The following is a 139,723-nucleotide window of genomic DNA, read 5'->3' as shown; positions in this document are numbered from 1 at the left end:
TTAAAGCCTCTGCCTTCAGCTCAGGTCATGATCCCAGGGTCCTGGGATCGAGCCCCGAGTCAGGCTCTCCACTCGGCAGGGAGCCTGCATCCCCCTCTCTATCTGCCTGCCTCTCTGCCTACTTGTGATCTCTGTCTGTCAAATAAATAAATAATATCTTAAAAAAAAAAAAAGATGACAGCCCATAGCATCCACTGCTTCCATGTCCAGCCCAACCATGGAGACCCCACTCACCCCCAAAACTCCCATGATGCTTAGGGTCTGAACCTCAGGGCTCCATGCAGCACTTAAAGCAGAGTTGCTGTCCGTCCTGGAGTGCCGAATGATGGCTGGCCAGGCACTGGTTTCTGCCACTCTTGGGACCACCACAGCCACCAGGGAGAGTTCTCTGTGGTCCCTGCTTCTTTGTGGCTCCAGCCCAAGCTATGCAAGTCTTGAAAAGAAGGATATGATGGGTGAAACCTAGAGCACAGGTTCACACTTTAGCTGCAAGGAATGCTGGGAAAACAAGTGTTAGGCTTTATAGTAACTAAACTGAGAGGCAGGCTTTGCCTCTCGCTGAGACACATGAAGTGGGGAATCCCCTGAACAGGGCACGGGCAGGAAATAAGAATAGCAAATGTCTAAACAGCTTCAACCTGTGGATCCTGGGGAAATCCCTGTCCTCTCTTAGCTTCAACTCCATCCGCCAGAAATAAAGACAACAGCACCTACTTCACAGGGCAAAAGCCCAGGAGATAAGGCAAACCTAGGGGATCTGGACTCCCCGTCTCATGGGTATTGCAAGATTGGTGAAAAGGAGACTGGATCCCAGGAGAGGGGCGAGCCAGCCATAAGGAACATGACTAGAGGTGATTGTGTTTTGACCATCAGGGCAAGTAACTAAGCCAAAATGTCCATTAAAAGTGGGTATGGGGGGCTCCTGGGTGGCTCAGTGGGTTAAAGCCTCTGCCTTCGGCTCAGGTCATGATCCCAGGGTCCTGGGATTGAGCCCCGCATCGGTCTCTCTGCTCAGAAGGGAGCCTGCTTCCTCCTCTCTCTCTGCCTGCCCCTCTGCCTACTTGTGATCTCTGTCTGTCAAATAAATAAATAAAATCTTTAAAAAAAAAAAAGTGGGTATGGTCCAGGGGCACCTGGTTGGTTCAGTCAGTAGAACATGCAACTCTTTATCTAGGGGTTGTGAGTTCAACCCCCATGCTGGGTGTAAAGCCTACTAAAAAAAAAAAAAAAAAGATTTTTTTAAAAGATTTTTTTTATTTGAGAGAGAGAAAACATGAACAGGGGGAAGGGGCAGGGGGAGAAGAAGAAGCAGACTCCCCACTGAGCAGGAAGCCCAACTCAACTTGGGGCTCAATTCCTGGACCCGGGGATCATGACCTGAGCCAAAGGCATATGCCCAATAGATGATCACCCAGATGCCCCCCCCAATTTTTTTCAATAAATAAAAGTGGGAAGGGTCCAGAAGTCATTCCTTTCCAGCAGTTACCAGTGAGCAAAGAGAACTCTAGAAAGAGTCAGACTTAAAGAAAGGAAAAAGAGAAAAAAAGAGATGCTCTAAAGTGGGACACACTGTGCACAGGAGCCAGGACAGAGAGGAAAGTCAAAAGATGGGGTAGAGGTCATCTTGCCCTAAATCAGAACGGGGTAACACCTTCAACTTCTCATCAAGGACTCCAAGTCACCTGATCCTCCCCCATGCCAGCAGGCTATGAGGTAACCAAGTCACGCAGCTGTGACTACAGTGAGAGTAAATAATTAAATCTCTGTGTCTTTGCTTTTTGTGCGTAAGGTCTCCCCGTGTGTGTGTGGGTTGGAACTAATGCGATTTTTCCCCATAACTGTGTGCCTCCTCCCATGTTCCAGGTACGAACATAAATAACAATTGATTATGAAATACAGTTCCAAAAAGAATGTTAACAAACTTGTTTACTAGTATTTTTTGAACCTCTACCATAGTTTGAACCTAAAAGTAATAAGAAAACTATGATTACATACAATGAGTGTCTATATGTTGTATTAAAAAAAAACTCTGCACAATTCTCTGCTACCATATATTTATATGCCATACTGAGAATATATGCAAACACACACAAACTCTATGTTACATATGCATATACACATACATATATAAATACTTGTGTATACATATACACATACATGCACATGTATAAACAAACTGTACATTTATTTTAAATCACTGAATTGTATATTTATAATGGGCATTATTTTATAATATATAGATTAAACCTCAATAAAAACCATCATGCATGAGATCTAAAAGCAAACCACAAACTAGCTGAATATATTTGCCACGAAAATAACTGGAATAGAGGCATCCTTACAATAAAAAACCCCTCAAGGGCGCCTGGGTGGCTCAGTCAGTTAAGCATCTGCCTTTGGCTCAGGTCTTGATCCCAGGGTCCTAAGATCAAGCTCCAAATCAGGTTCCCTGCTCAGTGAGGAGCCTGTTTCTCCCTCTCCCTCTGCCTGCTGTTCTCCTTACTTGCACATTCTCTCTCCCTCTCTCTCTCTCTCTCTGTCAAATAAACAAATAAAATCCGCAGGGGGAAAAAAAAGATCCCCTCAAAATACTAAGAAAAAACCTTTATATCCCAGTAGGGGAATGGGCCAAAGAAGAAATACAAATGATCAATAAATATGAGAAAAACCATCTTCTCTAGCAATCAAATATATAGGTTTAAAAAAAAAGATTTCTTTTAGGCAGAGAGAGAGGGAGCCCACATGAGCACAAGGGTGAGTGGTGGGAAGGGAAGAAGGAGAGAATTTCAAGCAGACTCCTTGCTGAGTTCAAGCCAGATGTGAAGCCCCATACGGGGCATGATCCCAGGACTCATGAGATCATGACCTAAGCCAAAATCACCAGTTGGATGCTTAATGGACTGGACCACCCAGGTGCCCCTCAAATAAACATGGTTTTAAGAAGCAAATATTTGGAGACAATTGGCTGGCTCAGTGGGACGAGCATGCTAATCTTGATCTCAGCATTGTGAGTTCAAGACCCACATTGGGTGCAAAGATTAGTTAAATAAGTAAATAAACTTTTTAAAGATATTTAATTTATTTGAGAGAGAGAGAGAGAGAGAGAGTGCACGAGTGGCGGGGAAAGACAGGGGAACGGGGAGAAGCAGGCTCCCCGCTGAGCAGGGATCCCAATGTGGGGCTTGATCCCAGGACCCCAGGATCACAACCTGAGCCAAAGTCAGACTCTTAACCAACTGAGCCACCCATGTGTTCCATTAAACTATTTTTTTAATGTTAAGAAAAAAGAAGTAAAAGTTTTAATTTGTAAAAATGGCACCTTCCTTTTTAAGGTTCTATCCAGAACTGGGGAGGGTAACTGGCCCAGGCTGAGGAAACTCCTGGGTCTACCAGATATCCACCTCCCTTCCAACTAAGACTGAATTAAGTTCTCCAGCTCACACTTCTGTGTCACCCTAAATTTATATCTCTTATGCCTTCTTGTTACTGGCTGTTTACATGACCGCGTCACCCAGTTAGATTTCAAAACCCCGAGACTGTGATTTATTCTTCAGTTTATCCCTGCGGCACAGAATATAAACCCCACATATATTCATTGTATGTTTATTGAATGGATAAGGAGGATGAACTGGTACAAGTTTTCCAAAGGATATTTTGACCAAATATATAAGTCCTTAAAATTCATATTCTTTGACTCACCAGTTCAACACTTAGGAACGTGTCCTAACCAAAATGTACACAGAAAGTTGTATATACAATGATGTTCCTCTCAGGGTCAGTTTTAATCATGAAAATTTGGAAAAATGCAAGTGTCCAGCATTCAGTAATGGATTAAATTTTTTTCTATCTTTATAGTGTGTTTTTTTAATCATGGTGAAATATACATAATATAACAATTTATCATTTTAACCGCTTTAAAGCGTACCATTCAATGACATTTAGCACATTCGCAATGTGTAACCATTACCACCATTTAGTTCCAGAATATTTTTATCACCCCAAAAAATCTTGGACCTGTTGAGTAGTCACTCCTCATTTCCCCTTCCCCATCCCCTGGCAACCACGATCTCCTTTCTGTACAGATTAACTATGCTGGATATTTCATATAAATGGAATCATATAACATGCGGTCTTTTGCATCTGGCTTCTTTCCCTTAGCATCATGTTTTCAAGGTTCACCAATGTTAAAGCATGGATTGGTGCTATACTTCTTTTCAAGGCTAAATAATATCCACTGTGTGAATATACCATATTTTATTTTTCATTCATCAGTCGATGGCTATTTACATTGTTTCCACTTTGGAGTACCGGGAATAGTGCTGCTATGAACATTCATGTCCAAGTTTTTGGTTGAACACCTGTTCTCAGTGCTTTGGTGTATATACCCAGGAGTGGAATTACTAGCTCATATGATAATTCTATATTTAATTTATTGAGAAATTTCCATACCGTTTTCCACAGTGGCTGCACCATTTTACATTCCCATCAGCCATGCACAAGGATTCCATAAACTAAAATTTTAGTTCACAGTTTTGCAGTGCAAGACCCTCCTGCCATGAATAAAAGAAAGTCTCTGCTTTTAAGAAACTGACATTTGGCCTAGGGAGTCAGGGAATAAATAAGGAAATCAATATTAATCTTCTTCTGATTTTTTTTTCAGCCACTTAAAAATGTAAAACCCAGGGTGCCTGGGTGGTTCAGTGGGTTAAAGCCTCTGACTTCGGCTCAGGTCATGATCCCAGGGTCCTGGGATGGAGCCCTGCAATCGCTGTCTGCTCAGCAGGGAGTCTGCTTCCTCCTCTCTCTCTGCCTGCCTCTCTGCCTACTTGTGATCTCCGTCTGTCAAATAAATAAATAAAATCTTTAAAAAAAATGTAAAACCCATTCTTAGTATGCAGGTCACACAAAAACGGGCTGCAAGCCCAATTTGGCTCAAGGTGCTATGGTTTTCTGACCTGTGGCACAGATTCCCACTTACCAAGGCTGATTTGGCTGCTGCCAACCTGCCAGGTACAAAGGTCAAAGTTGACCCCTGACATGATTCCTCACCATTGGTTACAATCAACCCTATGAGTAGGAAGAAGTAGGATTATTGTTCCGCCATGGGGTTTGGGAAGAATATGTACAGAACGCAGGTGATCTGGTTAGATGCCTCTGGATATCCCTGGACAGTTGTATTGTGAAGGGGCAAGTGCTGTAACCCTGGCCTGAGAAGGGCATGGTGACCAGGGCTCAGACCACTACTGGGTAATCCATCGGGATTTGATGAAATGCTAGTGAGGATGAAGATAGAGGAGGAGGGAGAGGATGGTACCAGCTGTGACTACAGGGGCCCTTGTTCATTCCAAAAGCCTCCCTCCTCCAATTTTTCCCCTTAGTAAGAGACACCCTTGGAATCTATGAAGGAACTGCGACTCAGTGATGTACAGAGAAGGGTATCTGCATAAGGCTTGAACTTTGGCCACCACGGAAGGGTGCCACTCAGATCTTCCATCAGGGGTGACCCTACCCAAAGGATGTAGTTAGCTGGCAGTCTCAGCCACAGTGCCTTCAGGATCCACTGCAATGTTTGATCCGAGGCTGTGCTCTTCCTAGGCAGACCCAACCAAAGACTGAGCACAGGGAGGATCCTAGGGTCTGGCCATTTCTATCCAACAAAGGACTCCTCGATGCGCAATGAGTTGGTAAAAAACTCTGAGCTGTACTGCAGTACTAGCTTCTTCCTAGCCATCTCTCTTCCCTTCCCCTTTCTTCTCACAGGTTGAGATCTGGTCTGAAGACCTTCCCTGGCCTCTCCGGCTCCCTTTCCTCCTTTTATTTCATAGACATTAGCCTCAAGAAATCACTTGCATTTTTCACCCCATCTTGGTATCTGCTTCCTGGAGGACATAACATATAACCTAGCAATTCCCTTTCTAGATATTTACTCATGAGAACTGAAAACATATATCCAAAAAAAAGACTTGTGCACAAATGTTCATGGAAGTTTCATCCCAAAACCAGAAACAACCCAAATGTACAGCAACAGGTGAATGGATAAACAAATTAGAGTATAGCTGTGCATACTAGTCAGGGTTCTCCAGAGAAATAGAACCAACAGGACGTGTGTATGTGTATTTATCCATTCATTCACTTAGTCATTCATATAAAGAGATTTATTGTAAAAAATTGACTCATCTGATCATGGAGGCTGAGAAGTTTCAAAATCTGCAGTTAGTAAACAGGAGACTAATGAGAGTCAATTGTGTAAGTTCCAATCTAAGAGTGGGAGAAGACCAATGTCCTAGCTAAATCAGACAGACAGCAAAATTCCTTTTCCAACTTTTTGTTCTATTTCAGTCTTCCACTGAGTGGATTCCATTGTTCTATTTCAGTCTTCCATTGACCTACATTAGGGAGGATAATCTGCTTTACTCAGTCTACCAATTCAAATATGGGATGAGAGGGTCCAAAAACACCTTCATAGACATACCCAAAGTAATGTTTGACCAAATGTCTAGCACCCCATGGCCCAGTCAAGGTGACTGTGTTTGCTTACTTTGTGTGTTTCGGTGTCTGACTATAGCTTGGTGCTACTCAGTGATACTCAGTGTGGAGTCTCCTTAAGATTCTCTCCCTCTCCCTCCTCCTCTGTCCCTCCCCCTGCTTGTGTGTGCGCGTGCTCTCTCTCTCTCAAATACATCTTTTTTTTAAAAAAATCTATATTTATTAAAACTATTTAATGGCCAGGGAAGATATTCTTTATAAAATATTTGGTGGGGAAAGAACACATTATAAAACTGTATGTACAGTATGATTCCAATTTTAACAATTACACAAATGCATAGAAATACATAAAGGTTTAATAGTAATTAGTTCTGAGTAGTAGGATCACAAGTGATACTTGTTTTCTTTATAGTTTTATTTCTGAAATTTTAAAAATAAACACTGGACATTTATAACTAAGGAAAATGTTATTTTAAGACAATAAAATGAGGCCAAGATAGAAAAGTGATTTTACCTTAAGCAAATTCAAGATAGCAATTTTTGTGCTAATAGATCATCTAAGGAATATAATGAACAAATGTGTGCATTCACAGTGAATTTACCCACCGAGCAGGACTAGCGAGAGCCAGAGGTTAAAAGAACCTTGAACACAAGTAAATTGATAGTGTATATTATGTTTGTGCTGCAAAATTTCCAACCCACAAGTAAGAAATGTCTAAGCTAAGTCCTCCTCAGTCCAGAGAAGTTGGCCTGTTGCCTACTCGTTAGTGAAAAGCCTTATAGGAAACATCAGGCGTGTCTTATTAAATAAACTTAAAAAGCATGCTCCTGATTGATTGTTTGCCCATAGAGACAGAGACACAGTGCTGAGCACTGTCTGTGACAATAACCTGAATTAAACGGTCGTACCAGAAAAATTAATCTTGATATACAGCTCAAGGTTTTGGTTCTGCTTATGGAGACAGGCTCAGAAGTCCAATGTTTTAACGCACAGAATTTGCACCAGTGAGTCTCCCTCTAGCAAGTAGCGCAGCTCACTCAGGCACGATGTCTGTGCTACGGCACATAAATATTAAAAAAAAAAAAAAAAAGCTGTTTCAGGATCAAGGAAATTCATAGTTGTGTATTTTACATTTTGGTCTTTGTGTGGTTCTGAGAATACTATCCAAGGAAAATGGTTTTCTGACATAAATGCCAATGAAACAAAATTTCTTTACAAGGAGATGCAGTACCAACAGACCGTTCTGAGAGATGAACATTTGGCCTTGGAGAAAATTACCAGCCCTGGTATTGTGCTCAGAGTGAAATGTACCTCTCTTTTTTTTTTTTTTAAGATTTTATTTATTTATTTGACAGAGATCACAAGTAGGCAGAGAGGCAGAGAGAGAGAGGGAAGCAGGCTCCCCGCTGAGCAGAGAGCCCGATGGGGGCTCCATCCCAGGATTCTGAGATCATGACCAGAGCGGAAGGCAGAGGCTTTAACCCACTGAGCCACCCAGCTCCCCCTCCCCTCCCCCCGCCCAATATCGTCTTTTTCAAGGCTCTGGGATCCTAAAGCACAAAAGACCATAGGGGCATTTGGTATGTGAAGCAGAAAGCAATTCCAGTTAGTAAATATTTGTGTCTCACTTTTCCTTTTATTTCCCAATCATTATGAGTAAGAACAGTAATTGCTAACATTTAGAATGGACTTCATGAGCATGCCACCTGTGCGGGTGACGCGGGCCACCACACTCCAAAGGACCCTGCACTTGGCTTAGTGTTTGGCTCCTGCCATCTTCACAATTTTTCCTTTTGCCATGGGCCCCAGAGATTATGTAACCAATCCTATTAACATTTGGAGGGCAGACTCTATTTATAAACCTTTACACACACTAAACTGAGTGGCTGGAGTACCCCTGTGTAAATTTCCTCCATCTCTTAAAGTAATCTGCAGAAGGCTGTTTTCCAGCCACTAAAAAATGTCTAACTCAAGAGGAGGGAGTGCTCAGCAAGTTCCTCTTACCCAACCTACACAAACTTCTGGTTTTGTTTGTTTGTTTTAAAGATTTTTATTTATTTATTTACTTATTTGACAGAGAGAGATCACAAGTAGGCAGAGAAGCAGGCAGAAAGAGAGGGGGAAGCAGCTCCCTGCTGAGCAGAGAGCCCAATGCGGGGCTCCAGATCCCAGGACCCTGAGATCATGAACCAAGCTGAAGGCAGAGGCTGAACCCAGAGCCACCCAGGCACCCTACAACCTTCTGCTTAAAAAAAAAAAAAAAAAAAAAAAAAAAAAAAAAAAAAATTTAACTTTTTGCATTACTGTCTTATATCACAAATCCACGATTACTTCAGTTGTTATTCGCTAATTTTTCTATGAAAACCTAAGTTTCATGCTTTTCATCACTGAATTTCCAGGATCTAGCACAATGCCTGACACATAATGGATAATTAATAAATGTTTTTATAAATTGTGTGCAAAGCTTCTTGGAAAACATAAACATAGAAAAACAACAGCTCTGGGGGCACCTGGGTGGCTCAGTGGGTTAAAGCCTCTGCCTTCGGCTCAGGTCATGATCCCAGAGTCCTGGGATCGAGCCCCTCATCGGGCTCTCTGCTCCACGGGGAGCCTGCTTCCTCCTCTCTCTCTACCTGCCTCTCTGCCTACTTGTGATCTCTGTCAAATAAATAAAAATCGTTAAAAAAGAAAAACAACAGCTCTGCTACAGAGCACAACAGACCATCACCACCCGTGTGAAGTCATGTAATTGCTTGATGCTGACCAATGCAAAATAATGCTTTTATGGCCCTTTGTAAAATAAAAACTCATTTAAATAAACAGAGCTTGGGTCTCCGCTATGTTTGGTATTGTGCTATATGCCAGAGGCATTTCAGTAGGTGATCCCTCATCTCCAAAAGTTGAATCTGATAGAGCAGGGAATGATTCTTAATCTGTGGTCTGGTTAGGGTCCCTAGGACCCTTTCAAGGGGTCAAAAACTATAATAAATATTATTTGCCTTTTTCGTGGGTAGCCTCTCACAAATATAGAGCGGAGCTTCCCAGAGGCTACATGACGTGTGATGAAGGATAGTGGAATGTGTGCTTGTGTGTCATCACGACCTAAAACTTTCTCCATTTTAAATTCTAGTTCAGTAAGTTTTAACAGCTGTAACCCACATAAGCAGAACTCTTTGGCGTCTTCCATAATTTGTAAGAGCGTTAAGAGGTTCTGAGACCCAAACGTTGGAAGGACCGTTTGCAGCATAGGCCGTTGGCAACAAAGAACAAACAGCTGTGGATGACTATGGAAACTAAAATGTGAGGTCTGGGTTCCAATCGAAAGATTGGGAGCGGCCTTTAATCAGGAGGAAATAGGATGGACAGGTGGAGAAAATGACCGAGAAGGGTTTGAGCGCGGGCAACCCCCGCACAGGTCCTCATGGAGTGCTTCCACGATGTGCACAAAGCCCTGGGGAGGCAGGCCCACCCCTCGGCAAGGACATACGCCTCCTTTCCTTTCACACTCAGTACCAGAGGCTGCAAATTCTTCCCTCTCTGGTCAGCGATCTAATAAAAGCCAGGGCATAACTTGGCCGAGACAGGAAATCAAATGGCGGTCTCTAATGTTTAAAACTCTGGGTAGCAATAACTGTAAAATTCGGCGTAAGGGTTAAAACGTCTGCTTCCTGTCTTGGAGGGGCAGCAAGGGGAATACCGGGGCAAGGCAGAAAAGGGCGGGAAAATAAAGCACGAAAGAAAGAAAGCGCGGGCTTGGGGGAGGGGAAGAGGCCGCGCAAAAAGCCAATGAATGAGAACGAGGCTGCCGCACATAACTCCTCGCCGTCCGCCTGCGCAGGCGCACGCCCGGCGATCTCGCGGGAAAGAACCGTTGCCGGTCTCGGCGTTGAGCCTAGCTCGGCGGGGGTGGAGGCGGGAGTGAAGTCTCGCGAGAAGAGGCGGTTTCGTAGCGGAGCCCTCTGGCTGAGAGTGTCTGAGGATCCGCCGCCGCATTCGCGGACGGTTTACTGAGCCCGTTAGTGCCCCTGCCGAGCGAGACTCCCGTCGCCGTCATGTCCCGCTACCTGCGCCCCCCCAACACGTCTCTGTTCGTAAGGAATGTGGCCGACGACACCAGGTGTGTACAAAGAAGGGACCCTGGGCCTACCCGGGGAGGCCGCAGGCTCTTGGGGAGGACCCGTGCGGCGGCGGCGGCGGCGCGCTAAGCCGGGGGAGGGGAAGGCGAAGATGGCGGGTCCCGCGCGGGCTTTCGGGCCCCAGCTAGGCCGCGCCGCCGGCTCAACCGCCGCGGGGGAGCGAGGGCGGCTACCCTAGTCCTCCCAGGCCGCCGCGTGGCACGCGGGCCGCGTGGCTGGGCTTCGGCCCCCTCCCCCTCCGCACTTCAGAGCCCCTTCCTCCCGGTTTCCTCTCGGCACGTCCAGCCCCCGCCGCGGCCGAACATTCGTTCTCCATTGATTTGAAGTTCACGTTCTTTGGGGTACACGCCCCCTCGGCCCAGGGTTTTGGGGTTTGGGGGGGTTGGTTTTTTTTTTGGTTTTTTTTTTTTTCTAGTTAAAGAATTGCAAGGAAATAACGGGATCGGGGGAGGGGCGTGTATGGCGAAGCATTCGCAACCTTTTTTTGTTGTTATAGTTCTGATTTTTGAAACGTTGGAGATGTTTGGAGAGAAGGAATGTCAAAAATTGGTAGATAAAATTATTCCAGTTAGACGGTGCGAACTAGTTCTTTTCATTTCCCGGAAATAACTGGTCACTCTTTGAGAAATGAGGCTTAGGAAGTCTGTACCATTCGGATGTTAATAAGCTAAATTGGATTAATCCAGACCGTGCCTTTGTTCTCACCAATTGTCTTAATTGCTTGTAGTTGCCGTCAGAATTTCTTGGAAGAGATCATATCACTAGAAGAGACGTTATGTTTCACACAATCACTCTAACCCCCCAACAGTCAAATTTATTTTGGTAGCCTTGCGTGATTTACATTTTACCGTCCTAACTTTAAGTAGGAAAGTAATTAGTGTTCTAGCATCTAGAAAAATTTTCCCTTGTCGTTTTGATCTTCCATTTAAGGGATTATATATATTTGTGACTTCTGTTTTTCAAATCTTTATCTACCTCCTACTAGGTGTCTAAACCTGTCGTTAAAATTTTAGGATAAAAGTGCTTGGTATTCAGAGTACTAATGTTGATTTGATCCTATAAAAGTAAAACATTAGTATATGCAACCTAATACTACGATGCCTTTTATGAAAAATTAAAGGTGTGATTAGAAACTAGATAAATTTGTGATCAAATTTCCTTAGATGTCCTTAACTGTTGTTCATGTAAAGTAATAAATTTTAGTACAAACTGCATTGTCTTCCACAAATCTTGGATCTTAGCATTCCTTTTTTCAAAAAGATAGGTTGCCTGGTTATTTCTCCTGTGCTCTTAAAGTTGGTTCTTGATGTTGAGATTTGGAAAGCTTGTCTGTTTCTGGTCACCCAGAGATACAGCCCATTCCCTGTCATTAATTGACAGATTACAGGAAGTTACCTGTTTCTTACAAAGAAATTCTTTTAAAGAAGTGAACGTAAAAATTGGGGGTTTTTTTTTATGATGTTTTAGGTCCGAAGATTTACGACGAGAATTTGGTCGTTATGGTCCTATAGTTGATGTGTATGTTCCGCTTGATTTCTACACGCGCCGTCCAAGAGGATTTGCTTATGTTCAATATCCTTTCTTCAGATGGCTGATTAGTGAGGGGTGTTGAAGTTTGAAATTCAAGTTTATGTAAGAGGTAACATCTAAAAAGTAGTTTACTTTTGTCCTCTAATGTTTAATGTCTTCAAATTTTTGAAAATTAATTGACTCACACATTGCTCTTAACTATTTCTTAAAGTTAATCCAAAAATAGTAAAATATTTAAATTCCCATTCATGATGCTGAAACTCAAATCAATGATGATAAAATGTGATTTAAATTTGAATACACTCTGGTTGCTACCACCTTTAATGTAAGTCAAATTAAAAGTTAATATGTTCTTGTGCTTAGCAATTAAAGTTTGGTATTGTCTGTTAATTTGAATCACTTGATCAAAAACAAATTGTATAACAATGAGGTAAACTTCTTTAATATTGTCCCCTAATTTGCTGTCCTCTGTTGTTACCTCAGAGAATGTAAAGCTGTACAGTTATGGCGACCCCAAAGAGAAAGCATGAAAGAACCTTTAGAGTAGAGTTCAACACTTAAGGCAAGTAGACAAGCCAAAGACCTCTTAAGGATCAGGCTTGAAGAGAAGGGAGAGTTTGGGAAAAGAAAAATTAAAGAAAAGCTGGAAGAAGGACAAGCCTAATGGGAGACAAAGCCTCGCTTTATCTACAAAAGGGGGAAAAGGTTGTTTTTCAAAGTTAAAGATAAAGCCATCTGTCATATTTGGCCAAGCATCTCATGACAAGTCCTTCTGACAAGCACTTAAAGAGTTAAAGGTCAAGATGAAGTTGAATGATGGCCAAGATTAAAGGAGTCATACCTGATGTATCCTACAGAATAACTATTTTCCTTTTATTTATTTATTTTTTTTAATGTTTTGTAAGCAGTTAATTTTCAAAACTATTCTGGTTTGGTCTAGTGACAAAACCTGTAAGTTGATTTATGTGGGCCTTTGATGTTGTGATTGTGGTCTTGTATAAATGCACTCTCTCAGCTTGTCAAGTTAAAGTGTACCAGGATATAATGTTGTTAAGCTTAAACTCGGCATATTTCTGTTTCGGACCAGATGGTCAGTTCCCATAGGGTAGAAGGCAGTGCTCTTTGGAATAGCATGAGGTTCTGGGGTCAAGCCGACTCCACAGAGCCATGCTTAAAGGGGAGCGAGGTGCTAGCACTGGGAACTACCTAGAAACAATCTCTGGTGGTCTTGTAAGGTCAAATCCACTGGACATAACTACCTGTTTATAGATTTTAAAGTGGCTGTGGGGGGTGGGGCCGCACACATACTCCAGACTTCTAAACTTAGCTCTGTGAAGCCTGCTGGTCCCTGCACTGCTTTAGCACATACCATCAGTTAGCACTGAGTGGATTGCAGAAGACCTTATCCCTTGTATGGGTGCTTAATCAGGATCTACAGAAAGTCATTCCCTGACCCAGAGTTTTAGGTGACATTATTTCTTCAATGAGACAGCAAAGGTTTGGGCTGTGGGCGTCAGGTGAGGAAAAATTGTTACTGATTAAATTCATTGGGTCTCTTGAAACTTAGGAGGGGTCCTAGTGAGATCTAGGGGAAATGTTGAAAGCTGCTCCTTCAGCAAAGGTAGTGATAAGGACAGTTGGGGGAATTGGTTGCAAAGCTCTGTTACGGAGAGGATAAGAGCTATATTTGGCTTGCTTTCAAAAAAAAAAAAAAAAAAAGTGATGCTTTCTGGCTTACAATGTTGACCTGATTTTACCTGGTTTGGAGTGGCCTGGGAATCAAGATCAACCCTAGTTTGACTCAAGAGTATGTAGTACTTGGGCCAGAGGAGAGTTGTCATCTAAAGGAGAATCATATACTTCTTATACACAGTCTTTCCGTGGTCTTAAAATAGTTGAAAATGAGTAGGTCTCAGGATTTTGCAAAGATACCGAGTACAAATTTCTCTGTAACTAGCATCCAAGTGATACTTGATCCTATTCCCAGTTAACCTTCTCTTAACACATATAGTAGAACTTTGCCATAATTCATCCAGCCCAGGTCTGTTTTTGAGGGTAGATCCAGAGAATGAGTTAATCTCAATAATTTTTACACCTTTTAATTTTAATTCTCTAAAAAGTAAATTATATTCTGTCTTCTAGCATAGTAAGTAGTATACCATTAAGTGAACTTTTAATATTTAAAGCCCATCTACATTAACCTTGAGGGGGGTGTTCAGTTTATAGCACTCAGGGTTCTAAGTTCTAAACTCCCCATCAGCCTTTGCCTTTTCATTTTGAAAAATGCCCCATGATTTAGGACTTGGGGAAACCTGTCTTTCATTAACATATACATAGCAGCTTCAGGAAGAGAGAGCTGGGAACTTGCTATTGTCCTTAATTCCTTTCAAAACAAAAAATAAATCTGGTGAGGTAGACCTTTTAATATCTGGAATAAACCGAGGTATCAGTCTTGAAGAAAGTGTGTCTCTTCGAGGGTATTTTTTAATCAGCTCAAGATCTGTACTCTTGTCTCTCAAATTTGAGAAAAAAATGGACAAGTTGCAAGAGTGATTTCTAGGATAGAATGAAAATCTACACTCAAACTTAACCCAGTTCCCTTTCCAAAGCTTTTATATCAACCACTGCTCAGAATATTTGCTTGGCTTCATAAGAATGGTGGTTTTAGGAGAGGAGCTAAATTTGGGCAGAATAACTTTGTAAAGCCTAGAGTTCTCATAGTTAATTGCTGACAGTGAGGGAAGAGGGCAGGCAAGACAACCGCCTCTCCAATCAAAAACCAGTACCAGTAGTTCCTGTGTCAGATTTATAAATGTTATCTTGAAATTCTCAAGTTGAAAACCAGTGCCAGACCCACTTCTTTGCGGGGAGCTGTATGTTTAGTACATATGGTTAGGGCTTTCCAGTCCAGGAATCTTTAGAAATGGTCTGTTATTTCTTGACCGCATGCTTTTATAGTCTATGCATGGGTGTAATATGCTTTTGATATAGTGATATCTTCAGTATTTAATGCTTGATTCTGTTTTGATATCCACAAGTGGATAGCATACCAGTCTTCCCTGTATGGTATAAGGAAGACAGCTACATGAAATAATAGTGTTAGATATAGCAGAGAAAAACAGCAAAATAAACTTGAAGTTAATGTTTTATCTCTTGTAAGGTAAGGTATATTCTGCTTGCTTACACAAGAACTATTGGCATTTTCTTTTTTTCCTTTGAAACAAAAATCTGAAAAAACAGTTTTGGTTTTATTTTCAGAAATTTTTGTTTTAGTATACAACATAGAACTGACATTTGTTTTTCTTTTTTGCTTCTGTGAAACTTGAAACTCAGGAAGAAAATTTTTGATAGGATTACTTGGTAGTTCAGCTATAACCAATCTTATTTTAATAACTTTATAATATGTGATCACTTGTGTTTTCACATGTATACTGTAGGAAATCACAAGTGCTTTAATGCTGTGAAGTGTCTATAGCTGAATCAACCAACCTGCGTAAGTGAGGTCTGGATGATTTTCTAGAATAATGAGAGACTGTGAATTGTTCCAGACCTCCCAACCAAACGTTCATTTGTTATCAAAGTATGCAAAACTTCCCAAGCCCCTTAACATTTAGCACATTTGAGGATGTTCGTGATGCCGAAGACGCTTTACATAATTTGGACAGAAAATGGATTTGCGGACGCCAAATTGAAATACAGTTTGCACAGGGGGATCGGAAGAGTAAGTACCCTCATGCTTAATACATGTTTATATATAGTACGTCATTTTTAAACAGTGCATTGATACCTCTTTTTGGAAGTATTCGCAATTTGTCTATCTGTTCAAAATCTAGAAAGAGTTCTCACATACTTTGCAAAAGTTAGAATGTGAACATAAGAATGCCTGAAATGTGTTTGGACTTACAAGAATGTGGATTGATACAGTCTGCTGTGCCATGTTTTTAGTAATTGGGGGTGGAATTAAAAGGGAAATAATTTGGAAACTGTTGGGTCTTTTCAGCCATTTCTCTTTATAAAAGATCTTCAAGTTATAATTGGGTATTTGACTGCTTGACTGTGGAAATGAACAGATAGAATTAACCTGAGAAAGATTACAGGCTAAACCGAGAATTGGTTTTATATTAGTCTGGTTTTTATTATGTGGGTGAACACCAGGTGTTAGCCACATACTAATGATGAGGGAGTATAGGCTTTGGAGTCAGGTAGGCTGGGGCTCAACCATTTTGTTACCTTGGGCAAGATACTAAAAGAGATGAAAATAGCTGCTGAAGAGAGGAGCAGCATAGAGGTTGACACTAGCTGCCAGTAATTCTCTGGTTCTTGGGTATTTGCTGTGGTATTTATATAAACATGCAAACTTCCAGTATCACTTCATAGACTTGAGTAAGTTAACAGGAATTCAGGACTGTCCAGGGATGCAGGTATGTCTAAGGCATCCAGTAAGTGCTCTTTTCCACTTTTATTGTGATCTCTCAGAACCGTTTAACCATATAGCCCTGCATTTTAATACTAAAATACTGTTCGGAGGCCACCAGTAAGTGTTTTGTCATTGTTAATTATGTTCCTAATAAATGAAAACCACACAGAATAATTCCAAATTAGCATATGGTTCAGTGGTTCATGTTTTAATTTGGAAATCTTAAAAATGTGAATTTTTTTAATGTTGAAATAATTGGCATAGTTTTGGACAACAAGCTAGATGGTGAAAGAGTCTCTGACAAAAAATAGTTGGGAAGGTAATTGAGAGTATCATTTTTAACAGAAAACAGTATTCTGATAGACACCCTAAAAAACAAATACCCTTTCCGAGACTAATAGTCACAATTAACCTTGACGCAATTTGGGGGTGTAAGGGAAGAAAATACAGAAATTTTTCCTGTAATTTAAAGACTTAAAATACTAGGTTTTAATGTTTCTAAACATTTGTTCTATGTATATCATTAGCTCCAAATCAAATGAAAGCCAAGGAAGGGAGGAATGTGTACAGCTCTTCACGCTATGATGATTATGACAGATACAGACGTTCTAGAAGCCGGAGTTATGAAAGAAGAAGATCAAGAAGCCGGTCCTTTGATTACAACTATAGAAGATCTTATAGTCCTAGAAAGTAAGTGTGATGTGTAGTACAGTAATCTGTCAGAAAAGATAAATGTTTGTTAGCATTTAATTTTATCTTTCTGTACACTTTAATTATATACATTGTATGCTTCATTGAAACTAAAAATATTTTAGTGCTTCATTTAAAAAGTTTAATGGCTCACGTTTGTTTTTTTTTTTAATTAGAAACTTTAGAAGACTGTAAATAGACATTTGTCACTGTTTGCTCTTTCTGATGTACTTTTTAGCAGTAGACCGGCTGGAAGACCACGGCGTAGCAGAAGCCATTCCGACAATGATAGGTAAATAACTTTGCTTTGAAAAAGACTTCTATGTTTTTCAATTTCAGAGTGAACTTTTGCTCTAAAAATAACAAATTTGATTAATATAGAATCTAATTTTTACTCTAATTGTATCTCTCCTCTGTTTTGAAAGATTCAAACACCGAAATCGATCTTTTTCAAGATCTAAATCCAATTCAAGATCACGGTCCAAGTCCCAGCCCAAGAAAGAAATGAAGGCTAAATCACGTTCTAGGTCTGCATCTCACACCAAAACTAGAGGCACCTCTAAAACAGATTCCAAAACACATTATAAGTCTGGCTCAAGATATGAAAAGGAATCAAGGAAAAAAGAACCACCTAGATCCAAATCTCAGTCAAGATCACAATCTAGGTCTAGGTCAAAATCTAGATCAAGGTCTTGGACTAGTCCTAAGTCCAGTGGCCACTGATAGTATAAACCTTGATATTTTTAGGCATGTATCATTCATTTACTCATAGTTTGGTTTACTTAAATTATCAGGAATACAATGTTGCAATGATGCTTAAAAAACACTTGTCAGTTTTCCCTGTACCAGGCAAATGGTTATAATTAAAATGATATGCTGTTGAGAAGACACTCTTAAGAGTCCAGTTTGTTTAATGTTACGGGCAGCTACCAATTTGTGGTGTCTCTGTATATTTTTGTAAAGATTCTCATTTTTTATGCTTGAAGTATTGGTGAAAAGATGTTGGTTGACCATAATTTGCAACATTGTCTTATTAAAAATAAACTTTCATATCCATATTTGGTAGAACTGTTAACCTAGAAATGTAGCTTGCTAATAAGATAGAATGATACAAAAGTGAAGTTGTAGCCACAGTACCACACTGACTGATCAGACACATTTAGGTTCAGGGTGGACCTTTTTGTCTTGTTAAGATGTCTAGGCCCGTGATAATAGTTAATTTATGACAGAGCGTGGAATAGTTCTTTTGTTAACCCCACCGTCTTGGGGAATGATGCCAACTGGGTTAGGTAGCATTTGTGGGAAGATTGAGTTTTTGACTGAAACATGGAGCCTTCACTCCTTTTTTCTGGTTTCTGTGAAGATTTGAAACATATAAACATCAGAAGAACTCACCTTAAAATTTAAGCAGGTCAATAATGGCAGAAATAATTTTAAGGGAAAAAAATGCTCTCAAGTAGTTACTCTCAACTTCAAGGAGCATTGTTGGTGATACTGCTTAGTTTTCTTACTGCTGTTAAAAAACAGCAAGTAAATTGTTTCAGAGTAGATTTTATGCATATGTGTGTAGTTAGTGTAAACTGAATTTTGATGCTTATAGCACTCGTCTGTGCATTTGTATCAAAATTTGCCTTCCACTTTATGAAGGAGGCTTGTTCTTCACACGTCAGCTTATTTCATGTGAGGCAAGTTGAAAGAGAACACTCCCATTCTAGGTGATTCTGTGGTGCCATGAAATTTAAAATATTTTGGAAAAAGAATTTTAAAGAGTCCCATCTCTGAGTTTGATTGATTATCAATGTAGTACCTGGCAGTACCCAGCTAAAAAAGAAAACAAGACCCTAACCGTTTATAATTTCTAGCATTTCTCTGAGAGATCGTTGAGGGGGGGCAATAAAAGGGACTTGTCCAATCTCATTTCAGAATAAAAGCTAGCATCTTTAAAAATTTTAGATTGCTTGCTTGCAGGTATAAGTAAGAAATATTGTGGGGAAACGATTCCTTTTAGAGGATTACTTTTTTCCAATTTTGGTTTTAGTAATATAGGCCTTGCCTGTAAAGAACAAAAAAGATGGTTTTTAAATACTGTTTGTGGAATGTGTTTAAAGGATTGATTCTAGAACCTTTGTATATTTGATAGTATTTCTAACTTTCATTTCTTTACTGTTTGCAGTTAATGTTCATGTTCTGCTATGCAATCATTTATATGCACGTTTCTTTAATTTTTTAGATTTTCCTGGATGTATAGTTTAAACAACAAAAAGTCTATTTAAAACTGTAGCAGTAGTTTGCAGTTCTAGCAAAGAGGAAAGTTGTGGGGTTAAACTTTGTATTTTCTTTCTTATAGAAGCTTCTAAAAAGGTATTTTTATATGTTCTTTTTAACAAATATTGTGTACAACCTTTAAAACATCAATGTTTGGATCAAAACAAGACCCAGCTTATTTTCTGCTTGCTGTAAATTAAGCAAACATGCTATAATAAAAACAAAATGAAGGAAATAATGATTAACTGGAATTATTATAGTTTTGGATGAGATTCTAAAATAACAATGGAAACAATTCTTTGTAGATTTAGGAATATTTTTAATTAGTGTTGCACTAGGCACAACTTTTCTTTGGAAATGATAGAACTTGCCAGAAAGGTACATCTTTTATATACTACTCTAAAATTCCTTATGTGATGTCAGAGTTGTTTCATGATTGCTTATTAAGCCCCTTGGGGTTAAATAACATAGAAATTACTGGTAGAATTAAGATAAGTATTAAAATGAAATTTGAGTCCGCTAATTGTAAGTTTATATTTTCATTATTGGATGGACCAATAATTCTGCTCTTCCCGTCCTAAACAAGATGAATTGGGCCTTATATTTATGGCTTGATTTAAAATACTTTTGAATTGAATGTCAGTGAGCAGTTTAATATACTAAGTGATAACCACTTCGGGGAACTGGTTTAGGTATTTTATGGTTTGAATTCTAGCTGCTTTATAATGACAACAATTATAGCTGATACTTAGTATTTATGATGTGCCAGACACAGTCCTAAAACTTAATGTGTTAACTTGTTTACTTTTCACAAAACCCTAGGAGAGAGATACTTTGGTTTACCCCATATCATAGGTGAGGATATTGAGGCATAAAGAAAAGGCTATAAAAGGCAGATCTAAAATTTGAGCTCAGGCCTGGTCCTTATTGATTTTTTTTTTTTTTTTTTTTTAATGAACTGTGTTTTGATGAAAGTATACTGAGGAGATAGCCCATTGAAATTGCTCTCAGTCTTTGTGTAGAAACAGAAGGCCTGATGATTTCATTTTTATACTTATGTCACTTAATATGACTCACCCTGTTTTTTTGAGAACTTTATAGTTATTTCTAAAGTGACATACCTAACCACTTCGAAAGGACCAAATTATAGTTGAACCATGATAGTTAGGATCCTGTTCATACTTGATGAGGATCCTTACACAGTGCTTTAATTTTGGGCTACATAGTTCACAGCTGTGGATATCTGCTATGTGTCTGGCACTGTTGTCAGTATTAGAGCAGATCATATGAAGACTCAAGTGAAGACTGACACTTCACCTCTCTTTTACTTAAGATCTCTGCATTTTGTTTTGTTTTGTTTTGTTTTGAAGCCAAGTAAGCAAGAAGAAAAATGACAGATAATGCTTCAGTGAGAAAGGAAAGGTGCTACATAGAGTATGAGCTGTTAAGTTTACAACCCAGGGAAAAGACCTGGGAACTATTGTACTATTCTCTTGAAAATTTGGCCCAGTAAGCTGCTACATCCAGTTCAACTAACAAAATCCTGTATACCACAGAGAAGAATAAAGAAAACCAAACTGACAAACATCCTTCTTTTATTTAAGACCAAACTGCAGCTGGAATACCCAGTACAGTTCTGCTTACTACACTTCAAGAAAGATCTGAGAAAGCGGAAAAAGAACCAAAGAAGGGCAGTTCAAGCGACCAAAGGGTGGGTGGAAGGTGCTGCAGTATGAATACTGTACGAATATTTTGACTCTGGTCTGAAAAGATAAAAGAATGTTATCGAAACTACATGGAATAATTGAAGTCCCTTCAAGTTTGAAAGTAAGCATTTTAGGACAAATAAAAGGAAATTCAACTTTGTACTTGTGGAAAACTAATCCCTAAATCTGAATAGGTTTATATTGATTCATGGGTAACAGGTCCGTAATAAATTACTGGAAACTAGGATGTCTGAATATCAAGGAAGACAGCCATAGTCTCTTACAGTGCCTCTATTGGTCTGTCTCAAACTGAATTGGGTGAGAAAAGGTATGGTCCAATATAAACTTTTTCTTGGTTATCTCTTAAAGTCAGTTCCATTTTTGCTATTGGCAAATCTTGCCGTTGTTTATTCCAGTGCCAGTGTTTTTCTGCTTAATGATTTGCTTTGTTGGCATCTGAGTTTACTTACTTGAATGCCATGTGCAGTTTACATCTTCCTTACACTCTCCCAGATAAATTCCGATTATAATACTTGACGTCTAGCTAAGAGGGTCCATCTCTTCTCACCTCGGTCCTAAGTCAGTATATTCAGCAAACATTGATTTACTGAGAGCCCTTACTGTGGACAAAAATTGTACTGGGTAATTGGGGAGAAAATTCACTTAATAAATGTCTACTGAGCACAATCTAGTGAATCATTACAGTGTGGCCTCATTGTTTGAGGTGTATTCGTAACTCTTTTACACCATTCGTATCTTAATGTAATTATAAAACCCAGAATACTATCAAAGATCATTTTTGTGGTTATCTGCCATTTAAAAGTATCCAGTATTTCTGTTTGCATCCCATTAATACAAATAATGAAAAAATGTTTTAATCTGTAATAAACTGATTTATTGTGCAGTGACTGTAATATACTAGAGTCATATTAAATTGTTAACTCTGCCTCCTCAAACACATATTAGGAAATAATCCCCAAAATAAGTATTTAACTTTGCAATAGATATAAAGGAGACTCTGGGTGCTATAATAAGATTATTTTGAGGCAGACAGAGAGCTGTTATCCCAGCTGATTTAGTATGTTCTGTAATTGAGAAAATGTTCACCAGATTATACTTTTTAGTGATTTACATGTACATTTTATAGGGGACATGTTCTGTGTATAGTGAATAAATAACTTTTATAGTATCACAAATGTTTTGGATTCCTTAGTTCCTTATTAGGATATGAAGTTTGTTTATATGTTGATTCTTCCATCACTCACATTTGATTTTTGTCAAATTTCTGCCGCATATTTTAAGCCTTTTATGTAAAGTTATTCATCTAAAAATATGGAAGTGTTGAAGCCTTTAATTTATAAAAAAATTTTTTTGAAAATATTGCAGAATACACATAACTGGGGAAATAAGAAAGGGAGGTATTTTAACCCCCATTTGGTTAAAAAAAAGTTTTCAAACTTGCTTAACATCACAGCAATTAAGTGGCAGATCCCAGGTTAGATAGAGTTCATGGTTTTTTCATTTGATGGTTCCTCTTTACTATTTTGTGCCCCCTTTTTTTTTTAAATAAAATGGGAAATTTTTTATAACAATAAAAGTAATATAATGGAATATAGAGTTCACATGGAAGGAAGAATTAATAGAATAATGAAAAAAGATTTAGTATCAAAAAATATTTTGTTTGTAATCTTTCTGGATGAAAAAGAGGTTAAATACAACACGAGATGTCACAGCTATTGTGACTCAGGCTCTCTATCCTGGCTTTCCAAATTTCAATCTTGTATTGGGTTTCGACCATATTCTTGTTTACAAAATCCTGAGATACTTTGAAAAAGGGAGGCTATGACTTAAGACAGCACAGTGACAGCTAAGGAATATCTTAACGGCATTTCTACCAGGAGGTCAGAGCTTTTTAGGAGTAAACTGCTCTCATTGATAAATGAAGTAAGCAGCCTATGTGTTGTCATTCAACTACTGACATCTGTTAAGATGTCAGTAGTTGCTACAGAAAAGTTTCCTTCTCTTGGTTTCTTTTTCCTCTGCCCACCCCGCCCCCAACAGTGTTGGTTATGTTTATTGCATTGTGTTTATGTATTCCTAACAGTTGTTTTCACCCTATTGAAGTCGGGACTCTCTGTTTGGAATAAAAAGCAAGGCATGTAAATTCCTTTCATTGATAACTGACAGAGTAGTTTGTAATGAAGTAAAAAGCCTTTGTGTCTAGTATTTTGTAGATCCCATCTCTTTGAATGCTAGAGTGAAATAAACTGGTCTAGGAGCCAAAAAATTTGGGTTTTTTTTTTGTTTTGTTTTGTTTTCTTGGTTTTGTTTTTCCTTAGGTTTAGCTCTGCCTTCCATGTTTATGGCTGGGTAGGCTTTCCTCATTTGTGTAAGAGGCTTTAGAGATGTTCTCTTCCTCCTGTTTTACAGAGTAACTGCCAGTGAGAATGCAATTAAAGAAACTAGAAAACTTAACCCAAAACCCTTTGTGCTTGCTTTGGGGAAGAATAGAACTTAGCCAGAAATTAAGTGTAAGGATAGGTGATGTACCCAGACTCCCACCATACTCTACACTGCCATCACAAAGATAATGACAAAATTCTAACACTGACTGAAGGCTTACGCTGTGGCTGACTTCAGCCTTAGAGATAGAGGTTGGTTCCCTTTAGTAACTTTTTGGTTCTCACAAGTTAAAAAGTTTGGGACAATCCTGTAGACTAACCAAAACTTATTAGTTGTTGAGGAATGAGATGTTGATCTGATAGTTATCCTTAGCTATTGAAAACTTTATGGTTAGGTAAAAGCCTTTGGTACTCCATCCTCAAGTCTGAACACTGGTCACAGTGAGTCAATCCCAAACCAAAAACCTCATACGTTAAGAAGTCCAAAACTAACATGCCTGGGCTGCAAACTATTAAATCCAGTAAAATTCCAGTGCAGTTAAATAACATAACAATCCTTGGCATTGTTCATAGACTTTACACTGGGAATGGAACAGGAAGAAAAATGAGGACTCAAATTTTTATTTTCTCCAAATTAGTTACCTTCTGATTTGCATGATAAAGTAATGGCCTTGCCCTGGAGTTCACCTATTGAACCAGTTGAAGCTACCCCTCTCACTTTGCAAATGTGGCTCTGGTGATGCCTTCCCCCACCTCCCAAAGATCCCTGGTGTAAATTATGCTTTAATATATAGCAGACAAATTGCAAGGGTCTTACAACTTGGGAGGAATTTTTGTTTTCTATAAACCTGTCACCTTAAAACGAAGAAGAGGAAAGGCAGGTAATTAGTCCTGCTGTATTTGACCTGATAATGAATCAGAAGCTTAGTTTCCGTGAAGTATTCTGTGGCCTTTTACAGTTAAATCTGCTGGGGGTGGGTGGGTCATAATACAGTATGTCCGTCAGCACATTCGTTGCCTCTTAAAAACCAAATGTCCTTCCATTTTTCAGTTGGATTAACTTACATGCATTCTAAGAGTAAATGTTAAAGATAGTCATAACAATTTTTTTATGAAATACAATTTAGCCACTGGGGGGGAAAGAAGCAGTTTTATTTTTTAATTTCATGCTAAATTCACATATGTACATTAAGTACTATGTAAACTTGAATTTAGGTTAGCATTATTTGACTTGGAGCAGTATCACCTCATCTCAGTTCATTGGAGAACTACAGCTTGGCCCTTCTGCTTTAAAAGGTCAAAAAGTTACCTAATTGGAATAGGGCACTTACAATCAAATTTTAAATTGACTCTCCCACACACATTTGTAATTTACTGTGTTAGCTGTTATATTTAGGTAAAACGTGTTATCAAGGTTATTACGCAAGAAATTACATCTTTTGCATAAATGGTCCCCTGGGTTGCACTTAGACTAGTAACAAAAAATATATATACTGACAAACACTAAACTATATTTGTTATAGATTACAAAAGTTATTGAATGCCAGGATGAATCTTTAAGGTTGGAGGGACCCTTTAATAGTTAATCTTTGGGCTTAAGGAAGAAAAAATTAAACAGTCCCATACTGCATTTCACATCTCTTAAAAATAGGAGTGTTTTAGCAGCTTAAAACCTTTACAGTTATATAAAACTTATTACACTAGAATTTACTTTGAAATATAGTTTACAACTAGATCAATTATACATACACTGGCACTTTAGCACAAGGGCAAACTTTAAAAACAAATTATTTTGGACCTTTAAAATCAGGCCATAGTATAAAAGAGTCCATGGTCTTACATTCAGCAAATTCATACTAAAATACTCTATTTCTGTAGGATAAATGCCAACAAAACTTTACATATGCTACAAGTTTATTACATATATTTACATGGCTCTTTCCTAGGTACTTAAAACTTTCACATTATACAGCTCCCCACTTTTAAGTAAGTTTTATAGGGAAGGATTTTGAGACCAGATCACTGTCAGCATAGCTTATGCAGTGCTATAGTATAAAAATGTATTCTGAAAGCTACGCAGTAACCACCAAATACGGTTTCTGTAAAAACGGGTTTTGGTGCATTAGTTAGACCTACTGCATGAAAGAAATGGCCACTGGGTATATGGTCTCATTCTAAATTGGAAAGCCTCAAGTGCCCTTTCCACATTCACCAGCATACAGTTCACTAAAATGCAACTATTCGCTAAGAAAAATTCACATTTTTTGGCAGTGCATCAGGTTGTTGGCATATTACTGGTTTGGATGTTTCTAGGACTTCAAACTGTCAAATATTCAACTACCTTTCAATCCTTCCACGTGTTTCAACTTGGATGCTCATAAGCAGATTGACTAGCTTTCAACAAGTAAATCTGATACTCTTAGTTATTTCTGCCCAACAAACAGGAAAAGTTGATTACCATTCCCCAAATCTGAACTTGACAGGTTTAAGAGTTACGCAGTTGAGAACACAGTATCAATGTACAATTATCAATAATTTAATTTTAAGTTGCACTGATACTACCATTATGTCACAGTGCACACCGCATGTAAAATAGATAAGATGAAGTCTAATTGTATTTTCTACATGAGCAGTTTTACAAATAGATTAATTCCCTAGTGAATTTGGCCTGAAACAATGGACAACTACCTTGAAATATAACTAAATTTAAACATTAGTATTTTATCTTATTTTATACCTGTACTTTAAGTAAGGTTTTAAGTTGAAATGTCATTATCTCCTTATCAGAAGGATTAAAGGAGACTGGAACCCAGTGGCTTGGTGGTTTAGGAAGAACACTTGGTGATGGTGGCTCACTAAACTTGGCTCCAGCATAGTTCTGATTAGTTTGAGACTTAAAAAGTAAGCTAGGACTTGATAAGCCAGAGTTCCAGTTTTGATTATTTGGAAAATTTTTGTTCTTCCCCCCATTTTGCATGGCCTGCCGTGCAGCTGCTGATGAGGTGTAAGTATGTCCTCTTTCTTTTTTCTTATGAACAATCTTCATTTGGGAATTCTGATCCTTGGTCTTCTGTCTATTAAGCTGTTGCTGGTTCTTACTAACGTTTCTTGATTGAGGGGCTGGAATGTTGTACCTCTCTCCACCACCCATCTTCAGCTTCTTTGTCACCTACAAGTAAATGGAAATAAAATACTCAGCAAAATCCCAGTAAGAAAAGTTAAAAAATTTAAGAAAGTTCTGTAGCCCCAACTTGTAACTCCAGAAATCATTTTGGAAAGACTCAAAACTGCTATCCAACTGCTTTAATAACTTCACCGTATGTTCACACTTAATTATGTGCATAGCCTTTATTACCTTCTTAAGAAAGCTTATCTGCAAATGTGATTAATCACGTGAAAAATAAAGACAATTGGTTAAGGTTAAAAGGATAAGACATCCTTATAAAATTATAAAAATAATTTTATACCTTTCAGTCTGTTTCTCGGATTGCAGGATTTCCACTACCTGTCCCCTTCCTTGCTGCCAAGCCCAGGATAATAGATGTTGCTTTCTGCTGGATCCTTTCCTTTGTCTCAATACAGAAGTTTTCATGGGCCGATCTGCTGAGTTCAGCCTAGGAGCTGAGGCCAACATCTGAGTCTCCTCAGCACACAAGTTTGAGAGAAGTCCTAGCTAGAAAAGTAAAGATTACTTCATTACTTCAAAAAACACGGGGAAAGTGATCGCTTATATTTACTACAGAAATACAGTTAAGAATAGCTACTTCCTGAACTAATAAGTAAGATGGAAAATAATCTGGTAACTGTCGTCTTTAAGAACTTTTCTCGGCCTTGCGATCCAGGAATGGGGGCGGTGGAACGGGAGTCCAAGTGCCACAACGAGTTCCTTTTTTTCCCCGGGGGAAGTTTTCAAAGGCTCACACGGATTTTGTCACTAAAACGTTCAAACCGGGGGACCATTAGCTTTTACAGCCATCCCAAGAAACGGGCTAAAAACGAGTTTCCTAAAGAGACGTTTTAAAAAATCTTTTTCGAAATTTCCCATCTTGCGACACGGCACGTATCCTTTTTCGAAAAGCTTCTCTCCCAACACGTCTACGTCATAGAAAGTGTCTCCTTTAGTTATGAACTCTCAACTCCTCCCCATTTTGAAGTTTTCACAGGCCATAACCTAAGCCGATTTTCATCTAAAATATACCCAAGAATGCCTCTTTATAGTGAGCATTATATATCCCAGGTTTCATTTACTATCCCAAGAAATCAATTACCAACAAATACGCCCTCTTTTTTGGAAGGGTTAAGGGCCTTGCACACTTATTTTAACAGCCCCTGAGTCATTCACCGCGCGAGCCCAGAAAGTTCGGGTCTTCTGACGGGGCCTGGCTTCCGAAAAGACCACCGTTCTCGAGCCCGGCCGGGGTGCTCCCCGGCCCCCCGCGCCCGACGCGGTTTCCGGGATCTCGCCTCCCTTCGCCTCCTTCCCCCAACAATGGGGAGTGCGGCCGCCAACATGGCCGCTCCCGCGGCGCCGCTGCCACTCACCGACTTCAAACTCGGACGGCGGCGGCTCCTGCTCGGCGTCGAAGCCCCCCTCCCTTTCCAGGGAGAGACGAGGCACGGAACGAACAAAGCCCACGGGCACCGAGGAGCTAGCAGCTGACCACCTCTGCCTCCCGACCCGACCTCCTCCTTCCGCCTCTACCGACAAAATGGAGGTGGCGACGAGCGCCGAAGCGGGGCCGAGAGGCACGGCGGCCAATCAACAGCGGCCGACGCGCCGCCCGGCCAATGATACGCGCGCCACCGCCTGTTGCTGGGGCCGGCGGGGACGAGGGAGGCGAGCTTGTGGCCCGGGGTTTGAAATCCTCCCCGAGAGGAGCATGTCGGGAACAACTGCTGCGGTCGTGCCCTCCGCGGGCCGGTCCCCGGACGCGCCCGCCCCGCTGCGCCCGCCCCGCTGCCCCCGGCCCCGCTGGGTGCGGCGGCGCCCGCGACCCCCGGGTCACGTCTTGGCCACGCGCGCTCGGCGCCCGGGAAGGGGCGTCAGCCCGGGCGCTCGGCGCGCGGGTCCTGCGGCACTGAGAGACCCCGACTGGTCCCCAGCCCCCCGGGGGCTTTACCGAAGCGGCCTCGGTTCCCGACTTGGGTTCGCTGGGCCACGTGACCAGTTTTTAAAGCCGAAAGATGTGCGCCAAAGTTGCCTCCCGAGGCCTGGCCTCTGCGCACTTTGCTCCTGACGCTCCTCTCCTTCTCCTCGGTCGCGAGAACTTCTTTGCAATCCCCAAAGCTTGCGGTTCCCTCTCGTGTCCCCGACCCCAGCCCCAAAACTTTACGAAGTGGCCTCCCCTGTGAAGGCGTTTCCCACACATGCGCGGATCAAGTCAGTCAGTCCCCGCTGTGTCCCCACGGGTCCTTAACTATAGTGAGAGCCCTTCATCGTCTCGCCTGGTAACTGCTGGTGTCCCTATTTGTCACCCCTCTTCCCCACCAGGACCACCACACCCTCAAGGGGTGAGGCCGGGTTTTATTTTTCTGAATACAATGTCTCGTACATTGTAAGTGCGCAAGAAAAGTTTGTTGAAAGAACCGGGGCTCCCTGATTCCCCTTTCCGCCCAGTTGTAAGTGGGGAGGAGGAGTAAAGCTGTAGCTCCGTGGATGATGCCGGCGAGGTGGAGAGAAGAGGAAAAGGACTTCTTTGAGGTAAATGGATAAGCGACCCAAAATGAGTGTTTGAAAAGAGAACGCCCAAGTCTGTGAACGTGGAACGTGTTCACTGCGGAATTTATATATACGGTTTATAGGTCCCACATAATTCGTTATTTAACCTGCAGGTTTTTTTGCTTCCATCATCCCCCACCTCTGTCTTTCTGGCCACGGACCTTACGTTTTCTTAAAAAAAAACAAAAAACACTTCCTTAAGCGACTGAATTCTAAAAGAGAAGTTTGTTAATCAAATTAATTTGGTGAAATATATAGAAGATATATTTTTGAGCATGGGGCTTTCTGGTGCTAATCATATTATAGTCAAATAAGATGTGTATAATAAGCACCTGCTAGCTTACTGAAAATGTGATCTGTTTCCTAAAACTCCAGAAGCTGGCTTAGACATCAGATAGTAGCCAGGCTGTATTTAATTAATGAGTTCAAGACTTTAACTTCGGAAAAGACCCTTACTATGATTTTTTTTTTTAATAAAATGGTGTGGTTTCAGTCTGAGCACTTTTTTTCTAATTCTTTTTTTAATAGCAAAGATTTATGAAGTGCCAAGTGTTTATCACTGCATTTTACATATTCTATCTGGTTGGATACTTGTATGAAAGTGTATTTTATATCTCTAAATGTTTCTTTTTACTCAAATTCAATTAGCCAACATATAGTTCCTCATTAGTTTATATGCAGAGTTGTTATTCATCAGTTTCATATAACATCCAGTGCTCTTCATGTCACATGACCTCCTGAATACCCATCACCCAGTTGCCCCATTCCCCCCCGCAACCTCCCCTCCAACAACCCTGTTGGTTTCCTATAGTTAAGAGTCTCCCATGGTTTGCCTCCCTCTCTGATTTCTTCCTATTCAGTTTTCCCTCCCTTCCCCTATGATCCTCTGTGCTGTTTCTTATATTCCACGTATGAATGAAATCATATGAAATTGTCTTTCCTGATTGACTTATTTTGCTCAGCATAATACCCTCTAGTTCCACCTACAACGACGTAAATGGCAAGAGTTTATCCTTTTTGATGGCTGAGTAATATTTCATCACACACACACACACCCCCACATCTTCTTACCATTCATCTGTCACTGGGTATCTGGACCCTTTCCACAGTTTGGCTATCGGGGACGTTGCTGCTGTAAACATTGGGGTGCACGTGCCCCTTCAGATCACTACATTTATATCTTTGTGGTATCTAGTAGTGCAATTGCTGAGTCATATGGTATCTTTATTTTTAACTTCTTTTTTTTTAAAGATTTTATTTATTTATTTGACAGAAACGACAAGTAGTCAGAGAGGCAGGCAGAGAGAGAGGGGAGGCAGGCTCCCTGCTGGATAGAAAGCCCTACGTGGGGCTCGATCTCAGGACTCTGAAATCATGACCTGAGCCAAAGGCAGAGGCTTCAACCCTCTGAGCTACCCAGGCGCCCCTATTTTTAACTTCTTAAGGAATCTCCACACTGTTCTCCAAAGTGGCTGCACCAGCTTGCGTTACCACGGGCAGGGTAAGAGGGTTCCTCTTTCTCCGCATCCTCACCAACATTTGTTGTTTCCTGACTTGTTAATTTTAGCCATTCTGATCAGTGTGAGGTGGTATCTCATTGTGGTTTTGATTTGTATTTCCATGCTGCTGAGTGATACTGAGCATTTTGTCATGTGTTTGATGGCCATTTGTATGTCCTCTTTGGAGAAATGTCTGTTCTTGTCTTCTGTCCATTTTTGAACTAGATTATTTGTTTTTAGGGTGTTGAGTTTGGTAAGTTTTTTCTAGATCTTGGACCCTAGCCCTTTATCTGATATGTCGTTTGCAAATATCTTCTCCCATTTGGTAGGTCTAATTCTTTTTTATTCATACCATCCAAATATCAGTCAAATTCATCTCCACCAGACTCCCTCCCCAACCTCCTTCTTCACTACACCAATTTGATTGTGTTACTATTTATTTATTTTAGAGGGGGTGGTGGAGAGGGAGAGAGAAACTGAAGAGCAGCCTCCACACCCAGTGTGAGCCTGATACAGGGCTCGATCTCACGACCCTGAGATCATGATCTGAGCCCAAATCAGGAGGCCTACACTTAACAGACTGAGCCACACAGGCACCCAAAACAAAAAACAAAAACAACAAACAAACAGAACCCACTTCACTGGCTCCAAATTGTATTACAGAATTCAGTCACCCTGCTCTCTGATTCTTACCTGTGTTTACACAGGTAGTATTTTGGGCAGTTATCAACACACACAACATAGTGGGTACTTTCTCTGCCTTCCCCTTCCCTGTACCACATTGTTTTTTGCTGATCTGCACCAATGATGGGGTAGGTGCAGTTTTGATCTCTACTGTGCAGATGAAAAATGTGAGGCCCATAAAATTTAAAGCTGAGAGCTACAAGCTAAGTCTTCAGAGCCCATGCTCTGTGTCCCCCTGAAGCATTTGTGTCTGAGTCCCCTCTGTCTTCCCCAGTGCCTGAAAGGTGCTCTGCCCAGAGCCCACGCTGAATGGCTGTAGACGGGACTGGCAGAGCTGCTAGGGCGGTATGAAACCTCCGTTTCTGCCGGGTCAGAGTCTGGCTGCTCTCAGGAGAGCCCTCTTAAAGCCTTTACTATGTCCCAGACTCCCAGCAGCCTCCCAATACAGCTCCAGCCTCAACCTTCATTAATATTTACCAAGCGCTGGTAACACTCAGAACTGGGCAGCAGAGGCCAAAAACACACCCTCTTCAGGACGTCTGATGCAGCCTCTGCCTAGCCCCTCCCTGCCGGTCTGTAAAGTCAGGGCCACCAACACAATGCAATTAGTGGTTCTCAGTTCAAAAAGGAAAGTGGTGATACAAAGAAACAGCTCTCAGGATATAAATCAGCTACCCATGCTGGGAGCCAAACTCATAATATATGTGTGGGTGTTTAATACAAAACATTTATTTAACCAAGATTTATCTGGTGCCTTCTTTGACGCAGGCACTCTGCCAAGCCCTGGGGCTACAGCAGTGAAAGAGGCTCCATCCCAGCCATAAAAGAACTCAAAGGCTCTTCCCTTGACAATTTATCGGAGAAGAAAGCGGGGTGTCTGGAGAGATTCATTTCCTCAGTTCTTCCCCTGAGAGTCAAGGTCAGACAATGCCAATTGTCAACACAAAAATGAACCTGCTAACATTGCTACAGAGTTCGGGTTACAAACACTGAACCCGGCCTCCCTGGAATGGAGGGGGAAAGGAAAGGGATTTGCACACTCCCTAAAATTCTCTCCCAGGAGGATGCATTTTGAATTACATACCAGTGGGAGCCAAAATCAACAGAATCTTTTACATCAAGTTTACCTACCTAATGTGTAAGTACAGTGTAAGTACAATGTGTAAGTACAAATACCTGGCTTTGCAGGATTGGCAAGTTGCAGGCTGATACTCGTTGTACTTTAAACCCCACGAGTGGCAAGGTAGTGAGGCAATCACACAGGTTTGCCACATCTTTCAAGCATGTCTCTTTAGTCGGACCCACTGGCTTTCAGGCTGGATCACGCACCTCCCAGTTTGTCTAACTCAGACTGGTTTGGTTATTGGATCATGCACCTCCCAGTTTGTCTAACTCCAGCTGGTTTGGTTATTGATCTGTGAATTCAGAGTACAACTTTGAATGCTGGCAGGCGCGTCAGTTGCTGGCTAATTTCAGTTAGGAGAAGCAAGTTCTCGGAACTTGCCAAGAAAGCAAAGTAGAACACCTGTCTGATGTTTTGATGTGCCTTGCGGCTCTAATCTTGTTGCCAGACTGATATCGAAACACACACACACCCCCTCCAACACACCCTCAATGTGTTTCCTGGGGAAGCATCTGCCGCGCGTTCCCCAGTTGCTCATACATTCCCAAGCCTTTGCAAATCAGTCCTCCGCCATTACAGCCTATTCGGTGTAATCACTAAATGGGGTACAGGAAGTCAATGCTAAACTCCCACACTTCCTGTGACTCTGACCCAGGGCTTCTCAACCTCCGGGACCTTTAAAGGATTCTGAAGCATGGACTGCCACCCCAGAATCAGGATCTTTGAGGATGGCTGCTTGGGTGCTCCAACCCCAGCTAAATGGTGGCAGAAGGCTTATTTTGAACTAAAAACACTTGAAAAACAGCAGGTGCAAAAGGTCACTCTGACCTCCCCTCCCTTTTTCTTCCTGAAAACAAGAAAGAACATTTCCCATGTGAAAGATGTCCTCCTACATCAGGAGGAGAGAAACATTCTTACCATCAGAGATGGGGGCGGAGGCCAAGAGAATTCCCTACAAACAGATCTGATTAAAATAACTCTTACCTTCCTTTAGATTCCCCACATATTTTAATTATTTTTCCACAATTGTATCTCTTGTTCAACCTATTATAAAAGCATTTAGGCTTTGCCACTACTTTGGGTCTTCATGTCCTTATCACTTAAAATTTAGAAATATATCTGTGTGCTTGGGGCGTCTGGGTGGCTCAGTGGGTTAAAGCCTCTGCCTTCAGCTCAGGTCATGATCTCAGGGTCCTAGGATCAAGCCCCGCATCGCATCGGGCTCTCTGCTCAGCAGGGAGCCTGCTTCCCCCCTCTCTCTGCCTGCCTCTACACCTACTTGTGATCTCTGTCAAATAAACTGGAATCTTTAAAAAATAATATCTTTATATTATATATATTATATAAATAAAATTTTTTTTAAATCTTTAAAAAAAGAAAAAGAAATATATCTGTGTGCTTTTCTCCTGTTAATGTCTTCTATCAGTTTAATTCTTAGGCCAGAGACCTTAAGAAGGTAGAAATAAGGTTTCACTTCCCCTACACAGCTCACTCTGTGTTGAGAACTACGGCTCTTAAGTTTTTCTAAGAGTAATCCCCTGATGTGGGAGTGTATGTATGAAGAGGACCGGGTCTGTCCTCTGTAATCCTCAAAGGTAGTCATTATACCAAACAACCAGCAAAAAAATGAGCACCCAGAGTTATGTTAGATCAGTTTTTTAAAGTGTTCATCACCCAGGTGGACACCCAGGGTTTACTCTCAGTTTCCTTGCTAGTCTGTTGATCCAAGCTCTCCATTTCTTGGCCCACTCCAACGTCTGAGCTCTCAGTACTTCAGGCCAAAAGCTGTGTGGACAGAAAGATGGGCAGCAACCTTGAGAAGAACAACCCAAACAGGTTCATGCTGGCAACCAGATTGATAACCAAAAGAAATCTGGAACACTTAATACTCACCGAAAAAAATAGTGGAACATGGGAGCCATCTAATTCTATTAAGACCATGACTATACCTGTCTCCCAACTATTCACACTCATGGCACGAAGAAGAGACGCGCTATCTTTAGGAATCATGGAAGGCTCTAAAGAGAATCCAATGAGATAAGAAGCCGACTCAAACTCCCACTGTGTTTTCTCACAATCGCTGAATTCCTGTAGACATTTTTCTCTTAATCTGCCTTCCATTGCAACACCTCACATTTTTAACATATTCCAAATCTACAATAGGGTTTTTCCACATCTATTATTACACTCAATCTTGGCATTAGTTCTACAGGATCAGCATTATTACCATTCTATAGGTGGAGAAACTGAGGCTCAGAGAGACTTGTCCGGTTAAGGTCTTCTATCTTAAACATTTTTTATTGGAGTGTGTCTTTTACATATGTGCATGTATTAACCGTAGAAAAGGCAGGTCAACAACAAGCCCGAAAACAACAACAACAAAAATCACTCCATGTCTTACCTCCCAGAGACGAGGTTTTGAGGGAATGTCCTTCCAGTCTTTTTTCCATACCGAGAGGCAATGTGTGGTAGGAAGAGCACAGACCCCAGAGCCTGCCCTCGGTCTCAGCTCTGCAGCTCACTAGCATATGATATTGGCTGGCTTTTCAGCCTTTCAGCATGTTAATTTCTTCATCTGTCAAATGGGGATAATACCAGCGCCTAACAGCGTAAGGATTAAACAAATCAACATCTTTGAAGTCCTTAGAGCAAGTACTAAGAAAGCCCTCAATCTCTGAGTTTTGAGGGTTTTATTTTCATAAAAATAGTAATGATAATAAACAATACATATTCTTTTGTTCCCTGGCTCTTATTTTTCATGTTTTAAACTCAATATACTGTGAACCTGTTTCTGTGTATATATACCTACATACCTAGATCACTAATGGTATTTTTTTTAAAGATTTTATTTATTAGAGAGAGAGAGAGAGAGATCACAAGTAGGCAGAGAGGCAGACAGAGAGAGGGGAAAGCAGGCTCCCCGCCAAGCAGAGAGCCTGATGCAGGGCTTGATCCCAGGACCCTGAGACCATGACCTGAGGCGAAGGCAGAGACAACCCACTAAGCCACCCAGGTGCTCCCACTAATGGTATTTTATGTTATGGCTTGTCTGTCATTAATTTCACCATCCCCAACTGTTGTTTCCAGTTCTTTGCTATTACACACTGAGCTGAATATCCTTATAGGTAAATATTCGTTTTCTTAAATAAATTTCCCTTAAATAAATTCCTAGAGGTAAAACTACCACGGTAACTTTATAGGTTAAGACTTTCGATTTACACCCCCACCATTAGGGCATCAAAATTAAGTCTCAGGCTTCTGGATCTACAGATAACTATTCTCCCTCCTGGTTATTTATAGCTGCTTCTCTGACGTTGGATCTGTCAGAGGAGAGGGTGAATTAACATAGGAATGAATTAGTCAAAAGAATTTTTTACAGTTTTGTTTTATGGACCACAAGTTATGTACTGCCCCCAGTTTTAAGAAATATACCTGTGGGCCAGCTCCTTTTCAGGGAAGCTTGATGCTAGTAAGATCTACTTACTGGGGGTGCCTGGGTGGCTCAGTGGGTTACAGCCTCTGCCTTTGGCTCAGGTCATGATCCCAGGGTCCTGGGATCGAGCCCCACATCGGGCTCTCTGCTCAGCAGCGAGCCTGCTTCCTTCTCTCTCTGCCTGCCTCTCTGCCTACTTGTGATCTCTGTCTGTCAAATAACTAAATAAATAAATAATCTTAAAAAAAAAAAAAAGATCTACTTACTCATCACAGCTGACAACCTCCATAGCTATCCACTTGACAAACGTCTGGACTTTTCCACTGACTCACGCAGGCCAGTGTTTGTCCTCTGGCTGACTGGGTTTGGGAAGAAACCATGAGTTAAGCTTCTGTGGCACAAGAGATTGGGTTTTGCCACAACAGAAAAAAGTGCACAGATTGGCATAGTTTTCATAGATGATTAAAGTGCTTTGCCTACTGGACTCCATGGAGCGACTCCCCCTCGTGCGAAAAGCAGGCACTAAGGCTGTCTCCATGAAAACCATAGCTTCTAGGGCATGGAGAGAAGCAACCTGCCCAAGGACAGCCTGATCTCTTGACTCCGGTTCCCCAGGGCTGAATTTTTATGTCATTTCCTTGCCTCTAACGGATATCTCTTTATTTTATTTTGTTATAACCATTACCTTGTAGGATCCAAAGGTGTGATCTTTTGCATATTCTAAATGCACCCCTCATTAGATAATAGTATTAAGTATCAAGCACTTTGTTAAGAGCAAGACACTATGCTACACAATTTATATGCATTATCTTTTTTTAAAAGATTTTTATTTGTTTGAGAGAGAGTGATCGAGAGAGAGAGAAAGAGAGCATGAGCAGGGGGAGGGGCAGAGGGAGAAGCAGGCTCCCCGATGAGCAGGGAGCCCGAGGCGGGGCTCTATCCCAGGACCCTGGGATCATGGGATCATGACCTGAGCCAAAGGTAGATGCTTAACCAACTGGGCCACCCAGATGCCCTATATGCATTAATCTTATTAAATTCTCACCATAACCTACTGAGGTCAGTAGTATTTCTATCCGCATTTAACAGATGATAAAACCAAGGCTCAGAGAAATAGGTTAAGTGATTTGCCCAAAGTCACACACAGAGAACTCCAGCCTGGGTCAGTGTGATACCAGAACCTCTGCTCGTGGCCCCTCTGCTGGACTCTCCAGGGCCCATATTCCCAGGAAGGGCTCAGAATATGGCTTGCTGTGGGATGGGAGGTAGCCATGTTTCCAGGCTATAGCAGCCAGGCTATTAGCAGCCCAATAAACTTGCACATATGTTCTTAATGCCTTTTAGGGGGGAAAAAAAAAGGCAAAGAAAACCCAGAGCATTTATATTCCTCCCTATATGGGCTTTTTTTAAAAGGCATCCTACCCATGAAGGTGCCTGCCTACAAGTGGGGATCCTGCCATAGAAGGATACCAAGAACAGGTAGAAACTGAAGGAGGTCCTGCAGCAGTGAGCCTAAAGGGGGAACACTACCCCCTGCAAAGAAATTGCAACCAGGTAAACTCATGAGAAGGAGTTACTGAAGAACCCCCCAAAGTGCCCATGGTAGAAAGGCAGCTAGGAAAACATAAAGCCATCTGACAAGATTTGGGGTCCAGAAGGAACTTTTTTACTCTCCTTCACCCTTCTTCCCTGACTACAATCCCAGAGATGTCAAAAACGAGCCAGCTGTGAAAGGGAGAATAAGGAAGAGCAGAGCATTCAACTGTCAGTCAACTTTAGAGTCGTGATTGCTACCTGGGCTGACCCAGTTTAATCACTGAATCAAAATTGAGTTTAAGATTTAAAATGACGTTGGGGCGCCTGGTGGCTCCGTGGGTTAAAGCCTCTGCCTTCAGCTCAGGTCATGATCCCAGAGTCCTGGGATCGGGCCCCACATCGGGCTCTCTGCTCAGCAGGGAGCCTGCTTCCTCCTCTCGCTCTCTCTCTCTCTCTCTCTCTCTCTGCCTGCCTCTCTGCCTACTTGTGATCTCTGTCAAATAAATAAATAAAATCTTTAAAAAATAATAAAAAAATTAAAAATTTTAAAAAAAAGATTTAAAATGACGTGGGGCACCTGGGTCCTGAGATTGAGCCCCGCATCAGGCTTCCTGCTCAGTGAGGAGTCTGTTTCTCCCTCTCTCTGTGGCCCTCCCCCTCCATTCATGCTCTTTCTCTCACTTTCTCTGTCCCAAATACATAAAATCTTTTTAAAAATAAAAATAAAATTTAAAGTGATGTATCCAAAATCTATAAAGAACTTATCAAACTCAACACCCAAAAAACAAATAATCCAGTCAAGAAATGGGCAGAAGACATGAACAGGCATTTCTTTGAAGAAGACATACAAATGGCCAACAGACACATGAAAAAATGCTCAATACCACTCGGCATCAGAGAAATACAAATCAAAACCACAATGAGATACCACCTCACACCAGTCAGAATGGCTGAAATTAACAAGTCAGGAAACAACAAAAGTCATCAAGGACTCAATGAAAGGGGACCCTTTTTACACTTTCAGTGGGAATGCAAATGGGTGCAGTCACTCTGGAAAACAGTATGGAGTTTCCTCAAAAAGTTAAAAATACAACTACCCTACAACCCAGCAATTGCTCTACTAGGTATTTATCCAAAGGACACAAACATAGTGGTATGAAGGGGCACATGCACACCAACGTTTATAGCAACAATGACCACAACTGCCAAAATATACAAAGAGCCCAGGTCTCCATCAATGGATAAATGGATAAAAAAAGATATGGTACACACACACACACACACACACACACACACACACACACACTGGACTATTACTCAGCCTTCAAAAAGAATGAAATCTTGCCATTTGCAACAAAGTGGATGGAACTAGAGGGTATAATGCTAAGCGAAATAAGTCAGAGAAAGATGAATACCATATGACTTCACTCATATCTGGAATTTAAGAAACAAAACAGATGAACATAGGGGACGGGAAGGAAAATAAGATAAAAAACAGAGAAGGAGACAAACCATAAAAAGCTCGTAACTCTAGGGAACAAACTGAGGGTTGCTGGAGGTGGGGTGGGGGGATGGGGTAGTTGGGTGATGGGAATTAAAGAGGGCACTTGATGTAATGAGCTCTGGGTGTTACATACAACTGATGAATCACTAAATTCTACACCTGAAACTAATACTACACTGTTAATTAACTGAAATTTAAATTTTTTTAAAAGATTTTATTTATTTATTTGAGAGAGAGAGATCACAAGTAGACGGAGAGGCAGGCAGAGAGAGAGAGCGAGGGAAGCAGTCTCCCTGCTGAGCAGAGAGCCTGATGCGGGACTTGATCCCAGGATCCTGAGATCATGACCTGAGCCGAAGGCAGCGGCTTAACTCACTGAGCCACCCAGGCACCCTAAATTTTTTTTTTTTAATTTAAAGTGACCACAGGATTTTATCACCCCAGAAAAGGGTGATAATGAAAATATCAACTAGTTTATTGTACACAACATCCAATCAGACATTTGATTAATCAACATTAGACAGCCAGTAGGGCCATCAGAAACATACTGGTTAAATGTCACCCTTCCCTAGGAATAAGCAAAAAGGTCACCTCACCATGAAAATGAATGTTTTGTCCATTGGCTGGAGAAGAATTATCAACCTTGAGTGTATGTAAGAGAAGGATAGGGGCATCTGGGTGGCTCAGTCAGTTAAAAATCTGATTCTTGGTTTCAGCTCAAGTCGTGATCTCATGGGTCATGAGATTGAGCCCCCTCTCAGTGTGGAGTCTGCTTGAGATTCTCTCCCTATGACCCTCCCCCTACTCTCTCTCTCTCTCTCTCAAATAAATAAATCTTTAAAAAGAAGAAGTTTGTAGCACTGGTTGGCTCAGTCAGTAAAACATGTAATTCTAGATGTCTGGATTGTGAGTTCAAGACCCTCAGTGGGTATAGAGATGACTTAAAAAATAAAATCTTGACAAGAAGGAAATGGAAGAAGAGGAGGAGGAGGGGAAGTTGTTTATGAAACTAGTAACAGATCATTAAATGTGTGAACCAAAAATTGAGAGAACTGAGGGGAAAAAGACATTTCAGTAATAATCATTTGAGACTTAATACCACACTCTTGATAATAGATAGAATAACCAGATAGAAGATGAGTAAAGAAATAGAGGATTTGAACAATATAGTAAATGAACCAGATCTAACAAATATGTAGAGGATACTCTACCCAACTACAGCATGTATTTTCTTCCCAAATGCACATGGGACATTCTCCAGGATAGACCATCTTTTAGGTCACAAGTTAAATCTCAGTATTTCAATAGACTTAATAATACAGGCATCATTCAAAGTATCTTCTCTGACCACAGCAGGATGAGGTTAGAAGTCCATAACAGAAGGAAAACTGGAAAATGATCCAAACTGTAGAAATTAAACAACACACTTTTTTAGCAAATGCAAAATTTATTTCAACTGTACATAACAGATTTTTTAAGATTTTATTTATTTATTTGACAAACAGAGATCACAAGTAGGCAGAGAGGCAGGCAGAGAGAGAGGAGGAAGCAGGCTCCCTGCTGAGCAGAGAGCCTGATGTGGGGCTCGATCCCAGGACCCTGAGATCATGACCCGAGCCGAAGGCAGAGACTTCAACCCACTGAGCCACCCAGGCGCCCCCATAACAGATTTTTTAAAAATAAACTCTTCATTGCCATAAACAACTACTAGCAATAATACACATGCAGTACAATATGATGCAAGATTTAGCTATACATCCAACTGAGTGGTCAAATGGCAGTTATCCACTAAAAATGGCTTTCCCATTCACAGAGGAAAAGCACAATATATAGATTTTTTTTTTCAAGGTCCTATACCATCCTATACCATCACTGTGTTTTGGCAATTTTATGCAAAACACATAATTAATATAGTTTATATACTATGGCAAGTTTAAATTCAGTGTTAATACCATGTAGGCTTCTTGCAAAAGGTCTGGAAATGGTTTATACCTTCTGGTTCAGGGTCTTCACCCTCCCACTACAACACTAACTGTACATGTGGCCATGACAGATGAACAACACACTCTTAAACAACAAGTGGGTCAAAGAATATATCATATGGGAAATTTAAAAATACTTAAAGTTGAATGACTATGGAAGTACAACTTACCAAAACTTTAGGGACCCACTGAAAGTGGTGCTAAGGGGGAAAGGTTTATATACAAACACATTAAAAAAACAAGACAGATCTCAAAACAACCATGTAACTTTACAACTTAAGAAAATAAAGAACAAACTAAACCCACACCTAGCTGAAGAAAGGAAATAATAGAGATTAGAGCAGAGATAAGTGAAATAGAGAATTTTAAAAAAAGGGAGAGAGAGAAAACCAACGAAACCAAAAGTTATTTCTTTGAAAAGAAAATCATTGAAATTGACAAACTTCTAACAGATTGACTAAAAAAAAAAAATACTCAAATGACTAAAATCGGGAATGAAAGTGAGGACCTCACTAACCAATTTTACAAAAATAAAAAGATTATGAGAGAACTATGAACACTTGTACTCTAAGAAATTTTGTTACCTAGATGAAATGGAAACATCCCTTGAAGTAGAAAATACCGAGACTAAATCATGAAGAAATAGAAAATCTGATTAGACTTATAACTAGTAAGGAGATTTAATCAGGAGACTGAATCTCTTGAGAAAGGAAAGCCCTCCACCTAATGGCTTCACTGGTAAATTCTACCAATATTCAAAAACTAACACCAATCATTCTCAAACTTTTCCAAAAAAAAAAAAAAAAGAAAGAAAGAAAGAAAAAGAAAAGGAGAGAACAAGTCCTAACTCATCCTTTACTATTCTGATTTCAAATCCAGAAAACAACACTGCAGGAAAGGAAAACGGCAGACCAATTTTCCTTATGAACATTTCTACAAAAGCCTTCAACAAAATACTATCAAATTGAATCCAGTAGCATAGGTAACCAATTATATACCATGACCAAGTGGCATTTATTCCAGGAATGCAAGGATGGTTCAACATACAAAAATCAATCAATGTAATACACCATATTAACAGAATGAAAGAAAAACACATGATCATTTCAACTGATGCAGAAAAAACTGACAGAATTCAACAATTTTTCATGATAAAAATACTCAACAAACTAGGAATAGAATTAAACTATTTTTAACATAATGACAGTCATATCTGAAAAACCCACAGCAAACATCATATTCAATGTGAAAGACTGAAAACTTTTCCCCTAAAAGCAAGAACAAGGCAAGGATGTTCACTTTCACCATTTCTATTAAACATAGTCCTACAAGTCCTAGGCAGAGCAATTAGGCAAAATAAATAAATAACATCTAAATTGAAAAGGAAGAAGTAAAATTGCCTCTGCTCACAGATTATATGATCTTATATATAGAAAATCCTAGGGTTGCCTGGGTGGCTCAGTTGGTTGAGCGGCTGCCTTTGGCTCAGGTCATGATCCCGGGGTCCTGGAATCGAGTCCCGCTTTGGGCTCCCTGCTCAGTGGGTAGTCTGCTTCTCCTTCTCCCTCTTCCTCTGCCTACCTCTCTGCCTACTTGTACTCTGTATCTCTGTCAAATAAATAAATAAATAAATAAATAAATAAATAAATAAATATTTAAGAAGACCCTAAGGTTTCCATCAAACATCTACTGGAACTAATAAATAAATTTGGAAAAGTAGCAGAATCTTAAGGCAACCCTCAAAAATCAATTGCACTTCTCTACAGTTACAATGAAAATATGAAAAGGAAATTAAGAAAACAACTCCATTTATAATAACACTAAAAAGAATGAAATACTTAGTAATTAAGTTAACCAAAGAGGTGAAAGACTTATATAATGAAAACTACAAAACATTGTTAGAGGAAATTAAAGAAGACATAAATGAATGGAAAGATATCATGTTCATAGATTGAAAGATTTAATATTGTTAAAATGTTAATACTGCCCAAAGTGATCTACAGATTCAATGCAATTGTTATCAAACTCCCAATGACTTTTTTTTTTCAGAAATAGAAAGATCCCTCCTAAAACTTATGAGGAATTTCAAAAAACCCTGAACAGCTAAAACAATCTTTCAATAAAAGCAGAAGAACAAAGTTGGAGTCTCATACTTTCTGATTTCAACACTTACTACAAATCTACAGGATTCAAAACAATATGATACCAACATAGAGATAGATCTACACACAACGGAATAGAATAGAGAGCCCAGAAATAAATCTTCAGGGGCACCTGGGTGGCTCAGTGAGTTAAAAGCCTCTGCCTTCAGCTCGGGTCATGGTCCCAGGGTCCTGGGATCGAGCCCCACATCTGGCTCTCTGCTCGGCGGGGAGACTGCTTCCCCCTCCCTTTCTGCCAGCCTCTCTGCCTACTTGTGATCTCTGTCTGTCAAATAAACAAATAAAAAAATCTTAAAAAAAAAGAAAGAAAGAAATCCTCATGTGTAAGGTCAACTGATTTTCAACAAGGGTGCCAAGACAACTCAGCAGGGAAAGGACAATCTTTTCCGCACATGGTTCTGGGAAAACTGGAGATCCACATACAGGAGAATGAGTTGGACTCTCATCCTATACCATAGACAAAAAAAATAACCCCATAGATAGATAGAGTTAAACAAAAGAGCTAAAACTCTTAGGAAAACTGGGAATAAAAGCTCACCACATTAGATTTGGCAATGATTTGTTGGATTCTGACATCAAAGGCTCAGTGAGTTGAGCTTCTGACTCTTGATGTCAGCTCAGGTCATGATATCTGAGTCATGGGCTTGAGCCACATGTGGGGCTCCATGCTCAGCATGGAATCTGCTTGAGATTCTTTCTCTCCCTCTGCCCCTTCCCCACTCACTCTCTCTAAACAAATAAAGTCTTTAGAAAAAAGGCACAGATGACAAAAGAAAAAATAGGCAAACTGGACTTCATGAAACCTAAAAGCTTCTGTGCATCAAAGGACAGTATCAGTAGAGTGAAAAGGCAACCTATGGAACAGGAGGAAATATTTGCAAATCATATATCAGATAAGGGCTTCATATCCAGAATATATAAAGAACTCTGAAAAATCAACAATAGAACAACCTAGTTCAGAAATGGACAGAGGACATAAATAGATATTTCTCCAAAAAATACAGATGGCCGATGAACACTTGAAAAGATGTTCATCATAACTGATCATTAGGGAAATACACATCAAAACCACAATGAGATATCACTTGACAACCATTAGGATGACTATTATAAAAACAAAAACAAAAAGCAGAAAATAAGTTTTGGCAAGGATGTGGTGACATTGGAAACTTTGTGCATTGTTGGTGGGAAAGTAAATTGATATGGCCACTGTGGGAAATAACACAGTGGTTCTGGAAAAAAATTAAAAATAGAATTACCATATGAACCATCAATGTCACTGCTAGGTAGACACCTAGCAAGCAAATTGAAAGTGGGGTCTTGTACAGATATTCGTTCTCAGCAACATTATTCACAACAGCTTATTTGTGGAAACAACCAAGTATACATTGATGAATGGATAAACAAAATGTGGTGTATATAAATATATAATGTAATATTATTCAGCCTTAAAAAGGCAGGAAGTCTTGATATATGTTACAACATGGAGAAAACTTGAGGACATGATGCTAAGTGAAGTACACCAGTCACCAAAAGATAAATACTGTTTGATTCCACTTACATGAAGTTCCATGAGTCATCAACATCAGAGAGAGAAAATAGAATGGTTCTACATTCCTACCATTGCAAATGGACATTCATAACAACAAAAATCAACCTCTCTGGTCTGAAATAAGAGATGATGTATCTGCTTACATATCCCTAAAATCTAGTAGAAATGCAATCAGGATCTACTGGGATATCCCACAGTCCTGTGGCCGCTATGTCCATCAGAAGGACCCTGGAGCAGGCAGCGAGCACCTAAGGGCCTTGCATTGCCTTTCATCCTATCGATAGTGTCATTTGATGCACGGAATTTTTTAGTTTTTATGAATTCCAATTCGTCTATTTTTTCTTCCATTGTTTGTGCCTTTGGTGTCAGAATCCAACAAATCATTGCCAAATCTAACGTGGTAAAGCTCTTATTCCAAGTTTTCCTAAGAGTTTTAGCTCTTATGATGAGGTGTCTATCCATTTGTGGTTTTTTTCCATCTGTGGTATAGGACAAGAGTCCAACTTCATCCTCCTGTGTGTGGATCTCCCATTTTCCCAGCACCATGTGTGGAAAAGATTGCCCCTCCCCTGCTGAGTGGTCTTGGCACTGTTGTTGAAAATCAGTTGACCTTACACGTGAAGATTTATTTCTGGGCTCTCTATTCGATTCCGTTGATGTGCAGATCTATGTTTATGCTGGTGTCACATCATTTTGAATCCCATAGATTGGTAGCAAGTGTGGAAATCAGGAAGTGTGAAACCTCCAACTCTGCTCTTTTGTTTTCAAGTTTGTTTTGGCTCTTCTGAGTGCCTAACACCTCATTGCTTTCACTATATAATGTTTGTTAGGGGGCGCCTGGGTGGCTCAGTGGGTTGAGCCTCTACCTTCAGCTCAGGTCATGATCTCAGGGTCCTGGGATCGAGCCCCACATCGGGCTCTCTGCACAGTGGGGAGCCTGCTTCCCCCTCTCTCTCTGCCTGCTTCTCTGCCTACTTGTGATCTCTCTCTTTAAAAAAAAAAAAAAAAAAAAAAAAAAGAGGAGGAGGTCACACAAAGGTTGGGAGTACCAGGAGGCAAAGATTACTGGGAGCCCTTTTAGGGGCTGCCTACGACAATAGCTAACATTTATTGAGGACTTCATACTTAAGTGATATGTATACATACTCATTTCATCCTGACAATAACCCTGGGAATCTGGAACTCTTATTATACCTAATTTTTACTAGAAAGGATTGAAGTTGAGAGAGATTAAATCATTTTACCTGCAGGTCTAAGGCTATAAATGGTGGAGCTGGGATTCAGACCCAACCTGTCCAAATCCAATGCTATGCTCATAAGTGTTGTCCTTACTACCCACGCACACTCGGCCGCTTCAATATTTCAGATGAATATAAAATGTTATTAGTTATAATTAGAGCTTACATTTACGACTGGTTAAATCTCAGATGACTGCTCATGAGTAGAATGAACTCTTTTAGCTGTCTTTAGCACTAGTCAAATGAATTTGAGAAATCCTTCTATTTTGGTTCAGTGTTAGCATGTTATGGAAATTTGCTACCCACTGTGGAAAAGTGGGTAAAAAACTCATTAACACAGACATGCTGAAGAATTTCCCGTCTTGCTACCCTGGAAAACTATTTAGATTCTCTAGGCTTCTAGAAGTAGGACCTCAGCTTGAGGGAAGCCTCTGGAACTGATTTCATGGGCAGCTGCTTCAAAACATCAAATTTCGCCTGAACTTCCCCAGAATTTCTGGGTCAGGCCACACACAAGAGAACTCTGTGAAAACAAGTTTCCACAGAACTTCTTGGCCTGAGAGAATTCTGCTTTCAAATAACCCCACCTCCCCCTCCTCCCCAGTCAGATTCTGCCTCTTGTGATGGAAGGCCTCCTTCCCAGTCTGGGAAATGTGTCAGGGGGTGTCTGATGGAGTCACAAAGACTCTTTGCTTCTCATTCTCCCCTTCTTTTGTGACCACATTTGCAAACTCTCAGAAGGAAACATTGGGTTGTGTTTTAAAGCCCCGGATAGAAAGCTTGGGTTAAAAGTGTTTCAGAAATGTCGAGAATGTTTTTAAACTTGGTCTTAAAAGATGTTCTTGTTTTCGTTATTTTTAGAAGTAGGTGTAATTGCCTTTGTGCTTCAGCTTAAAAAGGGAACCCACGCTGTCCCCATTTTTATCCCGGAGGCCCAGCTCAGTGCCTGGAGCCTGGCTGGATGCAGTGCAGGGGCAGAGACAAATAAAGACATTGGGTCTTGCCTTTAAGGAACTTTGACAGTAGTATCCAGACTTTGAGCGACTAGTTCTGTCTACTGCCAACATGTCAAGAGGCCTCAGACCTGGCGTACACCTTCCCGACCTCAAGTCACACCTCTTTCCACACAGGAGGATTTCCAGACGTGAGTAGGGCAAGGATTTTAGTCTATTTGGGTCACTGGTGTATCCCCAGCGCCTAAAACAGGGCCAAACAGGAATTAGGACCTCAGTAAACAGTCTCTGAATGAATGAGGCAGTTACGGGATAGAGGTTAAGTGGGCTGAGTCCAAGGTCATCTCGGTTCCGGGTCTGAATCTCAGTGTGGCCCCTTGCTGGGTGGATTACACTGGGTTACTTATTTAACCTCCCTCTGACTCAGCTACTTCATTTGTTCATTTCTTCATTCAGCAAATGTTAGCTGAACACCTACTACGTACCAAACACTGTTCTCGGCGCCAGGGTTGTAGTAGTGACCAAAACACACACAGATCCCTGCCCTGGGCCGGGGGCGGGGTGGGGGGGTGGTTATTTCAAGGAGGAGAAACAGACAAATGCGCCAATAAGTGAAATATATAGTGGGTTTCAGATGATAAGTGCTCTGGAAAGACCGGAAGACGGGGAATTCTGGGGTGAGGTGGGAGAAGCTTTGCCTCCTGGCCTATGGAATCATACAAAGGCAAAAGTCCAGGGCACAAAGGGCTTACCCAAAGTACCCAGAGCTCAAGATAAAGAATAGAATACTATGCTATGTTTCCATGTATAACATCACACACATAAAAAAGATCCTGACTGCTAAGTGTTGTGAAGATGAGATGAGAAAACATCTGTGATGAGTCTAACTCTGTGCCTGGTACACAGCTCACCATGTGGTGATTATTATAATTTTCCTCTCCTACACTCCATGCGCATTTAAGTACCGACAGAAAGCCAGACCTAAATACTCCATTCCATTCTCTAATTTTACGGGAAGAGGGAGCTAAGGTCTAGACTTGTCCAAGATCACATGGCCATGACAAGGCCAAGCCAGAACTAGAACTTGGTCCCTCATGCCAGGCACTGTTCCTTCCTCTTCCAGCCAAGGATTCCCCACACCCCCTGCTTGTTGACTGACTTGCAAGCTATTGTAAAAGAGAATTATTCACAACACTTATTGCAGGTGATAAGGGGCGGCAGGGTGGGGGCCCATGGATAAAAAAATAACAAAGAAACAGCAGGAGTGAGGAGGGATTCTGGTTATCCTGATCTAAGGAGATTCTTGCTACAACTCAACAATGCAGGAATGAGCACAGAAATCCCAAAGTGAGGGCCTGAGACCTTCAGGGGAGCCTGAAGAGAGCTTGGTCGAGGGGAGAGTATTTGCCACCGTTCAGCTGACAATTTAATACCATGAAATAACTTTGTTTTCCTGGAAGGCTCACGATAAACCGATCCGCACTTCTCGAGCCAACTCTGGGTCCGGAGTATTCAGCCAATTGGATGATTTGGCCTCCGTCCAGAGTGGAAACAGCAGCTGCTGACCACCCCCCCCCCCCCCCGCCCCACCCTGGGTTGCTTAATCACCAGCCGCACAGCCAGCCAGGCGGCAGGAAGCGCCTCCCTCTGACCCATTTCCCTTGACCCCTGCACTGGGACCTTGGACGCAGGCCCCTCTTTGTTCAGGGGACAGTTCTTCCTGCTCCTCCCCCAGCCTAGTGGCTCATTTTGTCCCCAACTCTCTGTCTCCTGTTCCTCCACTCCCCTGAATTCTTTCAGGCAGGAGTGCAGTTGGGGAGTGAAAAGAGGGTAACCCCCCCAAGGGGTTGTCACCCCCCTCATTAGCTGTCTTCCCACCATCTCTATTCCATGCATCTTGCGCTCTCCAGCTCAACACCTGGACCCTGAATGTGTCTTTGGCCTTTTTGACTCTTCCCCTGTCCCAAGCACAGGTGGAAACACCTGAGTACGCAATTGGTAGATAGGACCCTTTACGAAAAATGAACCAGACCCGAGAAGTGGGACTGGTGCTGTGGCAGAGAAGACTCTCTGTGGGAGGAAGAGGACTTGGGTTAGGCCTGGAGGAGTCAAGTTCAAACAGGAGGGATGGGCCTGAGGGCTGGCAGAACAACAGCACCCAGACGTGGAAGCAGGAATACATGGGCAGCCTCGAGTTCAGACAGAGACGGGAGGCCCTCTAACGAGTGGTTTGCAAATTTCAGATCGTCACCCTTCGGTGGGTGATCAAAATTATTTCTTTGGCTACAAAGAGCATTTTTAAAAAATGAAGTAGAATAAAGTAGAAGTAAAATAGAAATGAAACTGTCAGAGGGTATCCCACATCGTAAGGATTATTACCATTTCCTGAAATTGACATTGCAATTTTATGTACAGTATGTAAGCGACAGAAGTGGACTGGGTCATGATGTAAAATGAATTTGTCATAGATTACACTTAAAAAGAGTTAAAAACTGGCTCAGTGGGTTAAAGCCTCTGCCTTCAGCTCAGGTCATGATCCCAGGGTCCTGGGATAGAGCCCCACATCGGGCTCTCTGCTCAGCGGGGAGCCTGCTTCCTCCTCTCTCTCTCTGCCTGCCTCTCTGCCTACTTGTGATCTCTGTCTGTCAAATAAATAAATCTTTAAAAAAAAAGTTAAAAACAAAACCTCTTACCCACCCCTGTTCATTTTATAGCTGAGGACACTGGGGCTCAGAACCAGCTTGGGCACAGTTGGGGCCTGGACATGGACCTCCTGCCCACGGGCTCCTTCTCTACACACCATCCCACCTTCCCAGGCTGAAGGAACAGACAGAACTCGACTCTTTGACACTCTGGCCTCTATTAGTTTTACCCTCCCAAGGACATTCCACTTTTTTATTTTTTTAGATTTTTATTTAAATTCCAGTTAGTTATCATACAGCATAATATTATTTCAGGTGTACAACACAGAGATTGCTACATCACTTCCCTACATCAGCCTGTGCTCACCACAAGTGCCCCCCTTAATCCTCATCTCCTGTTTCCCTGTCCCCCCCACCAACTCCCCTCTGGTACCATCAGTCTGTTCCCTAGAGTTAAGAGTCTATTTGCCTTTCCCTCTCTCTCTGTCTCTGCCCCTTCTCTCTTTTTTACCTCTTCTTATTTGTTTTGTTTCTCAAATTCCATATATGGGTGAAATGACACTTGTCTTTCTCTGATTTATTTCACTTAGCATAATACTCTAGCTCCATCCACATCACCACACATGGCAAGACTTTATTCTTTTTCATGGCTGAGAAGATGTGGTATATATTGTCTATATATATATAGAGAGAGAGAGATAGACTATATATATAGATAGACTATATATATAGATATAGATATAGACTATCTATCTATGTATATAGATAGATAGTCTATATATACCACATCTTTTTTATCCATTCATCAGACCTTTGAGCTGTTCCCATGGTTTGGCTACTATAGATAATGCTGCTATAAGTATCAGGGTGCATGTATCCCTTTGAATTAGTATTTTTGTATTCTTTGGGTAAACATCTCCTAGCGCAATTGATGAATCACATGGCAATTCTATTTTTAACTTTTTGAGGAACCTCCATACTGTTCTCCAGAGTGGCTTTACCAGGACTCTCATGCTTGTGTTTTTTCTCTCTCTCTCTCTCTCTCTCAAGCATAAATAAAATATTTTTTGAAAAATGAAAAATAAACAATATGGAAGACTTTTTTAAAAAAAGTATTTGTCAGAGAGAGCACACAAAGCAGGGAGAGCAGCAGGAGGAGAGGGAGAAGCAGACTTCCCACTGAGCAGGGAGCCCACTATGGGACTCGATCCCAGGACCCAGGGATCATGACCGGAGCTGAAGGCAGAGCTTAACTGACTGAGCCACACGGGCATCCCAGTAGGAAGACTTTACTGAAGAATACTGCAATAGGGGAGAGACATGGGGCTCTACTCCCAGCATAGCACAGGCAGCTGGGGATTCACAGCCAAGGAGCGAGGTAAAGGGTCAGTGGACAGAAAGTCACTCACAGAAGACCTCCACCATAGGGGCACTCTAAGCCAACCTAACGGGGTTCTTGTTGAAGGCAGGCCAAGGACTTGGACATCAAAGGTGAGAGATGAGGAACTTAATGTGTTTCAGAGGTGGGTACGATTTAGCAGGATTCTTTGCTAAGACCTGGCTGGGCAGACCTCAGACAGGATAGGACCAAGGTCAAGGCTGACTTGGAAAAAGGGGCTCAGAGGAGCCCAGCTCAAGTTCTATCAGAGTCTTTGTCAGCAACAACATCTCGCTCTGTGTTTCCACTTGTCCCTGATATTTATTTGATGCTTTCCAATTTTTGCGTATAAATGCTAGGTAGTATTAGTAGTTAGGAAAACCGAGACTTAAGGAAAGCAAGTCCCTTGTCCAAGGTCACACAGCTGTTCTCAGGCAGAACTGGGAATAGAGGCCCAGGTCCATCTGTGTTTAGACCCCAGATGCCTATTATCCTGCTTCTCAAAAATCCAAACGCCGCGTTCTGTTACTGAAGATGCCCCAGCAGAGTGCTATCTTGGAGCTGGGGTGCTACCCCACCTATGCTTGAACAGCTGTCTGAGCCCGGTCATGAGTGCCCAGGCTATTAATGAATGCTTCAAGTCTCAGATCTGAGCTCACCCCAGCCCACAGTGTTATTTATAACATATGGGCTATTTACTGCTGGGGCTGAGCAGGCCACAAGGAGAAAGAACAGACTGAAATACTCCCTTGCAGGGCTTGGGCACCCAAACCCAAAGTTTGGCTCCAAAGTCCAGTTCTGTTGATCACCCCATAAGGTATCTCTTCAACTGTCCTCTCTCCTCTGTCTCCAGGGCCCCAATGGGCATGCTGAGTCCCTCAACACCTCTGGCCTGGATGCGAGGCAGCCTAGAGGGAAACACAGCGAAACGTCAGTGATCGCCACCTCCTCCCTGCAGCAGGTTCTGGAGACAATTTTTGTATTTTCCTGAATTTCAAAAATGTCCTTCTTGAAAATTATTGCTTGTTCTGGGGGACCCTTGGGTGAGTTTAGTCTTTTTTTTTTTTTTAAGATTTTATTTATTTATTTGACAGGCAGAGATCACAAGTAGGCAGAGAGGCAAGCAGAGAGAGAGGAAGGGAAGCAGACTCCTCTGCTGAGCAGAGAGCCCCATGTGGGGCTCGATCCCAGGACCCTGAGATCATGACCTGAGCTGAAGGCAGAGGCTTTAACCCACTGAGCCACCCACGTGCCCCTGAGTTTAGTCTTAAGCAGACCCCTTCGGTCTGTAGCTCAGCATCATTGCACACTGGGCAAGGCCCCGCTCCTGCATCAATTTACTAATGTACTGAGTTTCTTTTCTCCCCTTTCCTCCCTCCCCCACCACAGGTAGCCCCTCTGCGTTACCTCTTTGATCCCTAAGTCTCCTTGACTTTAATGTATCTTTGCAAACTACTTTGCACTGCTTTTTAGGAGTGGGTGTTCTTAATCTACAAAAATAGTAGATTAGATAGTAGAATAGATCCTCGCTCCCTGTTTCATTCAGGGTCTTCTCTTTTGTAATTGACATCTCCTTCTGTGGACATCCTCCATTACTGCTATTTGCTTTCATAATCAGAGAAAAACCCTCACAGCTAACCAAGGCTAAGTCTGGGGGATTTCAAGGGGAGCTGGGGAGGGACGTGAAGGCTGAAGTTTCCATCTTCTGAAACACAAAGGCTATGCCTTGGAAAAGAGGAGGTACCCCTGCGGAGGGGATGTGTGGGTATTCATCTAGAAGTTTCCAGCTATCCTCACTGGGAGGGGCAGGAGGGGGAAGCAAATGGGTCCCGAGGGAAATGCCAGAGCCTCACCGTATTCGATTACAAAATCAAGGAATTCCACTCCTTTTGAGAAGTCCTATAGTTTGGCCACTTGAGCCCATTCCCACAAGGAGCAGTGAGCAGAGCTGAGAGAGGCCAGGGCTCGACCGCCAGCCTTGGCTCTGAAGTTAAAACCAGCTCTCCACCTGCCCCTGCACAAAGCTGTGTTTGCAATACTGGCCTTAAATTTTAGCAGATCCTTCAGCCTCTTCAAGGGTTTAAACACTGACACCACCCCCCCAATACCTTAAGAATTACATTCCAAGGATGCCAAAACCTGGCCTGCAGACTACTGCGACCTGTCTTAGCCACTGCAGACCACCTTAATTGATCAGAGACATTTTCCTACTGAGCTCATACTCAGCTTCAGAATTCTTCTCGACCCTATGGTCGGGTCAACACACCAGACTCAGCACTAAAGCTAAAATCCAACGGCCACTACTAGAAACCCAATCATCTCATCTTTTAGAGAAGACTAAGACCCAACGAGGGGAAAGGACTTGCCCAAGGTCTGTAGAGCTTGAGGATAGCATTGCCTAGGGATTAACATGATGATGCTGACCAAGTCTTCTCCTGATTCCAATTTGCTTCCAAATAAAACTTGAGTGACTTCACCTAAGTCGACTTGGTCACAAAATTTTATTGAGCATGTTACTAGGTGCCAGGCATGACAGCCAGGTGCAGAGGATACAGCAGTGACTATGATAGGGAGACCTGTGCTGTGATGGGGTGGACAGTCATCTGAAAGGGAAGGACAAGAACTATAATGTAAGACATGTTTACGACTGTGGGGCTTGACCTTGCCTGGGTAGTCAGGGAGGGCCTCCCAAGGGAGGCAATGGCACTGCAGTTGACATCTGAATGATGAATTAGGAGGGAAGCGATTTCTAGTTGAAGGAACAGCAAAAGACACTGAGGGTGGAGAAAGTAGGGCATCTTTGAGGAACTGAAATAAGGCCCCAGACCCCAGTGGCTCAAATATAGAGGGGAGAGAGGAAGAGGCCTAACCCCCTACCCCAAATCCCTACCTCCCACCCCTGCCCTTGTTGAGCACCTCTTCATTTATTTAACATGTAGATATCGTCTCATAATATCCAAGCCTTTTGCTCTTTTCTCTTAATATTATATTGTGAGCATTTTCCAAAGTGATTGTGATTTTTTTTTAAAACTTCCTTTCTAATAGCTACATTACATTTCAGCACATCAATTACCATAATTTATTAAATAACACCTCTATTATTGGGTGCTTAGAATGCTTCCTGGTTCTCACTATCATAAATAATACCAAGGTAGCCATCTTTGATCACCTTTGATCATATGATTAATTTCTTAAAATAGATTTCTGCAAGTTAATTACTGTTTCAAATGCTATGAGCATGTTTAAGATTCATGAGAGCAACGAAAGCTTTGTGCAGTGCTGTCTTACCTAATACCTGCGATCACCCTTTGAAGATTCTCAGGTGAGGAAGCTAAGGCTTGCAGGGGCACATTTGACCCAGTTGTCACACAGGTGACAAGGGAGCTGGTTAAGAAACATGGACTGTGGGGCACCTGGGTGGCTCACTGGGTTAAAGCCTCTGCCTTCAGCTCAGGTCATGGTCTCAGGGTCCTGGGATTGAGCCCCACATCGGGCTCTTTTCTTGGCAGGGAGCCTGCTTCCTCCTCTCTCCCTACCTGCCTCTCTGACTACTTGTAATCTCTATCAAATAAATAAATAAAATCTTTTAAAAAGAAAAAAGAAACATAGACTGTGAGGCCCACCTGGTCTTCTCAAATCAGCATCTCTGGACTGTGAGCTCTTCCAGCCGTCCTGCTGATTCTGATGAAGTTAAAGCTTCAGAATCATCGGGCGCCTGGGTGGCTCAGTTGGTTAAGCGTCTGACTTTGGCTCAGGTCATGATCCCGGGGTCCTGGGATCGAGCTTCTTCCTGGGGCTCCGCACTCAGCAGGAAGTCTGCTTCTCCCTCTAGCCCTCCCCCCACTTATGCTTTTTCTCTCTCAGATAAATAAATAAAAATCTTTTTTTTTTAATTAACAGTAAGAAAAAAATAAAGCTTGAGAAATATCCACCGTGTTCAAGATCCTCATTTCCGGTTGAAAAAATTAAGACCAGAAAAAGAAAGTGCTTTGTCCCATGTAACATAGCTTCTGCCCAGGGTCAACAATGAAGCCTTGGTCTAGACCACTTCCAGAACCTGTACTCAAACCTCCATCTTACACTGGAAAACCCGGTGTCAGCTTCCTTTCTTTCAGGTCACACTCCCACTAAATGTATGTGCGTGTCTGTCTCAGCACATGCTTGCTGATGTGCTATTGGTCTGGGTTTTTTTCTTAGTTTGATAAGTGAGTCACCACAATTTAAACGTGCCTTATGCAACCCCCCAGAAGAGTACTTGTAGTAAAACTTTGTAAAGATAACACAATCTTTTTCCATATAAACATCACCACCAACATTTGTGTTTAGTAAATTAAAGTAACTGGACGTCAGGCCTTTAAAAACTGAAATGAATAACAGTTTGGTGAAAACTTATCCCACAGGCTTGCAAGTGAACGCTGTTTTCACGTTCCTAGGTTAATTCAGGCACCAGCATCTGTATGGGAAACAGAGTCACCTGAAGGAGTCAGATGGCCCAGATGTTAACGATTGCTTCCCCAGGGCCTGCTGGGAGAGATGCCATCTGAATACTTCTCCCTCAGTTGGGCGCTGGATACAGCCCTGCCTGAGGCCCAGCATGGGATTGATGCCTCCAGTAGATGGCGGAGTCTCACAGGACACGGGCTGGTGAGGCTGGCTGTCCCCACTGGAAAGACCAGGGGGAGAAAATCAGCTCCTGGGCCCTCCCCCTCCAGATGCACCCTGCCTCTCTGGGGAAAGAGAAAAGAGACTTCCTGTGTGGGTCCCATCAGCCCTGCCCAGGGTACCTGGGGAATCCAGAAATCCTGGACCAAGCCTGCAAGAAGGGCCTTTACCCACCGTCTCATCCGGGCCACCCAGGGTGTGTCCAAGGACCAACAACATCCCCTGGGAACTTGTTAGGAAGGCAGATTCTCAGACCCCCAAAGCCAACTTCAGCCGGGAACCTAGGGTGGGAGGAGCAGCAATCTGTGTGTTAACAAGCCCTCTGGGTGACTCCAATGCATAAGGAAGTTATAGAAACACCAATTAACTCCAACTTCCTCATTTTAGGAATGGGGAAATACGGGCTAGACAAAGGAAGTGACGACCCACAGCCGGGCAGTGGCTGAGACCCCACTATTACCCAGATTCCTGATGTTTGCTACCCCTTCGTCTTTGTTGTCTAGCATCCTCTGCCTCCACTCCCTGGAGGTCAGTAGAACCATCCCAGCTGTGCCATCTTCAGACATGAAGATGTGCCCTCTGTGTAAGATGTGCCCTCTGTGTAAGGTTGCTGGAGAAAATACAGAATGCTCAGTTAAATGTCAATTTCAGAGAAACAACGAATAACGTTTCAGCCTGTGTATGTCAGATACTGTCATCCCATATTTTTACTTGCTGAATCTGGCAGCTCTCTGCCTCAGGGGCAGAATCTCCCTTCCTGAGAACCACTGGCCCAGGTCCATTCCTTGGGGTCTGGGACATGGGGGTCGTAAGTAAAAATATCGGATGAAATAATCAATTGCCATTCACTGGGGAGGGCAGGAACTTTATCAGACTCATCTCTGTACCCCTAGGAAGAAGTAGATTCTCATCTTACCTATCTGATAAACCATAAAACAGACTCTTAACTACAGAGGACACACTGTGGGTTGCTGGAGGGGACGTGGGCGGGGATATGGGTTATGGGATATGGGTGATAGGTAGTCAGAAGGGAACTCCTAATGATGAGCACTGGCTGTTCACCTGAAACTAATATGACACTGTAGGTTAACTAGCTAGAATTTAAGTAAAAACTTCAATCAATCAATCAATCAATCGATCAATATTCGCCCTGATAATAGGATTGAAAACACTTTTCTCAGTACCAGGTACCTGAATACTTACTAAGCCGGGGACTGGGCATTAGGGACACAATCCCTGCCTTCAGACAGCCTGTGGCCTGGTAAATAGAAATGAAAAATGGGGTTGGTTTTGACCCACAGCATTTTTTAAAAGATTTGACCTTGTGGTCAACATTCGAAAACTGGAAGCCATTACATAAAAGTCAGGATTTCTATTCTCTCTTGGAAAATGGGGCACATGTTCCAAATGCTTGGGACAACTGGCTCTTGAGTCTGCATTCCCATGCAGCAAGGCCAGGCCATCGGTGAGAGAGATCAGCTGCCTTTGACTGGGTCATGTGTCCCCGTCCCCCCACGGCCCCCCACCACTCTCTGTCGCCCCATACCAGCACCCTTCACCCATTTCTGTTATCGGGCGGGCGCCTATAGGCACTGGATTTCAAAGCTCTGATCTGATAGGCGAGAGGGATTGGAATGGAATGTCCTTCCAGGTGATCTGTGTAAGGCTAATGCCGTACCTCCATTTTGCAGAGGAAGAAACTAAGGTTTAGGAAGATTGAGTGAATTGCTCAAGGTCCTAACAGCTACGTTGGATTAGAACCCAAGTCCCTTGACTCCAGGGCCTATACCTATGCCCTACCCTGACCAGGATTCCTTGTGAGAAATAGCTCAATTACAGGGACAAAAAAGCTGTGGCACTGGGGACCCAGAGGGGAAGTGGTGACGGGGACGGAAGGCCAGACCTCCTCATGTTCACTGATCTGTGAGAAAGAGTAAAAGCGAGAGAAAGCCGACTTGGGTGGCTGAGAACAGGAGCTCTGACTGGGACCCAGGGCAGCTCCCAGACACACAACCACCAGGACTCCTCAGAGCCCGGCAGGGTCCAGGAGCTCAGCCACAGACCACGGTGAGTAACTTTCTGTTGTTGTTTTATTTGGGGCCTCTTCCTCATTTCAGAGAACTTGTGTGTTTTGTGAAACCTGTGTTCCTCCTTTACCCCTTCCCCCCCAGGGATGTCAGAAGCTGGGGGGTCTGTCCAGGGGCAGGAAACTGATCCCCAATGGGGAGGACTCCTAAGGTGTGTGAGGACCACTCATAGGCAGGCTCGGGGCTGTGCGGTCCTCACCCTTGGACAGGACCACGAATCAGCACTCACAGAGGGAGGTAGTCACCTATACGCCAACAGCCTGACCGGGGCGGCTCAGGAGTGTGTTAGCGCCACACTAGACCCGGGGAAGGCCAGGGGTCTGTAGCAAGCCAGCACCCAGGTGACTCTCAGCGCTGATAACTCCATGGCCTCAGGAAAATCCATCCCCCTCCTTCCCGCTCAGCTCCCTCTTCTGAGAACTTTGGGCCCAAGACCAGCACTCATGGGCCTGTGGGGAGGGCTGGCTATGGCGACACTGGCTGAGAACCCAGGCTCAGCAAATGGCTTTAAGGTGGCAATTCTGATCATCACACCATCAGCCGCTCCTGGGGAGTAGAGATAAGGAGGAGGGGGCTGCAGGCTGTTTTTCCCTCGAATGGGTAGCAGGTAGACACCTTGAGGACACAAAGGCCAGGACTGAGGCAGAGAAGGGGCACAAAAGGAACTGGGGCAGGCCCTGGGAGGCAAGACCCCCAACGACGCTGGCCCCAGCATCAATTTCTACCAAAGAACCACTTCCTTCACCTTTTGGTTGGTTGAGAGCAGGTGGCTAAGGTGGGCAAAATGGTAGCATGGCTCAGCTGAGCAGAGCCCTCCAGTGTGTCTCCTGTCTTCCCTCCCCATCTTTGTTGCACCTGTTACTTTTACCCTGAGCTCTCAGATGTACACGGAATGTTCTTTGGGTCTTTCTCATTAAAGCACATTCAGTAGGACTCAGAGCTCTCGCTCTACTGGACTGGTCAGAAAAGGAGTCTCAGTGTGTAGTTAGCTTCTCTCCCTTGCCAGCATTGCCCACCGAATCCTAGGGGCTCATACAGAGCACAGAATAAGGGGGGCACCTGGCCTTCATGCTGCCCTGGCTTCTCCTATGATGGATGCCTGTTGTCCAAAGGGGTTGGATCCCTGAAGTCCAGCTTTGTCTGCTTCCCTCATGTGCCTGGAGTCCAGATTCTTTGCCACGATTTGAAACCACTGTGCCTTGGGTTTAACCTCAGGATTGGGTTACCACCCGGTAACTTCACCCAGAGGCCCCACAATCTCCCCAAGACAGCAGAGCCCAGGATGTGAAAACTCAAGGGACCCGAGACCCTGGGACCTGTGTCCTTGGCTTTGGATCACAGATAGAGGCTCTTCTCCCCACCCACCTGGGACCCCAGCTTCACCTTCTCACTGAACTCGGGCTTTCACAAAGAACAGGAAAAAAGGGCTCTCTTCAGACAGTTTCTGCTTTCTACCTCAACCCCTGTAAAACGTCCTTTGGCCGGGAGACACCAAGACTGCTTTTTGAAGGGAGACCAGCAGCGTTACCCAAGTCCTCCTCACTGATAGGTCAGGTGGCCTGGGATGAGCCGCATCACCCCCCGCCTTTTTTTTTTTTTTTAAAGATTTTATTTATTTGAGAGAGAGAGAGAGAGCACAAATGAGGTGAGAGGCAGAGGGAGAAGCACACTCCTCTGCTGAGCAGGGAGCCAGATGCAGGACTCGATCGCAGGACCCCGGGATCATGACCTGAGCCGAAGACGGACACTTAACTGACTGAGCCACCCAGGTGACCCTCACGTCACGTTTCTAACGCGTAGTTTCTCCAGCTCCAAAAATGAAGCCCAACATTACCATCCTGCCTCAAAGGGAAGCTCATTTATTTTCTGAAGTTCACGTTTACGGAGTATTCACTACGTGCCATAGCTCTGTTAGCTCTGCTGCCTTCTCTTGCCCGGTGCTCACAACAGCCCTGAGAGAGGTGCACCATCTGCACCCACATCTGAGAGGTGAGAAACGGAAGCTCACGCAGGATTAAGACCTTGCCCAAGGTCATATAGCTGGTGGTAAATGGCAAAGACAAGAGTCAAACTCCAGGCTGTCTGAACACAAAACCAGCTCTATTGCCATAAGAACCAGCTAGGGACCCTGCTATGGAGAGCTCCTTGAAAGCGCTATGGCCCATCGCAGCCTCGAGGAACCATCAGCCCCCTTCCAGCTAAGCTCAGAAAAGAATTTAAGACCCATTATTCCCTGTTCCCTCCATCTCCTCTGGAGAGAGAGGGTTCACAGAGCATGGGGTGTATCCTGCCCCCCCCATGCAGTGAAGACCCCAAAGGTCAAGGAAAGAAAAGGACAGATCAGTGGGGTAGGCCAGAGGGCAGGATACCCCCGGGTCATTAAAGTCAAGTGTGGGAAAGAAGGTTGCTGGGATCCCATCCAAACTGGAAGCATGTTGGTGAGACCTCTGGGCAGAAATGGGTTGGGTCAGATGTCCTGTGGGCTTTGCTGCCTCTCTTCTCCTCCCCCACCCGCTCCTACCCCTACAGGGGAGCTCCTCAGTCTTCTGCTCACATAGTGAATCAGAGGCAGCCCCTCCCACCACAACTCCCCTCTCCCCTCTGCCCTTCTCTCCCTGGGGGGCTGGGGCCACCCCAAAGTTCCTCTGAGAACCACAGCTGCGTTCACGGTGTTGCCTCTGCTAGACAGCAGATCCACACTCTGTGGGTCTCCGTGGATCTGTCTGGGTCCTGGGGGTATCTGATGGAGCTAAAAGCAGGGGACAGGAGCCTGCTGAGAACCAGAAGGGGGTGCAAGGTATTTCACAGACCTTCTCCAAGACTTCACATGAGTCCTATCTTAATGGTACCCACTTGGCAGATGGGATCACCAAGGCTCAGTCACAGCAGGTAAATGGCAGAGACAAGCCGCAAACCCAGGTCTGTGTTTTCATTATTTTCCACCAGCTTTGCCTAACAGGAAGGGAGGTGTTCCAGAAGGTTCACACCATTAGAAGGTCATGGAGCTTGGTTCCATTTCTTTAAAAAATTAGTGAGTAATTATTTTGCTACTTAAAAGGTATTTTTCTCAGTGTGAGAGCTTCTTAAGATAAACAGAAGAATCAAAAGCAGAAGTTGGCGGTGATCAAACAAATGATGATCTAATTTCTTCCAACCAGGATGTTTATCATTTGGCCATTGATTTACGATTTTAGGTTGATCTTTTTCTTCATCATTTATTATTTAATTTATACCCTTAATGAACCAGATTAAAGACAGGACGCAAAAGGAACTCTGATGTCAGAAACACGAGGAAATAAGGAGAAGGAAGTTGATCTCTTCCCTGCAAATTTACCTCAAGCTTCATAAATCGTGTTTGTCTGATCACATTTCTTATATAGCTTACCAGGGAAATTACTGCACATCCCGAAATTTCAGAGAGTGTTAAAAAGAGAAGGGCGCCTGGGTGGCTCAGTGGGTTAAGCCTCTGCCTCCGGCTCAGGTCATGATCTCAGGGTCCTGGGATCAAGTCCCGCATCAGGCTCTCTGCTCAGCAGGGAGCCTGCTTCCCCCTCTCTCTCTCTCTGACTGCCTCTCTGCCTACTTGTGATCTCTGTCTGTCAAATAAATAAATAAAATCTTTTAAAAAAGAGAGAGAGAGAATAACATGTGCTCTGTCTTCGCCTGTGTCGGGCATAAAGGCGATTTCCACTTGCAGGAGACATGCAGGGAGACACTTGCCAACAGGGACCTGAGATCTATTTTCTCTTGTTTAAGATTCTTCTAAAAAGGTCCAAATCAGCTGTCTAAGCGTCAAATGCCAGAATTCAAACCCTCCAGTCCCAAAAGTGATTTCCCTTCTCTTGTTATATCTCAGCCTATTTTAATGTCCATTTGGTCCCCCAATAAAACACCACTTCAAAATGTATTCACCCACCAGGCCATCTCTTCTGTCCTGAATGTACAGAGATCAAGAACAGGTGCCCCTTGGGAAGTGAAGAGAAGTCAGAATTGCTCTTCACAGATCATGCATGTATTATAAATGGTTTAAAATAAATGCGAGGGAAAATTTTGAACCGATTCTCTTATTGAAAATACTACATTTGACTTAAAATCGCTTCCTTCTCACGGGCCATACAAAATCATGAAATGGCCCAACTAATTCCCACTGGGGTTTCTAACATGATATATTACTGTGAAACAGTTCCTGAGTCGCAAGAGACTGGACACATTCCAGTCTGACCCCCTCATTCTATCTTATTTTACTCTTTCCGTTTGGGGCACGATCCTCAGAGAGCCCAGCACATAGACAAGAAACATAACGGTTAACATTTACTGAGGGTAGACTGAGTGCCAGCGAGGCACTGTGCTACGCATCTGCGATGTGCCGCCTTCTCCATTTACTCCTCACAACGGCCCTGAGTGGAGAAACTTTCATTATCCCCTTTTTACAGATGAGGACACTGAGGCTCAGGGAGGTGAGGCCGTTTACCCAAGAGACCACAGATCTAATAAGAGAGGCAGCAGCAGAACTCACAGCTATGACTTGGCGCTGCCTTTTAAACCTCTGTCTATACATTCCTCCTCTTTTTTTTTTTTTAGATTTTATTTATTTATTTGACACAGAAAGAGAGAATGAGCAAGGGAGAGGCTGGGGGAGAGGGAGAAGCAAACTCCACACTGAGCACAGAGCCGGACACCAGGTTTGATCCCAGGACCCTCAGATCATGACCTGAGCCGAAGTCGGACACTGAGCCACCCAGGTGCCCCTGTAAGTTTCCTTCTTAGCCTCCATTGATCTTTATCTGTTTATCACCTACCTTTACGGAAGCTGAGATGGAAACCCAGGTCTCCTTGCACATTATGTACCAAGGGAATCAGTACACTGGGTCTGATCCCAAATTCCAGGCCAGAAATGAGAACATGCCTTCCTTTTCACCACCCCAGGCCCCAAAGCAAGCAGATACACTCGTGCACATTATTCGCTCTATCACAAAGGGGTAGGCAGAGTGTGTGTGAACATCACCTCCCCCAAAGTCTGGCCCGTCTCCAGCTTCTCCCCATCTCTCCATGGCGGGACGGCCCACTCCAGATTTAATTCACTCATCAGCCTGCATTCAGCTTCTCTGTGACCTCTAGCCACTCTGTCACCACCCAGACGTCAGTGGCCTCAAGCCTGTGCATCAGCCTCCTCGCAGGTCCCAGTTTCCTCAATTATAAAATGGGACTACTCCCAGTGCCCCGGTTGGCTTGTCATGCAGAATATATGAGTTAATAGGTCAAGTTCACAGAACAGTGTCCAGCACGTGGTATACAACAAGCGCTCATTCAGTGTTACTTCCTATACCTGTCATGCTCACTGCTGTTTCAAGAACTGGCCTGCTGTGTCACCCCACCACTCCCACCTGCTGGATGAACCAGTCTGAATCGCAAACCCCACTGCGGCAACTAGAAAGAACCAGAATCAAGGTTAGGGCAGGGACCCTACCCTTTAGGATCCGGGGAGCCAGGAAGAAGTCGAGGAGGCTGGGGGAACGGCACATGATTCCCAGTGTCCGCCACTCGTTTAAGCCTTGCCTACTCTCTGCTGTATAGAGAAGCCCCATAAAAAGTCCTTGTCATCATGGTTTTAAGGTCTTGTTTGCCCTACAGAGAGCACTTCATGGTCAGAAGGGGTGACCAGACATCTCCAGGTATGATTTTAGCAATGCTCCCTAACTGGGGCGCCTGGATGGCTCAGTCAGTTAAGTGTCTGCCTTTGGCTCAGATGCTGAACTCAGGGTCCTGGGATCCAGCCCTGCACTGGGCTCTCTGCTCGGCGGGGAGACTGCTTCTCCCTCTCTCTCTGCCCCCTCTCATCTCCCACTTGCACTCTCTTTCTCTCTCTCTCTCAAATAAATAAATAATATCTTTAAACACACACACACACACACACACACACCACACACCCTTCCCAATGACGGATAACCAAGCTTTCACGCGTAGCAGACCACCCTCAGGGTCATGGAGATCCACGCACTGTGATCAGTCATTTAGACTTTACTGTGACTGAGCCTTCAAACTTTTCTGTAGCAGGTTTTCTTTGAAAGAGAGGTAGAGGCCTTTTAATTCCTATTATAAAAATGAAGGTGAAGGGCAGAGAATGGGAGCCCTGAATCACAGGGGACCTCCCTGTTGGGACAGAACTAAGACACACGTCATCAGACAGTCCATCCTGAGACCCTGAACCCTGGGATCTGGTGAGGCGGGAAGCAGGGGACCTTATGCTACTCACAGAATTTCAAGGAGCCCCCCAGAAAGGATAGAGGTCCATAGGAGAAGGCTGCAGAAGCTGGCTGGAGTGAGCAACCGGGAGCAGAAGGTCTGATGATTACAGGTCTGAGCCTGGGTTCAAATTGGGCTCTGCCCTTCTGTAGGACCTCAGGCAAGTCACTTCGTCTCTATGTGCGTTGGTCACCTTGTCTGCAAAACAGAGGCAAGGATAACAGTACTGCCTTCCATTGCTTCTTGTGAGGATTAGCCAAGATCACAGGCAAAGCCATGCTTGGCACAGAAAGAGCAAGCGGCATGTAGTAAGGTGCAGTCACCCAAGATCCCACCCTCCCCCGTTTACAGCAGGGCAAGGTGAGGCTCTGAAAGGCTTGTCCTAAGTCCTCTCACCATTGAGCCTTTGGGAATCACTTCGAAATGCTAAGCCTGGGATGCCCTTCTTGCTGATACACACTCCATCAGCCTTCTTTCCCCCTGTAAAGAGATCCGTTGTGTCCCCTTTGGAAATCTTGAAGATGGTCAACCTCCTTCAGGATTTTCACAAGGATCGGCAAGAAGTCCTTCAACCAATTCATTCGGCAAATATTTACCGAGTAGCTACCGTGTGCCAGGCTGGGTGCCAGGCACTTGAGACACAGTAGTGACTGAAACAGACGACAAGCACCTGCTCTCTTGGCGCTGAGATCCTGGCAGCTAACGGAGGCGCTGGAGGCCCTGGCTGGAGCAAACAGTCCAGGGAGGAAAGGAGGAAAAGGAGAGGGAAGAGATTGTTGCCCAAAGTATGGGAAAGATGCCCCTCCCTCCAGGCCGGCCACCAGCATCATGGCCTAGGACTGAGTTCTGACTCTGCCACCTGCAAGCTGTGCCACCTTGGGCAAATCCATCTAGCTAAGCCTCAGCTTCCTCATCTTAAAACAGGAAAAGCGGTGCCTGGGTGGCTCAGTGGGTTCAGCGTCTGGCTCTTGATTTCGGCTCAGGTCATGATCACAGGGTCATGAGATTGAGCCCTGTGTCAGGCTCTGTGCTGGAAATGGAGCCTGCTTGGGATTCTCTCCCTCCACCCAACCCTGCCCCTCCCACCCACCTCTCCCTCTTAGAAAAAAGTCCAGGGGAGGGGTTATTGGATGAGACAATCTATCCAAAAGTGCAATTTACAAGATAAAGGAGACTATGTAGGTAAAATGCCTCTTAGAGTGCCCGCCACAAAGGAAGTACGACAGGACAGTGACGAATTCATATTCTTCACCTACTTTAACCACAGTGATATATGGCCACGGGCTGAACACAGAAGCAGAGATGAAAATCCAGCTGCCAGACCGTTAAGAGGTTCCCCCAAAGAAATTCTCATGAGAAATATGTTATCTCTATTAGCATGCAATAATATAAAAGGTGCCTTCAATACATTTTTTAAGTTTTCAATTTTATTTTCTAATACAGTGCATAGTAAAAGATGGAACCTACCTCAATGAGAGCCCTTTAGGGTCTGGGTAACTTTTAGGAGGGTAAAGGGGTGCTGAGATGGCAGAGTTTGAGAACCGTTGCTCCAGGCTTTCCTGAGCTGGCTTTCTCACGCCAGCTCATCTGCAATCTAATGACACCCCCTTCCCACCGCGTCCCGTGGGGTTAATTGCACAGCTTCCAAGCTGGAAGGACCCTTTGAGGTGTCATCAAAAACCCATTGGTGGTGCAGATGGGCATACAGAGAAGAGGACCGTTTGGTCTGAGGTTACCCAGCCTTCAGTTCCATCCCACACTGGAACCTGTCTCCTTGGCCCAGGGCTCTTGTCTGGACTGCAGGCTGAGAGGTGCCGACTTCCTTTTCCCAGCCTGGTTAATAATCCGTCAGACTCCGAGGCACTCTCCCTTTCACTCCCATTCACTCAACACCAAACATCCTGAATGGAAACGTGATCTTCTCCCTCTGTTCTCCTAACACTGTCCCAACCCCCTTCCTGACTCTCAGCCTTTCTCCTTGACCCCCTTCACCAGCCCAAAGGCATGACAGAGAAGCCGTTGTCATTCTCATTCAGTGCCAGTTAGCAAAGAACTTGGGGAAGTCAGAAGAAAGCTGTGATATGCATGTGTATTTTATATATATTGCCTGGCTACTGTATATTTTATATATATATATACTTATATATATATATAGTCCGCCATCAATTGAGGACTCACTGTGTGCCAGGCACTGTATTAAGCATGATGCTATCTCAATTAATTCTTGTGCCTCACCACCACCGATGAAGAGTGCACTGTTTGTTTACTCCCATTTTACAGATGAGGAAACTGAGGAAAACAAGTGAATACAGTAGTGACTTCATCTGAGGGCATAGAGCTAACGTTTGGTGGTGCCAGGACTGGAAGTCAGGTCTGTCTAACTCCAAAGCCCAAGAGCCTGACTGGCAAATCCTTGGGGGTGAGGAGATGAGGACTCCACCAGGTTGGTGGGGATAAGACTAAAATTTATACCCACTAATGTAGCCAGGGAGGCATTACTGAATGAAACTGGTCAATAGAGGAAAAAGCCAGAAAGAGAAATGATGCGATTTGCCTCTGGGGCTAAAGACTAAAGATGGCCTGTGTCTGTTGTTAGAACCATCACCCTCAGCAGGGTCCTGCATTAAGATCCTGTCCCATTACCAACCTGACTTTGTCAAAGCACAAGGGCTCAAGTCCTAGTTCTGCCTGTCACTTGCTGCGAATTTGGGGTGACATGCCTTCTCTGAACTTGTTTGCTCAAGAAATGCTACCTGCCTCAGATAACAGTGGGGAAAATTATGTAAACTGTCAAATACGATATGGGCATTAGTAGTTCATTCCTTAAAAGGGAAGTTGCTGGAGTATAAGGTAGCTGAAAAAAAGGAAGAAGATATTTGAAAAGACTCAACAAAACTGTCCTGTGGGGAGATTTCAGATCAGTTAGTTGATTACCAAGAATTAAAGAATGTAAAACAACAGGATGGACCCTGGGGCTTCAGAGGAATGAACAAGACTGTGGGTTCCTGGGGCCCCCAGCAAGTTTCTTAAATCTCTGGGCCCCAATTTCCTCATCTGTAAAATATGGAAAATAATTATACCAGCTTTGCAAGGTTGTTTGGAGGTTTAAATGAGATAATGTGTGGAGAGTGCTAGTCCAGTGCCAAGCCTCATCATCGTTATCCCCTGATCCTCTTTTCAGACAGCAGTGCAGGGGAGAGGGAGAGAAAGTGACTACACCCTAGAACCAACTGGTGTCAGAGCCAGGCTCCAACCCTGAGCATCTGATTCCTAACCTGGGACCCTTTTCTTTCTACCATGTCACACACAAACACACTACAGCTCACTCAGACACCCCCACGAGATTGCTTAATTGTTTTAAATCATTATGTAATCTGCACATCAACAATGCAGGTAGTAATCATGTCCCCAGCCACAGATGAAGAAACTGAGGCTCAGAGAGTTTGAGAACTGGCCCCCAGGTCACACAGCCCACACACAGGGCTGGGAAGTGAAGCCAGCAATGTTTCATTCCAAAACCTTGGCTCTTAACCTTTGCTGCAGTGGAAAGAGGCCTCAGGCACCATTTAGCTTAATTCCTCCCAGGAGAGAGGCTGGAGCTGATAAAGATAGATGAGGAAGGAAGGTCCAGGGAGAATGAGTGTCGAGACAGCAGGTGGTGGCCCCACAGACTCCTGGATGAGAATGGCGAATGGTGGGTGGACAGCCGACTTGGGATGGAATCTTAGAACTCCACACATGGGGCATGAGTTTCTCTGCCAACCACTAGACATTTAAGAACAGCCTTAATGATGATCCTTTGTGCCAATTTTTATAAATTACAAATTCTTTCCTTAAAGGACTGGAGGTGGCCTATATTATGAATTAGGGCAGTGGAAATAAAAGCAAAACATTAGAAACCACTTTAAAAAGAAGAAGAAGAAATGAATCAGGAACCAACCTTGAATGACCCAGGACTGCAGGTTTACATCAGATTTAGTTCTAAGCTTCCTGGCAGCTGAGGGAAAAGAAAGCACAGAGTCTCTCTGAAGAAGACTGCTTTTTTCCTCAGTTTACATTTGTTCATTCATTCATTCATTTATTCATTTATTCAGTAAGTTTATTTTAAAATATCTAAGTGCTTGCTTTATGCCAGGCCCTGTGCTCCAGTGCTGGAAATCCAAAGAGAAAGTACTGAAGAAATCAGCCTTGGGGATGCCTGTGTGGCTCAGTTGTTAAGCATCTGCCTTCAGCTCAGGTCACGATCTCAGGGTCCTGGGATCGAGCCCCGCATCAGGCTCCCTGCTCAGTGAAGAGTGTGCCTCTCCCATTCCCTCTGCTGCTCCCCCTGCTTATGCTCGCTTGCTCTCTCTCTCTTTCTGTCAAATAAATACAAATCTTAGACATCAATCAATCAATCAATCAATCAGTCGGTCTGGGCAGCCCTTTGCTTCTCTCCCCTAGGACAATTTCCATATTTTGCCTTGCATCAATAAACTTCTCCTGGACTTATACCGCAGAAGAGATTTTAGTTTCCTTCACCCACATGCTGTTCCCCCTCCCCTCGGATGACTACGTACTTGTCTGTTTACAAGGTCAAGAGTACAAGGTCAAGAGCAAGGACAGTTGCCAATCTTTCAGTTCACTTTCTGCTTTTGACCTGCTCTTTGTGGTTCCCAGTCTTTCCAGAAGTCTGGTTCCCTGGGCAAGCAGTGCTATGGTGAGGAGCTCATGGTGAGGCTCAGGATGAGGGACCGGGACCAATGGGCAATGTCTGTCATGGTTTGGGAACAGGAAGTAGAGGCTCAAGGGCCATCTAATTGTCTCCTCAGGGCTGACTTCCACCTCCATAAAGGCTGCTTAGCTTAGCTTGGAACCTGTCATTAAAAGAATTTTGTTTCAGCGTGAGGGGAATTAGAATACAAAGATGTTATCACTCCCTCGCCCAGATTCTACTCTCAAAACTAGAAGCTCACAGTCCAGGAAGCAAGATGAGACATATATTATTGTTACAAAGAATAGAAGGTAGACAGTGATCCATGCAGCAGGACTCAATGAGTTTCATCCACCTGGAGGGGCTGGGAGAAATCAGAGAAGGCTTCCTGGAGAAGGTGGCCTTGCTTTAGGACCTGAAAAAAATAGATAAGATTTGGGCAAAGGACAATAGCCTACAGCCCGAAACTCCATAGAACTTCCTTACAACTTGCAGCCAAGTGCTGTCAAACACCAAGGGGAACTGGGAGAAGAAATGTGGAAGGAAGCCCCCATGATTCCCTTCCTACAGCTGGACACAGCACCAAGAGCCCAGCGTGCTGGGAAGCAGGTCCAGAAGGTCATGCACGTCAAACAGATTTTTATTTTTATTTATTTTTTAAAAAGTTGTATTTATTTAAGTAATTTCTACACCTGATGTGGGGTTCAAACTCACTACCCCAAGATCAAGAGTAACACGCTGTTCCATCTGAGCCATCCAGGCCCCTCCAAATAAGTTTTTAAAAAACATGATGGCTTGGCCTTCATGGTAGCAAAGTGTCAGCTGAGAATAAGCGGAGAGATTTCTATCTGCCTCAGCTCTCAGGTGTGGGTCAGACAAGACTCAAGCACAGAATCCTGTAAAATCCTATAAACTAACTCAATGAAGTCACTTCCTGCCTTTTACTGGACATGTGCTAGGAGCCAGGCACAGTGCCACAAGTTTAGTAAACTTCTGTTACTTAATCTGCACAACAATGAGATAAGGGTGGTATTTCTCTCATTTAAAAATGAACGAGACAGAGGCCCAAAAAGGTGAAGTAACTTGCCCAATGTCACACAGCCCGTAAAGTAGAGAGCTGGATTCCAATCCAGAGAGGTCTGGTTGCAAAACCTGCGACACTGGGATTCGACGTGGTAAATATCCGGGAGGAGACCTAAAAAATCACCCAGTCTACCCACCTGCTTTCAAGATGAGAAAAGAGGGGCGCCTGGGTGGTTCAGTCAGTTAAGCATCTGCTTTCAGCTCAGGTCATGATCCCAGGGTCCTAGGATAGAGCCCCACGTCGAGCTCCCTGTTCAGCAGGGAACCTCCCTCTCCCTCTCCCTCTGCCTGTCTCTCCCCTTGCTTGTGATCTCTCTCTCTGCGCCAAATAAATAAATAAAGTCTTTTTTTAAAAAAGAATGAAAGAAAGAAAGAAGAAAGGAAGAAAGAAAGAAAGGAAGGAAGGAAGGAAGGAAGGAAGATAGACAGATGAAAAAAGAAAGACCCAAAAAGGAGAAGGGAGCTATCCAAAGACGCTCAGTAGCAGAATAGGAACTGGATCCCAGGACCGCACCCACCCACCCCGCCACCCACTCCCAGTCAGAGAGAAAAATGCTGGCTCTTAGCCTCTAATCTCAGCTTTTCACTGTAGGTGTAGTGACCACAGCCAGAGAGTCGCGTTCTTTTCACCTCACAGGTTGTCCCTGGCTTTAAACACTAGGAACGAGGGGGCAGTTGTTACTATGGCATTCATTTTCACTTCGTACTTTCAGTTCAGGTGGAAAAACCCCCCAGGGGCAACTCCCTGCACCTTCCCACCACCACCCCCTCACCTGAAGGTTCCCTTCCCACCCACTCAGCCTAAGTCAGGCTGCAGGCTGCCGGCTGCAGCTTAGCCGCCGAGCACCAACATGCTGTCTGACCAAAGCGTGTCAGGTAGTTCTGAGGCTTTGGCTTGTTCTAAGGTGGGGTGGCACTTGGCTGGTGGGGCGGTTCTCTTTCAATCGTCCTTTTGTACAGAGTCAGTCACGAAATGGTTTTGTCTGCCTCCGTCCTTCTTACTATTTGGAACTCCCCAGACACGGGGTAAAAAACATGAACACTTTCCCCTGACAAATGCACAGGTGTAAAGTCTTACACACACCTGGAAAGAATGGAGACCCCATCACAGTGGACCCAGTGAAAAAGCCTCAGTAGAGGCCATCCGCCAATAGCTTTTTCCAAAGAGACTGGGACAGGTATTGTCCTTGTCATTTCATATGTGAGAAAAGGGGCTCAGAAAGTTGAAGGGACTTGCCCAGGGTCACATGACCAGCCACAGCAGAGGGTGGAACTAATGGCCCTGCAGAGTCTCCCTCCGTGCTGGGCACTCAGATGCCCGTCCTTGCCCTGGGAAGGAGGCCCGTCTAGGAGTCAGACACTCTGATTCCAGAAGGTATTTCTATCTGCCCACAGGGGAACCAGGCAGGGAGATGGGTTTCCTGTTGCTCTCCGCATCCTGTTGCAGTCGGATGTTGTCTCGTTAGGCCCTCCATCCAAAGGCCTGCGTTTCCTGTCCTTATCTAATTTGGACGATACCACAGGTCAGTGGCCAGACCAGACCTGGGTGAAGCTCAGCATGCCGACAGCCACCACACCAGCCTCGCTCTTCTAGGCTGGACTCTGCGTGGGGTAAGCCATTCTCTGATGAGAGGGGACTGTTTCCTAAGGGACATACGGGGACAGGGGGAGTCTGGCTGGGGCAGCAGGGTGCAGGGAGGAAGCTTCCCGAAGTGGCAGGGTGGGGACATGGGAACTGAGAAAGCCTTGCACTGTCACTCATTCGTGACCAGTGCCGAGAACGAAGTTGGCACCATTTCCTGTCTCAGCTCTGGTGTGGCTCTGGCAACACTGAGCACCTGCTCTCTGTCCCAGGCAAATGCCCCTTCCCAGCTTCTGTGTGCAGGGTCATCTCTGCGCCTCCAGACCAAGGGTCTCGTCTTGTGATTTGGGATATGAAATCTAGTTCCAGCTCCGCTGCCCTTTGGTTGGGTGACCTCAGGACGTTACATCCCTACCCCTGGACTGTTTTCTCAATGCTGAAATGATGGAGCTGAATTAGATGAGAGGTTTTTGATATCCTCTTCAGACTGCCTTGAAGAGAGGGCAAAGGTGATATGAACACAGGTTTTACCTGACTTAGGAACAGGGGTTCCATCAATTGTAAAAATTGTTCTGCTCTCTTAAAATTTTTAAAAACAGGGGCACCTGGGTGGCTCAGTCAGTTAAGTGATTGCCTTCAGCTTGGGTTATGATCCCAGGGACCTGGGATCAAGCCCAACATTGGGCTCCCTGCTCAGTGGGAAGCCTGCTTCTCCTCCTCCCTCTGCTGTTCCCCCTGCTTGTGTGCTCATTCTCTCGATCTCTCTATCAAATAAATAAATACAATCTCTTTTTAAGATTGTATTTATTTATTTGACAGACAGAGATCACAAGTAGGCAGAGAAGCAGGCAGAGAGAGAGGAGGAAGCAGGCTCTCTGCTGAGCAGAGAGCCCGACGCAGGGCTCCATCCCAGGACCTTGGGATCATGACCCAAGCCAAAGGCAGAGGCTTTAACCCACTGAGCCACCCAGGCGCCCCTACAATCTTTTTTTTTTTTTTTTAATTTTAAAATACTGGATTATAATAGGGGCTGCCATTTACCGAGCTCTTTGGATGTGTCAGGCATATTATTCTTAACAACCACACACAGTAGGTGAATTATCCTCATTTGAAGATGCTCAGAATAATAATAATAAGCACAGGTATCATATTAATTTACTTAAACCCTCACAAAACTCATCTTACAGATGAGAAATGGGAAACCCGAGGCATTTGTTATCTTGAACAAGGCAACCAGGCTGGAATTTCAAGCTACAGGGTGTGCTGCTCTCCCCCTTACACTCCTACTTGGGGTCCACTCCATTTGAGGCAGCCCCTTTCCATCCAAATGGGTTCATTCCATTGGGAGTTTTTGAGCACCTACTGTGTGTAGGTATGTGCAACGCAATGAAGACCCAGAAATAATGAAGACCCAGTCTCTGACCTTGACAAGCTGTGGGGCCTCTGCCAAGTGGTTTAATGTCTCTGAGCCTGCTTTATCTGTGAAATAACAATACCAATAATTTTTATTTTATTTATTTAGAGAGAGAGAACATGACTCAGGGTGGGGAGAGGCAGAGAGAGAGGGAGCAAGAGAATCTCAAGCAGACTGTGCTGAGCAAGAAGCCCGACCTGGAGCTAGACCCTAGGACCCTAAGATCATGACCTGAGCTGAAGTCAAGAATCTGCTGCTTAACCAAATGAACCACGCAGGCACCCTTTATTTTTTAGCTCCATGCCCCATGTGGGGCTCGAACTTCCAACCCTGAGATCGAGTCACAGGCTATACTGACTGAACCAGCCAGGCACTCCAATACCCATAAGTTTTATATTATAAAGTTATATGGATTATATTAGATTGTAGCTGTGGAAATTATTCTGTAGAATTTAAATTCCATACAAACGTTGGTTAGTTCCGTTATTTATCTGGTTGGAGAAAAGCCTAGGCTAGTGTCGAACTGGTTACAAACTAAGCAGAGTAGGGCTGGGAGCTTCCTGTGTGACGGGGCATCAGGGAAATCTTCACGGGTTGAAAGATGAGTTCAGAAGTAGGGTAAAGAAGGAGGGTCAGCCAGAGAAAGGAACCTTGGCGGGAATGTGTGGGCAAAGGTGCAAGAAAGTAGAACGATCTGGGAAATGGCAGAGGATCGGGGAGTAGGAGAGCAGGGAGGGGCTTCCGGCAATGGCTGCTGAGCAGGGCGCCCTGCCCTGGCTCTCCAGGAGCAGTACACCACCTTGGCTTGGGCTAGCACTGTTCCCCTGAAGACACGTCGGGAGATACCTGTCATTTACAATTTCCTAGTTGCCACATTATTAAATAAATAAATAAGGAACAAGAGAAGGAAATGTATACTCTTGTAGCCCTGTGTCATCGGTCACACGTGTCAGGGTCCCTCAGGAGCACATTCCCAGGAGCTGATGCATCCAAGGGCCTGGTCACATGGACCAGACCAGATTTCGCTGAGCTGCTCTCCAAAATGGTTGTGCCAACTTGCCCCCCTCCCCTGGAGGCGCTGGAAGTCCTCATTGGTCCATGCCTTCTCCAACACTCTGTCATATAAAAGTTGAATTTTTTACCAGTCTGGTAGGAGGGAAACTTGCATTTCTGTGGTTGCTACTGAGGGTAGATATCTTTTCAAAGGATCATCGACCATTTCTCGTTCATGTCTTTATTCTTCTGTATGGGTTCTCTTTTTTTCTTCAGAAATCTAACGTAAGGTTTGCCTGTTTTATTATCTTTTCAAAAAACTGGCTTCAGTCTTTCCAGTTTTTTCTAGTCTTCTTTGCTTTCCTATGTCATTAATTTCTGGTCTTATTATTTCTGTCTTCTGCCTTCTTCGTATTTACACTGTTGTTCTTTTTCTAATTTTGTGATGTTTAGGACATTTGTCTTTTTTCTTCTCTAATATGAGCACAAAAGGCTATACATTTCCTTTTTGGTGCTGCGCAGATAGAGCCCACAGGTTTTAATGTTACAATTCTAAGTATTTCCTAATACCCTTTCGGGTTCTTTGACCCAAGAATTACTCAGGAGTCTATTTTTAATGCTTCGTACTTATGAAGTTTGTTAGTTATATGTTCAAGTTCTTGATTTTTAAAAAAAAATTTGTTTTTTGACAGAGAGAGAGAGATCACAAGTAGGCAGAGAGGCAGGCAGAGGGAGAGGGGGAAGCAGACTCCCTGCTGAGCAGAGAGCCCGATGCGGGGCTCGATCCCAGGACCCTGAGACCATGACTTGAGCCGAAGGCAGAGGTTTAACCCACTGAGCCACCCAGGTGCCCCTAAGTTCTTGATTTTTTAACAAATTGCACTGTGGTTAGAGAACATGATTTATATGTTACAGATTATTTTAAATTTGTTGAAATCTACTTTTCACCCAAGACTCAGTCAGTTTTGATAAATGTCCACCTTTACTTGAAAACAATGTGTATTCTCCAGTTATTGGGTGTTGAGTTCCATATAGGACTATTTAATCCAGGTTGTTAGTTGCATATTCAAATCTTATACATTCTATTAATTAGTATGTTGTCTGCTTAATTGATCAGCTTCTGAGAAAAGAATGCTAGAATCAGTCGCTATTCAATTTCATTTCACCTCAAGTCTACAAGTATTTATTGAGTACCTATTACATATCAGATACTACTCAAAGAACTTGTATCAGTGGACAAAATAGTTCCTTGACCTCACAGAACTTAAATTCTAGTGGAACAAACAGACAATGAACAATAAAACAAAATAAATAGGTAAGTGATGTAGGGTAAGGTATATGTTAGAAGATGGTAAGTGGGGGCGCCTGGGTGGCTCAGTGGGTTAAAGCCTCTGCCTTCGGTTCAGGTCATGATCCCAGGGTCCTGGGATTGAGCCCCGCGCTGGGCTCTCTGCTCCTTGGGGAGCCTGCTTCCTCCTCTCTCTCTGCCTGCCTCTCTGTCTACTTGTAATCTCTGTCGAATGAATAAATAAAATCTTTAAGAAAATTAAAATTTAAATTAAAAAAAAAGAAGATGGTAAGTGATATGGGGGGTGGGGACAGAGCAGAGTTAGGGAGACCAGAAGAGCAGAAGGATAGGGTGAGTTACTGTATTAGAGTGGTAGGAAAGCTGTCATTGAAAAGGTAAAACTTGAGCCAAGACTTGAAAAAAGTGAGAGCCTGAGTCAAGCATATATCTAGAGAAAGAGGGCTCAGGCAGAGGGAACAGCCAGTGCAAAGGCCCTGTGACAGGGGGTTGGACCCATCAGGCAGCCAGTGTGGCTAAAGCTGGTTGACCAAGGAAAGCATGACATGAGGGAGATCAGAGAGGTAATGGGGCCAGAACACATAAAGCCTTCTAGGCCACTGTAAGCACCTTGTTTGGCTTTTACACTGAATGGAATGGTCCCTGCGCAAGGTTTCGGACAGAGAAGTAGCATGATCTGAAGTATTTTAAAGGGATCACTACTGCTGCTGTGTCGAAATTAGATTAAAGATGGGTCTGGTTAAAAGCATGGAGCTCAGTTAATAAACTATCAAAGTCAACCAGCAGGTAAGAGATGATGCTTGATTTTTTTTTTTTTTTTTTTTTGTGGAAAATGGTGGTTTATTAAAGCACAGGGAAAGGACCCATTGGCAGAAAGAGCTGCTGTACTGGGGTTGTGAGGAGTGGCTGATTTTATACTCAGGAGTTCAATGCTTGATTTTTAAAAGCCTAAATAGTCTAAATAAAGCTTCAACTCCATCTCTTTCTTGGCTTATATTACTGTGATTCACAATTTTACTTCCATTTTGTTTTTATACCCTCCAAATCAATAATTAGCATTATTATTATTGCTTTTCTTAAAATTTTATTTATTTATTTGACAGAGATCACAAGTAGGCAGGGCAGGGGCGGGGGGAAGCAGGCTCCCTGCTGAGCAGAGACCCTCCAATGCAGGGCTCGATCCCAGGACCCTGAAATCATGACCTGAGCCAAAGGCAGAGGCTTTAACCCACTGAGCCACCCAGGCGCCCCTATTATTATTGCTTTATACAGACATTTGTTTTTATTTGCTCATACATTTAGAAACATATCTGTTCACAATTCCTTCTTGCCTCTCTGTTCTTCCCTCTGTGAAGAATTTCTTTCTGCTGATGGCATACCTTTTAGATGTTCCTTCAGGAAAGGTCTGTTCGGGCGCCTGGGTGGCTCAGTGGGTTAGGCCTCTGCCTTCAGCTCAGGTCATGATCTCAAGGTCCTGGGATGGAGCCCCGCATCAGGCTCTCTGCTCAGCGGGGAGCCTGCTTCTCCCTCTCTCTCTGCCGCCTCTCTGCCTACTTGTGATCTCTCTCTGTCAAATAAATAAATAAAATCTTAAAAAAAAAAAAAAAAAGGAAAGGTCTGTTCATGGACAACTTGACTTGTATTTCTTTAGCTTGAGTTAGAGTTTAGCGCCCCCCCCCTTCTTCTGGCTTTTGTTGTTATTGGAAATTCTGCATTTAAGTTTTATTATGATTCATATGCTAGTATTGTGTCCTTTCTCTCTGATTGCTTTTAATTTTTTCTCTTCGTCTTTCATGTTCTGAAGTTTTATTATGATATATGTGAATATGGAATTAATTTGTTTTTTTAAATCCTGCTTGTAGGGGTGCCTAGGTGGCTCAGTTGGTTAGCATCTGCCTTTTACTCAGGTCATGATCTGAGTAAAATCTTGATCCCATCTTGTCATGGGATCAAGCCCTGGGACAAGCTCCCTGCTTAGCAGGGAGCCTGCTTCTTCATCTTTCTCTCTCTGCCCTTCTCCCCAGCTTATGTTATCTCTCTCTCTCAAGTAAATAAAAACTTAAAAAAAAAAAATAATAGGAGCACCTGGATGGCTCAGCCAGTTAAGTGGCTGCTTTCAGCTCAGGTCGTGGTCCCTGGGTCCTGAGATCGAGCCCCCCTGCTTCTCCCTCTCCCTGCTTGTACTCTCTAATGCTTTCTCTCTCGCTCTCTCTCAAATAAATAAATGAAAGTCATAAATAAATAAATAAATAAATAAATAAATAAATAAATAAATAAATAAATTCTGCTTGTAGTGCACTATGATTTCTGAATCTGAGGAGGATAAGGAGAATTCTGGACAATTCTCCACTCTCCGCAGCCCCTTCTATGACCTCCCCAATGCCCACCCCACTTCTATTCTTCCCTTCTGAAACTCCAGTTAGATATATTCTAGGGCTTTTCATTCAGTCCTTAGCCTCTCTTTCATCTGCCCCATCTCTTTGTCTCTTTGTGCCGCGTTTTCAGAAATGTCCAGATCTACCTTTGGGATCGATGCTTTCCAACTAATCTGTTCTGTTCTCTCACCTACCTTTAAGGGTTCTCATTTCAAAGACTTTGTTTTTCACTTCCAGAATTCCAGATATTCTACTTGATTCTTTTTCAAATCTGCCTAGGCAGTCTTCCATTATGTACTCATGTTTTTGATTCCTTATGGTTTAATTATATTAAACATATTCCCAACAATGGCATGAAGTCCTTGAAATTCTCATTCTACTGACATTTCTGCGAACTCTTATTCACATGTCCTTACGTATTTTGTTATTTTACATTGGGAGTTCAAATCCCATGGGTCCCTTCATGTGAGAAACTCATGTGCCCTGGCTAGAAGGTATATTCCTCCAGAGAAATTTCAAGTTTGCTTTCTAATAGTATCTAATGATGTCCCATATGATATTTGGGTGCTCTGGTTTCGTGTTTCTCAATATTTAAAACATACTTATACAAAAAAAAAAGATTAATTATCTGACATTCAGGTTTATCTGGATTTATTATATTTTATCTGGCAACGCTGCTGATGTGAAGACAAAGTTTTGTCTTTGTTGTTAAAACCTCAGCATCTTACTTACCAAAACAAGCAGACAAACAAACAAACAAACAAACAAACAAAAAACAGAACAGAAAACCAATGGAAAAATCCCCTCCATCTTAGTATTCTGGATTCCATTTTTTCTTGGTTTTGATTTCTTAATTATTGGCCCTTGAAGTTTTCTCTTTTAAAGGGAAGTCTCAGGATTGGTCTTTTTGGAAACAAAAGACTGAAAACCTCACAGGCCACTTCTGCATCTTGAATTCCCACATACCTCTCCTAAGGCAACCGGTACAGATCTAGTGACCCAGTAGAATGGAAAGAGGGCAAAATATAAAGGAACAAAATATAAATTGCTATTTTAACATGTGATTCCTCAACACAGGTAAAGGGTTGGTCTAGAGCTATATTGACTGTGTGAAGTCATTATTGCCTGATTGAAAAAGATTCCTTTCTTCTTCTCATTGTACTACAGCAAAGGCTTCTTGACAAGCCCAGCAGGAGCCAAGGGACCTACCTCATGGAGAGACGCTGGGTGATGGAGGCAGCCAATGGCTGTAAGGATGGCTTGGATTTCGACCCCATGAAGGAGTACATGGTCCTGAACGGTTCCCAAAGGATAGCTGTTGCCGTGCTGTGCACCTCTCTTGCCCTGCTAAGTGCCCTGGAGAACCTGGCTGTGCTCTGCCTTATCCTGTCCTCCCACCAGCTCCGCAGGAAGCCCTCATACCTGTTCATTAGCAGCTTGGCTGTGGCTGACTTCCTTGCCAGTGTGATCTTTGCTTGCAACTTTGTGGAATTCCATGTCTTCCATGGCATGGATTCCAAGGCTGTCTTCCTACTGAAGATTGGCAGCGTGACTATGAACTTCACAGCCTCTGTAGGCAGTCTACTACTGACTGCCATTGACCGCTACCTCTGTCTGTGCCATCCACCTACATACAAAGTCCTACTCACCCGTGGGAGGGCACTGGCAACCCTGGGCATCATGTGGGTCCTCTCAGCATTGGTCTCCTACCTGCCCCTTATGGGATGGACTTGCTGTCCCAGTCCCTGCTCTGAGCTATTCCCACTGATCCCCAATGACTATCTGCTGGGCTGGCTCCTGTTCATTGCTTCCCTCTTCTCTGGCATCATCTACACATATGGACATGTCCTCTGGAAGGCCCATCAGCATGTAGCCAGCTTGGCTGAACACCAGGACAGGCAGATGCCAGGAATGGTGCGAATGAGGCTTGATGTGAGGTTGGCCAAGACCCTGGGGGTGGTGCTGGCCGTGCTTTTCGTATGCTGGCTCCCGGTACTGGCCCTCATGGTCTACAGCCTGACCACCACCCTAAGCGACCAGGTCAAGAAGGTCTTTGCCTTCTTCTCCTTGCTCTGCCTTGTCAACTCCATGATCAACCCCATCATCTATGCCCTGAGGAGTGGGGAGATCCGCTCCTCTGCCCACCACTGGCTGGCCCACTGGAGGAAACATCTGAGGAGACTCGGACTTGAAGGAAACAAAGAAGTCCCAAGGTCCTCAGTCACTGAGACAGAGGCTGATGTGAAAATCACCCCATGGTCAGATTCCAGAGGACTAAACTGCTCTGAATGCTGATGAGTTTTCACAGTTTTAAACAAGCTGAGTCAGAGTCATTTCACTCTCTGGAGGAGCAGCCTTGACCCTATTGTCTTACTTGAGCCAGGCCCCAGAGGCTTGGACACTTACCCCCTTTCGCTGATGACTGATGGCACTGACCCTGGCAGGTAGCCTGGCCGTGCCTGTTTACATGCAGACTGTTGGATAAGCCCTGTGAGGAGTGGCAAAGTGGGCAAGAGGCTTGAGGAGGCTCAGTGCATGTTCAGGTTAGGAGAACCTCCCCTAACAAGAGGGCTTAGTGCTTGCATCCTCCAGAGACCATGGGAGCCAGGTGGAGCCTTCAGGCTCAGCAATGAGGGACTCAGAGGATATCTGAGAAGATTAATGGATTATTTTCCCGGGATCTCAAGACGTCAGATGGGATGGCTGGCCAACCCTGTTCTTGCTTGATTGTTGGGACCTCCTTGGTTCTAAGGCTATAAAAGACCCCACTCTCTGGTCACCCTTTCCTACTGAGGACCAAAACATTTGATACAATGAGGACCAAGGGTGTTGATCCTACCTCTTTCATAGGTAATTGACAAGCCTCTAGTTCAAGGAATCTTGTTATTAGGGCAATGGCCCCACTTGACTCCCTGATAACCTCCACTCACAGCCACTGTGACCTCCTAGGTTCCTGGGGAATACAAGGGAGGCTGGGACTGGCTGACACAGAATTTTCAGAGAATTTTGTGGCCCCTCTGAAGTCCTTCCACTGGAAGCAGGCAATGGCTCAGTCTAACTCCAAGAAAAAGGAAGACATTCACTAAGATTTTATAAACCCCCAAATCGTTCCCGGTTGCCCCTCAGTTCAGTTCCATTGTCTGTTTGCCAGACAAGGTGCCCACTATCCATTCACTCATGCACCCATCTCACAAAAACATACCCGCCTTTGTGCTAAGTCCTGGTTGTGCGCCATAAATTAGACAGGTTCTGCCCCTGTCTAATGAGGTTTACATTCTACGTTTTGGTGGGAAGACAGCCACTAAAGAAGATAATTACTGGTGGTACAATGAAGGAAATCATCAAGGTCATGTGATAGGGATTGATTGAGGCAACTTTAGGTAGGGTAGACCTACTATGTGCTCTGGTCATAAATGCCAGCTGGTTTTTATTGAATCTTTACTATGTGCCACACACTGGGATAAGTACTTTCAAATGAAGTATTTTACTTAGTCTTCAGAATTGCCTGACCAAGAGGGTCTTGGTACCTTCATATTTTTTTGATAAGGAAACATTCAAGAGGCAAAAATTACTCGCCTGAGATCACACTGCTGATATGTACCCAAAGCTGGAGTTTCCAAAGCCTACCCCTCTTTACCACTAACCTCTTGGCCTAGTTCAGTCAAATTCTGCTTGATTAGGAATAATACTCAATTTCTATAACATCAGATTGCTGCAACCTTAACTCAACGTTATTTCTCAGTATACTTCATTTTATGTCCTGTATTAATTTCTTGGGGTTCCTGGCTGCCTCAGTTGGTGGAATTTATTATTTTTTATCTCATGGTTGTGAGTTCGAGCCCTACGTTGGGTGGAGAGAGTACTTAAAAATAAAAATCTTAATTTTTTTTTTCCACCAAGTGGCTTTAAACAACAGAAACTTACTCTTTCATGGAAGTTTCTGGAAGCTAGAAGTCCAAAATCAAGGCATCACCAGGGCCATGTTCCCTGCAAAGGTTTAAGGGAGTATCTTTCCTTGCTTCTTCCAAACTTTGGCAACTCCTGAAGTTCTTTGGCTTGTAGCAACATAACTCCAATCTCTGCCTCCATCTTCATATGACCCTCCTCTCCTCACCTTATCTCTTGGTGTCTTCTTTCAAGGATGTCAATCTTTGGATTCAGGCACATTCTAATCCTGTATGACCTCATCCTAATTGAACAAATTACATCTACAAAGACTATTTCCAAATAAGGAAACATTCACTGGTTCTGAGTGTACCTGAAATCTGGGGGGACATTATTCAACTCAATACAGCCCCTCAAGGACAAAGTCAACCCCTCAATTACAGCCCATATCATGGACTGTATTAAGTGGCAGTCACTGGCTAGTCTTCCCCCATGAGATGACCTCCATGTTCGAGTCTTGGTCCCCAGTTCTCTGGACAATCCAGCATAGAGCCTTTTTTTCCCCTAAATTTTTATTTAAATTCTAGTTAATTCTAGTGTTCAACGTGACGAGTGCCATCCTTAATACCCATCACCCATTTAGCCCTTCCCCCACCCCCTTCCCTCCATCAACCCTGTTTGTTCTATCATTAAGAATCTCTTATGGTTTGCTTCCATCCCACTTTTTCCCTTCCCATATGTTCTTCCGGTTTGTTCCCTAATCATACCATATATATATACACACATATATATGTGTGTATATACATATATGTGTGTGTGTATATATATATATATATATATATATATATATATATATTCCCCCCACACACACATCTTTATCCATTCATCAGTCAATGGGACACTTGGGCTCTTTCCATAATTTGGCTATTCTTGATAACAGCATAAAGTCTTTTTTTTAAGATTTTTTTTTTTCTTTGAGAGCAAGAGAGAGAGAGAGAGAGCCTGCGCACAAGTGGGTGGGGGAGTGGGGAGAGGCAGAGGGAGAAGCAGATTCCCCACTGAGCAGGGAGCCCCTTACAGGACTGGATCCCAGGACTCCATCCCAGGACCCAGGGATCATGACCTGAGCCCAGTGCAGACACTTAACCAACCAAGCCACCCAGGTGCCCAAAAGCACGGAGTCTTAAGAGCGCTGGTCAACATCTGAGGAACAAAACTGCTCCTGAAAAGCGCTTTGGAACATCAAATTTCATTTTAATCCAGATACCTATCTTTTTGTAAGGCAAAGACATGGCATGAGTTTTTAAGGTAAATTTGTGACTCCTTAAAGTTTGGACATACCTTTCTTTATTTGTTGGTGGGGTCTTTTCTCCCTTTAGCAAAGAAAATGCTTAAGTTCCTAGAATAAACCAGTAAATATTTAATGTTTAAGGAATAAAACTAGAGTTTAAAAATCATTGAATTAAATGCACTTCATCACTTTCTACCTCTCTCTTTTCACATTCACACTTCATTTCTGCCCTAAGTAAAGAACTAGTTTATGGAGGAGGAGAGCAAACAGAGAAGGAGGGCCCTGGATGCGAGAGAGAGCTGCCCTCATTGTTTGGATGATGGAACAGGCCCATTCAGTGGACAAGACTTGCCCAAGAAGACCGAACAAGATGATATCCAGTGCTAGAAATGCAGGTTTCCCAACTTCCAGCTTTGTCCACTCTGTTGTCATGTCTCTTGCCTGTCCCTGCAGATTTACGTGTTGGTTATGAGGATAAGGAGCTACGAAGGCCATAGTGTCCCATTTTATCTTCCCCATTATGAGTTCTCTAACACCAAGACCACTACTCACTCTGATCACGAGAAGATGTGTGCAAACAAAATGTGTTTTGTTTTGGTTTGTTTTTTTGAGGTGTCAGTGCTTACTGTTCTGGGCACTATTTCAACAGAATCTTGCAGAGAAAACACTAGAGATAAAACAACTGTTCAATCAACGATAGCTACTGTGTTTCCTTGGGGCTCCTGGAATGAGGAAGTGCTTGGTTCTGTCAACACAGGTCCCAGCCCCTCCCAGGGTGTGAGAGAGGAGCGGCTTGTCCAGAGGTACAGATTCCCCACCAGGAGACCTGGATTCTCATCCCATCCCTGCTCAAACGAGCAGTGTGATCTTGGGCGACTTCAGTCCCCTCTCTGGGCCTCAGTTTCCTCCTCTGTAAAATGGGAAGAGTAGGGAAAAGGATAGCATCCACAATCTCCAAAATCCCTTCAAACTCTGATAAGCTGCAGTTCTCTCACAGATAGGTGGGGACTGACTTTGTGCCACGTGGGGTCATTAGACCTTCCCCACCTGATGACCTCACCTCCTGTTTGAGCACACAGCATACAAATTGTAGAGCAACCGGTGACCTCCCTACCAGAGAAGGTTGACACGGGAACTTCTTTGGCCTGCGGCTCTCAATTTCTCACCCTGCTTACTCTAAAAACGTTCCTTTGGGGCAGCCAAAGGGTCTTATTTTCCCAATTAGACATTAAGCTCTCTGTATTGCCTCAGAATCCCCAAAGCAAGCTCAAGAAATATAAGACAGACAAAATGATCACAGAGGCTCTTCCTCATTCAGTGCCCACCTTTCTCCTTCCCCTTCCCTGGTAATACTTCCTCTCCCTATACCTCTACCCCATATTTCTGCTAGGGCTATCACGATGCCTTCCCATCTGGTATTCCTGCCTCCCGGCTTGCTCTTCTTTACTACAGTTCAAGAAGTCCCCTATGGCTCCCAATGCCAAAATGGACTACTCTCAGCTCTCGGCACTCACTGGGGCTCCCATACTCTCACGATTGAACCCTGCTGTGATGTCCCCCAGCATTCATTCGTCCGTCCCGCGGAGCGCGGTCAACGACACTTTGCGTCTTTCTCCGTTTGAGCGCCAGGAGGCGCTGCAGGAACGGCCGAGCCAGAGGGGAGGACAGTCGCCAAGCAGCCTGGGTTGACACGCCCCTTTTCCCTTCCGAGCCAATCATTAGTGAGAGTGGGCGGAACCGCGCGCCGCGTACCTGCGCGTTAAGAGGCGGCCGCGTAGGTTTGGAGGCAGCGACCCGGCTTCCGACATGAAGTCGAGGCCTGTGGGTCCCCGGCCGCTGCTGGTGCTGCTGGTGCTGCTGCTCCGAGCGGCGTCCGTGCGCGGAGTCCAGCGTCCGCGCCGCTACACCCCGGACTGGCAGAGTCTGGACTCCCGGCCGCTGCCGGACTGGTTCGACAAGGCCAAGTTCGGGGTGTTCGTGCACTGGGGCGTGTTCTCGGTGCCGGCCTGGGGCAGCGAGTGGTTCTGGTGGCACTGGAAGGGCGAGGGGCTGCCGCAGTACGAGCAGTTCATGAGCGACAACTACCCGCCCGGCTTCAGCTACGCGGACTTCGGACCGCAGTTCACGGCGCGCTTCTTCCATCCGGAAACCTGGACCGACCTCTTCCAGGCGTCCGGGGCCAAGTGAGTGTAGCCGCGGAGCCCGGCGGAGCCCCCTTCCCGGCTCCGGCTGACGTTAGGCAGGTGGGAACAGAGCGGGGGCGGGGGGGGGCGCGCCGGCTCGCCCGGGGTCGCTCAGCTGCCGGTCTGACTTCCTGATCCCCCGGGTCCAGTGATTTGCCTCCTGAAGGATGCAGAACTGAATGTGGCACGCGGGGTCACGCGGAGGAGGCGTGTCTGCTTAAGGTTTAGAAGAAAATAAAGGTTTTCTGGAAGGCCGTGGGCTGGACAGCCCTCGGTGTCTACGCCTGTATATCGAGACGATCGAGCTGGGTGATACCTAATGTCCCTTCCAGGTCATCAAGACAATCAGGATTCCAGAATTTTCATCCAGTGGTCTGGCATTTTGTCACCTCCCTGCAGCCTCCTTCCATGATGGTAGAAAGGGATTGTGTTAGTTCCTTTCAGCTTTAACATCTCCCAGAGGAAAAGGGAGGGAAAGAGAGTTCTGGTGCGCAGTGTATTTGGACAACCGGACCGATTCCAACTCACGTGCCTTCTTTGTGCCTTGCATACAGAGAGTGCTCAAGAGATGTTTGAGCTATTTTGAGAGCTGTCAGAGCTTTGAGTGTGGAGGGTTCAGAGAAGTGAAAGTGTGGCGTGCTGAAATGGGGAAGGGAGAGGCTGTTGAAGGCTGGGCCCAATACGGAAGGACTAATCCTGGAGGGCAGTATGTTGCCAGGCATGAAGTCAAAGAATGGTTGCCCTCAGCTTCTAGAAGAAATAGCTTGGCCGCCAGGAAGGAAGGGGGTTGGAGGAGGGTAAGAATGGAGGCAAGGAGGTTTTCCAGCTCCTGGCTTAGAGGAGTCTTCCATCCTTACCTTGTCTCCTCGGTCACCTCCTGGGTTTTTGTTTCCCTTGGACCTTGTACTGAAGAAAATTTACAGCTGACGTTTAGTGTTTGCCGATAAATATATGGAAATATAAGGCTCAAATAAACACATGTGGTAGTCACTAATAGGAGCCTTAGAGATCCCTAGTTTACAAATAAAAATTGAAATCTTGGAGAACTTTGTCCAGACCCCTTATTTTGTGGCCCAGATGACAAGCCCAGATGGAAGAAGGGAACTAATGTCCTACACACAAATCTCATGACTTCAAGCCAAAGGTTCCTTTCACCATACCAAGGGTCTGCAAACCATGGCCAGAGAGAGAGAGGTCCTCTGCCCGTTCCTGTAAATTCCATGAGATGAGAACGATTTTTACATTTTAAAAAGGTTAGAAAAGAAAAAGAATATGCCACAAGAGAGGAATGGAGCCCTCGAAGGCTGAAATACAATCTGGCCCTTGAAGTCTTGGAGCTCCCCACACCAGCCAGTGATTAAATGATCACGTGCAGGTGTCATCAGTTTTTCTGCTGTACAAGCAAATGAAATGTTGAGTGTTATTTCAACACCGCACTTTTCTCCCCAGCTCTTTTTGGTCTCTGGTCACCTCTGTAAATGAGAGGCAGTTCATGTGACCTTTTCTTTTACTTTTCTGTCATCTGCTATTTCCAGAACAAGAGAGCTAAGGGGCACTTCTTTTTCTTATCTACTCCTTCCTTCTTTCTGGGCCTCCTCCTTGGCTGGGGACTAAGGATTCTGGCTTCCCTAAGTTTGCTTCCATCCCTAGAGCAGATGCTGCAGGCACATCTCCCCGTGGATAACCAGCACAGTCACTCATGCAAGTACATTTCCTGTGGTCAAGTTCTCCCAGCCTTTTTTAAAAGCCTGGGGCATGCTGGGTAAGCTCATGCTTGTGGCCCACCACCTGCTTTCTTTGCTGTCCACAGGTATGTAGTTCTGACGACAAAACACCATGAAGGCTTCACAAACTGGCCAAGCCCTGTGTCTTGGAACTGGAACTCTAAGGATGTGGGTCCCCATCGTGATTTGGTTGGTGAGTTGGGAAAAGCCCTCCGGAAGAGGTAAGTATCTACAGACGGTTAGTCTGTCATCTCTTTTCACCTATCATTCCTCTTTGCTCTTGTGTGTTTTCTAAGTTTGCATGTAGTGAGTAAACCTAAAAGGCTCTGGCCTTTGAATTAGCAGTGTTTGATGCTCAGCACGTTACAGGTGACCAAAGGTGACATCATCAGAGAAATTCATGGTCCTGTTTAGGTGAGGGATACCCAACGTAGCCCACAGTGCTTCGTTTGCATTCTGCAAAGGATTCTTTCTGGAAGGCCTTCCAATTCGAGGCCTTTTCCAGGGTCTGACGAAGGACTGGTTCTGTCATCTTTGTGTCCCCCTTAGCTGTCAACCTGCAGCTAGAAAGTTTGGATGAATGGTAGGTCAAGAGGGAGCTGACAAGGGCAGCAGGTAAAGGAGCCAGAAAGTGAGGTAAGGAGCTGCTTAGATGATTCTAAGTAATGTTCCCTAATATATGCCACTTAATAAGAAGTAACTTCCCAAGATCAAATAGCTTGGAAGTGGCAGAGGCGGGATTTGAACCCAGTTAATTCTGGTTTTGGCCCCTACAGTTCTGGGTATGATTGTCTATAGAGAGGAAAGGTATTTGTACCTTACCCCATCTCAGCTCTGTTGTGATTTGGTAAACTTGATCCGCTGTTTAAGGAGTAGGCCAGGTATTTGTTTATATAGGTAACATTTGATTGGAACACAGTTATGCCCACTCATTTATGTGTTGTGACTATGGGTGCTTTCAAGTTACAGTTTCAGAGTTGGACTAGAGAGACCGCAAGGCCTGCAAATCCTAAAATGCTACTTGGCCCATAAAGAAAGAGTTTGCTGTCTTTGGAGACCTGCTCAGTATTCAGTTTCCCAGTGCGGTGCGCAAAGTCCTGCAAAGAAAACAGTCCTGCTATAAAAGTCAGATGTCGATCAGACTGGACTTTACCATCCTTAATTTTTACCTTCTTTGTATCTATTTAGTCCCCGAGTCATATGATGAAATAGCTAACTCTGATTCTTTCTGTCTTATCTGTGCTGTTGCAATGTGATCTTTACTTCCCACTGCAGTAAGGCCTTTCTGTGACACTCACCATTCATAACTCAAAACAAGTTTCATTGTGTACGAAAAGAGGTCACTTGGACTCTTTTTCATTTTGGTTGAGAAATCTTGACATTTTAATGTTAAGAACTGTTAGCAAATCTTAAATAAATGAAACAGTAAACCCACGTTCATTAATTTCAGCTACATAGAAAATGTTGTGATTTTCTAAAATGTTGTGATTAAGATTTGGGATGTTTTAGTCTTTATACTTTTTTCAGTTTCCTAGTATCTCTACAATATGTATTCTTACAACTGACAGAGAAAACAGTTTTTTAAAAGGACCGTGTGTCATTACTGAGATAACTGACATAGATAAAAAATGGTTTAAATGACATTTGAGGGGCACCTGGGTGGCTCAGTCGGTTAAGTGTCTGCCTTTGGCTCAGATCATGATTTCAGGATCCTGGGATGGAGCCCCGAATGAGGCTCTCTGCTCAGTGGGGAGTCTGCCTCCCCCATTTTTCCTCCCCAACTGCTTGTGCTCTCTCCCGCTCTCTCTCTCTCAAATAAATAAAATTTTTCCAAAAAATGACATTCGGTGCTAAGGTACTTAAATATAAAAAGTAGTCCTGCGTGTGATCAAAAACCCAGTAACTTTGTTTAAGTTAATGATAAGAGGTAATTTAAGGAAATGGTTTGCGGTCCCACTTGCCCCTGCCTGCCCTTACTGGTAAGTTTCACTGAGATGTAAAAATGCTGCCACTGATTTTTCTTAAACAACATTATTTTTTTCTTTGTTTGATGGACATTTGCTGTTCTGTTTCTCTATTTAAGGAATATACGTTATGGACTCTACCACTCACTTTTAGAATGGTTCCACCCACTCTACCTACTTGATAAGAAAAATGGCTTCAAAACACAGTATTTTGTCCGTGCAAAAACAATGCCAGAACTATATGACCTTGTTAACAGGTAAAAAAAAAAAAAAAAAGTTTTTGTCCTTATGACTTTTATTAATGAACTCAGAACTTCCTATAGGATACCATTAAGTTAGGGGAGAAGGGGAAAAGGAAGGAATGTGGGAAAAAAAAACTATAAGACGTCAAAATGAAAATAGTGGTTTGCATTAAGACAGAAAATGTTTTTTCTTCCTACTATTCAAAACTCCCATAATGTGGTCATACTGCTTTTATAGATTGAAACAGACCAAGGATGGGGGGTTTTAAGTTTTAAAGTCAAGACTTCAGTCCCTCCTTGCATCCTGGTTTCTTTGTCAGGACCTTGGAGAGAGGCAACATGACCCCCAAGGACCTTGCACTGGATTTGGGATCTGGCAGAATTGCATGTCAACCCTGGCTTTTGTTACTCACTGGCCTTAAAGGAAATGCCTTCAATACAGGGCTCAGAATGACATGTGAAAAATACTTGTCATCTTGCCTGGTACAGAATAAGGGTCTTGTTATCATTATTTTTCTTAAAATGATCACTTTCACATTGGGACCCATCACTAGTCTTCGCCATGTTTTATTTCTGGTTTGCCCTTTTTGCATCTGGGGGCCAGGCTCACCCAGGACGGTGGATCTTTAAAGCTCTAGGGGCAGCCACCTCTGCCTGGACTCTCATTTTAGACCAAAACCAAACAAAGTTCCTTACATCCAGATGACTTCCCTAAGGAAACAGTAGGTCCTAAGAGACCAGCAGAGGCTTGGAGTCAGACAGAACTGGATCCGAAATCCACTTCTTTTTCTTGCTGGCTGTGTGGCCTTGAATACCCTCCCCAATCTTTCGAGATCACAGTTTCTTTATCTGTGAAATGGGGATAACATACACCGCAGTGGTGCTGTGAAAACTAGGGAGGTGCTGAGTATGGAGGGCCTCGCACAGTTTCTCATTCACAGTAAAACACAGACCGTCTGCATTATACTCGCCTCTTAGACAGGCAGTCTTTTCCTTAGAATCTGCGTGCCGTCCTGATTACAGAGGACAGCCTCTAGGACCAGGCATCGACAGATGTGCATTTGAGTTCCAGCTCCTGTTACTTGGAAGTTTTGTCACCTAAAACAGATTGCCCTGTTGAGCATCCAGTTCTCGCTCTCTAAATGGGAATAATCATGCTTACCTTATAGCTGTGTCTGAATGCACGTGCGTGCACACGCACACACTCACACACGCCACGTAGAGGTCAGAGTGGAGTATGTGGAAAGTGCGGCTGTGTGGCTCAGGGGGACTCTAGAGATCCTTTGAGGTGGAAGCTTTGGGCAGTTGTCCAAAACAGTGCATTTCCTGGAATAGTTCAAACTCTTAAAACTTTTTTTTTTTTTTATGAAAGACAGATAATTTTTTTAATTTAAATTGAACTTAGTAAGTAATGTATTATTAGGTTCACGGTAGTTTAGTGATTCATCAGTTGCATAGAACACCCAGTGCTCATCACATCACGTGCCCTCCTTCGTGCCCCTCACCCAGTGACCCCGTCCCCCCACCCATCTCCCCTCTAGCCCCCCTCAGTTTGTTCCCTAGAGTTAAGAGTCTCTTACAGTTTGCCCCTCTCTCTGTTTTGATCTCATTTTATTTTTGCTTCCCTTCCCCTATGTTCTTAGTGTTTTGTTTCTTAAATTCCTCATATGAGTGAAATCATCTGGTATTTGTCTCTGACTGATTTATTTCACTTAGCATAATACACTCTAGTTCCATCCGCATCTTTGCAAATGGAAATAGTTCATTCTTTTTGATAGCTGAGTAATAGTCCTGTGTGTGTGTGCGCCTGTGCGCACGTGTGTGTGCCACATCTTTATTTTCCATATTTTGGCTATTGTGGACATTGCTGCTATAAACATTTGGGTACACATGCCCCTTCGGATCCCTACATTTGTATCTTTAGGCTAAAGATCCAGTAGTGTGATTGCTGGGTCATAGGGTCACTCTATTTTTAACTCTTTGAGGAACCTCCATACTGTTTTCCAGAGTGGTTGCACCAGCTTGCATTCCCACCAACAGTGTAGGAGGGTTCCCCCTTCTCTGCATCCTCGCCAACCTATGTCATTTCCTGACTTGTTAATGCATCTTAAATGCAGAAATCTTAAGTCTGTATTTCTGGAGCACAGAAAAGAGTTCTGGACTCTTTTCATTGGAATTAGTTGCTGCAAGGGAACCAAATTACTTATGTGCTGATTACAACCCTGTTTTTTTCAGAAGACACTGTAAAAAGATTAGGAGGAAATGTTCCAAAATACTGTGTACTAAACAGTGGATCTGTGAGTGACATTCACAGAGCTATGGTTGTTGTTTTGTCTCTTTATTTTTCCACATTGTCTGGACCATGGTAATTATATGGTACTTTCAGAATGAGAGACAATCTTAAAGTATTTGTTACAAAATAGATCCATGACACTTTACTGTGAATAGATTCAGATAACAGACCTTGTCCTAATCGCGTGTCTTTCAGATATCAGCCTGACTTGATTTGGTCTGATGGAGAGTGGGAATGTCCTGACACTTACTGGAACTCTACGGAGTTTCTTTCTTGGCTCTACAATGATAGCCCCGTCAAGGCACGTGATTGTACGGCTTCTCTCTTATGAACCTGTTATGAGAAAAGAAAGACTAAGAAGCCAAGATCCAGAGTAATAACAGTGATAAGAGCGACAATAATAAATACTAGTAGCAACATGGAGGTGGTAGGGACCAGGGGATTTCATGGATGTTAAAGGTTTCTCCTTTAATTCTTTTCCCCGCCTTCCTTAGTATAAGCTTTCTTTCTCTCCTTTAATTCTTGATTTCGACAACAGAGGTTTAAAGCTTGTTAAATTTAAGTAATAGAATAGAAGCAGTACATAGAAGTCCGAGAGAGAGAAAGTAAAATAAATATTAAGCATGCAAACATTATAAATGAGAAAAAATCCCAAAAAATTAATATACAGAACCTATACAGTTAAATGATGGAAATAAGATGCAACTATTTATGCCCTTATCTATCTGTGCTGGTTATGCAGCTTAACTCTTAAGAGGGAATGTCATTTCTCTTACATCCATGGTAGATTCGGTGAGGTCACACCGGGATCAGTGTTCCCCATTTAAGTTAGATAAATAACTCTGATGTGATGTCGTATTGTCCACATACCTGTCTACGCAGCCAGTGTCTGCTGGATCTCTAAGGGCAAGAGCGGTTTTATTCCCCTTGGATACCCCAGTATAAGAATCATAGTATGTTAATCATTAACCTTAAGATATTATGGGGGACACCTTGGTGGCTCAGTTGGCTACATGTCTGCCTTAGGCTTGAGTCACAATCCCAGGATCCTGGGATCAAGCGGGGAGTCCGCTGCTCCCTCTGCCTACTGTTCCCCCTGCTTGTGTTCTGTCTCAAGTTTTTAAAAATCTTAAAAAAAAAAAAAAAGATATTCTGCATTATGATTTCTCATAGTTCAGCCAAGATTTGAAGGTAAGAAAATATTTGCTGACTTTTCTTTACCTGGGAGAAAGTCAGGGCCATGCAGTGGAAAGCAGTCAGGTTCACATACTTGATTCACAGTCCCAACTTCCTGAAACACTGCCCGGGGGTGTGACCTTGGGCATGTCTTCTCCTCCCCATTTCTCCTTTACTAGAAGAAATAGTTTACCAGATGATCTTTCAAAGAGGCTCTTCCAGCTCTGACATTACATGTGGCTTGACCAGGGTTTCTCAGCCTCAGCACAATGGACATTTGGGGCTGGATATTTTGCTGTGAGGGGGCTTTCTTGTTTGTCCTAAGACATTTAACAGCATGCCTGGCCTCTACCACTAGATGGCAGTAGGACCCCCACCGTGGCAACCAAAGTGTCTCTAGACTTTGCCAAAAATCTCTTGAGCACAATAGCCCTCAATTGAGAACGGTTCTAGACCAAGTCCATTCCTTATGTTCCCAAACACAACTTACCAACCTGCATTACATAAGGAAATGAAGTGGTTTTACCCCAGATGACCCAGTACTGTCTTCTTTTAGGAACAGGTAGTGGTAAATGACCGGTGGGGTCAGAACTCTTCCTGTCACCATGGAGGATACTACAACTGTCAAGATAAATTCAAGCCAGAGAGCTTGCCAGATCACAAGTGGGAAATGTGTACCTCCATAGACAAGCTCTCCTGGGGCTTTCGTCGGAACATGGTGATGGGGGACATTGCAAGTGAATGTGAAATCATTTCGGTAAGAGCACCTGTGAGTTACTTGTTTTTTTTGGGGGGGGGGTTTGTTTTTTTATTTATTTATTTGACAGACAGAGATCACAAGTAGGCAGAGAGGCAGGCAGAGAAAGAGGGAGAAGCAGGCTCTCTGCTGAGCAGAGAGCCTGATGCGGGGCTTGATCCCAGGACCTTGAGATCATGACCTGAGCTGAAGGCAGAGGCTTAACCCACTGAGCCACCCAGGCGCCCCTGTGAGTTACTTGTTAACCACTGTCTCAAATTACCCTTCTAACTAAGAGTGGTGGGAGCACTCTGGATGGAAGTGCAGGTCAATAGAACCCCCTGGGGTCATTGAACAAAACCATAGACACCTGTCCTGGGGCATTTGGGTGGCTTAGTTGGTTAAACATCCAACTCTTGGTTTCGGCTCAGATCGTGATCTTGGAGTTGTGAGATTGAACCCCACATCAGGATCCGCGCTCAGCATAGAATCTACTTGGGATTCTCTCTCTCTTTCTCTCCCTCTCCCCCACTACCCATCCCCCTCAAATAAATAAATCTTAAATTAAAAAAAAAAAAAAAACCTGTCCTAAGGAAATAATTATAATTACAGAAGAAAGTCTTACATATAGAGATGCTCTTCCCAGGATTTTTTGCAGTTGGATATGTGGGTTGTTTTAATTTCTTGCAGCCATAAAGGGATATTTAAGTAGATCTGGGGATTTTCCTTAACCATTAAAATTTTTATGAATGCAATATAGGTCAATGCATAGGGTTTGAGTGAAAAAGTAAGTTACAAATTATCACAACTGTATAAAATACATTTCCATCACACAGGGAAAAGACCAGAGGGAATATCAAAAGTCGATGGTGTGGTGTCTTTGGGGTACTCCAATACATTCTTTTTTAAATTTTCTGAATGTAATTTTTCTGGGTCCATTTGAAGCATACCTATTCGAGGTCACAGTAAACACACGCACGCACACACACACACGCACGTACGCATCAGGCACACCACACCACTCCAGAAGCCTTGAAGAATATATCCCTTTACAGCATGTTTTCCCAAAGGGACAGCATCTACATTTATACAGAGTGTTCCAAATTCTGCATTCTCTTCCGTGTTCCCCAAGTCTCCCTGGCACCCACTCACAACCTCTCTCCTCTGATCCCCATAGTCTCTCCTCCTACTTCTCAGCTTCCCTGATCACACTCTGTGCAGCCGCCGCCTGGCCCATCCCACTGCGTGCCACACTGGGGGAAGTGTAGGCCGGTGATCAGTCTGTGGAATTCGAATTAATATATTTCTCCACTTTGTAGCAGGATTTTCAATTTTCTCATATAAGCCCGTCCTGCTTTCATGATGACAAAAAATAGACTTTTCAGAAGGGTAAAGGCTATTCACCAAAGGAGAGAATGTGCCCTAGATTCTTTTTCTTCTCTTCATACCTGTGGGCTCTAAGTGTCCTGCTGGACTTGCCACCGGATGCTAGGATTCCATTGTTCTGCTCTCTCCAGGAACTGGTGCAGACCGTGAGCCTGGGAGGCAACTACCTTCTTAACATTGGAGCAACTAAAGATGGACTGATTGTTCCCATCTTCCAAGAAAGGCTTTTTGCTGTGGGGAAGTGGCTGAGCGTCAATGGGGAGGCGATCTATTCCTCTAAACCATGGAGGATACAACTGGAAAAGAACACGACGTCTGTGTGGTGAGCTTGCCCCCTGTCGCGTATAGGACCAGGACGACAGCCCCTCCCTGGCTGGCGCCTCCTCAGGTCCACAGTGTTACAAACCAGGGTAGAAGCTGTCAGGAGGAAACCCCAAAGCTGCGCTTTTGCTAGTAAATTTGTACCCCAATTTATGTCTTAAGCCACCAGGATATCTTTGACTAGTGAGAGGTCTGGTGACTTGCTGAAAGGAGGAGCTACCAAGTATCTGTGAATATACTTGACCTTGTTACCCTGCCTCCCCAAAATAGTACTAGCCGATGCTTGCACAGTACCTCCAGTGTTTAAGGCTCCAGTCCAGACTCTTTCCACTCACTGAATCCCCTCAACAGTCCCACAAATGGATACTGTTAATTATCCCCATGTTCCAAGTGAGAAGGAGGACCCAGCGCAGCGCTCTACCTCGCCTGGGATTACAGACCCAACTCACGGAGAAGTCGTGATTCAGACTTGGCTTTGTGGATCTAGTTATTTGACCTTGGGCCTGTGTGTTACAGTCTGAAATGGGGTGATGATACTTAGCTTCCTGTGGTGGTTATGAAGTGTGGTAGTTTACGTGAAGCGCCAAGCAGAGCACCAGGCGTGTGCAAAGTGCTCAGTGAAAGGCCTCTGCGTCTGAGATACCAGCGGACGAGGCTTTTTGCATCCGGGGAAACACGTTCATCTTTCCGTTTGGGCTGAATTCCTGTTTAGGGATTTTCACCCTCTTGTCTATGCGCGGCAAACTCCTGGAACAAATCCCTCTTCACTGCACATTTTATTGGAGCCTCTGCTGTTTTCCCATGGATTTGGAGTTGAAAAAAAGATTTGAATAAAAAGGCAAATGGCTTCAGTGTGCGATAACTAGTGTAAGCGTTAACGATATTTAAAGAAAACTTAAGCAGTCCCCAGGAAGAGTCTTACCGGGCTGCCTTCTTCCCCCAGAGCTCCATAGGTAGTGAGTTAGCGCACTTCCTAGGGCACTGACAGACTCAAGGCGTTGGGGTCAGTAGCTAATGGAAAGGGGTCTACATGAGGCTTTGTGTCAGGGTCTCAAGCCAGGTATTTCTGACATTGATGTTTCTTTTTTCCCAGGTATACCTCAAGAGAAACAGCGGTTTATGCCATTTTCCTGCACTGGCCAGAAAACGGAGTCTTAAACCTTGCATCCCCTATAACCACCTCGACTACACAGGTGAGGAGCCTCAGCCAGTCTGTTCCGAGAGGCACCTTTCCTAAAGGAACTGGAGGTCTTCTCTACTTCTTCCTTCCTGCCCCAGGTCTCCCCTGTATTGCACCCCCCCTTCTAGATTATCCGCCCTGCCCCAGTGTGACTGCCTCCCATCACGTTCAAGCCATATTCCGTACTCAGTGCGCTGACTTCTCCGTTCCCTTTTGCTTTCTGCAGATAACGATGGTAGGGATCCAGAAAGATCTGAAGTGGTCCACAGATCCAGAAGAAGGTCTGCTCATTTACCTGCCGCAGCTGCCACTCTTCACTCTGCCAATTGAGTTTGGCTGGACTATAAAGCTGACAGGAGTGCATTGATCGTTGGGAGTTCAGGCAGAACTGCCTCCTCTTTGCTGCTTTGGTTTTCCTCTTATAGCACCAGCATTGTAATAAACTACTTCTCTACTCAGAGATGGCTTTTCCAACACATTTTAATCAAAGGAACTGAGTGCATTATACTGATGTCTCAGTGGATCGGAGAATCTGAGATCCATTGCTAGCATACCTCTCCCTGATCAGCAGGAGGCACTAACCGGTTAAGCTCTGAATTCATCCTTCTGTTCCTAACCTGGGAAATTATCTACCCCAGAAACTTCATTCCATTCTCTGTGTTTGAAACCTGTCTCCTTAATCAATGACTTCAGATTAAGGAATGAGCCAAGTCACCCTACTGCCTATGGAAGGAGGTAGAAAGGATTTGGCAAGCTCAGTCATGTGCTGTGTACTTAGCATCAGTTGTCCCCAGCACCCCTCAGAGGAGGAGAGCCTGGAAGGGAAGGAAAAGGCTTGCTAGAGCTGCTAGTGATCAGCCCTTGGGAAGTTTCCAAAGCAAAGTAGGGGCTCAGAAAATCAATCTGTTTACAGTAGTATTTTGAAGAAAATAAATGTGATTCTGCCCTGCTTTTTAAAATGTGATCCAATAAATAAATTTTTATGTCAAATCGTTTCTACCAAAAAGCATGTTGTAGTTTTCTTCTCCCAGTTTCTTAAGGACTGTTCCTTAAGAGCTTTGTTTCTGTTGAAGACAAAAAACAAAGCCCAAAGGACTCGTCAAGTCTCCTTAATGCCGAACAAAGAACATAATTCCTTTGGTTTTTCTGCTTCTCACTTCTAGTACCATCCTTTTGAGTTGGCTACCAGTTCAGCCCCTTTGATTATTATAGATATAATCAGATTTTCTCTTTCTTTTTTATTTAAAATATATTTATAAATCTTTACCCAACATTTGAGGAATATTTGTTTTTCTCGAGCACATGGAATATTTACAAATGTAAATACCAAAGGAGCACTATCATATAGACGGGTGTGTCTGCAACATAATTAAAGGACCATAAAAAAATAAAAACTTGAAGGAAAAAAAATCTATATATTTGGAAATTTTAAAACACACTTCAGAATAAGTCACTGATCAATGAAGGCACCATACAAGGAATTAGGAAATACTTAGGATAATACTGAGACCATAATGTACTGAGCTTTGTGAGATGAAGTCTTTAGGGAGGATTCTGGGAAGATGGCAGTGAGTAGGCACCAGGAATCTGTCTTCTGACCTCGACAATAATTACACTGGCAGAATCTGGTGGAACTCTTGTACAAGTCCGGAGTCTACCAAGGCTCCAGTTCCAGAGGAAGATTCAGATGGGTAAATTGTGGTTTGGGTCAATCCACCTACCTATCCCCCAGCCACAGCCATGTAGCTGGCAGTGATAAACATGTTCCTGGAGCAACTTGCACACAGCCTGTGGGAGTCAACATGGGCAAAAAGGACGCTGTTCTCCAAATATCTGGGATTTGAGTTTTGAGCTCTGATCTCTGATTGCTGCTTCTGATTACAGAGGTACAGGCAAAGGGGTGGGCAACCGTTGTTGGACCTCTCCCACGGCTGCAAGGCCTGCCTCTGGCTGAAGTGATTTCCAGTGGATTTAAGGGGCTGATGCCCCCCCCATTCAAATATTCCCCTTTTTGGGAGCCAGACATTAAAAATTAGGACATTCAAAAACAACTGCATGTATGAGGAAAATAAGAAAATGACCACACATGCCCACGGAAAGGCTCAGAAAAGAGCCTAAGTTTACACCTCTGGCTCATCTGTAGCCAAGAGACCGCTGACAACAATCAAAATGCAAAAATAAAAAAAAAAAACCCAGCAAGTCCTGGGAAGTGGGTAGAGGGAGGGGGTATCTGACTTCCAGAGATACCACATTATTAGAGTCCAATGTCCAGATGTCTGCAAAGAAATCACAAGGCACAAAGAGAAACAGGAAAACATGGCCCATTCGAAAGAAAAGAGTGAAAAAAAGACCTGGTGGCAGATAAACTAGACAAACCTTAAAGCAGCTGCCTTAAAGATACTCAGAAAACTAAAGGAAGCTGTGGGGAAGTCAAGAAAACAATGTATGAATGAAATAGATATATGAAGAAATGGCTAGTTAGATAATCTAAGAAGAAACCACACACAAAACACAATTTTGGAGCTGAAAAGTACAATTGAAATGAGAAATTCACCAGAGGGATTCAAAGGCAGATTTGAGTAGGCAGAAGAAAGAATATTATACCAGAAGATAGGACAATGTAAATTACTGAATCTGAGGAATTGAAAGAAGATTGAAGAAAAACCACGTTAGAGCAAAGATAAACAAAATAGAGAAAAACAACAGAGAAGGTAAAGTTGGTTTTTCGAAAAGATCAGCAAAATGACAAACCCATAGCTAAGATAGACTGAGGAAAAAGAAAAGATCCAAATTACTAAAATAAAAATGAAAATGGGACACTACTATGAGTTCTACAGAAATAAAAAGGATTATGGGAGCACTATAGAGCAGTTGTACTCCAACAAATTGGGTAACTAGATGAAGTCAGAAATTTCCTAAAAACACAAAACCTACCAAGACTAAATCGCAAAGAAATAGAAAACCTGAATAGACGTATAACAAGTAAGGAGATCAAATCAATAATTTTAAGATCTCCTGACAAAGAAAAGCCCGGGAACCAATAGCTTCTTTGGTGAATTCTACCAAACATTTAAAGAACTAACGTTTCCAGAAAAGTAAAGAGGATAGAAAACTTCCTAACTTACTCTATGAGGCCAGCATTAGCCTGACACCAAATCCAAAGACACTACCAGAAGACTATAGACCAACATCCCTTATGATCATTGATGCAGAACTCTTCCACAAAATACTAGCAAACCAAAATCAGCAACATATTCAAAGTATTACACGCCATCACCAAGTGGGATTTATTCATGGGATGCAAGGATGGTTCAAGATACAGAAACCAATCATTGTAATAAACCACATTAACAAAACAAAGGGAAAAAACCCATGATCGTCTCAACTGAAGCAGAAACACATTTGACAAAATTCAACACCTTTTTGTGATACATATGCTCAAGAAACTAGGAATAGAGTGGCACTTGGCTGGCTCAGTCAGAAGAGCATGCGACTCTTGATTTCAGGGTCATAAGTTCCAGTCCCACACTGGGTGCAGAGATACTTAAAAATCTCCTTTAGGGAGGACTGGGTGGCTCAGTCAGTTAAGCATCTGCCTTCAGCTTGGGTTATGATCCCAAGGTCCTGTCAGAGAGAGAGGGTGCGCTCCAGCAGCAAGGGGGAGGAACACAGGGAGAGGGAGAAGCAGACTCCCTGCTAGACAGGGAGCCCAATGCAGGGCTCCATCCCAGGACCCCAAGATCATGACTTGAGCCAAAGGCAGACACTTAACTGACTGAGCCCCCCAGCTTCCCCTAATTCCTTTCTTCTTTAATTTCAGGAAGGGTTTGTAGTTTTCACTGTGCAATTCTTGAAAGTCAAAAATAATAGTCATGAACATCACACATAAATATTTTGAAATAAATGTCATGCTAGTAGTTTTGGGTCATGTTCAGTCATCTAGCTGCAGGTTTGAGAATTCTGTGAGTACAGGTCTGTTACGACAGAGGGAATTTTGGGTGCTGCAGAAGCAAAACAGAACACTTATCAGGTCTTGTTCTCTCCGTAGCTAAAATCTGAGCCACCTGGAGGCAGGGACAGTACCCTCTTTGCTCCCCTAAGAAAGTCAGTCAGTGTACTTAACATTTGGATGTCCACCCACCCAGTAGCCACAGTGACTAATCACGAAATGCAAATCTGATCATCTCTTTGCTTAAAATCCATTAAATGAATTGCTATGTGTTCTCCAAAGTCGGTGGTATGGTCCCTGTCAATCTCTCCCATCTTAGTGGGAAGTCTGTCCCTACTCCCTCACAGCTCTGCAGTAATTCTGGCCTTCTTTCCATCTTCCCAAAACAATTTTTCCCCCAAACATTTCTAATTGCAGCCTACAGTAAGCCTACATTGCAATCTGGTTGACATATATAACAACAAACAAGATTTGCAAAGCAATACTTTATTACGCAGTACACTCCAATGCTTTTTTTTTTTTTAAGTTGGCACCCATTAATGTTATAACCAGTTAATGGGGTACAACATGGTTGAAAAAAACTGCTCTAAGCACTCAATTGCTTTGCCTCAGGGTCTTGGCATATGTTATGTTCACTGGAAAGTTCTTCTTGTGTCTTCTTTACCTGGATAAATCTTACCCATTTTAAAAGTTTGAAATCAAAGGATGTTTCTCGCTCACTAGAGCGCGCGCGCGCTCTTTCTCTCCCTCCTGTCGACTGCCTGCAGTTGAATCCTGGAGATCGTGATGCAAGAGTTAACACGGCCGAAGAACTCAGAACAGCGCAGGGCAAATAGTAATGCTCCGTCTTTTGTTGCGAAAGGTAGTAATTACGCAACTAATTGTGTGATTATTAATATGTCTTCCCAGAGCTCCCTAACTCTAAACCCCTTGATTATTTTTTGTTCATTTTCATAGTCGTAGCCTCAGTTTGCCATGGCAAGTAGAAAGCACTCAGAAAAAAATAATGGATGAAAAAAAAAACTGCCCAAAAGGAATGAAAACCTAGAAGCTGGAAACAGCCCTCGTAGGGCGTCTTCACGTTACTCCAGAAGCACCGCCCCCAAACGCGGGGCACGCCCACCCGGCTGTCGGCAGTCACGTGGGACTCAGCTGGGGGCGGCGGGGATGCTGGGCCAAGATGGCGACAATGAGGAGCGCGCTGCCGCGGAGACTGGTGGGCTTAGCGTCTCTCCGGGCTGTAAGTGCCCCGGCCCGCCGAGGGGTGGCCCTGCAGGCACCGTGACAGTCGGGGTCGGGGCCCTGGCCCGTGGTGGCAGCGCTCTGAGAGGTGAAGCCGGACAGTTGCCCAGGCCACAGTCGGGAGGGCCTTGGAGTCTCGGATCTTTGTCCCGCCCACATCTCTTGAGGGGCATGGGGAGAGTGAGGCCCAGAGATGGGGAACGACTTGCTCGGGTCGTGGAGACCTGGGGCGCCATCCCAGGTGCCCTGATTCCGTCTAAGGCTCTTCCCGGCCACCCTGGCACCTTCTCCCTCTGAGCTCTCCAAGCTCCTCAGTAGTGACACGTATAATCTTCCAGTTCCGAGGGGAAAAAGCGAGGTCCTCCCCCTCCCTCCGTCTGCTTTTCCAGCTCTTGCTGCGTTTGGGGGACTTAGGACCATGTGCGACTGATTGCCTTGGAATTGTACTTTGGGCATGTTGGATCCTGATGTTTCCCCCACCAATGCTCAGTGACTGGAGGGGAAGTGTAAGAGACCTAGTTGAACGAGGGGTTGAAGAAATGGTTTTGGCTAAAGCTGAAGCTGTGGTGTCCCAGTGGTTCTGCCACTTCCTAGGTCGCATGACCGTTGTTTGCTCTCTAAACCTCAGTTTGCTCGTCTATAACATGGGTAAACATTACCTGAGTTCTTTGGAGGTTAAGGGAAGTGGAGGTAAAGCATTTGACATTGCTTTAGCTCATAGTAAGTGATAAATGAGGTGCGTTAATTTTTCTTTAATTTAGAAGGAGTCTAAGTGTGTAGTGGGGAGATCACACCGTCTTCACAAGTGGGCCCCTCAGAAAGCCACTTTAATGTCTACTAGGCCACCCACCCCTACCGATCATTAATGTGTAAAATAAAGATGGTACTTCCAACTTGGAAGACTAAGAAAATTACATGAGATGGTGGATATTAATATGCTTTGAAAAAATTCCTGGTGTAATGAGGTCATAGGCTCTCCATGGGGTTACTAGCAGAGGCTTGGTGTCAGAAACAGGTGGTTCAAGGCCAGACTTCACTTGCTAGCTTTGTGATTTTGGAAAATCTTTCTGAGGCTGTTTCTTCCTGTATGAAGTTGAGATAATGATAGTCCCTGCCATGTAGGTACTAAATGAGGTACAGATCCTGAAGTTAGCACTGGGCTTTAGTTGGTATTAGCTGTTGGTATAGATAGGCCATAGCTCAGGAGGCTTGGCCCTGGACTTCTGTGGTTAGAGGAGATCATCTCTGAGCAGAGCTGTACGGAGGGGATGAACTGGGTGTTTAACCAAGATAAGAGAATACTGGTGGTGGCGGAGGAGGGTGCGGAGGGCAGAAAGGTGGCAAAGAGGCAACGTGGCCCAGGGGTTAAGAGCCAGCGCTGTAGATCAACACTGCCAGGTTCAGATAATGACTTGTGACCAGCTAACCATGTGATCTTAGGAAAGTTACTTAATCTCTGGGCTTCATATTTTTCACAGTAAAATGGAGATTGTAATAGTTCCTACCGAATAAGGTTGAGAGGTTGATAAAGGTTAATGTGTAAAAGGCTCTTACGAGTGCCTGGCAAATATTAAGTGCTTAATAAATGTGATTGTTTTGTTGTTATGGGGAAGGACATGGAATTTTTTTAAAGATTTTACTTATTTATTTGACAGAGACACAGTGAGAGAGGGAACAGAAAGAGAGAGAAGCAGGCTTCCTGCCAAGCAGGGAGCTCGATGCCAGGCTCAGTCCTAGGACCCTGGGATCATGACGTGAGCTGAAGGCAGACGCTTAATGACCGAGCCACCCAGGTGCCCCAAAGGACGTGGAATTAAGTTTGTTCTGTTTTCTTAAAAGGAGCTTGGAAGCAGGTCTTGCGTGCTTTCAACAACATCCGGCAGTTATCTCTCAAGCCCCTGTTATGTCCCAGGGCCTTAGAATTACAGCAATGGATAAAACAAAGTCCCTGCCTCACGCAGCTTACATTCCAGTGGGATCGACATAGGGCAATGTATCAGCAAAGGCTGAACAACCCTGTTGTAGGGACATTCAACATGCAGGGACCTTCCAACCTAGCCTGGTGACTTCATGCAATTCAATGGCTCGTCACTTTAGTCTCTAGGAAGTTTTGCAGGCTGAAGGCAAGGCCAGTTCAGGTGAGTTGTTCAAGTTCCAGCTGATCAGTAGCAGGGAGCGCTTCCTTCCTTGAGGGTTTCAGGAGTTTGGGATCCTTAGTAGATTACCAAGTGCACTTCTCCCCTTGCCCCACTGCAGTATGTTTATCCTGCCAGATTTACCAGATGAAATCTGGTAAAGCAAAGTTAATTTGAAGAGTTACAATATTAAGAACAGAGGAAAGAGGGAAAAGAAGCTTCATATTGCTTGGGGGTAAGGTGGAGAGGATTGGGGGCAGACTTTAAATGGAAAAGCCTTTTTTTTTTTTAACTGTCTTCAGCTGTTGGTGTCCTCTCTCCCCAGATGCACCCCTTGTCATCACCCAGCCTGTGACTGTAACAGAACAAGTCCTCCTCCTTCCCCCAAGCCCCACAAAGTCCAAGGCTAACTACTCCTCCCCCTACCTAGGAATTGCCCTTCCCCCGGGGTGGCTGTGCCCTTCATGCATTTATTTGCTATTCCTGGAGAGGGAATCTCAAGCAATCTCCATACCCAGGGCGGAGCCTGATGCAGGGCTCAGTCTCACAACCCTGAGACCATGACCCGAGCTGAAATCACGAGTTGGACGCTTAACCGACTAAGCCAACCGGGCGCCCCGGGAATTAGAGTTTTGAAATAGAAAATGTTGAGGGTCGGGGGATCGGCAGCTTTACAAAGGGCAGTCAGAGGAGGCCCATCTGGCTGAACGATGAGAAGGAGCCAGATGTGGAAGAGCATTCTGGGCAGAGGGAGTAGTAAGCCTTGGGGCCCTGCTGTGGGAGGAAGGCCACTGGGGCTGCAGTATAGGGACCCTCTACTGGGAGGTGGGGGTGGGGTGGGGAATATGAGGGAGTCAGGACAAGTAAGGAGTTCACCGGGAGATGTGGGACAGTAGAAACAAGTCATGAGTTCACTGAGATCAGCAGGAACCAAATGATAAGAACCTTCTAGCCCATGGGGAGTGGGGTAAGGGGATGAGTCAGGTTTCTGGCTTAAGCAATAGAATACATGTGTTGCTTTTTACTGAGAAAGCATGAAGCCAGACGGGGCTTTAGAATTTAAACAGTTCTGTTTGGGAAGGTGCAAATAGGTTTGTGGAGGAAACAACCTACATGCTCAGCTGGCAGACGGGCTGTTGGAAATGGGCCGATACTAGGAGCAGGAATCTCGTGCCCATTCCTCAGTGAAACGCTTTTGTTCTTTATGTTTTTCCTTCCAAAACCAACCAAATGCGAGAGATATATCATGTTTACAGTGAGAGACACTGCGTCCCATCTCAGTGAAGATGGGTCCCTTCTTTTAGATTTGTCTCCTTGGAGAATTGTGACAATCTTCTCCCAACCCTTTTTGTTTCCTCTTTTAAACCAAAGGTCAGCACCTCTTCTCTGGGTACTTTCCCAAAGCGAGTGAAAATTGTGGAAGTTGGTGCCCGAGATGGACTACAGAATGAAAAGGTAAAGATGGAAATCAACCAAAAGAGGTTTTTCGAGCAGTGAGAGTTGCCTGTGGTGGGCGCAGAGGGATGGACAGAGCTGTGCCAGATCGGATCGCCCCAGCTGACACCAAGCAAAGTCGAGAAGTCGAGGAGGCCAGGTGGGGTGGGGTGACAGTACAGCAATCTAAGATGGTGGCATATCAGGTGTGGTGTTGCCCGGTCTGTCTCAGGCCCCGTGCGGCAGGGCAGATGGGAAAGGCCGCAGGAGAGTAGACGGAAGGTAAGGACATGCCTTTCATCTGGCAATTCCAATTCTGCATGAGGGGACTTACCAAAGGATGTCATGAAGGCCACATGCAAAGACTTAGCCTTAGAGATGCTCCTCAAAACCTCGTTGTAATAAAATAGTTGGAAACCACCTCAGTGCTCAATGTGAAGAAAGTTAGCTCAAATATACTTTAATGACTTCATTAAATGGATTAGGAAGCTGTACTAATATAGGAGTATGTTAAGTGACTAAGCAGATTATAAAATCATAGGCATTTTCTTTAATCTTGCACTTTTATGTAAAACAAAAAGCTTATACATCTGTGGAAACATCCACCTAGAGAAGGATCTAGAATAGTGCTGTCCAGTAGCACTTTCTGTGAGGCTGGAAATGTTCTAGATGTGAGCTGTCTTGGACACGTGGGTTTTGAGCACTTGAAATGTGACTACTGTAGCTGGGGAACTGAAATTTTGTTTTTATGTAATTTAAATTCATGTAAATTTAAATAACCACTTATGGCTAGTGTCTAATATATTGGACTGCACAGATCTGGAAAGTCACATTATCATGAGGTAACTAGTGTTATCTCTGGGAGATTTTAAGGATGTTTTTTGTTTTGGGCATGTTTTCTGAAATAATTGTGCATTATTTTTTCTTTTCTTTTTTTTTTTTTAGATTTTATTTATTTATTTGACAGAGAGAGACCACAAGTAGGCAAAGAGGCAGGCAGAGAGAGAAAGAGAGGGAAGCAGGCTCCCTGCCAAGCAGAGAGCCCGATGCAGGACTCGATCCCAGGACCCTGAGATCATGACCTGAGCCGAAGGCAGCAGCTTAACCCACTGAGCCACCCAGGCGCCCCATCGTGCATTATTTTTTCAATCGGAAAAGCTTTTTCTTTTTTTGGAAAGCATAGCTTCAATAGTGAGGACTTACTGATAACAATAAAGTAAAAGTTCTGTGAGGGCAGAATCGTATATGTTCTGCCCACTGCTGTATCCCTAGCACCTAGCACCATGCCTGGAACATGGAGGGCTCCCAGAAATTACTTATGGGATGGATTAAGGTAAAGTAATGGGAGAGAAATTGATGGGGTTGGTGTGAAAAGGCCTGGTGAGAAAGACTTTGAGTTCTTGGAATTTTTTTATCTAATCCTGTAAGCACTAGGGAGCCATGGAAGGCTTTTGGGCAGGAGACTGAAACAATGGAGACTGTTTTAGAAAGACTCCTGTATGGGGAATTGGTAGAGTGAGACCATGCCGTAACATACAGGGAGGAATGGTAGTAGATTTGGAAAGAGAGAACCGTAGAATCTAATCAGCAACTAGGCATGGTGGGGGAGGGAGAGAAAGAAGGGGGAGGCCAGCCATGGGAGGATAAGGTCCGGTGCCAGTTCGGAGACGGAAAAGGGGACCCAGACAGAGGGTTAGTCATCACTGCCCTTTCAGGCCACGGCACATGGCTCTCAGTTTGTTTACGATGGGGTCATAAATCAAGAAACAGTTAAGAAAAAGGCTTTATGATACAAAACTATTGTTTCCGTGTACACATTTAGCCCTCTTCAGGCGAGAAGCTGCCTCCACTGCAAAGTACTATCTGTAGAACTTGAAGCTGTCCCCCACCTGTTGGCCTGAAGTACACGTGGATTCGTGCTTTTGTCTGAAAAATCAAGATAGCGAAGTGCACGCTGTAGCCAAGCTTTGGACTAACAGGCACTGTGGCTGAGGCCATTTGGTTCCCACTTTTGCTGACCTGTCTTTTCTGGTATTTCTCCATCACAGAATATCGTATCTACTTCTACAAAAATCAAGCTGATAGACATGCTTTCTGAAGCAGGACTCCCTGTTATAGAAGCCACCAGCTTTGTGTCCCCCAAGTGGGTGCCCCAGGTGAGCCCCAGCCCTCAGTAATAAGTGTTTCTCAGTTGAGACAGATGTGAAGTTTTGCAGTTGCCCTGGAAATATGTAGACATTGGGAACGTAGGGCTCCAGATCTCTGGCTTGCTCTCGTGACTTCTGGAAGCATGGGGCAGCAGAAGACCATCACCCTGAAGGCAGGAGGCTTGGATTTGGTCTTGGCTTTGGCCCTGACTTGCTTGGGGACCTTGGTGAAATCTTCCCCTCTCCAAGCTTAGGGTGGTCTCTCAAGCCTCATCTGGCTCTGGAAGTCTAGAATCTCTATCCCTGTCTAGAGATGTGGCGTCTGTGTTTGTAAAAGGGAGAGACAGATGACTCCTGGTTCACAGAAACAATCAAGTGGGAAGAGAGATCTTGTTTCAGCTGAGCGTTAAGTAACATAGAGTTTCTCAGTAAATGGCTGGTAGTGTTGTCGCTGCTTGTGAGAAGCTGTCAGTATTAGCCGTAGAGAGAAATTGGGGGACTTACTGCACCAAGGAGCCCTGGGCCCATCAGCGGTCAAACAAAGAGTAAAAGCACTGGAGAGACCCAGCTCTGCAAAAGGACTCCATCTCTGGGGGTTCTAGACAACAGAGATTGTGTGATAAAAACGTTTTTTCTACCTGAGCTCTCTGCCTGCCTTGGCAGTGACCTGGTAATGTCTCCTTTGGCTCCCAGATGGCTGACAATGCTGAAGTTTTGAAGGGCATCCAGAAATTTCCTGGCATCAACTACCCAGTCCTGACCCCGAATATCAAAGGCTTCCAGGCAGCGGTAAGAAACTCGCTTGATGGCGGGGGGCCCCTGAAATGAGATTGATGATGTTGGTCCCTGTCTTGTCACTGGGCCTAGTCCCTGTCCTGGGCCATCTGTCTGAAGGGCTTGCCTCCAGTAATGATGAGCACTGTCAGACAGACCCAAGGCAGTCCTGGCCCTACCACCCCCAGCTCTCTGACCTTGACCAGCTGTTTAGCCTCTCTGAGCCTCAGATTATGCCTGTAAATTAGGGCTGATCATAGTACCTAATGCTGGAAGGATTTCAGAGGCTAGAATGCACCCATATTACTTACCAAGAGGCTTGGAGAAAGTAAGTGCTTAGTAAATATTAGCTCTTGTTGTCATTATCCATTTCCTCTTTAGAGAAGATCGTGCTCCCCACAGTGGTTGCTGGTATCTGCCATCTTTCCTGGAGTGTTGGACAAGAACATCACTGGGGATGCTGATTCTGAATTTAGGCAGAAAGCTGTTCTTTCTATATATACATATATATATATATATATATACACACACATATATATATATATATATAATTTTTTTAAAGATTTTATTTATTTATTTGACAGAGAGAGATGATCACAAGTAGCCAGAGGCAGGCAGAGAGAGACGGGGAAGCAGGATCCCCGCTGAGCAGAGAACCTGATGCGGGGCTCGATCCCAGGACTCTGAGATCATGACCTGAGCTGAAGGAGAGGTTTAACCCACTGAGCCACCCAGGCACCCCAGAAAGCTGTTCTTAAGAGTGACATCCAGGACGGTGATGACAGCAGCAGTGCTGGGCCCTGGGGGAAGGCTAAGGGTGGTTGTGTTTCTTTGATGGGGCTAGAATTCACTGTGTTCATTCCTAGGGCTGCCATAAGAAAATACCAAAAGCTTAGGTGCCTTAGAACAACAGAAATGTATTCTCTCACAGCTCTGGAGGCTAAAAGTCTGAAACCCCGGGGGTACTGAGTTCCTCCACATACCACTGTTCCCTCCTGAGGGCTGGGAGGACGTGTCCTAGCTTCTGGTGAAGACTGGCAGCCCTCACTCACCTCACTCCTATCCCGCCTGTGCCTTCACTGGCCCCTGTGTGTGTCTTCACATGACCTCCATCTTAGAAGGACGCCATTCCTATTGGAGTCACGACCACTATGACCTCATTTTAACCAATTACTTCTATACCTACCCTATTTCCAAATAAGGCCACATTCTGAGGTACTGGGGATTAGGACTTCTACAGACCTTCTTTTGGGGGCGGGGGGGTGGCACAGTTCAACTCAGGATATTTGTGTGTTACAAGATTCACTGTAAGACAAGGGTTTTTTGCCACTTTGCCAACACTGGTGTTTCTCAAAGAGAAAAAACCTGAAAGGAATTCACCCGGCTATTGGCAGATGGCCGCTGGAGCCAAGGAGGTGACCGTCTTTGGAGCTGCCTCAGAGCTGTTCACCAAGAAGAACACCAATTGCTCCATTGAGGAGAGTTTACAGCGATCTGACGAGATCCTGAGGGCGGCTCGGGCCGCCGGTATCCCCGTGCGTGGGTGAGTCACTCCATGTCAGTGCCGCCTGCCTTCTCCTCAGAACCATTCTGGAAAGGTGGCCAGGCTCTGACTCAAGCCACCTTCCCCCTACAAACTCCTTATCCTGAGCACAGGCTGCCTATACTCCACACCTTGACATCTCTCCTCAAGTAGATGTGGTCAGAAGAAATCCTGGCAAGTGCTTTCTCCAAACCTGGTTTTGGGGTCCGTTCCCCAGAGGAATCCAGCAGGACAGGACACTCGCCGGAGTCTGTGGAGGTCAGATGAATCCCAGCTCCAGCACCCCCATCCACACAGGTCTGAGGAACCCTCTCGGCTTCTAGGTCTCCAGCATCACATCTTTCACGCCAGGAGTGCTAGGCATAGTCCCTTTGTTAACCGACTGTGACCCCATGGTCACCCAGCAAGCAGGGCTGTCCTCGCTTCCAGAGGACAGAACCGACTCAGGAAGGCCGAAGAGTCGGCTGTGGGGTCGTACACTGTCCACGCTGCAGCCAGCGTGCTCATGCAGAAGGTGCACGTGCGATCACCTCACTCCCTGGTTAAAACCTGGCAGTGATGCTCCGACTCTGGACTTCCCACCTGGCTTCCGAGACACTGCCGTTGTCCGCAGCCTTGTTGTCCTCTGCTGCTAACCGTCCAGCCCTGCCTCCGCAGCTCGCTGCATTCCAGCCTGACTGGAACTTCAGTCCTTACTTCCATGCTCCCACTCTCTTGCCTCTGGGCCTTTGCACGTGCTTTCCATAGACTTAGTCCTCTCCTATCGTATATCCTACTTGTCCAGGCTAACTCTGCTCATCCTCCGGCTTCTCCAGGAAGCTTTTTCTGGCCCTCAGCTGGTGTTAGTACCACTCGTCGGGCTCTCAGGGCCCCCAGATATCCTCTGACAGAGCACTTGGCTTCATGTTAGCTTCTTCCCTGCCTCCCACTCCCGGTGCACCCCGCGCCCTGTGAGGGCAGAGCCCACGTGCCACGGTTCATGGTGGGCTCCCTCCCGCAGTCCAGGGCCAGCACGCCAGGTGCTGGGGAAGCAAGGGGTGGGTGGCTGGGGGGTTGTGTGGGGGGAAGCAGGGGCCCATGGGGTCTGCCTGACTCTAAGCCTGTGCTCGTTATCAGTATCTCCCTTCTCCTTGCTCAGCAGTGACTGCAGAACAAGGAGGAGAAGGAAGTTGGGAAAACACTCTGAGATCTTTGGGCCCGAAATGATGTATCCAGCCAACTTTTGTGATGCTTCCCACATGCTGAACAGTTTACCAAACTCTAAGAGGTCTCCGTGGGGCCTTAGCTCCAACAGGGCAGGTGGGAACAGAAGCCCACCAAGATCCAAAGATCCAAACTCCTTCCCACAGCTGGCAGGGCGCCGTGATCGGCCTGTGCCCAGCTGTCCAGCCACGTGCTGTGTTCTCTGCCGCTGGCTCTCTGTGCCCAGCTCTTCCGTCCTTCTGAGCTTGAGCACATCCTCTCTACCATCCCGGGCTCCACACTGCTCTCTGCCTGGGATGCTCTCCCAGTGGCTCCTGCCACCTGCTCCCCTCCTCCGCTCCCGTGTCACGGCCTGGAGGTCTTCCTGGGCCACCCTGGCTACAGCCAGCCTCCTCTCCTTGCTCCCGCCACACCGCCGTTCTTCCCTTCATGGCACATCTCTCTTGAGATCATCTCACCCGTTCCTTCAGTTGCCCTTTCATCAGCTCGCTCTCTAACTGGAAATAACCTCCATGAGCGTAGGGACCTTGTCCGTCTTTTCACTGCGTGACCCAGTGCCGGGCACGTAGTGGGCAGCTCTCTCAGTATCCGTCGAATAAATGAGTGTGAATCCTCGGGCAGCTCACTGGAGCAGCCGATCCTTGGCCCTCAGGCCAGCCCAGCCCTTTTGTTCCTGCTTGGTTTCATCTGTCGTTGGTCCCCTCCTGCGAGTAGGGGCCCCAGCTACCCTGCGGCACATGTTCTGCTCTATCTCAACGCCCTACGGCTCCGATGCCTGCTCACTGCCCTCTCTGGCTTGCTTCTCTCCTCAGGCCTGTGCAATGCCAGCTTCCCCAGCAAGCAGCCGAGGAGGCCCATCCCTTCCCTGCCCTGGCTCTCCGCCGCCCCCTCCTGGCCCCATGCGCGCTCCCTGTGTTCTCCCCCCTTCCCCCCCCACAAGGAATCTCCCTTTCCCCCACGCATTTGACCTTGCCTCACTTCAGGGATGACTGTCAGACAGCTACCCGGGTCAGCCCTGCGGGCCTGGGAGCTCAGGGGCCCTGACACCATCCCTCCCCTGTCCTCCCGCAGGTATGTCTCCTGTGTGCTTGGATGCCCCTATGAAGGGAAGATCTCCCCGGCCAAAGTAGCTGAGGTGTGTGTATATCGGGCCAGGGGTTTTCCAAGGGTTGTCTGCCTTGCCTGCTTGTGAGGTTCCCCTCATCACCCTTTCCTGGTGGGTCACTGATGTCATTCGTTCCCGGGGCTCCTTCATTGCACCCCTCTGGGAGCACCACCCAGCACTTGCTCCTGGAGGCCCACCTCCTAGCGCGCTTGAAGCCCTACCCTCTGCCCCAGCCTGGAAGCCTCTGACTCAGTTTGCGGTCTGGTCAGTGGACAGGGGATAGTTGAGGTGATCCGTGGAGGGGCTCCCTGCCCAGGCTCCCGAAGTTCCTCACCCTCGCTGTCCTCCAAGCGGGAACCAAGTCAACACTGAGGAGAGCACAGTGTGGGAACAGGGTCTGAGCAACCCAAGGGCATGTGCCCCTTAGTTGTCAAAGTCACTGTGCAAATTTGGTGTTATTGTTAGTCCGTTTCTCAAGCGAGGAAACACGCCGCCCCCCGCCCTTCCCGCATAGCAGGGAGCATCAAGGAGAGAGCGGTACTCCCGGAGAGTGGCCGCTCTGCCCGTCCCAGCCTCCCGTCCCGCCAGCCCTCCCTGCCACGCCGCAAAGCCTCGCCACTGCTTCTTGGAAGGAGAGATGGAAGCTCCGAAAGGATCAGCCCTTTGCGGGCACCCCCTCAGCCAGGGAGCAGCCGAACTGGGTTGGGGCCCCAGCGTGTGTCACTCCAGAGCCCGCCCCTTCGCTGTGGCCTTTGCCTCCACGCGCTGTCCTCAGTCTGCTGCCCGGGCGGCGGTGTCCTCTGCATGAGTGCTGCTGAGTGTCCTCTGCATCCCTGCCCTGTCACACCGTCCACTTGTGGCAGCGCCGTGTGGGGCAGCATCTCCTCGAGAGGGGCACACGTTGCACTGGTTTCTCAGTGGTTTCAGGGATTTGCAGATGAGATTCTAAAAGTTTAAACAGTTAGGTACTTCTGTTGAAAATAGCTGCTCAGACCCACGAGGTCGCAGATCTTACTGAAGACAGTTCTGTGAGAGGAATCCATTTTCCAGATGCCGGTTGTTGGCTCTGACGCAGGGTGTGGAGGTGGCACGTGAAGTCAGAGGCCATGCGGGCAGGAGAGGGTGGGAGGAAAGCTCGGGCTTGCAGGGCCAGCTCTGTTCCTTACATCTCTGCTTCCTAGTGAGGAGAGTGGGGGGTTTCGTCCCCACTCAGAGTTGTAAGGAGCCTACGATTGAACAGGAATTTAGTGTTTCGGACAGGGAGATGTCCTGCACAGGCCCAGGACCCCTGCTTCTGAGGTCTTGGACTCCGGGCTTGAGGAATCTGATGTCCTCCAAGTGCTTGCTTGCTTGCTCCCCCAGGTCGCCAAGAAGATGTACTCAATGGGCTGCTACGAGATCTCCCTGGGGGACACCATCGGTGTGGGCACTCCTGGGGTCATGAAGGACATGCTGTCTGCGGTCATGCATGAGGTGCCTGTGGCTGCCCTAGCTGTCCACTGCCATGACACCTACGGCCAGGCCCTGGCCAACACCTTGATGGCCCTGCAGGTAAGGTGGGTCCGAGGAGAAAGGCGCATGTCCATCCTCCAGGAGGACATAGTGGCAGGCCAGCTAGGCTCCCGGGTTCTTTCAGTGAGCACTCACGGATACCTGTGTGCCAGGCCCTGGGCGGCCAACAGAGGACACGGACACGTGACCCCGGCCTGTACGGGTGCGTGAGGGGTCAGTCAAGGGAGTTTCGTGGTAGTCCTCATGCATTAGGACAGGTCACTTGCAGGGAAGAAGCACGTGACTAAGGAAGGTCTCTGTCCCAGCTGGGGTGGTCAGAGTGGATTTGCCACAAGAGACCTGAGTGAGGCCTGGAGGATGTGAAGAAGTGAAGCAGTTGGAAAAGGGGGAACAGGAAGCTGACGAGGCAGCCCTGGGCTGAAAGGCGGAGGTGGGGTTTGGGGAGGACACACCCCCAGGCCCACCGAGGGTTGTGACTGCACATGCGCTTAGGGAGCGGGCAGGGGAGACAGGCAGCAGCGGTCACTCCGGGGGTGCTGTTCCCCAGAGATCGAACTGAGGCTTCAGATTGGGTTTCCCTCGAGTTTTGCTCCTTGTGGGCTAGGAAGGAGGATTCTGTGAACTGGCCACCCCTTAGAAGGAAAGTTCTGTGTCTGACCACAGGCTATGTCTGTCTTGTATCTGACATTCCTGTCATGTTGGTTGAAGTCTGGCCTGTTGCATTTAGGTTTGCTAAAGCAATCCTGGGCCGTCTTTATTCTTAGGGTTTTTTTTCTCCTTTTTTGGTTGGTTGGTTGGTTGGTTGTTTTTTTTTTTTGTTAAGTTATCTCGTAGAGGCTCAGGTCTCTAAGCCATATGATTCTGTAACTTTGTTTTCTCCATTGTAGCTGTCCAGGTTAAGGTCTGTGAGAGGTTTGAGGGGAGAGGAGAAAGGGCAACGTCATTAGGAAAGTGGGCTGCGCTGGCCAGGGAAATGGGATAGGCCACCTGGGGTTAGAGGCCCAACTTGAAGTGAGAGCAGCCTTACTTAGGTGGGGGTGGTTGGGGTGGTGGGGGGTAAATGAATCACAGGAAACAACGGAGGCCTGAAATCTGAACCGTGGGTAGTGCTTCCTTTAGGTTTGTGATCAGGGAGGGCCTGGGGAGACCTTTCAGGGTGAGGAATTGAGCATGAAAGGAACCAGGGAAGATAACCCTGGCAGAGGACACTGTCCACAAAGAAGACTCACACTGTTCCAGGAACTGAAAAGAACCACTGAGGGACACCTGGGTGACTCAATCGTTAAGGATCTGCCTTCGGCTCAGGTCATGATCCCAGGGTCCTAGGACGGAGCCCCGTGTCAGGCTCCCTGCTCAGTGGGAAGCCTGCTTCTCCCTCTTCCACTCCCCCTGCTGTGTTCCTACTCTCGCTGTGTCTCTCTCTGTCCAAGAAATAAAGTCTTTAAATTAATTAATTAATTAATTAAAAAATAAACAGACTGCTCAGCCAAAGGAAGGAGTAACTCTCAGTGGAATTTCAGGTAGCAGTTGACTGGGAGGTTTGCAAGGACCTCCTGGCTTTGTAGACTCTTGTCCCCACAGTGACACCCATGTTTCACCATCCTTGTGTTTCCAGATGGGAGTGAGTGTCGTGGACTCTTCTGTGGCAGGCCTCGGAGGCTGTCCCTATGCACAGGGGGCATCTGGAAACTTGGCCACAGAGGACCTCGTCTACATGCTGTCTGGCTTGGGCATTCACACGGTAAGCTCGCCTGCCCCCTGGTGGCAACAGCCCTGAAATGACTAGAACTCTCCTTGAAGTCCGAGGACAGAAGCGGATTGTTTTGTTGAGGGTTTTTTTTTGCTGATAGCGAGGAGAGTTAAAAGGTAGCAGAGGAGGCACCAAGGTGTAGGGAAAGGGCCACATCCGTGACCTGAATCAGTTCCCTCTGGACCTCTGTTTCATTCCATGTAAAATGAGGGCAGGAGAAGGAGACAGCCCTCCCCAGGGCTCTGTCAGAGTCAGTGAGGACCCTCAGTAGTGGGTTGGAAGCAGTATCGCGTCTGAGCTTTGGGACCAGATGGATCTTGGTTTAAAACCTGGTTCTCCACTCATGAGCTGTGTGACCTGACAAATGATTTCACCTCCCTGGACCTAAGAAACGTGAATGCTGGCAGCACCTCCCTCATGGGGCTGCAATGACTAGGTAGAGTGCAGAGTGCCCAGCCCGGAGCTGAGCGCACGGTACACACGAGTACATGTGAGCTCCTGGCACCAACAGGTTTTCTGGATGGTCCTTTCGGTTGGTGCTTCCCTCCTGGCTCGCTCTGCCTGGCAGTCTTTATCACTTCAGTCGGCACTTGCTGACTGCTGCGGGCCGGGCCCTACACTGGGCGCTGGAGACGGGGATGGAACAAGACTGGCGAGATCCCTGCCCTGGTGACAGCAGTAGAAACCATTCCACAGACGGAGACATCTTACATAGGGGGAGCCTGGGGGGGGTCACCCCGGAAGGCTGCAGCCTTGCAGGCAGGGGCTGTCCCAGCACAAGAGGAACAAGAACCCCTCTGTCTTCACCATTACTCTCTCAGTACTGGTTTTGGGTCCAGTCCAAGGTCTCCCTGGATACTGCAGGCATGGCATAACCTAGAGCATCCTCTTGTTTCTCGAAGGGTGTGAACCTCCAGAAGCTCCTGGAAGCTGGGACCTTTATCTGCCAAGCCCTGAACAGAAAAACCAGCTCCAAAGTGGCTCAGGCTACTTGTAAGCTGTAAGCCCCTTTGGGGGACTCTTTGGGAATAGGGGCACTCGTGAATGATTCAGGAAAGGGCATGTGGAAATGGGAATGAAATCGGCCGGAGCGGGCCCCTCCCTAGCATGTCCACACATAGGTCTCCTGCAAAAGGGAGGCAAGGGACAGGAGCTGCTTGGCCTCTGGCCCTCCCTGCCAAACTCTAGTCTGAGTGAGAAGCCTGCAGTGCTGTGGGTCTCCCTGCCCCATGAACCCACCGGCCCAGGAGTTGAATGCCCAGTTCCCTGGTGCTCAGGCCCCATCTCTGGGTGAGGTCCGTCAGCAAGCTACACAGCCTGACCCTGCTGTGGCTCTGGGGCCATCGCTGACTCCGTAGGGCAGAAGGGCCTGGAGGAGTTTTTCCCCAAGCTGGCAGAGGACATTTGCAGAAGGGGTGAAGGCTGAGCTGCTCTGGTGACCACCTGCTAACGCCAGCGTCTTTGGAAAATGCCGGCTCTGAACATGATTTCTGAGCACAGCTTGTGTAATTAAAGGTCTGATGACATAAAAGCGTGTGCCAGTCTGTGTTGTGCAGTTGTGTGCGCAGGAACGGGGGAGACCGGTGGGGAACAAAACCTCTCCACAGCAGGGCATTCTGAGAGGAACGTGTACACCTGCAACTAGTCTGCACGTCTCTGGATCTTCTCCGTTTCCCCACCTGATTCCGGAATTCCTAATGACTGCAAACCGACGGCTTTGGGCCGCTCCGGCCTGGCCAGAACACCCTGGAGAGGTGGTTGCGGAGGCTCCTGGCTCTGTGGGCAGGGAGGTGCGGGTGTGGGCGCTGCCGTCTGTCCCTTCAGGACTCCGAGCCGGGCTCGGACGGCGGCTCATCAGGATGCCATCACTTGGCCCCACCTTTCCTTTAAACCGAAGCACCGCCTCATTTTCTAGCCGACTCTGGGAGGCGGGGTGCGGACACACCGACCATCCCCGGCGGTTCGTCTGGGGGCTGAGCGCAATCGGCTGCGCGATCTCTCCTTTGGCCGCAGAGCCTTCCCGGCCCCGCGGGGAGGAGGCCGGGGGAAGGTGCAACCAGACCTCCCAGAACCAGCTTCCTTCGGTCAGCGCCTCCCCTGACGGCCTCTGGGGCTCGCGGTCGCTGATTTCCTGCGGAGCCGGGCTCGTCCGCTCCGCCTCTCGCCCCTGCGCCGAGCCGCGCCGCGCAGGCGCCTTGACGCCACAGCGCCTTTGGTCCTCCCGGCGCCCGGTAGCGCGCTCCCCGGTGACACGTTTCCTTGGGGGCGTGGAGGGGGCGGGGCCAGGTGGACCGTCGGCTCTTAAAGGGACCCGGACGCGGGGCGCGGGAGGCGGCGCCGCTGGAGGCAGCGCGGGGCGCGCGCGGTTTGGAGCAGGTTCGCGAGGCGAATGGGTGGGAGGCCTGGCGGGCTCGCGAAGGACTGGGTGGTCTGCGGAGAGCGAGGGAGGGCTTCAGGGATCCGGGCCGCATCCTGGGTAGAGTCCCACTAGGGCAGGCTCCTGCAGCTTTCAGCTCCCGCTGCCTTGGCTGGGGCGGCCCGGGTTCATTCATTCCCGACCCGGGGACTCCGAGCTCGGCCCCCTCGGAGCCACGGCCCAAATCCCAGACCGACGCTCACCGCCTCCTCCCCTCCATTTTGCAGACTGGGAAAGCCGAGGCGGCGATAGCCGACCGAGGTCACCCCGTTGGTCCGGGGCGAGGCTGTCCTCACCAGCCTTTCCGCCTCCTGGGACCCCATCCACGACCACTTCTAAGGCTTCCGCACGGTGGGGTGGGGGTGGGGGCGGCCTCGGCGTCCGGAGCAAAGTCCAGCTGAAAGCAGTGGTGAGGGGGAAGGGTGAACCGCTTGGCGCGAGATTAGCGACTTGTGAGCCTGGAGATCCGGATTCTAGCCGGGCTATCACAGCTGTGTGTCCTCAGGCAAATTACTTAACCTTTCTGACCTTAGTATCCTTCTTGGTGAAGTGCCAGCCGTCACACCTGGCTCATCAGGATGTTGAGGGAATCCAGGAAAATAATGCAGAAGTGCCCGGTACAGAGTCTGGCACGCAGCAACGCTCAGTTAAGTGGGTGGGGTGGATAAGCCCAGAGGGGGGATTGAGGCAGCCAGGAGGAAGGCGGCTGCGGGCCAGGCCACTCCGAATGAAAGACCTGAGTGTCTGAAACCTCCTCCCCCCACACCCTCCCACCCGCCGCAGAGTTTGTTCAGGGCGGAGGTGCACACCTGGTAGTGAATTCGGAACCAGGGCCAAGTCTACACTGCCTGTCTCTGTGGGGCCCAAAGTTGGGTGGGATCCTTAGCTCCTAGCGGGCAGTGACCCAGCTGGCCCTGGCATGCATTGGTAGAGGCTGAGCCAGCCTGATTGACCTGGGGTGGGGCCCACTCCAGGACCTTGGTGCTGCAGCCCAGTCGGGCTTTGCCTGCCTGGCAAAGCACCCCACCCTGGGGCCATTTGGTATATTTCCTGCTTCCTCCCAGCTGACTGTTGGAGAGGGAGTCTGGGGCACTGCCTAGAGAAGAGATATTAATCACTGGTCAGTTTGCACCTAGTGATGGCAGAAGGACTGGAAGGCCTGAATCGGAGCAGGCAGAACCTCCTACTGGGCTCTTGGGAGGCGCAGTGCTGCTGCCATGTTTACTTCTGGCCAGGACTGCCTAGTCCCCAGACACTTTGGAGGGTTTGGGTTTCATCTTCTCAGTCCCAGGTAAATTGGGAGTAGAAATTGTGGTGCCCGCACATCAGTGTCCCCACCCGTGCAGTGTGCCAGGCCTTTCAAGACCCGTACCACATCACGTTCATACAATTACAAGCTCAGCTTCTAGAGCTAGAAAGTGAGGCCAGGAGAGAATAAGTGATCTCCAAGGCCTGCAGCCAGATGTGGAGCGGGGCCGATTCACCAGGACACACTACCACTGCCCTCTGCTGTGAGCCGGAGGCCCTGAGCGGGCAGTCTCGGCCCCCTCTGACACTGTGTGTTCTGGGCCAGGTACGATGGCCGAGAAGGTGCTGGTGACGGGAGGGGCTGGCTACATCGGCAGTCACACTGTGCTGGAGCTGCTGGAGGCCGGCTATTTGCCCGTGGTCATCGACAACTTCCACAACGCCATCCGTGGTGAGCCCAGGGGCGGGGGCTCAGGCTTCAGGCAGGGATGGAAGGAAAACTGTGGGTTCCACACCACTTCCTATGGGTGTGGGTCTCCCTCATCACTGGGGAGCCCAGGACCCACGTCCTCCTTTGATGGCCTCCCTTGTGCTCAACCAGGAAGGGGCTCCATGCCTGAGAGCCTGCAGCGGGTTCAAGAGCTTACAGGCCGCTCTGTGGAGTTTGAGGAGATGGACATCTTGGACCAGGCAGCCCTACAGCGTCTCTTTAAGAAGGTAGGTGCTTGGAAGGCAGGGAGGGGGCACTGCCAAGGGCCAGGCCTATGCAGCGACCTCTGACCCTGGCCTCACCCCTGCAGCACAGCTTTACGGCAGTCATCCACTTTGCGGGCCTCAAGGCAGTGGGAGAGTCCGTGCAGAAGCCTCTGGATTATTACAAAGTTAACCTGACTGGAAGCATCCAGCTACTGGAGGTGAGACAAGCGGCAAGGTCACAGACACCGGGAGGCCCAGGCTCCCACCCAGGTCGGCAGGACCAGACACTGGATGAGGGCCTAGAGGGGACAGTCAGGCGGGGCCCAAGCTGTACCATTTTAGACACAGGTCTCTCCACCTCTCCATACCTTTCCACCCCAGTCTCACCATCTGTAAACAGGAATGCCCAAACCTCAGCCCCTCTCCCCTGTGGAGGAGGAAGCGGGGTGGAAATAATGTGCCAGGCAAAGGCCACTGACCCCTCCCCTCCGTGGCCAGATCATGAGGGCCCACGGGGTGAAGAACCTGGTGTTCAGCAGCTCGGCCACCGTGTACGGGAACCCACAGTACCTGCCCCTGGACGAGGCCCACCCCACGGGTGGCTGTACCAACCCCTACGGCAAGTCTAAGTTCTTCATCGAGGAAATGATCCGGGACCTGTGCCGGGCAGACAAGGTGAGGGCCCTCCTTGACCCAGCCCTGGTTCCACTCACGGACTCAAGGCTTCGCGTGAACCTGAGGGTGGGATCCTGAGCACCACCCACCCAGGAGGAAGGACGACTCTGGAAGCTGCAGTGACTCACCCCATGTCCTGGCCCTGGGCTGGCGGACCCAGCTACTTTCCAGGGATAGAGATCAGGCATGGCTGGGGAGCTGGGGGTGCAGGTAAAAAGCTCAGGATTGCGCCTGCGTGCGGCCTGCACCCTCGCCCCTCCCCCACACGTCCCCTGACCTGCGTCCCGCAGACCTGGAACGCGGTGCTGCTGCGGTACTTCAACCCCATAGGCGCCCATGCCTCAGGCTGCATTGGCGAGGATCCCCAGGGCATCCCCAACAACCTCATGCCCTATGTCTCCCAGGTAAGGGGGAAGGGCGGGGCAGGGCTAGGATTGAAGGGTGCAGCTCGCGCCCAGGGCCTGGGAAGAGCTGACTTGATCTCCACTCCAGGTGGCGATCGGGCGCCGGGAGGTACTGAATGTCTTTGGCAGCGACTATGACACGGAGGATGGTACAGGTGAGCCGAGGACCAGGAGGACCCAGGAGTGGGAGCGGGGGGGAGAGTGAGGGCGGACACAGTACTGAAATCCCCCACACCCAACCACCTCTCTGCAGGTGTCCGGGATTATATCCACGTTGTGGATCTGGCCAAGGGCCACATCGCAGCCTTGAGGAAGCTGAAGGAGCAGTGTGGCTGTCGGGTAGGGAGAGAAGGGAGAAGCGAGTCTGGAGAGGGAGATGGGGTCCGGAGAGGGCAGTTGGTCCAACCCGCCCCACCACCCGTTCCCTCCTGGGCAGATCTACAACCTGGGCACAGGCACGGGCTATTCAGTGCTACAGATGGTCCAGGCCATGGAGAAGGCTTCTGGCCAGAAGGTAGGCCGGCTGTACTCCAGCCCCACATTGGCTCCCCCTGCCCCGGCTTCCAGAGCGACCTGGGCCCTTCCAGGGCCAGCTCAGCTAAGCTATAGCTGCTTCCTCTCTCCCAGATCCCATACAAGGTGGTGGCACGGCGGGAAGGCGATGTGGCTGCCTGTTATGCCAACCCCAGCCTGGCCCTCAAGGAGCTGGGCTGGACAGCAGTCTTAGGGCTGGACAGGATGTGTGAGTTTTTGCCTCGACCCCTGACTCTGGATGCTGGCTTGACCTCTGGGAGGGAGTCAGGGGCAGGGCAGGGGCTGCCTGGGTCTGGGCAGGCCCACCCTGGGCTGCCCAAGATGGTGGGGTCCTGCATTCCAGTGTGGACCCTCACTCCACCTGCCCCCATCACAGGTGAAGATCTGTGGCGCTGGCAGAAGCAGAATCCTTCAGGCTTTGGTGCACAGGCCTGAGACCCTCCCCTACCATGCACCGGGCAAGGAAAGGACAACCGCCTGCTCTCCAGCCTCTGGTGGGAACCCAGGGGTCTCAGCCTCCCCTACCTCAAACCCCAGCTGGGCCTTCTCAGCCTACCAGGCACGAAGCCAAGGGTTCCACTGATCAGGAGCTGGGGGGGTCCGTAACTCTTCTCTACAGCAGGGTCCAGGAACCCATCGGGACCACCGGAAGTGAATGGGGGAGCAGCGGGGCCCGAGACAGGCACTAATTTATACTGCTCTGAAAGAGCTTTCCAAAATATTTAAAATAAAAGTTTTCTAACGCTGAGATTCTTACACACAATCAGTCCCTACCCCTCGGACAGAATCATCCAGCCTGAGAGTTGAAGCAATTTAATTTTATCGGAATCCAGGACACAACAAGAAAAACACCCAAAACCACATGGAGACAGAAGACAAGACACAACTCCTCCCCCACCTCCCCCCTGGCGCTAGAGTGGGGACAACTTGGGGGTGGGACAGCTGGGGGAGACCTTGAGCCTCAGTCCAGCCCTGCAGGCTCCAGGCCTGCGGGGGAGCAGGGTAAGGGGGAGGCAGGGCCCAGCCCCCACATTGGGGAGGCTAAGGGAAGGCCCCCTTCAAAGGACTCTGCCCCCTCACCAATACCCCTGCCCAGGGGCAGGTAGCCCACAGCAGCACAGGGGCCCAGGGCCATGGACACATTCATGATTGAGAAGCAGCTGGAGAGAAGGAGGAGAGACACACGATTATCTGGGCAGAATCACTTGGGGGTGAAGTGGTAGGTGGGGCCTGGGCGGGCCCCATGGGCCAAACCCTGAGGTCACAGGAGGGGGCCCAAAGCGGGGCTAGTGAGTGAGGTCCTGAGTGAGTGGGTCAGCGGCTGGGCCCCTTTCTCCCGCTGCCTACGGCCCTGCCCAATACTGCTGCCGGGGGGCCTGCCTCCAGGGACATGGGAGAGGAGGGCAGCCCACCCCCTGCTGCAGAGAGCCAGGAGGCTGAGGCCAGGAAGGAAGGCCTGGCCAGGCCTCAGCCCACCTGCCCCAGAGGCCTATGGAAAGAGGACAGGTCAGGGATGGCGGGGACGGGCTCGACCGGCTCAGATCCAAGATGGTGCCGCGTGTGCTGGGCCCCCCAAAAGCTGGGGGACTGCGCTGGGGGCCAGTGCCTCTGGTTAGACAGGAGGCAGCAGCTTCTCAAGAAACTCCTTCACAGCTGCCATCTCCTGGGGGTGAGGAGGGATTGTGAGAGGCTCCCAGCTGGAGGGAGGAGAGAGAGGGCTAGGAGCAGGAAGGGGCCCCTCATCACTGACCTGAGGACAAGAGCTGTGCATGACACCTGGGTAAGTCTTGAACTGGACCCTGGCAGGTGTGACAACAGACCGGAGCTTCTCAGCCGTCAGGGCCCCAAACCGTACTGGAACCATGGGGTCCAGCTCCCCATGGCACTGAAGGATGGCCAGGTCCTTGGCACTGCCATTGGCTGCCTGTGGGCCAGACAGGACCTCCAGGGCAAAGCCAATGCTTCGGCACAACTCCCAAGCCACAGGAGCCTCGAAGGGCAGGAGTGGGGTCACAGAGACACTCACCTGGGGGAAGGCCCGGTGCAGAGGCAGCCAACAGCTCAATGCGACAATGCCAGCCAGAGGGTGGGGACAGGTAAGGGCCGTGTAGAGGGACAGGGCCCCACCCTGGAGGGAGGAGAGAATGAAAGGTCATGAGGGCACAGCTCACCTCCCACCTCCCACCCCCTCTGTATCCCCTCACCTGTGAAAAGCCTCCCAGGACGATTCGATTGGCAGGGATCCCATTCTTCATCTCGTGCTCAATCAAGGCCTTGACTGGGGGAGGGGACATGACTGGGTAGGGGAAAAGCCGCTTGGGGGGCCCAAGGAAGGGAGCCAGACACTGCCCAAAGCTTTCTTGGGGAGGGAGGTGTGGAGAGAGGAGGGCAGATGCTGAGGAGGGGCTGGGGCCTTACTGTTCTCTGCTGCCTTCTTGATGCCAGCCTCGTCCTCGGGGGCATCTGGACTCAGCCCCATCAGGTCAAACCTGGGGGAGGAGAGAGGTGTTGGTTCCTGGAAGGCCCTGGCCAGCCCCCTGCAGCTCTCTCCACTCCCATCCTTTCTCCCCGGCCCCCCAGCACAACACCCCCACCAACTCACCAGGAGGGCATCACCATCTTCATGTTGAGGGTCACAGGGATCCGGGGTCTGGGGAGGGGCAGCAAGAAGGGCCATCATGTGCAGAAGGGATGAGAAAGCCACAGCAGAGAGCCAGGAGGGGGCAGAGTAGCCCCTGGGGGCCCCTCCCAACAGGGAAGGCCTGTGTTTAAGGTGTTGCTAGGCAACCTGCCACGTGGGGCTGAAGGCTGTGGTTGGGGCACCATCCGAGCAGCAGAGCCTGACACTCGGTGTGACGGGGTTGCAGCTCAGTGGGTGAGTACTTGGGGAAGGGGCCCAGGATCTCCTGGGTCTAGGAGATCCCTGCTCTAGGAGGGCCTAGGGCTGGGGGCTGGGGCTCCAAGCTCCATGAGAGTGAAGGCTGAGAATGGCGCCTCTAACTGCCCTGGGCCCAGACCGCAGGATGCAGCTGGCAGGAGAGAACAGGCCTGAGACCACAGGACCACCCCCACCAGCTGATCCCCAGTCTCAGCTCCTTCCTTGCTGGGGTGACACTCACGCATGGGGACAGATGTACTTGACGTGAGGGAGCCGGATGGTGGAGAGGGCGTCAGCCCAGCTGTGCCTGTAGGAAGGGGAAAACAGCACCGATGTGGGGAGGGAGAGAGGAAGGGCGCAGACCCCCCCCCCCAATCCTGCCCATTGGGCCCTTTTCCACCTTCCCAAGGAAGTACCTCCTCCCTCTCCAGGTCACTCACCCTGTGTCTCCAAGTCCATGTAAAAAAATAACCTGAAAAAGGGTCAGACATGGGGAGGTGGGAAGAGGGCAGTCACCACCCTACTCTCATTTCCCCGCAGTCCTCCAACTGCAGGCCACCCCCTGCGCCCCCAAGGACCTGGGGGGAACTGTGGCAGCAGCCAAACAGGCTATTAACCCGTCACCCCCCGCTTCAGTTTGCTCCCTTCTCAACTGTATCACCTCCATTTTCCCCACATCCCTTCCAGCCAGTTTCCCCGGCTGGGCTGGGGGCCGGGCTGGGGGCTGCTGAGGGCGGCTGTGGGTGGGGGGCCTTACCGCGGCCGTTTCCCGCTCAGCTCCAGACACGGTGGCAGCATCGGTGAGCAGGGGCACAGACATGGTGTTACCACACATACACTGCAGGCTCCACGGCTGGGGCCTGTGCAAATTCAGGGGAGCGGTCAAGAGCAGAACCAGGCGGTGGGGAAAGACTCCTGATACAGGAGAAGAGCCTCAAACCAAGGGCCCACTCAGACTGTCCGTGCCCCGTAACACCCTAGGTTCTGTCCCAAGGTGCACCAAGAACAGGCAAGGCAAGGCAAGCAAAAAGTCTCAGGCCAGAGCAGGTAGGAAGTTTGCCTCTCTTCCAGGGCTGAAAAGCAGAAGAAGCCACCCTAGTGCCCCTGGTTCTGGCCCACCACATAGCCTGAGCTTGCTGGGGATCCAGAGGGGCAGAGGGAGGGCTGAGGGGCTGTGGGGGAGGGGAGCCAGGGCATCCCCTGCTGTCGTGGTCCCCCCACTAACTCCCTCCTTCCTGCTCTCTGATCATCGTGCCTCTAATAGAGCCCCGGGTTCCCTCCTCCCCAACTCCCAGCCCTACTTGGAAATGAAGAGGAGAAAAATGCCAGAAAGTATGCTTTCAGACCCTACCCCCAACACCCCCCCCCCAACACACACATTTTCTCCAACCTCCCCCCGCCCCGACATCCAGCCCCCACCCGGCCTTCACAAGCAGTTTCTGGCTCAGCCATTCCTAGAGCCCCCAGGGCTGCGCATGTCCCCAGATTGAGGCAGACTCCCATCCCATAACTGGTGCCCCACGCCCCACTGAATGGTGCTACCTTCTACTGCTAGTGCCCACTGAATCCAACCAGGTCCCCCAGTTTGACCATGCTCTGGGACTCCCAAGCACACAAAAGAATGTGAGGCTGGTTGGGTTCTCCGCATCCTTAGCATCCTCCAAAGTCCCCAGAAGCTACCTGCCCCTAGGCGCCTACCTTCCCAGTGGTGTCCACCCCCCCCACACACACCCCTCCCACAGCTTCAACCTTCCATCTCTGACCCCAAATGTGCCTCTCCATGTGGGATCCCTCACCTCTGACCCTGGGGTCCTTCTTCCCACACAGGGATGCACCTTTCGTCCTAAGCTGGGATTCCCTTCCTTCCTTGCTGGGAGACTTCCACCTCTCACCCCAGGGTCCCCCTTCTCAAAGTGATGTCTTCCCCCCTGAACAGGGAAGGGAGCTCCCCACAGTAACTACTTCCACCCTAAGCCAAGGGCTCCCACTCTCCACACTAGGAACGTCTGTTCTGACCAAGGGTCGCTCCCTCCCTACAGTGACATTTTCTACCCTGAGCCAGGACCCTGTCTTCTGCCCACAAAGGGGTGTTCTACTTTTGACCCCGGGGAGCCCCAGCCCCACAATGGGATCTTCCATTTCCGACCCTAAGTCCCTCCCATCCTAGCCGGACGCCTTCTTGCCCCTCTCTACCTGCAAAGTCCCCAAGACCGGCCAGCGCCTCTTCGCACTTCACTCCCCACCCCCATCCCTCACAACCGCGGTCGCCTCCCCACTCGCCAGGACCCCCGCGGAGATCCGGTCTCCTCCCCCCACCCTCCCTCTGTCGGCTGGCCCCGGACAAGGGTACCTCCACTCCCTGGGGATTTCGAGACCTCTCGGGCGATTCTCCTCTTTCTCCTGCACAGACACACACTCTTCCCCCTCGGCCGCCCCCGCCGGAACTTCCGTTCGAGTCCCGGGAACCCAGCCATCGCGCTGCCGGAAGTAGCCTGGCCAGCGGTACGGAACCCGGAAGTGGGCGTCGGCGATCCGCCAGATAGGAGCTGCCATGTTGGGTACGGTGGGGCCACTCCCCATAATGAAGCCACCGAGTCACCGGCAGGTTCTAGGCAGCGCGTCGGTAATTCCCGCCTGCTACCACCGCCCAGGCGCCTCCTGAAGGAGAGTTACGCGGAAGGAGAGCCAGCGCTTACACTAGCATAGTTTCGGATGGATCATACACTGGATGGAGGGCATCGTGCACTGAAGACATCCTTAGTGGCCAGCTCGGCCTCCACTCTTATTCTAAAGATGAGGAAACCGACGCTCAGGGAGGGGAAGAAAACAGCAATTTCAGGATGACACTGTAATGCTGCCTCTCTGCTCTTGCTTCCTGAACTGCAACACGGTGATAAATACCACCCTGCCTACTTCACAGCTTTACTGTTAGGCTCAAATGAGGCCGTGTGGAAATGCTTTATACACTGTCAAATTACAGCCTGAGGACTTAATGACTAGAAAGACCCCTGGGAAAACAACAGAGATCACATCAGGACAGCTGGACAGGAAGCGTGTCTTAGCTCTGCCCTCAACAAGCATTGCCTTGTGGACAAGGCACAGAATACCGTCAATGAGCTCCCCTTGTTAAGAACAAAAGGGCTTCATTTTGTCCCTTGCTACACTGATAAAGTGGAAATGGGCTCCGGGGCCACAGAATGGCTGGAAAGGGAAGCTAACTGGGTTGAAGGGCTATGTCCCTAAGAGAACATGTGGGCATCTACAAACAGGAAATGAGTGATGCTGCTACCTCTGCTACCTCAGTAGCTTAGGATTCTCCCAGTGTAACCTACAGTAGTTTTCTTGAACTGAAAGAAAACAGCAAACTTGGGAACTCCGAGTACTTTTCCAGACTGAGAGGCAGTTTGTCTGAATTGCTCAACAGGTCACAAAAACAGAGCCTAAAATACCAGGATTCTGAACAGGAAATCTTTTGAGTCCTGAGGACTGCAACAAGCCGAAGAACCGGACTGGATGTCAGAAAGGGAAGAGTGTGCCCAGACCACGTAATTGCCAGCCACCCACCCCCTGCTCCAGGAGCTCTTCTAGGTCTGCTTATAGAAGAGCAAACAATTCCTCCTGCACCCCCAATTGCCTGGGACCCTGGGGCACTTCTTCAAGTTCTTGTATAAATTCTTCAGAGGGAAGTTTCAAATTCAGAAGCCCAGCCCCGGGGCCTGCCTGCAATTAGGCTTTAGTTAGTGGAACTAATGAAGGGATAGTCTGCTCTAAGACTTTCCTCCTACTCCAAATTTTAAAACATAGCCTTTATTTTTTTTATCTCCAAAATGATCCAACTGAAATAAAGAGGCTGTGGCTGAGGAGTGGGACCCTTAGAGCATCAAGAATTGCATTTGCACTCTGGTTGATTTCAGGTTACGTTTTAGAAATTTTGAGGCTTGACAAAGCTTGGCTTTCCCTTGGACAGGCTGGAGAAATAGTGTGGGCCAACACTTCAGAGGAATTCTCTCAAGAGGATGAGATTCAACACTAATTCCCATTATTCACTGTTTCTTTTTTTGCGAAGGAAGAGAATAATGACCATCTCAAATCCCCTCATTTTAGATACTTAAACTGTCTCCAGTTGCTGTCTTGACTTAAAAAATTTAAGTCCAGTCTTGGGTCCGCATACGCTGCTCACTTACTTTCCTTGCTCTCATTTCTTCTGGTGAGCTCCGGAATCTGTTCTCCCTTGTTTTGTAAATGTCACTCCACAAGTTACTTCCTCTCATGAGAATTGGACCATGGTTTGTAACCTCACCTTCCTCTTTACAAAGTGTGGGGGAGCGGGGGGGTGTAGGAGTGTTTTTAGTCCACTGTACCTTTCCTGGAGAAAATGATCTAGTCTTAAATTGTGGCACTAAAACCTACTTAATACAAAACAACAACAGAAAATGTCAAAGTTGCATACAGTTCCCAGTAAAGTAAAAGTTTCATCAGTACTACCAAGAAATCAAAAGAATATACAAACATTAAGTCTGGCAAAGATTTATTAGGAAGCTTATTAGTTACGGTGAATAAAAACCCATGAACAGAAGAACGGAGATCTCCAATATCGGGCATTGCGCTTACGACACTAGTTAGAAGCTAATAAACATTAAGGATGTCCCAAGGGGAATCTTACATAAGTCCCAATCTTATCCAACCAGGATAACTCACAAACACAGAAATGATGCCCATGCTCTCCCCAGACTGCTTACCTAGGCAGTAAGAAAAAAGACCTCCTCAAGCTATTAAGCATCATCAGGCGATTCCTGCTCTTCTAGCTCTAACCATGGGACACTAGTACATGACAGACAACTCCAAGCTGGGCAACTTGACAAGAATGCTGAACGCTGACAGGAAGAAGGAGCAAGCAGGGACAAGTATTTCTAGCTGGAGACCCTCCTGATGGCTAACAGAAACACAGTGCTGAGGGCTTCAGAAAGTTTACTGGAGCCCAGGAAATAGTTTCCATTTTTTAAAAAAACAAGTCACAGAAAAATCCTGCCACAAAGCAACAAGACACTTGGGATCCCATGGCCACACTGACTGGAAAGGCAGACATTACCCAACGACTGCCAGATGCTGACCAGCCCAAGACTCAATTTCTAGGCCCTAGAGAACCACGATTGTCCTCAGCACCCACACTACCCTTTCCGGTGGTGTGGGCTTCTTCCTTTGGCCAGGTTTCTGCAGCAAGCCCCAAAGACAAAGCTTGGCAGAGGCTGTGGCACCAACTCTCTCTGGAACCCTATCTCTCTGTCCTCCCCAAAAGGATGCTGTACATCTTCACCGACACAGCGCCTCTGTGGGAGCCCTGGCCAGTCTTAGGAAATGAAGTGTGTCTGTGGGGTAACCTGATGGACCCTGTGGTCTGCCGGGTTGGCTGATGCTTCGTAATTGCAGATGGTCACCTCATGTCGGCGAAGCTGCAAGAAAAGTGAGAGTCTGGGTCAGCTGGTCATTTCCCAGACCACACACTGGAGTAGTCCTTATTCAGGTTCATTTCTGGAAGTCATCTCTTCCCCCTTCTGAAACTTTTACCCTAGGAAGACTGCAAAGATCACTATCAATAATTTACCCCATAACTCAAAAGATTTATTCCCCCACTATTACGGTGCCATCATGAGAGGAGAGGACCTTATCTATCTTGTTTATTATCTTATCTCTGGGTACCTGAAACAAGAACATTATCAAAAATATCAATGAAGAAAAGAATCTCAAAGTGAAAAAAATGAATTGATATCAACTGTATTATTTCAATTCCCTTAAAAATACCTATGCCCTGTCAAAAGAGATGGACCGTTTACAGAAACGAAACCAAGAAAAATTATACACAGATTGAGAGCAAGTGGTATCTCACTTGCTCTTTTTTCCTTTCCTTAGAGCATCCATATCGCAGCGTACAGATGTAATCAAATGTATGTACATACGTGGGGGATGGCGGGGGGGAGGTTAGGTATGCTTCCCGCCCCTTCTTACCTCAGTCCATTCTCCTCTCAGACCAATATAGAAGACCTTTGTGGTATCAGCTCCAAAGTTTTTTGAAATATGAATTGAGAGATGATAGACGTTTGAAAAACGAGAAATTCTAGAGTATGAAAGGAATAGATAGAGAAGACACAGGTTAAAATTCAATGACTATCTCACCACCAGGACAAAAACAACAATTTCAGCTCTAATTTGTGGTTAAAACCCAGGTAAATGTTGGAGAACATTTGGACTCTTATGTATCATTCTTCTCTTCTGGATAAGAATTGATTCAGTGGAAACTGCCTGAGCATCTACCAGGTCCTGCTCCAAGCAACAGGAATAGAAAAATGAGTCAACACTGCCCTGCCCTCAAGGAGCAGGAATGAGAAATGCTGTCTGACCAGGCAAGGATTCCAACCCAAGTTCGGTGTTGATCTCACCAACCTTCCCATTAGGAAAAAGAACCAGTGAAGACGTAAGGTGGTCTTGGGTAACGTGGCCTATTGTAAACCCACTATGCAAAGAAGAATTCTGAAACCATCTTTCCCAAGACCACCCGAGGAGATCACTCAGATCTGTCAACTTACAAGTTTAACAAGTCTATGGATAGCACTCTATCTCTGCCAAAAATTAACCAAGCTAAGGATCAAGTTTCCTCCACTGTTTGAACTCATTTCTCATGCTAAGAAAGCAGGAAATAGGCCAAAATTAAACTGCAAGCTCAGTAAGTGCTAATGCATATATGTTCACTGCAAATGAACACCTGCTGTTCCTCAGGAGACACCAGAGAGTGGAGACAGGCCAAGTGCTTACTTTGTAGCATACTCTAATTCTCCTGTAAGATCCCGATTCAGACTAAAGGTCTGATCTGGCTCCCTGTCTGTATCATCAAAGGACATCTGTGGAATGTTTTTGTACCTGAGAAAGAAAAGGGAAGAAAAATCAAGAAACGTGCCTTATCACACTGTGCATATTTTTCAGTTTTTCCAAACTCCTTATTGACTCAACTGCCTTCGGTTTTATCAAAAGGAGATCAAATTTTAGGGATGGCATTTTACTGGCATTTATACACAAATATCTTTAAACCAACAAGAAAAGAGCTGAGAACTGCAACATAAGCCAGTGGCATCTCTGAGTGGGTTAAGATCACATGAGAAGCAACACACAAAGAGGAGGCTCAACCCAGGTCACGTGCAGCAAATGCATGGAGAGAATCAGCAACTCAGCACATTCAGACCTAGCTGAGGAGGTTAAATGAAACAGCTTACTCATGGGAGAAAAAATACTTTTGGCAGAAACCTATTAAACAAAGTTAAGAGGTAAGAGCAGGTAACTTAACCCTTGAGCAATTTTTGTGTTCAAAATTACCCTACATATTGAGTCCTCTTACAGTTCGTTAAAAAAAAATAAAATTTGGGGTTTTCCATCTGCCAACTCACAATGAGCTTTGGAAAGTCAAGTAAAACTGCTAGTGAAGAAAAAGGTTTTCAAAGAAATATCTAAGAAACAGCTGTCTCCTCCATAACTCACAGATTCTAAAGACCTAAGCCACACCCCCACCATCTCTACAGTGTTTTATTAACACACCCACACAGGAGGGGCCGAGACATTAGGGGCAGCAAAACACATGTAATTTCAGAAACCAAATGTTTGCTTCAAAGTGTTTCTAAGAATGATGCACAGAATAATAACAGTGAACATTTATGAGTAGCATTATGACAGGCAGTGTAGCACTGTAGTTAAAAGCAGTGTCTCCGGAGCCAGACTTCTAGGTTTAAAGCGTGGCTCTGTCACTTACCAGCTGTGTAATTTTGGGGAAGTGATTTAACCTCTCTGTATCTGTTTCCTCACTTATAAAGTGGGAATAGTGAGAGTACGTATTCCATACAATGATGAGATTAAACTGAATCAATTCTAAGATATGTACACTTTAAAATTTTACAATGGAAAATTGCAAATATATACAGAAGCAGAGAGAAAAATACAATGAATATCCATTTTATTTATCACTCAGCTTCAATAATCAACATTATCTCTATTTCCTATCACCCCCATTTTGTTTGTGCTTGATATTTTAAAGCAATCCCAAATATTTCACCCATACTTCAGTATGTACTTCTTTTTTTTTTTTTTTTTTCTTAAAAGATTTTATTTATTATTTATTTGACAGAGAGAAACACAGCAGGGGCGCCTGGGTGTCTCAATGGGTTGAGCCTCTGCCTTCGGCTCAGATCATGATCTCAGGGTCCTGGGATTGAGCCCTATGTTGGGCTCTCTGCTCAGCAGAGAATCTGCTTACCCCCTTCTCTCTGCCTGCTGCTCTGCCTACTTGTGATCTCTCTCTGTGTCAAATAAATAAAATTTTTAAAAAGAGAGAGAGAGAGAGAGAACACAGCAAGAGAGGGAACACAAGCAGGGGGAGTGGGAGAGGGAGAAGTAGGCTTCCTGCTGAGCAGGGAGCCAATGTGGGGCTCAATCCCAGGACCCTGGGACCATGACCCAAGCCAAAGGCAGATGCTCAATGACTGAGCCACCCAGGCGCCCCTTTAGTATTTATTTCTAAAAAGTAAGGACTTCTTAAAATACCACTCTTAAAATTATACCATTTTACATCAATTAACAATTGACAATAATTCCTTAAAATCATATAACACCTAGTCTGTGTTCAAATTTCATTAAATACCAACTTAACCTTTCTAGATGTGTCAGTGGCATGTCACAGTTGAATAAGCAAATTTTTTAAAATTAATGATATGTAAGAGAATTACAATGAATGACACCTTAGATCTGATAAAGTATAATATATGTAAAAGTGCTCAGAACCAAGGACTATTTAAGTATTTGTACCTGCCCTACCATAACTGGACATTTACTATGTTCCGGACTTACTGTAAGCTCTTTACATGTTATGTATCATTCAATCATCTCCACAGTCTTAAGAGGTTCACACTATTACTACTGTCATTTTACATATGAGAGCACTGAGATAAAGAGAAGGAGTGCCCCAAAGTCATGCAGCTCACCAGTGTTACAGCCAGAATTTGAACCCAAGCAGTTTATTCCAGAGCCCACTCTTCACAACGCAACACAGACTTCTGGTTTTCTCAAGTCTATCTATCTCCCCAGTAAACATGTCTCCAAAAGCATCAACTCAAACGTACTGTCTCCTTAAAATGATTAAATATGTGGGTTTGGTTTCAAATTCGTTTCTAACTTTCAAAAACAGTATCAATTTCTTAAATTTCTCACTTAAATTGACCAATTTTTCAGGAAGAAATTTTTTTTTAAGTATGAAGTTCTTCTGGTATTTCTTTCTCTACCAGTCAAAAAAGTTTCCCCCTTCTTTTAGGAAGGCTATGCAGGACTAAGGCAAGCTGTCAAAAATGGAGTACTAACCCTGGTAGCAGCAGATCCAGTGTTACAAGAGGTTTACAGAACTTTGCTAACTAAAGGACATGCACATGCAGTTGGAGAAGTAATTCCGTGTCAACGAAACACACGCTAAGATTTTAACCGTGTGAAATAATATGGGTAAATTTGGAAACTAAGCCCAAGAGTAGAAACCATAAAGATCATTGAGATCTGCAGCTGGGTTACTAAGAAAACAGCAAAGTCATCAACAACTGGCATTTATAGGATGCTCTCTCGATGAATGGTGTCATAGCAAGTACTTTGAAAAGATACAAGCTACTGGCCCTAAAGATGGTTAATCTAAAAAAGTCGTTAAATCAGGAAGAGATAAGTGTATTCTGATGCAGAACAAGACCAAGATTTGGGCTGGGGGATATTTAACCCAGTAAAAAGAAAAAAGTGTGTCATTCTGGAATAAAGTGCTACCAGAGAAAAAAGAGAACTAGGAGCTTCCTGAGGGCCTCAGCCCTGGCCACTTACAGTCTCATCTCAGAGGGGTGTGAGTCATCGTCCTCTCCCATTATGATGATGCCTTTGAGCTTGACATTGCCTGTAAATCTGCCAGAATGCAAAAGAAGTTGTCAACCTGGGTATGAACTTTTGTATAGCTATGTGACCCTGGACAAGACCCTTCCCCTTTCTGGGCTTCAGTTTAACTCACGTGTCAGACTTGTACCAGAACATTTCTAAGATCCTGTCTGCCTCTGGCATTCTGCAGTTCTAAGATATTTACCTTGACTCCTCAGTTATCTTTCAACAGATACATCTTTATGCTTTCCTCCTCAAACCCACCACACTGTCATTTCTCCCATTTCTAGAAACAGATGTGTGCCCTTGACACAACCAATGAATGAATCCTGAGAAGACAACTGGGTATAGCCTATCTAGCCTGAGGCAAACACCAAGGAGATACTTACGGAATATTAAACAGAAGCTCTTCATCTGCATCACTTTCAACAAACTGGAGGGGACGGGGAGTGGGGAGGAGAAAGCAACAAATATTTGCTGAGAGCCTACAATTTCAGGCGTCTTCCACCCTGTTCTATGACTGGAGTTCAAGGCCAACAGTCAACCTCCCTGGGTGTTCCAGCACTTATTAACTTGATGCTAATAAGTTAATAGTCTATAGACCATCCTCTGGGAGGGTTTTTCCATGGGGAGCCCCTGAATGAACTTCCAGACCCAACTAGCCTGCTGAAATTGTGTGTAAAAATCCGTGCCAGAGCGTTCAAACGGTTCTGTGACCCCACAGTGGTAAATGCTCTAGAAAGGGTAGCACGCTTCTTCCGCCCAGCCTGTCTTTGGTCTGCATCAGGTGATATGATTAGGCAGTCATTGGGACTAGCAGCCAAACAGTAGGGAAAACGCCCTCACGGCCATCCTCCGCTACCTCCTGAAGCTCTGGAAGAGAATACTGACTGTGTAAAGCCAAAGCGCCCCTTCCCCTCTCTGGGCCTCAGTTCCTCTATCTGCAAAATGGGGAGACTCGACCCTGTTTTCTTCCCAGGGGCAGGGCAGCTGACGGGCACGGGAAAGCGCTTGGCAAGCGGGCTGTCGTTATTTTTAACAGCAGCACTGAGGCCGACAGAGCAAACGGGAGGCCCCGCGCGGGTCCCCGCCTCGCCCGCCCGCCCCAGGCCCCGGAAGGCCCACCTTGGAGCGGTCGGTCCGCTCCTCCCACGGCTTGAAGACGCCGCGGCCGCTGCCCTCCCGACTCTCGTTGAGGCACTGCAGCCGCTCCAGGTCGATGCGCAGGTAGAGGCCGTAGGCCAGGCCGCGCTGTTCGGGCGGCTCCTCCCGCTCGGCGGCGCAGCGACAGCCGCCCCCGCCGTGGCTGTGGCCGTGCGACATGGCGACGTCGCCGCCCGCGCGTCCCCTCGGCCCCGCCGCCGCCGCCCGCACAGCGCTCACCCCACTCCGCTCCGGCCGCCAAGCGCGCCGCGGCCGCCGCGTCGTAAAAGGCGCCCCTGTGCGGCGCATGCGCCCGGAGAGAAAGGGGGCGGGACTCGGAGAGCGTTTGACGCTTGACAAGCGCTTGCAGGTGCCAGGGTGTCAGACCTGGAGGGGGATGGTATGGCTCTCCCCGCTACTCAGGTGTGGAAACTGCAGCTCAGAGAGATTAGGCTCCCGTTCCGAGTAAATGATGGGGTTGGGATTCGAATCCTCCTCCTCATTAGGCTAAAGTCTGTACTCTTTTGCCACCAAAGTTGGGAGTCAGTCGAGGAAAGCGTGAGCAGTGATAAGGCACGGAGGGTTGGGAGCATAACGTTATCGCAGCTTCGCATGTGCACCAGCAGGCTTGTAAAGCTCACAAACTCACTTTCATAACCACTCTCTTCATAGTGGGCTTAGCGGTCGAGAGCAGGCTTCACAGACGACCGGATATGGAGACAAGTCCTGGGTCTGCTACTAACACTGTGACGCTCTCAGTAAGTCATTTTCCCCATCCCGGGACTTCGTTTCCTCGTCTGTAAAGTGGGAATGATAACATGTTTCATACGATCACAGTGAGTATTACATGAGATAATGAATTTAAACTCTTCACAGTGGCTGACACATGGTAAAATTTCAATGGCCGAGTCAGGTCTTGGTTCATATCTAAGAACCACGGACTTCCTAGCCATGTGGACTTGGGCAAGTAACTCAACCTCTCTGAGTCTCAGTTTACCACTGTAAAGTACAAGGATCGGACTAGATGACCTTTAAATCCCCTTGCCATGTGACGTGTCAGAGCAGTTTTTTCAAATAGCTGGTTGTGACCCATTAATGGGTCTTAAAACCCATTTAGACTGCTGTGACTAACATTTAAAAAAAATAAAATAGTGTATAATTTAAAAATTCAGAATATATCACACAATTTATAGAATTTTGGTTCCAGTTTGGGGTTTGTGTACTCAGGTGCAATGTAAAGTGTTTTTCATGTTGTGGGTTGAAGTCAAAAGAATTGGAAGCCAGTGTTTAGAGTTGAAATGATTTTGGATTCACAGTAGACTGTGTTCTTACTGCTGGGGGGGTGGGAAGGGTAAAGACAGAGGATGTAGAGAGAGTTATGGGATACTCTGGATACCCTGTTGCCTTTCATGCCTGGCTCGGGAGTGCCCAGACAAGACTGGGGGCTGGCAAAATACAACAAAAAGATATCCATCTGGTTAAGTTCCACTCAAAAATATTTTGATGTCTGGGGTGCCTGGCTGGCTCAATCAGTAGAACGTGCAATTCTTAATCTCAGAGTTCTGAGTTCCAGCCCCACACTAGGCGTGGAGCCTACTTAAAATGTTTTGATGTCCTAGTTCAATTCTTTGTGAAATAGGAAAGCTTGGTTCTTGTTAAGAACAGTACAATGTCACAGATTATTTCTACTTTGCAATCGCAGTTTCAGGCCAGGAGCCTGGCACATAGTAAACACTTGGCAAATATTTGTTTAATTGGATGACAGAAGCCTTTCTTTGGGAAGACCATGTCCCACTGCAGGACTAACACAGGCCTTACCCAAAACAACTACTCACTTTTGGCTTCTTTCCTGTCATTTTCATCACTCTCATCCTTTACTGATGTGTTGAGCACTAGGTTCCAGGCATTATACTTGTGATTGTGTAGATTACCTGGGCAGTTTTTTTCTGGGGCAGTTTGGCTTGGACTGGGTAATTTGGAATGGCCCTACTCACCTGTCTGGTTGATGTCGGCTGTCCACTGAGGCAGCGGGGCTATACGCCTCTAGCAGGCCACCTGAGCTTAGTCACGTGGTGGCAGTTACAGAGTTCTAGCAACGAGAGATGGAAGACCCAATTGCATGAGCACTTTTTAACCCTCTTCTCCTGTAATCTTTGCTAATGTGCCATCAGCCAAAACAAGTTTCATGGCCAAATCCAAACTTAAGGGTGGAGGTATTGACTACACCTTTTGACTGAGAGAACTACAAAAGCCTGTGGCTCCTTTCCCCTCCTCCCCAATATATCTGTATTAATTATCTTTTGTTATGTAACCAATTACTCCCACACGTAACAGCAAAACAAGTTAGTATTTATCTCAGTCTCTCTGAGCCGGGAATTTGGGAATGGTTTAGCTGGGTGGTTCTGGCCCAGTTCTCTCACGAGCCTATAGTCTTTCAAGGCTTGACTGGGGCTGGAGGATCCACTTCCAAGATGGCGCACTCACATGGCTGGCAAGTTGGTACAGGCTGTTGACTGGAGGCTTTACTTCGTTTGTCATACACACCTCTCCATAGGACTGCTTGAGTGTCCTTAGGACATAATAGCTGGCATTCACCAAAGCAGAGAGAGCAAGGAAGAAACCATGTGTTTTATGTGCTAGCTTAGAAATCACGTATTGTCAATTCCTGGATATCCCATGGTTCCACAGGTCAGCCATATTCAAAGTGTAAAGAACCTGTGTCGGGGTATAAATAGCAGGAGATAGAACTCATTAAAGGCTGGCCACCACACTACCATCCATGCTAAGTGACCATTGACAATGTCTTTCATTTTCTCTTATACTTAATTGGTAATTTAAGTGAAGATAAAATTCATCTCAAAATTTGAAGATATTGCTGTTTCCTTCTAGCTTTGAGAAGTACACTGCCATTCTGATTCCTGATTCTTTGCATGGGTGTCCCCCCGCCACCCGCTCCCTTTCTGGAAGCTTTTAAGCTTTTCTCTTGGTCCCTGGTACTCTGAAATGTGATGATGTTGTGCTTTGTTGTGGCTCTTCTGTGAGTCGCTGTGCTGGAGACCTGATGGACCCTTTCAGTTTTGGAATCTTAGAACAGAAAGTGAGCATACAGGTTAGGACATCTGCACACATGTGCACAAGGCCCCTTGCAGAGGAACGCAGTTAGGAGCATGAAGAAAAGGGGGCATGGGGCTACCGGGTCCTGCTTTTCTACCTTCCACCACCCTCTAGAGCAGAGCTCTGAGAAGCCAAGAAATTGGAATATGGCCTTCCAGGTCCTTGTGAAGATTTATTTCTAAAGGTAGCCCAATAGACTGTATTTCATTTAACAGCTCATGAAATCCATTTGTAACTTTTTAAAAAGATTTTATTTATTTGAGAGACTGAGAGCATCAGTGGGGGGAGGGGTAGAAGAAGAGGGAGAAGCAGATTGCTCACTGAGGAGGGAGAGCCCTGGGATCATGACCTGAGCTGAAGGCAGACGCTTAATTGACTGAGCCACCCAGGCGCCCTTCATTTATAACTTTTTTTTTTAAGATTTTTTTTTTTTAATTTGACAGAGAGAGAGAGAGAGAGATCACAAGTAGGCAGAAAGGCAGAAGCAGGCTCTGCTCTGCTGAGCAGAGAGCCCGACGCGGGGCTTGATCCCAGAGATGCTGAGATCATGACCTGAGTCGAAGGCAGAGGCTTAACCCACTGAGCCACCCAGGCGCCCCCATTTATAGCTTTTTAAGTATGCCTCCAAGGTGTGTACTTTTACCCCAGTCCTGCAAATATTAGGTATGGCCTGCCGGGCAAGTTGCTTAGTTACTCTCCTCAGATTTGTCATACCTAAAGTGGCAATAATAATAATAATAAATTCTGTAGGGTTTTACTATCAGGGTAATGTGAGATCATGCATGGAAAATGTTTGGAACAATGTCTGTAGGAAAAAAGTTAAAAAGTAACTCACGGTTGCGAAGAGCAAGACTTTGGCTTAGCGCCCCCTTCTGGTTGAGTGGGAGAACTGCAATTGCTTCAAAGGGCCAGATTCGGGGGAAACCAGCAGTTGCAGAGTAATTTAGCTGTGATTTGGGAGTAACACCCTTTGGCCTCTGCTTATTGGGCTTACTCTGCCTGTCCCTTCTCTTGAACTCTTATGCTGCAGGGGTGACTGAGAACAAATGGAAATTCTCACTAACTTCTAGGGCTCTGTGGCATAGGTAGGAAAAGTTTCCAATTTTTTTTCTTTCTCTCATTCTCCGGTTCATTGGGAATATTTCTGTGGTTCAAAGACTGCTAAATTTGTACCTTCTCACCCGTCTTAATTAAGCTGGGAGGAGAGAACCGTTTTTCTTTTGGTTGCCTCTGTGTGGCAATCTGAGAATGTGGTAAAATAATCTCTAATAACCACATGGCACTGATAATATGCCAAACACTTGGCCACAAGGTCCCTAGGGCTTTACTTATATTGTGTTTTAAACTTCATAATTGCAGGCGTCCTATTATGATCCTCATTTTATAGATGATAAAACTGGAGCACAGAGAGGCTTAGCAACTTGCCCAAGGTCACACAGCTTATGAATATTGGGACCAGGACTTAAACTCAGGCTGTCTGTACTCTTAACCACACTAAACCTTCTCCAAATAGTTAATTACCATTATTGAGTATTTCTGAGTGCCAAAGTGAGACCCCAGAGCTCAGGCTTTAACCACCAGGCTGTACTTAACCAGGGGGTTACTTTGGACATTCATTTCCCTCAAAGCTTCAGTCATAACAGTCCTTTACTAAATGCCCATTCCCTGTGGGGTACATCACCTTATTCATCATCAACATCCTGGCTAACATGTCCTGAGCGCTTTCTATGTGCCAGGCACCGTCTTTGGCACTTTATACGTTTTAACTCATTACATCGTTGTATAATAGTTCTGCAGGGCTGATGTATTTTCCTCATTTTTGGAGGAAGAAACAGAGACACAGAGAGGTCAAGGGACTTGCTTAAGGACACACAGCTAGGAAGTGTGGGATTTGAAGCTGGGTGGCTTTGTAGATTACCTGGGGGTCCAGGCTGTTGTAATTGCTTTGGGGGTCTTTGATGCTGTTAGCAAATATTTCCAGTTCTCTGTGTCCAGGCACACGGAGGGGTTGTACTTCCTTATCTCCTTGAA

The 139,723-nt window shown here is 45.8% G+C and overlaps 8 protein-coding genes across 21 annotated transcripts; 5 read left to right on the top strand and 3 right to left on the bottom strand.

Annotated features, from left to right (window-relative positions):
* Positions 1-10,400: 10,400 nt before the first annotated feature.
* Positions 10,401-21,393, top strand: SRSF10 (serine and arginine rich splicing factor 10). Of its 8 annotated transcripts, XM_032863748.1 has the most exons (7): positions 10,401-10,604; positions 12,091-12,195; positions 15,771-15,874; positions 17,098-17,260; positions 17,499-17,552; positions 17,686-17,787; positions 21,130-21,393. In XM_032863748.1, the coding sequence occupies exons 1-7, from the start codon at positions 10,540-10,542 to the stop codon at positions 21,188-21,190; spliced, it is 654 nt and encodes a 217-aa protein (XP_032719639.1). In that variant the 5' UTR covers positions 10,401-10,539; the 3' UTR covers positions 21,191-21,393. The 8 variants fall into 8 exon arrangements, with proteins under 8 accessions (XP_032719639.1, XP_032719636.1, XP_032719633.1 ...); XM_032863745.1 differs by lacking the exon at positions 17,686-17,787 and having other exon boundaries at positions 17,502-17,552; XM_032863742.1 differs by lacking the exon at positions 21,130-21,393 and having other exon boundaries at positions 17,502-17,552; positions 17,686-18,484.
* A 4,815-nt stretch (positions 21,394-26,208) lies between these two features.
* On the bottom strand, positions 26,209-28,357 carry PNRC2 (proline rich nuclear receptor coactivator 2). Of its 2 annotated transcripts, none has more exons than XM_032863739.1 (3): positions 28,176-28,357; positions 27,101-27,302; positions 26,209-26,802 (listed from the first exon to the last, which is right to left on the bottom strand). In XM_032863739.1, the coding sequence occupies exon 3, from the start codon at positions 26,782-26,784 to the stop codon at positions 26,365-26,367; it is 420 nt and encodes a 139-aa protein (XP_032719630.1). In that variant the 5' UTR covers positions 26,785-26,802; positions 27,101-27,302; positions 28,176-28,357; the 3' UTR covers positions 26,209-26,364. The 2 variants fall into 2 exon arrangements, with proteins under 2 accessions (XP_032719630.1, XP_032719629.1); XM_032863738.1 differs by having other exon boundaries at positions 27,101-27,306; positions 28,176-28,356.
* A 29,252-nt stretch (positions 28,358-57,609) lies between these two features.
* CNR2 (cannabinoid receptor 2) lies at positions 57,610-81,316 on the top strand. 4 transcript variants are annotated; one of them, XM_032863734.1, is made up of 3 exons: positions 57,610-57,767; positions 71,273-71,417; positions 78,644-81,316. In XM_032863734.1, the coding sequence occupies exon 3, from the start codon at positions 78,689-78,691 to the stop codon at positions 79,769-79,771; it is 1,083 nt and encodes a 360-aa protein (XP_032719625.1). In that variant the 5' UTR covers positions 57,610-57,767; positions 71,273-71,417; positions 78,644-78,688; the 3' UTR covers positions 79,772-81,316. The 4 variants fall into 4 exon arrangements, with proteins under 4 accessions (XP_032719625.1, XP_032719627.1, XP_032719628.1 ...); XM_032863736.1 differs by having other exon boundaries at positions 57,630-57,767; positions 71,330-71,417; XM_032863735.1 differs by lacking the exon at positions 57,610-57,767 and adding an exon at positions 70,722-70,984 and having other exon boundaries at positions 71,330-71,417.
* Positions 81,317-84,443: 3,127 nt separating this feature from the next.
* On the top strand, positions 84,444-96,335 carry FUCA1 (alpha-L-fucosidase 1). Its single transcript, XM_032863733.1, has 8 exons — positions 84,444-84,835; positions 86,646-86,780; positions 88,643-88,780; positions 91,254-91,359; positions 92,791-92,991; positions 94,488-94,678; positions 95,771-95,870; positions 96,084-96,335. Exons 1-8 carry the CDS (start codon positions 84,459-84,461, stop codon positions 96,222-96,224), a joined length of 1,389 nt encoding a protein of 462 aa, XP_032719624.1. The 5' UTR covers positions 84,444-84,458; the 3' UTR covers positions 96,225-96,335.
* Positions 96,336-100,948: 4,613 nt separating this feature from the next.
* Positions 100,949-116,187, top strand: HMGCL (3-hydroxy-3-methylglutaryl-CoA lyase). Of its 2 annotated transcripts, XM_032863732.1 has the most exons (10): positions 100,949-101,046; positions 104,555-104,638; positions 106,666-106,773; positions 107,458-107,553; positions 108,933-109,081; positions 111,356-111,419; positions 112,752-112,940; positions 114,517-114,642; positions 115,554-115,644; positions 116,062-116,187. In XM_032863732.1, coding segments are annotated over exons 1-10 (969 nt in total). In that variant the 5' UTR covers positions 100,949-100,986; the 3' UTR covers positions 116,064-116,187. The 2 variants fall into 2 exon arrangements, with proteins under 2 accessions (XP_032719623.1, XP_032719622.1); XM_032863731.1 differs by having other exon boundaries at positions 115,554-116,187.
* Positions 116,188-116,868: 681 nt separating this feature from the next.
* GALE (UDP-galactose-4-epimerase) lies at positions 116,869-121,372 on the top strand. Its single transcript, XM_032863726.1, has 11 exons — positions 116,869-117,027; positions 118,641-118,766; positions 118,917-119,032; positions 119,116-119,229; positions 119,510-119,686; positions 119,977-120,090; positions 120,179-120,245; positions 120,344-120,429; positions 120,527-120,604; positions 120,718-120,832; positions 121,001-121,372. The coding sequence occupies exons 2-11, from the start codon at positions 118,646-118,648 to the stop codon at positions 121,057-121,059; spliced, it is 1,047 nt and encodes a 348-aa protein (XP_032719617.1). The 5' UTR covers positions 116,869-117,027; positions 118,641-118,645; the 3' UTR covers positions 121,060-121,372.
* Positions 121,373-121,421: 49 nt separating this feature from the next.
* Positions 121,422-126,070, bottom strand: LYPLA2 (lysophospholipase 2). Of its 2 annotated transcripts, none has more exons than XM_032863727.1 (10): positions 125,853-126,070; positions 124,260-124,362; positions 123,943-123,974; positions 123,744-123,809; positions 123,227-123,274; positions 123,043-123,113; positions 122,829-122,902; positions 122,651-122,752; positions 122,375-122,566; positions 121,422-122,287 (listed from the first exon to the last, which is right to left on the bottom strand). In XM_032863727.1, the coding sequence occupies exons 1-10, from the start codon at positions 126,053-126,055 to the stop codon at positions 122,237-122,239; spliced, it is 942 nt and encodes a 313-aa protein (XP_032719618.1). In that variant the 5' UTR covers positions 126,056-126,070; the 3' UTR covers positions 121,422-122,236. The 2 variants fall into 2 exon arrangements, with proteins under 2 accessions (XP_032719618.1, XP_032719620.1); XM_032863729.1 differs by having other exon boundaries at positions 122,375-122,548; positions 125,853-125,982.
* A 1,943-nt stretch (positions 126,071-128,013) lies between these two features.
* On the bottom strand, positions 128,014-134,808 carry PITHD1 (PITH domain containing 1). Its single transcript, XM_032863730.1, has 6 exons — positions 134,561-134,808; positions 133,825-133,868; positions 133,388-133,465; positions 130,310-130,414; positions 129,506-129,614; positions 128,014-128,952 (listed from the first exon to the last, which is right to left on the bottom strand). The coding sequence occupies exons 1-6, from the start codon at positions 134,756-134,758 to the stop codon at positions 128,851-128,853; spliced, it is 636 nt and encodes a 211-aa protein (XP_032719621.1). The 5' UTR covers positions 134,759-134,808; the 3' UTR covers positions 128,014-128,850.
* Between the last annotated feature and the right edge of the window lie 4,915 nt (positions 134,809-139,723).

The sequence above is a fragment of the Lontra canadensis genome, unplaced genomic scaffold (assembly GCF_010015895.1).
Source record: "Lontra canadensis isolate GAN:19392208 unplaced genomic scaffold, GSC_riverotter_1.0 scaffold25, whole genome shotgun sequence".
NCBI classification, from domain to species: domain Eukaryota; kingdom Metazoa; phylum Chordata; class Mammalia; order Carnivora; family Mustelidae; genus Lontra; species Lontra canadensis.
Note: the sequence above shows the minus strand (reverse complement) of the source record. Positions and strands in the feature narration are given on the sequence as shown.

Bases quoted from the DNA above. Each gene is read 5' to 3' on its own strand.
- LYPLA2 (XM_032863727.1), bottom strand. From the start codon at position 126,055: ATGGCAGCTCCTATCTGGCGGATCGCCGACGCCCACTTCCGGGTTCCG. The intron at 122,753-122,828 runs GTGAGGGGATAC...TCCTCCCTCCAG, and splicing joins TCCTGGGAGGCTTTTCACAG to GGTGGGGCCCTGTCCCTCTA. The intron at 122,567-122,650 runs GTGAGTGTCTCT...TTTGCCCTGGAG, and splicing joins TGCACCGGGCCTTCCCCCAG to GTCCTGTCTGGCCCACAGGC.
- HMGCL (XM_032863731.1), top strand. From the start codon at position 100,987: ATGGCGACAATGAGGAGCGCGCTGCCGCGGAGACTGGTGGGCTTAGCG. The intron at 104,639-106,665 runs GTAAAGATGGAA...TCTCCATCACAG, and splicing joins ATGGACTACAGAATGAAAAG to AATATCGTATCTACTTCTAC. The intron at 111,420-112,751 runs GTGTGTGTATAT...TTGCTCCCCCAG, and splicing joins CCCCGGCCAAAGTAGCTGAG to GTCGCCAAGAAGATGTACTC.
- PITHD1 (XM_032863730.1), bottom strand. From the start codon at position 134,758: ATGTCGCACGGCCACAGCCACGGCGGGGGCGGCTGTCGCTGCGCCGCC. The intron at 133,869-134,560 runs GTGGGCCTTCCG...CGTCCCCTCCAG, and splicing joins AGCGGACCGACCGCTCCAAG to TTTGTTGAAAGTGATGCAGA. The intron at 129,615-130,309 runs GTAAGCACTTGG...TTCATACTCTAG, and splicing joins GAATTAGAGTATGCTACAAA to AATTTCTCGTTTTTCAAACG.
- SRSF10 (XM_032863740.1), top strand. From the start codon at position 10,540: ATGTCCCGCTACCTGCGCCCCCCCAACACGTCTCTGTTCGTAAGGAAT. The intron at 10,605-12,090 runs GTGTGTACAAAG...ATGATGTTTTAG, and splicing joins AATGTGGCCGACGACACCAG to GTCCGAAGATTTACGACGAG. The intron at 12,196-15,770 runs ATATCCTTTCTT...AACATTTAGCAC, and splicing joins AGAGGATTTGCTTATGTTCA to ATTTGAGGATGTTCGTGATG.
- CNR2 (XM_032863734.1), top strand. From the start codon at position 78,689: ATGGAGAGACGCTGGGTGATGGAGGCAGCCAATGGCTGTAAGGATGGC.
- GALE (XM_032863726.1), top strand. From the start codon at position 118,646: ATGGCCGAGAAGGTGCTGGTGACGGGAGGGGCTGGCTACATCGGCAGT. The intron at 118,767-118,916 runs GTGAGCCCAGGG...GTGCTCAACCAG, and splicing joins CTTCCACAACGCCATCCGTG to GAAGGGGCTCCATGCCTGAG. The intron at 120,833-121,000 runs GTGAGTTTTTGC...CCCCCATCACAG, and splicing joins CTTAGGGCTGGACAGGATGT to GTGAAGATCTGTGGCGCTGG.
- PNRC2 (XM_032863739.1), bottom strand. From the start codon at position 26,784: ATGGGTGGTGGAGAGAGGTACAACATTCCAGCCCCTCAATCAAGAAAC.
- FUCA1 (XM_032863733.1), top strand. From the start codon at position 84,459: ATGAAGTCGAGGCCTGTGGGTCCCCGGCCGCTGCTGGTGCTGCTGGTG. The intron at 84,836-86,645 runs GTGAGTGTAGCC...TGCTGTCCACAG, and splicing joins TTCCAGGCGTCCGGGGCCAA to GTATGTAGTTCTGACGACAA. The intron at 88,781-91,253 runs GTAAAAAAAAAA...CGTGTCTTTCAG, and splicing joins CTATATGACCTTGTTAACAG to ATATCAGCCTGACTTGATTT.